General features: G+C 34.8%; 2 protein-coding genes across 6 annotated transcripts; both read left to right on the top strand.

Annotated features, from left to right (window-relative positions):
• The first annotated feature begins 59,208 nt into the window (after positions 1 to 59,208).
• LOC109579266 (uncharacterized) lies at positions 59,209 to 93,410 on the top strand. 5 transcript variants are annotated; one of them, XR_007422270.1, is made up of 4 exons: positions 59,209 to 59,858; positions 69,686 to 69,896; positions 81,422 to 81,499; positions 92,215 to 93,410. XR_007422270.1 is itself a non-coding variant. In XM_049452117.1 (2 exons), exon 1 carries the CDS (start codon positions 59,710 to 59,712, stop codon positions 59,833 to 59,835), a length of 126 nt encoding a protein of 41 aa, XP_049308074.1. In that variant the 5' UTR covers positions 59,282 to 59,709; the 3' UTR covers positions 59,836 to 59,858; positions 60,609 to 60,700. The 5 variants fall into 5 exon arrangements, 1 of the variants encoding a protein (XP_049308074.1); XR_007422269.1 differs by lacking the exon at positions 69,686 to 69,896 and adding an exon at positions 60,609 to 60,700 and having other exon boundaries at positions 59,288 to 59,858; XR_007422266.1 differs by lacking the exon at positions 69,686 to 69,896 and adding an exon at positions 60,198 to 60,700 and having other exon boundaries at positions 59,296 to 59,858.
• LOC105222028 (PRL-1 phosphatase) lies at positions 93,376 to 103,483 on the top strand. Its single transcript, XM_011199193.4, has 4 exons — positions 93,376 to 93,646; positions 94,662 to 94,828; positions 98,825 to 98,956; positions 101,780 to 103,483. Exons 1-4 carry the CDS (start codon positions 93,530 to 93,532, stop codon positions 101,889 to 101,891), a joined length of 528 nt encoding a protein of 175 aa, XP_011197495.1. The 5' UTR covers positions 93,376 to 93,529; the 3' UTR covers positions 101,892 to 103,483.
• The last annotated feature ends 40,696 nt before the right edge of the window (positions 103,484 to 144,179 follow it).

The following is a 144,179-nucleotide window of genomic DNA, read 5'->3' as shown; positions in this document are numbered from 1 at the left end:
TGTCGCAGAATCTCATCAGCAGTTTCTCGGTTGCGCCATAACTGTGTAGTACCGGTAGTCTTGGCAATGTGATGGACGCGTTTTTGTCACTCTAAAAAACGTATGTGCTTGAAAAATATTGCGATATTATAGAAATATAAAGAAAATATAAAAGGATATTGTGAAAAAGTTGTTTTTATATTATATAAGTGATTTTAGGGAAATTGTAACCGGATGTTTTATTTTTTTTTTATAGTTTTTAGTTTTTCTGTCATTTTTTAGTTTCTCCGGCTTTTAACTTTCAAAAATTTCTGTTGTGAAGTGTGTAATTTTTCAATTTTTTTTTAGTGCTTAAAATATTTTATAAATTTCAAAATTTTGTTCAGTGAAATGTAGTGAAAATTCTCACCCAGTTTATTAATTTTTTAAGCCCGGCATCTTTCTTGCCTTAGATCGAATATTTCTGCTGTGAAGTGTGTGAATTTTCAATATTGCTTAGTGTTAAAAAATGTGTATAATTTTCAAAATTTTGTTCAGTGAAGTGTAGTGAAAATTCTCTACCAGTTTATTATTCTCTTATGCGTTGCTATCTCTTTCTTACCTGCCATCAAAACACATCCCACTTCTTCGTAAAAATTAACTACGTTATACTCCAATTTACTGTGCTCAGATCTCGCTGTTTCAGCGCTAAATTTATTTGTGCCGAGTATGTAAATATATATGTATGCTGTCGATTTTATTATATAAATATAACTATTTGATTATCAGATAATTTTCATTTCATACTCATTATCTGATATAGCAAATATTCAACGTAAAATACGGAATCACATTATCGCAGATTTTTTATTTTTTGTTTGAATATTTGTTGTATTTTTGTTTTTGTATATTTTTTTGTATTTTTTTATATTTTTTTATATTTTTTATATTTATTATTTTATTTAATTTATTTTATATTTATTTTTTTTATTTATTTTTTATTTTTTTATATTTTTTCATACTTCTTTTTAATATTTTTTTTTATTTTTTTATTTTTTATTATTTTTTTATATTTTTTTATATTTTTTTTATATTTTTTTTTATATTTTTTTTTATATTTTCTTTTTTTTTTTTTAAATTTTTTGATTATTTTTATTTCTGTCATTGTCGATCTCTCGAGTGTTTTGCACTCATTTGCGTTCTCCCAATGTGATTTTGCTGCAAATGTGAAATGAGCAAACAATCAAAAGTAAAACAAAATTCGTATCTCACCCGCCATTTACGTCAATGCTTGATAGCTGTTGTGCCATTTTCAGCTTTCCAAAGCAACAACGTCGCGCCGCCTTATTCCCTAGCCATTCAGACTTATATATAGTACATACATATAACTATTTACTTTCATTGGCGTTGCTGGTGAGTTGTATATATATCTATACATACATATATGAATCTATATCTTTCATATGCGCCCCGCTCACGTATATTTAAGTATTTTGAAATTTTATTTTATTGTGTAAACATTTCAAAAATACCTTTTAAAGCATATATTGACTCAAGCTAATACAATGCGTATCGCAAGTTTGTTGCGTCTGCTGATAAGTCAGCGCTTTAAGTGACAAGTATTTGTCATGCAATCTGTATTTTTGTTTTGAAAAAACTCTTTTTTATACGCTTTTTCCTACTTTACTTAACTAATCTTATCCGTGAGACACTCGAAATTTTCATGCAAAAGACAAAAGCAAGCGATTGCCTTATACATATATGCATATAGTATATGGTATGTATGTATATACCCTTGTTACTAACTCGTGATAAAAAAAGTTGTGCTGAATTGTGTTCTCAAGCACTTGCCGCATTCTATGGTACTGATATATTTATATTATTATCGTTTCTGATCTGACTTTTTTTTACCTTTTTAAAATTTGTTCTATCAGCACTTCACTTGGTCAATGATGATTTTTGTGCCCTCTAGAAGTCATTCACTAAAATTTTGCCATCTTGAAATTTTTTCAGCGTACAAACACCTATTGTTTTCTACTCCAAAACTGCTGAATACTAAGTGAACTAAAGACCTCTATTCGATCCAAGTGATGAGACAGAGAGGACTGATAACGAGAGGTCCTCTGTCAGCACAGTACAATCCCAACTATATTGTTGTCCTCATAAAACTCACAAACCTATTGAATTGTTATAGCTAGAAGTCCTTCGTGGATCTTCGAATTCAAACAATTATATTCGAATCTGTTCATTGTAGGTAAAAACTTAAAACTTTATGGATCAAACCACTCTAAGATTTAACCTTTTACTATTCTACTCAATCAAATGCAGAAATTTCCCTTCTAAACCAAGTTCTAAGTACTCAGTCCGATCTTCAAATGGTTCCCTTTGGCTCAACACAACTTCGCTGTGGCTCTGCTTGGTTCTTTTACTACTAATGCCATCTTATTGTGAGAATAATGTTCGAAAAAAACACAAAAGACATTATCTTGGGGAATGTTTATTATGATTTGAAAGATCTTTCTTTGGCACATATGTTGGCCGCGGCTACGTCTCAGATGGTCCATCCGATGTTTCCAATTTTCGATGACTCACTCAAGCATTTCCACTAGTAACCGACGAATGACAAGCGTGATGTTTTGCTCCAAGACTTAAATCGAAGCGACTTTATACTTTACATATCCTCACAGGAAAAAGTCCAACGTGTGATATCACAAGGTCGTGGTGGCCAATCGACCGGTCCAAAATGTGAAATTAGCTGCTCATCGAAGTGTTCTCTCAATAAATCCATTGCTTGATGCGATGTGTGAGAAGTGGCGTCGTCTTATTGAAATCAAATATAGACACCAAGCAGTTGTTTTTTCTAGATGAAATGGCAGTTCTTGAATCTCTTCAGGTTGCTTCCCCTCCCAAATAAGGAAATTTTGCTTGTTTACTTGGGCATTGAACCAGAAATCGTCATCGGCGTCATCGCTCAAGAAAATTTTTCTCGAAAATTTCGGACCTTGGATCTTTTCAAGAGCTCATATAGCGAAGCGATGTCGCTTGGGAAGGTCGAATGGCTTCAGTTCATGTACAGGCTGTATTTTGGACGTTTTCAATTTAAGATCTCGACGTAAAATGCGCCAAATCGTTCCACATTTGATTGCAGTCTGAGTTGTTGTGAACGGTATCATATTGACTTTCCACGGTCTTCGTGTACTCTCTCAACTACGGCTTCATCTCTTGATTTAGGATTTTTGTACGAAATCAAATGAAAACTCTATTTAGTTGTTCGGGCTCTAGACTGGCCGAGTGAATCCCAGCTGATTTCAGTTCGGTTTACTCGTAGAATAATGAACCTAATATGCTAACTAAACCCAACTTATATAATTTTTCAGAAGTCTAATAAGTTTGCGAAATTAGTCAGGACGCACAAGTGCTAGTTGCTGATCAAAGCTGCTGAGCTCCCGCGTCGTCTATAGATCCAACGCCAAAACTCACGAAGGGAGGGAAATACCTGCTTGTTCTCATCCTGACGGGTTAGTATAAGAGTGCCCTCTCTTACCAGCTCATCGGCTTTACAGTTTCAGGCGATTCCGTTATGTCTTATAGGAATTAGTTTGACGGTACTTCTGGTAGGTCATGCACTCCTTGAGTAGCTTTAAGCTCTAATGTCGCCGAGGGGTGAGCTCACTATCGGTGTGAAAGATCGCTCTTCGGGCCGCTTTGTTGACTAAACTTCTGGTCTAAAACATCTTCATACAAACTTTTTTTTGGGGCGAACATGTGTGGATAAGCCAACTCACATCTGGAAAGTCTTCGATAACTTAAGACCTTCGCTGAATGCTTTGTGTCGCTCAAATACTTGTTCATGATAAAGTAGAATTCTTAAAAGACTTCTCTAATATTTTCTTAACTCTCCTCTCTCATAAATATTTTCTGAACAGTCCTAAGGGGGTGTTTCTAAAATTGTTTTGGAAAGTCATTTAAGTTCATCCGAACTTTGCAATAATTATCATATTGATTACACATTATTTTTATATTTGCCCTTAAATAATAATATCTCTTAAATTTTATATTTTATGCTCAATAATAGTAAACCATATGTATTTTAATTTTGTTGTTCTTTTCGCACATATTTGATAACAATTCTCTCTTTTTTTCTTTCAGGTAAGTTTTTGGCATACTCTACCGTCACCGAATTGTTCTGGAAGCATTGCTTACGTACATTTTTTGTCGCCATTGTGAGTGCATTTGCACATTAGGTAATCATGGTAATTTTCCTAAAAGTATGCAATCAGTTGGCACGAAAATTAGGCTATCGTTTGCTTTATATACACATATATGCACAGTGAAGAGCAGATGCTAAGTAAGTGGCAAAAAGGAGGTGACAACATATTTTCTTTAAAAAATGTGCATATTTTGCTAGAACAAAGTGGTGCTTGCGCCAAAAGGTAGGCTAAGTTTATGGCGGATGTGCACATGCTATTTGTAAATTTAAATGTATGAAAGGCGTGAACAGAAATTTTAAATATAACTGATTTTAGTTCCTTATTTTGTTGTTGTAGCGGCAGAAACTATTCCTGAAGCGATTTCATGGAAGGTGCCGAGTTGGTAGTCCTTGACTGACTAAAAATCCGAGTCAATTCTAGTTACTTAGACCCGACTGTCATGAGAAAATCGTGAAAAAATAAATCGCTTTAATAAACTAAGCCTACCTCTGCGTCATGCATTTGCTAGGCAGTCATTGCATATTTTAAGGCGCTTAAACGTTTATATTCAAATTAAATTTCACTTTTAAGTCGAAAGCAACACTTTTTAATTTGCTTGGCCTATATTTAGGCTTCATGCATTCGTTTGTTAGGCATTGCATATTTTAAGGCGCTTAAGCATTCATACTACAGTGATATAAAATCTACTTTTAAGACGCATAATCTTGTATATAATTTATTCATAAAAAATTATTATGAAAAGTTTAAACGCCTAAAAGCACTTCTCTCATATTGAAACTGGTAAGAAATTAGAAGAAGAAGAATAAGAAGAAATTTACGGAAAAAATTACACAACAATAAACAGCTTGTACGTGTCGCCTAGCATGAAAAATTTTGCAAAAACATATTTTTTCGTTTGTCTCTCATACATGTTGGTAATGTTTAAAAATAGCCGAGGTAAAGGCCAATAATATTGTGCTGTTGGAATTGGCTGTGCCAACACGCTGGCGACGAAGTGTTAATTTTCGCGATTTTCACTTGAACAGCAGGCAAAAAGTATGCGAATGACTGACCGCCTGGCTGGTAACATGTTTCGTCTGGTATACATATACATATATAATATAAAAGAATACCCCCCTACCACTGAAAAAAAAGCTCTGGAAAGCTATAATATATTTAATAGTAATTTAAAATTTTCATTTCACATATTTGTATTTCCTCACGTGCTGAAAATCTTGTGTGTAATTAAATATTTTACTGCTCTTCGTTCACCATTAATTTTAAACACCCACTTTGACTTCACTTCGGCATGCGCAATTTCATAAATTGTTACAAATGCAGGAAGTTGGCGTTAAAAAGCGCATTTCTCTGTCTGTCTGCCTGCTTGCTATCTGCGCCCGAGGAAAGTGAAAATTGTCTGAAAATAAATATGAAACGAAAGTGCAATTGTCTTTTATTTATTGCACTGCAGCGTGGAATTGCCACAAACAGTTGTATAAATACTCATGAAGTGTTGGCGGTCGTTTTTCCTTCAGTTGCAAGCGTGATAAAGCTGAAAATATCACTCCCATAAGAGGATTATAATTTAAGGCTTTCGAGGCTTAAGTGAGAAGTGAAATATTTTCCATTTATACAGCTCAAAGTTTAATTTAACGGCATAATTAACGTTGGTCATATAAATTCTTATAAAGTTTTAGTAACAGAAAGCTTTTCCTAAAAGCTCTTTTTTTAGACTCAGGTCATTTAACAATTTTCAAATCGATTCAATAAAATATTAACGACTAAGTTACTGAAAGCTCTTGTAAAAAGCTCTTTTTCCAGTTTCACCATTAAAAAAAAGCTCATTTTGGCGCTTTAAGTATCCCTATTTTTAAATATTTTCTTCATTTCTTCGGTTGAGGTTCCTCGGGTAATAATTTTCAAATAGACTCTGTTAAGCTTTAGTGACTGAGTGAATGAAAGCTTTTCCAAAAAGCTGTTTTTTCAGTTTCACCAATTAAAAAGCTTATATTGGGTTTTTAATTATCTCATTAAGTATTTTCTTCGGTTTAGGCTGCTCAGCTCAATTAATAATTTTCAAATGAATTCTGTAAAGTTTTAGTGAAGAAGTGACTGAAAGCTTTTTCGAAAAGCTCTTTTTTCACTTTCATCACTAAAAAAAAGCTCATATTGGCGCTTTACCTATCTCAATAAGTATTTTCTCCATTCTTTCGGTTGAAGTTCCTCGTGTCATTTAATATTTTTCAAAAAGACTCTATAAATTTTTAGTGTCTTAGTGACTGAATGCCTCCCAAAAAACTCTTTTTTCAGTTTCTCCAGTAAAAAAAAAGCTCACATTGCGTCTTTAACTATCTCAGTAACTATTTTTTTCATTTCAGTCTATTTTCAGATAGACTCTATGAAATTTTACTTTTTGATTGACTGAAAGCTCTTTTGAAAAGCTCTTTTTTTCAGTTTCACCAATAAAAAAGCTCATATTTTGGGTCTTTAACTATCTCAATGAGTATTTTCTTCATTTCTTCGGTTGAATTTCCACGGGTCATTTAATAATTTTGAAATCTACTATGTAAAGCTATGTTAGTGGCTAAGTGACTGTAAGCTCTTCCGGCAAGCTCTTTTTTCAGTTTCAACAAATAAAAGCTCATATTGGCGCTTAAACTATACCAACAATGATTTTCAATGTTTCTTTGTTTGAAAGCGTCCTCGAAAAACTCATGCCTTATTCTATTATGGAATGTCCATTGCCTAAGCGTTAATCCATTTTCATCTATTTTTCAGTTCAGTTTCTTACACTTATTTTCGTCACTGTATGTCGACGTTTTGTAGGGAACTCGCTTATTATTCTCGGTCTAAGCTTGTTTACATTTGCTCTGAGTTACTTTTCGCTACGTTAGGTTAAGGTTAGATTAAGAGGACGATGCTAACAGGGATCTCACTTAAGGTTCGGTTAAGGGGATGATCCTAAGAAGGATCTCACTTGGTTAGCTTAGGACGCTGGTCCGTTGTGGTACCTTAAACTCCTATATAATAGATCATAAGACCCTTACAAATCGACGAAGCGCCTTGAGTCTTATCAGCTCTTTGTTGAAACAGTCAGTCAGTTTCGGCTATGTCTGCTGCTTCGCCAAAGGTAAGACCAAGAAGTTAACTCATATTTGCAAAGTCTGTACAATAGAGAGGTGTCTGGATGTTTCACTTTAGTCACCTTCTCTATTGACAACTGGCGTCCGACAAGATTTTTAAACTAACCGCATAATTGTCTATTAAACGGTGTGAACCCTTATACTTGTGATCAACATTTATACAAACTCTTTTAGGTCAAGTTAGGTTAGGTTTTAAGACTGATCACCGAGTGTTCACAGTTGTATGCAAGTCCTTTGTGCTGCCAAATAACTGTTAAAGACGGATCTAATAGCATTTGTATCTGTGAGACATCTTGAATTTACGCAAACCTGCTGAGATGATTGGTTTCGATTCCAGTCAAATTCTTAGAACTTAGGAGCAGTCGCCAAGGAAGTAGTTGCCTGATTTTCTACCAACTTCTTCTAGGCAAGTTTGACAAAATAGAGATTTGTCAGAGAATGGAATTTTGATAGAAAGCCAAAATACATGGCTTTCAATCGGATTGTGACCAGTTAGAACTTAATGAGCACAATCAGACCCACAGACCTACTCATAGTTGCTCCTGTTAGGACATGAGTTCCAGTGATTTCCACTTTTTAAAGTATAGACCGAAAGTAGCCAAGCAAACTTCATTTTTGCTTTCATTCCTTAATATTCACCTTCAAGTTTACCTCATCAGCTCTTATGTTAGACAACAGTCCCTTCCTTGAGCGCACTACACAAGTACGCAGTTAAGAAGTCACCAAAAATATCAACACGCCATAGCCAAAAATATAAATATGTACATATGTATGTCTGTTAATAAACATGCAAAATAGCTTTTTGTAGATAATGAAAATTTTTCGTGCCATAAAAACAAATGCCACCTTCACACACAACAACAACAACAGCAACGACATTGTTTTTTGGCACCAAATAAACAAGCCATGATGAGACAACGGCGCAGACAGCATACTGCTTGTTGTTCTTGTTATTGCTCGTTTTCTTTGTACTACATGTCTGTGGCGTGTGGGTGGGCAAGATGGCGAAAATAACGTTAAATGCGAATTTAAATTCACCAAATAAAAATATTATCTCTGCATAATAATTGGTTATGTGTAATTGAAAAATACTAGGCATTGTTGTTCTTGCATTTAACTGCAGAATGCGAAATGCAAAATTAATACACATACATACATACATGTAGTCGAAGACGAGCGAAATATGCAAATAAGCTGTGCAGCGGAAGTCAAGGCTCATTGCTGTTGTTGGCTTGTAAAATTCAATTTATACAAACTGCAGTAATTATGAAAATAAACAACAACAACAACGCCTCAAATAAACAAAATGAACTTGGCGCGCCGCCACACCCGCCCCAAACAACACAAGCGAGCAGCAACGGTACAACGAGGAAAATATGCTATGCCTTATAAAAACCTTATAAAAATAGGCGTTGAAATGAGGAAAATAAGAAATTTGTTAAGAAAATGTTAGACAAAAATAAATAAATAATATATAATATATACCCCTCACAAATGAAAGAAGCAGCTTGTATGGCAGCTGTATGCTATAGTGATCCACTCGTTACCATGCCTCTGCACCATATAGGAGCTTGTGGTTAATGAGGGAGAGAACTTTACTTCTCAATTGCCATACTCAAAACTATCAGTCTTACCTTATTTAACTGCATTAGACAATGTCCAGGAAGAACTCCTACAATTGCTGCAAGTTGAAGCTTGCCAAGAAGTGGTAGTTCAGCGGATATCCTGCGACCTACTTTAGTCCAGAAAGATCGCGCAGTCGTACAAGCTCTAATTATTGACCAGCGGCTGCTAAGTTCGGGTGCAGTTCAGAGGTCCAGCTCTTGAGCACACTATGACAGCCGAAATCCAGTTCGTTCGCAGTCTAATGTAATTGGGATAAGTGTGACCTCTTTTACAAGATCGTCGGATTTCACATGTCTCCAGCGATTCCGCCATGACAAGGTGTCTAAACTGCTGTGTCTGCCGATCTTGATGCTATCGGTGGTGTGAACATATACTCCTTCAATAACTCTGAACGAACTCAAAACTTGTTATCGCTCTGCTGTTGGAGTGAATCTCCATTCATTCCTCAGCTTGAATAGCTTTACTGTGATCCAATAGTCAAAAATTATGCTTGGTAGGAAGCTCCTTACAGAAAACTCCAACTTCCAACCATCTGTCTAAGCTTCGACTCGTTAATGAATGAGCTCACTGCAACTCTTCTTTAGCCACTTCAACCAATCCTCATATCGCTTCATGGTTTGTGAGTAGAAAAAAAGTTACTAGGCCTAGACTTTGCGCCGTAGTGATCTAATTAAAACTAATATACTTAAGATCAGAAGGCTAATACATACAAGTATGTACATATAAAATCAAAAATTGTCTCGCCATCCATAAAGAAAATAACCACCAAGATCAGACAATTTGATTCATCATACAAGCTGTTCGATCGGAATGAAGTCCTTGTATGGAAAACTTTTTTATTTGAGAAGATATTTTCACGAAATTTCGTATCGATTATTTTCTAAAGCAACAATGTAATCCCCGAAAAAATTGTTCAGATCAGATTGCTATAGCATATAGTTGCCATACAAACTGATCGATCGGAATCAAATCCTTTCATGGAAAACTTTCTTATTTGATGAGATATCTTCACGAATTTTGACCCGCGTGGGTGTCCAAAAGAACGCTACAATCTCCGAACAAATTGTTCAGATCGGGCTAATATAGCGTATAGCTACCATATAGAATGGCCGATCAGAATCAAGTCCTTGCATGGAAAACTTTTTTATTTGATGAGATATCCTCACGAAATTTGGCATGGATTATTGTCAAAGATAATGGTCCAATCTCCCAAGAAATTTTCCTGATCGAATAACTATAGCATATACCTGGCATACAAACTGATCAAATAAAATCCAGTCTTTGTATAGAAAACTTTTTAATTTGATGAGATATCCTCACGAAATTTTGGATTATTGTATAATAAAGAACCCTTGCATTCGTTTATTTATTTTTTTGTTTTTCTTTTCTAAGCATTTTAGAAAAAAATCAAAAAATTCAATCCATATGCCTTTACCCTTTTATTTTGATCCATATGCAAATATTTGTACAAAAATAGTGCTTCATAATATTGCAAAGTGGTCTGTCTGCAAACGAGTGAATTTGCCAAAAATCACCGCATCTAAAAATGGTGCCTATTAAAATTTTATGCTTGAATTCATTTGCCAAAATATGAGATAAGACTAAAAATCGAAAATATTAAAAGCAAAATTAAGAAAAAAAATGTATACAAAAATTTCAAAGACTAAACATTAATTTATTTTTGTAAGAAAACTATAAAATAGTCCATAAATCATTATTTGTCTGCTACGCTGTGTATATTTGCTGAGTGGAAGACCGCAAAAAGTAAATACTTTTAAATTTTTTCAAAAAACTGCATAAATCTTTATTTAACTACAAAAATATGCATAGCAACAACAAAGGAAAAATAAAATCATTATTTAACTGCATACTGCCTTGGAAATCCCTTGCAACTGCCATATTTCCACTTTCGCTCAACTGTTCTCATGCGCTCAACACTTCCCTTGTGTCGTCATTTCGCTTTCACACGAACTCCAACTTACGCCTGCCTGCTTGACACCTACGCCTGTAGACGCAGGCACTCAACCGCTGGCGCCTACGCCCACAAATCAGCTGTTTATAGCTGACACACTTACACACATTTACAGCCACTAATGTGTTGTAATTTGTGACGCGCAAAATAAATAGGAAACAAACAAAAAGAGGAAAATAAAAAGAAAGAATTGCAAGAAAATTACTATTTCTAAGAAGCCAAATAATGAAGCAGAAAATTGATGCGCGCTGGTTTTGCGCTGATTCCTCCGAACAACTCAGTGCAAGCGTACGTGGCGTATACGTAACATTACTTGCTGCTGTCGAGTGAAACGTGTGGGCAATGGCGCTTTGCTCGTCGTGTGGGTATAACTGCACTTTAGCATAGCCATGCACGGAAAGTGTTATATATATATATATATATATATATGTAAGTGCATATATATACATATGTATGTACATATGTATTTGTAGGTGTCTATAGTGTGCTTCGAAGCCAAGCCGCATTGCACGCGCTGCCGCCCACTTCTCGTAGCTGCGCGCACACAGCCTACACAACCAACAGTTGCCAGACTGGCTGCCGCTTTTACTTGTATGCATTTTTCTACGGCAAAGCTTTTTCACAGCCTTTTTCACACATACTTACATATAGTATAAGTTATGTATACCTGTCCATGCTCATCTGGCTACTACTGGAAATTTTTTTCTATACATTTATTGTTGTTGTAATTTGTGCTATAATTTTGTGTTATTGTTGTATTTTAATCTATACTTTTTCTTGTTATTATTGTAATTTTTCCCCTACTTGTTTGCCTCCTGCCTGCGCTGTCGGCTGCCATTTCCATTTTAATTAAAATAACCCTTCCAACTAAGGTGTGCTCACTACTAGCTCATGCCTCAAATATGCTTGCGTCCCGCTTACTTGCCACCTTGTGCGCGTCTTTCAATTAACACTCGAACGTGTTAAAACGATTTACGGTTAAGTGTTAATGCTGCATTATCAATTGAGTTGTTGGAAGCTCCCTGCATTAACCTTGACTCGAAATTATACCCTTTCAGTTGTAATGTGAGCGTGTGTTAGTGATCTAGCGTGTGTGTTAAAATGAGGGTATGTGTGTTTACGCTTCAGTATATGTGTGAATATATCATGTATGTATACTTTTCCATATATGTATGTATGTGTTTGTAAGCCTCTTTTGACCGCAACGCCACTTGTGTAATGAGCTGCTATCGATTCGCTCGGCTTATCATTGTGCCCTAGTATTTATTTTACGTCTTTTTACAAGCGTGCGGAAAATAAATTTAACAAGCGTTTTAATGCTTAATTGCATTGTTAAAAGCGTTTTTCCATGTTAAATGGACTATAGCTAATGAAGTAGTTGAATTAACACCTATACTTATACATATCACTTATTATGGAAAGTAATAGTGTTACGCATAAGATAAAATAATTTAGCAAACCAATGTAAAACCTTAAAAAAAATAGAAATGTTAACTTTGACTGCGCAGAAGCTATAATACCCTTCACAAGTGCATTTCTTATAGCATAAAGGGGTATGGAAATATCTTTATCTTGCTTTTGTTCAAACAGTTTATATGGCAGCTATGTATATGCTATAGTGCCCCGATCTTGAAAATTTTTTCGTAGGTTGTAGCTTGCGCCTTGAACAGTTATCCATGCCAAAACTCGAAAAAATACCTTGTCAAATAAAGAAGTTTTCCTTACAAGGACTTAGTTTTGATCGAACAGTTTATATGGCAGCTATATGCTATAGTGCCCCGATCTCGAAATTTTTTTCGGAGATTGTGGCTCTGCCTTGAACAATAATCCATGCCAAATATCGTGACTATATCTTTTCAAATAAAAAGTTTTCCATACAAGCACCCGATTCTTCTGGGTCAGTTTGTATGGCAGCTATATGCTATAGCTGTACAATCTGAACAATTTCTTTAGATATTGTAACATTGCTTTAAACAATAACCCATGCCAAATTTAGTGATTATATCTCGCCAAAAGAAAAAGTTTTCCATACAAGCACTTCTTTCGATTGTTCAGTTTGTGTGGCAGCTATAGGTTATAGTGGTCCGATATCGGCGGTTCCGACAAATGAACAGCTTCTTGGGAAGAAAGAGACGTGTACAAATTTTCAAAACTATATCTCAAAAATTGTGGGACTAGTTCATGTAGTAACTACAATTGTGTTCGAAACAGACAGTGGCCTTTCACACCTACTTCTCAGCAGTCCATAAATGCTTCGGTTTTAAGTGTTCTGTCCTTCTACAGCATCCTTAACCTCCCGCCAAACATTCTCAATTAAATTAAGGCCAGTTGACTTAGTCTGCCAATTTAATTTTAGGGACCTTAAGCATAGTAAGAGAAGCACATCTATACGTTGGTTTTGTCACGTCCATGTCTTACCATCCGCGAAACATAACTGGGATCAAATGAAGCGTTTTCCGGTATTCGTACATATTATTTGCGTTCTCGGGAATAAAATACAACAATTTTCGTTTCGTTGGACGACAATATGTTGCGCAATATTTTGTCCAAAACTTTTCTCAACTCTGGCCGCGAAGAAGCATTATTTCGTTGTCATTTTTGGGTGTTTCGATGGCAAAAACAATAAAATGTTCGTACCAATTTTGCAAAAAAATTTTTCCAGTTCTCGAAACACTTTTCTTAAGCACTTTTCGGAATGGCCTTCAACTCCTGCAGCGAATTTTTATCTCTTCGATCGACTAAAAAAGGTTTCCACGGAGCAATGATTTCAGTTTGGAGAACACGAAAAATCTAGTGAAAACGGTGGTTGATCGATGGTACTTACTGGGTTTTTGGTTTTAAATTCGAATACCGAAAAAACGATGAGCATCACCTTTATTTTTGAACGGCTTTTTTCCTTCCATTCTATTGACTTGTTTGCATGCTCTCCGTGAATGTGGGATCGGAACTCGCTCGATCAAGCATGTCCAAAGAATCCTGTTTACGGTATTCTTTTTGAAAAATATTCAGCGTTTTAGTGACGAGTCAAGTCGCATTTCATACCCAACATATCTACCGAAGTCTTTCGAACAGACTCGCGAGAGTTGTTGAGATCTCATGCCATCTCTCTAACACTTACCACTTACTACTCGAGTGCAATGACCTGAAAACATTTGCCTGTTTCAGACAGCAGAGTTAACACTTGCAGACATTTTGTGAAGCATTTCAACTTGAACCTTGAATTAATCGCTTACAAAACCTTCTAAAAGTCAAAGATACTGTTTAAATCATATGCATTTGCACACACCCTCTAATATTGTTGTGAATAATCTATAAGCTAGACATGCAAATGAAGTAGAAGTTCTTTACGCAAGACTTATCAGCAAATATGTAGCCATAAATTTGCGAAGAATTGCTGCGACCCTTTTAGCTACGCATTTCGCTTTCCTTCACATGAATTCGTAAACAAAATTCGCAATTACAGTGTCAGTGCATACATTTAGGCGCTTAATGCGTGTATATTGAGTATATTGCGCATACATCGAACGCTGTAAGTAAACATCATAAATTATTTACTTCGATAATACAATTCTTTCTTTTTATTTTTTTGTGTTTTTTTTCTTCTTTGCTTTCTCTTCTCTACTTCCAGTGCTCAATATTTCCACCACCCTTCCATAGCGCATATCTTCTACCGTTTACACTTGTTGTTTTTATCTTAAAATTTTTTTTATTATACAATCTTCGTTTTCAGCTTTTTTTTTTGTTTCCATTGTCGCGTGCTTTGTTTGGTTTTCATGTTCTTTTCTTGTGTGATTTAACAACGCATTTGGCTGCAATCCCTCCATAAATTCGTTAATTTGTTTGCTTTTGAGAAAAAATATTTATGTACGCGCTATGTAAATTTGCTTGCTGTCATACAGTCTTGAATTTTATTTCTTTTAACATGAAAAGGAAGAATTTTTCGAAATTATGAATTTTTTCGAGATTATCACTTGCTTATTTACCGTTTAGCTATTGTTTTAAAGATAATATTTGAAGGTAGATGATAAAATTGGTCACGGGTTTCGGAAATGGTGAATCAATAATAATAGAAAATAGTGTTTAAGGACTCTCAAAAATTGTTACCCTGCTCTTATTACCTCTATTTATTACTCATCGAAATTATTATATCATGACTGATGTTAATTTTGATTATTATTACATTGAACAAAGCACAATCATACTACCTTCCTAAATAGTTTCCCTTGTAAATTTCAGTTTTAATAATAATACCATTTAAAACTGAATATTACTAATTGTGAAAATCATACTTCTTTCATAAATATTTCTTTTTTCTTTCATTTCTTTCGCAAATCTATTGCTTTCATTATTTTCAAAAAAAAAAAGAAAAAGTGTGCGACTTAGCTAAATTGTGCCTAAATGTAGGCAACGTTTTGTCTCCTTTTAGAAAATTTTGGTTCTTATGCTGGCTAGAACAAAACGTAGTCTACATTCAGAGCGAAGTACCTGACTAATTTTGTATAGAATAGATATAGGACCGCAAAAAAATTATTGTCCTGCTTGCTTTTCTTCTACAGGTATCCCTCGAATAGCACGGTACTTGAGTTGCACGAAATCTCGAATAGCACGGTTAAAAATTGCGACAACCCTCGAATAACACGGGGTTCGAATTACACGAAGCCGCGAAAATTCCTTTTAAAAATTGAAATTTAAGGATCCTCTACCTCTTCAAGGAAAAAATAATCAATCTTTGGAGAGTGACAGTGGTTGAACATATGTAATTTAAAAATTATTGCGTTTATAAAGTTTTACCTTTTAAATTTCAAATAACACGATTTCGAATAACACGGAACCAATTAACCGTGTTATTCGAGGGATACCTGTACTTATACAAGGTTTTTCTATAAGAGTGATATAATTTATTTTCAAAAAAAAAAAAAAAAAACACTAATTGTTAAGGAAATTCAAAGGTTTTTTGTTTAATGTGAAGTACAATCGATGCAATTAATTTATGAATATAACATCCTTCAAATGGACTCCTCGCCTTCTTTTGCTGGAATGAATTTGCTGAACCCACTTTTCGAGTCCTTTTTCTACTAAATCAAATCATATGTCACGATTAGGACCTTCAATATTAGCTTCTTAAGCTTGAAGAAAGTCTGATTTATTTCTAAAGGCCAATGACTTCATATAATAACACAAAAAGTACTATAACGGTCTAAAAATTACTTCTTGGAGGCCATTCAATGTCAAAATTTCTTAAAATAGTCGAATTCACAAACTTTTTTCGCAATAATTCGTTTGTTCCACGCGCTATGGGTCACGTAGCCCCGTGTTTTTGGTACCAGACGTTGTCAAGATCAACTGTTTTCAATTGCGGTCATAAAAAGCTGGTTATCATCGATCTATACCGCTCTCCATTGACAGTAACGTTGTCACCAACTTCATTTCAAAAGAAGTACAAACCGATGATTCCAACAGACAAAAAACCACACCAAACTGTCAATTTAGGGGCGTGGAATGGTCGAACATGAATAACTTTTTTTCGCACCAGAATTGACAGTTTGACATTGACTCAGATGAAAGTGAGCCTCATCTGAAAAGATGATTTTCTTAAAACAATCGTTGTCGTTTTCAAGTTGTACCGAAGCAAAATCAGCAAATTCACGAACTTTACTGTGATCCAATGGCTTCAGTTCTTGAACGAGAACAATTTTATACGGTTGCAAGCCCAAATCTTTGCTCAATATCTGCCAGGTTGTGGTTTGAGACACTCGTAATTCCTGAAAATGTCTTGGAATCCCATATATTTTAAAAAAAAAAGAACAATTTTTTAATTTTAATTTTTTTTGAGGTGTGCGACCTAGCTAAATTATGACTAAAAGTAGGCAAAGTTTTTCTCCTAAAATTATTCTGTTGGACAGGAATAAAGCGTGGGTGTTATCAGCTGTTTTATTCAAATATCCACTTCAGTAAAAAATAAATACGTATGACTTATTTTAAATACAATTTTTCTTTCATAGTAAATATGTTGCCTTCATTATTTTCAGAAAAAGGTGTGCGACTTAGCTAAATTATGCCTAGATGTAGGCAACGTTTTTCTGCTTTCATAATTTTTCAGTTTTCTGCAGGCCAGTAATAAAGCCTTGTCTATTTACAGTAACCTAGCTCAAAAAGGTAAAATCATATAAAATATAACGCCATTTTTAACTTAAAAAACTGTCAAATAAAAATTATAAAAATTTTGAATGCAACTTTGGCAATATGTTTGATGTCTGAGGAGAAAAATATGTCTTCTTTCGTGACAAATAGTAATTAGTAAATTTTTGTGCCGGAATAATTTGTAGTCAGAAGAGGAGAAAAATTTTTTTTTTTAATTTTCTATATTATGTTGGATATTTCTAAACTTTACTATATCCAAAAATCAGCTTATCTTAATATTTTAAACGGCGCATAATTGATAAAAACCTAACTCATTAGTAACTTCGTAAGGGTTGCTCCAAATCAAATGAGATTTTTATTGCCACATTCTAAAAATGTATGTATTTACATATTTTTCTAGCACTTCTTTCACTTTTTCTGCCAGAAATGTGTAAATATTTAGTTAAAAAGCACTTTTCAGCTCTTGCGCCTAAAAGCACACAATCTTATCATGAAAATTAATAATAATTGACCTTCGTAGTGCTTATGAGAATAAATTTATTCAAGTTCCAGCGTCTACGGGCGCCGACTAAACTCACACCCCGAAAGTATGCAAGAAAATCCCAGCCACGTGTACACACACATGCGTTTATAAATAACATAAGCTCATACACGCTAAAAAGTATACTAAAACTTCAACAAAGCAGGCATGCACACACACACACAGCGCTGAGTTGAGTTTGTTTTCCCGTTGCAAACCTACGTTTAGACAACATAAAATTGATTGTTGCACAAAATGCTGGCTGCTAGCTTGCTGCCGTGTACATATACATATGCATGTATGTAAGTGTGTATGTGTATGCATTCTGCTGGTACCAGCTCCACTTGGCACGCTGGCTCACTCACTTCTACTGCATTTCACAACTTATGGTCCTTACATGTCGCTGTTGCATGTATGTATGAGAGCGTGTGTTTGTGGAATTTTATTTTAGCTTGGAGTGAGAGGGTCGTGCTGCTGGCTGCCTTGCTTGGCTCTGTTGGCGTTCGCTTTGTGTTGGCTTTTTCACCATAAAAGGGCACAAAATTCATGCATTACGTTGCACACGTTGTTTGTGTTGGTGCTGCTGAGCTGTGACGCTGTTGCACATGCCACACGGTCGCCTAGCATGACTGCGTTTCAAGCATATCTCTGTGTGTGTGTGCTTAGGGGGAAAAATCAATATTTTGGAGCATACTTTGTAGCGCGAGAGTTGTTAGTATGCGCTGTGTTGCGGCCACACCGGCTGCTCCAGCGGCTTTATGGTGGGTTGTAAGTGCCAACACGCACACAGGCGCACAGATTTACTATATTTGTATGTACAAACTTATGCGTGGCTTTCTAGCGTTTCAGCTTAAATTTCATCTCTACAATTCCCTGCACCTCTGCGTCTGTGAGTTGGCTGCGCGTTCCCATGGTTCCGCCCTCTTCACCCTGCTTCAACGCTGCGCCGCTTTCAATGTTAAACAAAATATTCTCTTTCATCCTTTATATCCGCCAACTGCCACGCTCTTCGTTTCTTTTCATCATCCGGTGCTCAGGCCATGAAATGCAAATTTAATTTAGTCCTTCCATAGCGACTTGGGAGCCTTTCTGTTGCCGTTATTCGCCACGGTTGTGCTTGTACAGCGTTTCTGCAGCTTAAACTTATGGTTGAAAGGAAAAAAGAAAAATTTTATTAAATCTGTTTTTTTCATGCTCTCACGGCATTCTTCGCCTATTTTTTATGTTTTCCAATTTAAGTTTTAATGCACTTGATTATTTTGCACCGTTTTCTTCTCATTTCTTGCTTAACTACCTGTTTTTAAATATTTATACCCACAACAGGTTGTATTAAGCTTGCCACAAAGTTTGTAGCAGACAGTAGTGACGTTGAAGACCCTGTATATACTGAGCTGAGTCTATTTAAACCTGACCGTCCTTGTATGGGAAACTTCTTTATTTGACAAAATATCTTCACGAAATTTGGCAGGGATTATTATGCAAGGCAACTCTAAAATATCCGAAGAAATTTTCCAGATCGGACCATTATAGCATATAGCTGCCATACAAACTGACCGATGAAAATGAAGTCTTTGTAAGGAAAACGTTTTTATTTGAACAGATATAGTGATGAAATCTGGCATGTGTTATTGTCCAAGGCAACGCTACACTCTCCAAAGAAATGCTCCAAATCGGATCACTATAATATATAGCTGCCATACAAACTGATCGATCAAAATGAAGACTTTGTATGGAAAACTTTTTTATTTGAAGAGATATAATGACGAAATTTGGCATAGATTATTGTTTAAGGCAACGCTACACTCTCCGAAGAAATTTTCCAGATCGAGCAACTATAGCATATAGCTGTCATACAAATTGATTGATCAAAATCAAGTTTTTGTATGAACAACTTTTTTATTTCACAAGATATCTTCACGAAATTTGGCTGAGATTATTATAAAAAATAATTCTACAACATCAGAAGAAATTTTCCACATCGGTGCACTATAGCATATAGCTGCCATACAAACTGACCCCACTGAAAAATTAAGAAAACAATCTATTTATGCCATTTTATTCATTTCTTATAGTACCTACAACGGTATTTTAGCTTCGGTGCAACCGAAGTTGACTTCTTTCTTTTTTCTTATTATTTTTAAGTATTTTTCCACTAAAGTGAAAGTTATTAAATTTGCAGGAAGTAACTTTTGCTTATAACAATTACGCTTTGTCTGTCTGTCTGCCTGCCTAAGACCCTAGTCTTATGTTACACACATAGATTCATACGCACATGCAACTCTTATTCTAAGCCAACACCCAACACACACTTATTCATATACATACAGTTACGTACCCTGTACTAAGCGCAACATGTTGAAAGTTATATTTTCAGCAATTTTCCTTTGATGTTGCCACAGAATATATACTGCCATCGTCATGTCAGCGCAACTGCAAAATTTCCTTCAGTTAGCTCCACATGTGCAGAAGTGTGTGTGTATTTGTTCTTGTATTTTCAAAAACTCATTCCTACTCATCAGTAATTTAATGTAAATATAGTTGTTGTAGTTGTTTGCTTGCGTGCACTCAGCACTCAATTTGGCTTTGTCTTACGCAACTCATGTGCATAAAGTGTTGAAGTGTCACTTACAGAAAATGCCAAGTTTATGTAAACCTTGCCAAGGTAACGTGCAACGACATAACACATACCATTTGGAAATTATTTGTAGAGTACGCTGAAGGCGAAAAAAAGTGCAGCGCTGCTCAGCGAAATAGGGCAGTTGAGGGAAGAGACTACAACTTGAAGGTAGTGATGGCAAATATAACTTATCCACAGGCTTATTTTCAAAAACGTTTAACTTTGAAGACTATGAAGTTGGTTAGGCAAAATGTGAACTGATTTAAAGTCTGCCTGTAACCTAACTTATTTCTCTAGTGAAATCTGTAATAAACGAAGAAGAAATGTTATCTTGAACTTTACGTAACCTATAATACCCTTCATAGGTGCATTTCTTATGACACAAATTATCTTTATCTTGATTCTAAGCGGCCAGCAGCCTTGTATGGCAGCTATATGCTATAGTGATCCATTCTGAACAATATACTCGGAAATTGTGTCATTGCCTCATGTAATAAGCTCTGGTAAATGTTGTGAAAATATATTGAAACAAGTCTTCTTGGAACTTTCGATGAGAGACCCCACCTTTTGCCAAAGGCTTCTCTACAGCAGTATAAGGCAAAAGCTGCCTTTTTTGCTCTCTTTTCGATATTCGGCTTGCATGAAGGCTTCCTATCCAGGATGAACCTTAGATATATCACTATATCCGCCGGTTGCGGCAGCGGTGCCAACTGGCTCCTATATATACTAGTAAATATCGGTTTTACTTGAGTTGATGGCGAGACCATTTATGACTGCTCAAACGGTACTCAAGAACTTTCCTTTGACCATAACTGTCTGCATAGGCAATCACCCGGCAGCCACGATCTTCAAGTTTTTTTAAGCAGGTCAATGAGCAGGATCCATAGAAGAAACACTGTCTCACAGCAGACTGAAAATGTGGTGTTTGAGATTTGATTCAATCCCAAGACCGTCCAGAGTAGTAACAACTACTTCCAGCAGGACGTTATTGAAAGCTCCTTCAACATTAAAAAAGGTGCCAACAGCGAATTTCTTAACCCTAATGGCTTCCTCAAGCCATGACACGATGGTATGCAGGGCAGTATCCACTGACTTGCCTGTACAATAAACATGTTGCGTTTCTGATGAATTGTCCCTCGGAGCGCATCTCCTTATGTACCACGCCATCTGTATCTCTTACTCGTATTTATGTTACTATCAGGCAAATATTACTCTCAATGCAATTAAAATGCTGTTTACTCGATTTATTTCAGCTTTAATCCGAAAAGTATGCTTCTACAAATAAAAATGAAAAGCAAGACTACTAAATCAATGACAAAGCTTATGGTTTGTGGTCCGAACTTTCGCAAAACAAATCATATGTGCTTACACTCCTTGCAAAATCTCACTAAACTGTCACGCAACTTGCGTGTCATTATGGATATTTCCTTCATTAAGTCACATGACACATGCCAGTTGTGACTAAATGCATGTAATGATTCTCAGAAAACTTAAAGCAAAGTTTTCCGCAAAATTTAGCACCACTTTATTGCTAAGCAAACATTTGTTTAGGATTTTCAAAGTAAATTTCAGTTTGTGCGCCTAAATGTATGCCACCATGTTGCATAGAAGTCACCTGCTGACATTTGTAAGTGGATTTTCGCCAACAAATAAAACAAATTCGCCACTAGAAACCAATAAATTCGCAATCGTTTTGGGTAGTAGTTGCGGAAATAATGTTGAGTGCGTGCGGATTAGGCAGTAACATGTACCAACTTAGTTGGCAAATATATTGACCTGCGTGCGGTCAAAGAAAAATCAATTATTGCACGAGGCCTGCGGTGACAAGTAGGCAACCATTACTTTTTGTAAGTCAAATGTCAATGTGCTACTTAAGCTGAATGTAATATAATGCTTTTACTCTGCCTCTAGGGGAAATGACTGTCACAAGTGCGTGGCGAAGCTGAGAGAAAAAGAGAGTGTGAGTGAGACTGAGAGAATTGTAAAAAGTTGCTGCGCGCCTCAAGTTTATTGACTTTCTGGGGTTGTAGGTTGCGGGTGGCGGTATTGTCTGATAATTAAAACGCAAGCACACGTGTGTTTTGACTAGTTGAAATTGTTTTAATGTCATGTGACTTCAATGTCTAGCTAGTTTTGCCATAAATTCTGTTACAAGGTAAAAACCACTTAATACTAGCTTAAGCACTATATTCCTAGTTCCATGGCTGTGGACGATTGGCCGTCAGAAAGTCAAAATTTTTGTCTATTGATCAAATGTTTGTAGTAAAAATTGCAGAACATGACCTGTAGCATACCCAACAGAAATTTGGAGAATCTCCAAAAATCTTTGGCTCGAGCAGCATCATCTGTAGAAAAAGGAATTGTGCAATTTCACCACAATATGAAATCATATTTTCTTCTCTTTTCAAATTAAATGCTGCCTTAAAAGTAATGACAATGGCGCCAAGTCTTGCTATGCATAGCATACTTTTAGGCGTAAAATAATTGAATTTACCACATTAAACGTGGTTACATTAATATTCGACGAAAGACACGTTTTCAAATTCAATAAATTTATTTTCCAAACAGAGTTTAACGTACTTTTATTGCATGCTTTTAGGCGTTAAAGCGCAAGCGTGTTGCAATGCGATGCTTAGATTTTTAGCCCACACACACATTGAGCTACACGCACCAACAAGCTTTCAATTTCATCACAAAGTGAAATCAGTGCTTTTCCATTCCATATTAATTGTTCTGGTAGCTCACAAATAAATCAAATTGGTATATGCCCACTATCATTTCCATACGCTTTCCTATACGCCTAGCTTACATTTAGCCTAATAATATTCTACGAAAATAAAAAAGCAAAAAAATCCACAAAATATCTACTGTTCAGTACATTTTTGGAATTTTATTGCATACTTTTAGGCCACTATCATTTCTATAAGCTTTCCTATACGCCTAGCGCGCGTTTAGCTAATAGTACGAGCAAAAAATTAAGTGAAATAAAAATTCCACAAAAACGTAGGTTTTCTGGATTTTTTTGGGGATTTTATTGCATACTTTTAGGCCACTATAATTTCTATACGCTTTTCTATACGCCTATTTGGCCTAATAATATTCCGCGAAAATAAAATTTAAAAATTCACAAGATAGCTACTGTTCAGTAATATTTTTAGAATTTTATTGCCTACTTTTAGGCGTGCATCAATATTTTTCGTTCTTTAAAATTACATATTTATAATGTTTTATAACTAATAGATTGTAAATTTCCAAAATTGTTGGGTTTTAGGTTTGAATTGCTCTAACGAATTTTTGTTTGTTGTGCATATAAATCTGTTGCATACTTTTAGGCGTGTATAAATATATTTTCGCTATTTAATGTTACATATTTAATACATTTTATAATTAATTTTATTTCGGCCTTATGCAGATTAATTTAATTTCCGAAATTGTTGGTTTATAGGCTGAAATTGCTCTAATGAATTTTTGTTTGAATTGCTGCAATAAATTGCATTTGTAGTGTATGCACATTTACTGCATACCTTTAGGCAAAAAGCTTTTTGATACTCTAAACAGGACTTACAACGCAATTTGTGACACCCAAAAAGAAACGTTGGAGACTATAAAATAGACTTATAAATATATAAATGGTCAGGGTGACGAGCTACTGGACCTCTATAACATAAGCTCTAGCTATATAAGCATATTGCTGCCTTATATGGTAAACTGAACGATCAAAATGAAGTCCTTCTGTGGAAATTTTTCTTATTTGACAAGATATCTTCACAAAACTTTACACAGATTATTGTCCAAGGCAACGCTTTAATCTCCGATTATATTATTTCACGAGCGACCGAAGTTTATCGAATTAAAGTTCAATTATAAAAAAATGATGCATACTTTTAGGCTCTGAATCATTTTAGTAACTATTTCATGTACTAAAATATCATTACTATTTTTTTTTGATAAAAATAGGTTTTACTGGACATACTTTTAGGGCTACCAAAGAAAAAATTAAAAGAAAACTGACCAGCCTCCGTTAGTACTTACGTCGGCTAATGTAACTAGAGAAATAATTTCAATTTAGTCGACTATAAATTTACATGGTATTTAACCTCTCTGATCACCTGTATTTTACTACCACAACAACTTAACCTCACTTATCGCGATTAAGTAAAAACTCATTTATAGCATATTTTGCGGCGGTTTCAGCACGCATTGCAATATTTCACGATTCCCTTTGTATTGAAATGCCTTTGCTTATTACATATGCACATACTCCCCACCTTTTAGCTGCCGAGCATTCAAATTATAACATTACATTCACCACTCACGCACGCGTGCCCAACAAACTTCATGCACTCAACACGTGTCCACAACCATAGGCGTGTTACAGAGTACACCTAACCGGGGTGCGGGGATATGGTCACGCAATGTGCACATGCCTTTCTAAACTCACACACACACATACCAGCTGCGTATTTGGTATTTAAAGAATGTAGCTGCATTCATCAGATCCACCATGTAATAAAGCACTTCCCATTTGAATTTATGGCTTTCATTTGGTTTTAAGCTTTCATATGAAATGTGGTGATAGAAATAGAATTTATATATAACTGCACTCACAAGTATGTAAGTATGTGCTTAGTAATGTCTAATCAAATAACGGAATACTATAGCACTAACTTTCGATGGTAGAAGTAGCCTTGTGTGCGTGTTGAGTCGATGCGTGATATATGCTGATGTCTACTTTTAGGCGCGTTACAATAAAATAAAATTAATTAAATGCTTTTGTAAACATATTCCATCAATTAAGCGAAAAATAAAAAAATATCAGAAAAGTTAGGCTAAAAGTCATATTTATAAGCGCAAGCGCCTAAAAATGGGCTAAGCCATGTATTAAATTGATGTTTGTTATTATTTTATATTTGCTAAATTCAAACAAATTTATTTATTATCAACTGTTATGCAAAACAAACTAGAAAAAATCTTCACTTTGGCGCTCCCGAAGCTATAATACCCTTCACGTGCCTTCAGTTTGTATGGCAGCTACATGCTATGGTGGTCTGATCTAAGCAATTTGTTCGGAGATTGTAGTGTTGCTTTGGGCAATAATGTATGGCGAATTTCGCGATGATATCTTTTCAAATAAAAAAGTTTTCCATACAAGACCTTGATTTTAATCGATCAGTTTCTATGGCAGCTATTTCTTATAGTAGTCCAAAATGGAAACTTTCTTCAGATATTGTACCGTTACCTTTGATTATAATCTCCGCCAAATTTCCTGTAGATATCTTGCCAAATAAAAAAGTTTTCCATACAAGCACTTGCTTTCGAACATTCAGTTTGTATGGCAGCCATATGCTATAGTGGTCCGATTACAGCGGTTAAGACAAGTAAGCAACTTCTTCGCGAGTATAGAAAGTGCGCTTGATTTCAGATCGATATTTTAACAAATGAGGAGCTTCGAACACACTTACAACTGCAAGCGCCTGAAGATAGGCTAAGTAATAAAGTTAAACGTAATTTTCTTGGAAAGGAATGGAAGTTTAGTATAATGCTTATTTATAATAAACTACATCAAACAATATATCAAATGCACAATAAAAGCAAATTTATTTCTTCAATGATTTTTTTATTTTTTCTACCTTCTTTTATAGTCTAATCAAGTTTAGCGAAAAAATTAATAAATAAATCAGCAATAATTTTATGACCCCTACATACAAATTATTTATTATTTCATTATTTTCGCTAATATATACTCGCTCAAACAACGAAATTAACCCTCAAGCTGCTTTGCATGTCCTTGAGACACACATTTTTCTCTCATTGGCCTTTCAATGTCAACATTTGGCACATTTTTTTTCTCTCCACATTTAGCACTGTCTAGACATTTGGCATCGCATCGTAACAATAAATGATTGTTTTCTCCTTCTCATGTTAAATTTGCATATGGTTAATTCGAAAACGGTTGATTGCTTGCAATGTTTTGCTGGTGGTTTGTCGCCATTGCTTACTTACCTTCTGGAATTTAGGGTGAAAATTGCCAAATTCTCTGTGCTTCTATTATGGCAAAGGGTGGTGATTTGCTTGTTGCGTCGCAGTTGTATCAATTTTTTCCTTTGATTAAACAACAAATTAGAAAAAAATTAGTCTGCAAGAGTTCAAGTGAGTTCATTGGAGTTCAAGGACTATTAAGCTGTACAACGAAGATTACTTGGGATGGAAATTGTCATTGATGTATGTATGTATATACAGGATACTCCAACATGTGAATATATATAGCATGAAATATTTTGCTGACAATTTTAAATGTAAATGAAATTAAGTAAAAGTAGTAGTGGTTGAAAGTCGTCCAGGAGTTGAAAGGCGATGAAGGCCACATGTCATTTAGCGTTATCCATGATGCACCAACTTGGGTGCGACCTGCAATACATTCCAATGAAGAAGATGAGGCGAAAAAAACTCAACACTTTCATCTTGACTGTTTTGCCTTTGGGAAGTCAAGACCTAAACACTTGGGAGGTCTACCTTCTGGCATGTATTGGCTACTATGCGTTTTGCTTATTTGCTTTTTCGAACAAAGTAGTTCTTTTTTTCTATGGCTTCACTAAGGGCTTTTCGCAGTCCACGTGAGATCTCCGATCAGCCATCTAACCTAATCTAACCCAGAAGTGCTTGAAACTCAGCCTACCTTAAGCTACAGAACTTTACTTAACGATCCCAAGGAATCTTAATCCAACTACTCGTAAACCTTTTTTATGTTCTTAAAAACATTATATTATACAATTCTCCTGGCATTGTTTCAAAATATATAACTCGAAGGTTCCCTTCAATTTCTTCGTCTCAATTATCAATCAGCGACACAATTGTGTCTAAAATAATTCTTATGAAAACGAATACATTTTCCATATACCCTAAATACATTTTTTTTAATTTATGACTCGACTTTACTTGAGGTTTGACTCTAAAACCACTTGATGTCCAATTGTTCATCAGTTTCTTAACTAAGCTAGCTCTTAGTGTTCCAGTGGTATATTGTGACTTCATTTTAACTCTTATTACTATCAAAAGGTTTATAATTTTAGACGCCTGACCAAAGTTTTTCTATTACATGGCTTAGTTCGGTATTTTTAAAGACTTTTACTACAATCGTTACTACTGTACTGAGGGTACCAGTTATAATACTCTATACGAAAATTAATAGCCTCTGGTTTAAACCAATTTTCGAAACATTTTCCTGCTTTAATAGTGGTCGAATTCCCAACTTGAGCGGCATCCAAGACATAATGAAGGCAAAATTGTTATGCAGGAATGCTCAAAAGTGGAAGCATAGTCTTGAACCTATACTTAGCCACAAACCAGTTGTGACAACTAGTAAATAGGTTGACTTAAAACTGATGTTTTTCCACCAAAAGTCAATACAGGTTCGTTGATATCATGTTCTGGGTTTAATCCTCGTCGAAAATCTAATGAATCGCCGCTACAAGAGACAAACGGCTGTAAGCTAGAGTGTGGTCAGCCTAAATATATGCTATGTTCGCCTAATTGTATACTTCGGGTTCACTCGTACCTACTTGTATATCCGTATATTAGTCAGATCTCACTATATTGGATTACAAATCCACAGTTACAGGTCTTGAGATTAATGAATGATCAACGAAGATGAGAATTGTTAACGATTTTGGTTGTCTTTTGACTTAAGTCTTATAAGAAGTATTTTCAGCCTAAACATATGCTATGACCGCCTATTTGTATACTTCGAGTCTACTCGTATATCTGTACGCTCCGTTAGTTATGCTTATTTTTCTTCAAAGCTCACTTTACTTGACTAGAAGTTCACAACTATAGGACTTCTAGTTAATGAAAGATCATCGTAGATGAGAATTTTTTAGGATTTTTGTTGCCTTGTAACTTATAGCAAGTCATTAAAATGGAGAAGAAAGAAACAGTAATAAAGAAAAAATAAAAAAATTATAAAATAATATAAAAAATAAAAAATTAATAAAAAATAAAAGAAATATATTTAGGATTTTACCCGAACATTTTTTAAAATTATATTTGACCGTTTCGGGAGAAACGCTTTTAAAAGAGACGAATCGAATTAAACTAGAGAATGATCAGCCTAAACATATGCTATGTCCGCCTAATTGTATGCTAGGCCTGCACTCGTTTAGCCGTTCGATTTACCTTGATTTTGATTGAAGTTCATGCCATTCTCCTTCACTTCAAAACTCACTATAGAAAATTCTAAGAGTCGAATCGAATTAAATGGGGCTATGATCAGCCTAAAAATATGCTAAGGCCAGCTTATTTTATGCTAGACATTTATTCATAAATTCTTTTGACTTGATTTACTCGTAGATTGAAGTTCGTCACTGAAGAACTCACTACAAAAAAATTTTCAACTGAAACTTTTACTAGCAGTCCACAGCTGGTTTGCTAGAGCTTAATGTACGATCAGCGTGAGGCGAATCTCTTAAGATTTCGGTTTCCTTGTTACTTGTACTTTTATGTAGCTTCTTTATAATAAAAATAAACTTAAAAAAATATTTAAAATTTTTTTTTTAATTTTTATTTAAGGTAACTAAACCTTAAATCTAAATAATACATGCAATCTCAGCTTTAAGTGCGAATCGAACACACCAAGAGCGCTCGTGAAATGCACTTCAAACTAAATCATCCCCATCCACATTCCACTCTTGACTTGTACGACGACTGTGAGTTGGGGCGTTGTTATGCAAGCACTTCATTGAATTGAATGCAGTTGGTAATTTAGCTAATTTTGTTGACTGTACGTGTACGCTGTAGCATGCTTTCAGGCTGAAAAGCAAATATTCGCTAACAACGAGCTATTTCAAGCACCACAACCGGCAATTGCTTGCTGCTGCAAACATAATGGACACGTGCGGCAATTAGAAATGCAGTGAGGAAGTGTAAAAAGTGCAAGTGGAATTCCGTGCGATGAAATTAAATTTTTATGGCAACCAATAAGCAACGATAACAATTTTCATACATTTTTAGTTTTTAATTCAGCTGATTGCTCGGCGGATGTTGTTGGCTACAGAGTTCGAAGTAGAATACAACGAAATCGAAATTAGTGTAAAATATCTAAAAATCAAGGCATGTCGCTGTATCGATTCGAGTGTGCTGGGAGGTAATAACAGAAATAAAAATTAATTAAGAATGTGGAGCCCTACTACTCATAGAATCCGTCAGCATTTTTTTTACTTTAGATAACTCATACAGCAATGAAAGTTACAAAACAAAACCTAGCAAAACGAACAGCTCTGATGGGACTTTCCTCAAGTATCAAGCATCGAATAACGGTATAATAGTTCTTTTAGTTAGTTCAATATGATTATTATGTGAGAAATCCTAGGAAATCAAGTGTAAAGGTTTATTTGGGGATGATGAGCTTTGTGCCAAGGAAGCTTTTCTACTTTTTCTAACCCTCACATATATAGTATAATGATTTTTTATCATCCGGCCTACTTTTTGCCAAGCAAATCGGCGAATTTGTGAGTTAGCCTAATAAAATTGCATGAACTTTTTTTTTTTAAAGTAGCCTGAAATCGGTCGAAAACTTTCTCGGATCGCAATTTAGTAGTTTTTTCTCTGACTAAATTATTTTTTTGGTATTCAGTGGTATGTTGGGCTGACCCTTAGTGTCTTCAGTGAATGAAATTTAATGGCTTCAATGGACTCATGGCACGTTAACCGAATGAAATATTTCAGTCTGAAAACAGAAAAAAGACTCGAGTTCCAAAACTGGCGAGGACGCTGGCTAAAATGCGACTCTCTTATTGTGTTTGTCCAAAAAGTCCGTTGTCATGGTGAAAATTCATAAAATTTATACCACCAAATCCGGTCGTTTACGACGTATTGCTTCTGTAGAGTCTCAAAATGGCCAAATAGTATTCCTTCTTGACGGTTTGACCTTGCGAAGTATATTCATGGTGAACCACACTACGGTATTCAAAGAAAGCGATGAGCATCACCTAGAGTTTTAGCCGATTTTAACGTGCTTTTCTCATTTTTGAGCGCCATTCCCTAGATCGTTGGACAGTTTCGACGTCATATTCATAAACCGACGATCGTCCCCATTAATGATGCGTTTGTTGCATACAGGGTTCTCAGCTACGTTGTCAAGTATCTCTTAGAGGTCGCAATAACCGTCGTCGTTTTTTTGTTTTGTTTTGTAAAGGATTCAGGTCTTTTGGTACGAGTTTAGTATGAAGACGATTCATACCCAAAATATCAAGCAAAATATGTTAAGTGGGTCCATAAGAAATGCTGACGTCCGTTCCCACAACAGTCGGGTCAGGGTAGGCAATTGAGAAGAAAATTCCTCTCTCGACGAATAAAGACCAAACTCTATAAGTCACTCGTTATTCCCGTCCCGCTATATGCTGCAGAAGCATGGACGTTGACATCATCTGATGAGTAAGCGTATACATTTTCGAGAGAAAGGTTCTGTGAAAGATTTTTGGTTGTTTGCATATTGACCACGGCGATTATCGCATTGGATGGAACAGTGAGTTGTATGAGATATACGATGATATTGACATAGTTCATAGTCATGTTGTCTGAATGAACGAAAAGTCTTCAGCTCTGAAAGTATTCGACGCAGTATCCATCGGAGGAAGCAAAGAAGAGGAAGACCTCCACTCCGTTAGAAAGACCAGGTGGAGAAGGACCTAGCTATACTTCGATGTCCACGCCAATAAAGAAAAGGGCTGTCAACTGGGCAAAATTCTTGCGCCACAACAACAACAACTGATGTAGAGGTCCTTTGCTATCTCTTTGATACCGATTTTCAAGCCCTTTTTCGATCTTATCGCCATAAAAAGAGGTGGTTGTACTATTGGCATAGGGGAATTTTTCACTGAATGCTTTTTAGCACGCAAATATTTGTATGCTTCGTAAAGTAGATGCTCCAAAACACTTCTATACAGCCTTTTCAACAATTCCAGAGCCGTGATTCCAGTGGAATTTTAAGTAAACTGTTTGCATTTTTTTCCACGTACCTTCTTAAGAAACATTTTTTTTTATCGAATCGTTTGCACACTGAGTTGAAAGGGAGCAGTCCGAGTCAAATTTGATCATGTAGCCATTTCAGAAAAAATATGTATCGATTCAGTTTCCGCACTGATTAGAAATTGACCAGTCGGAGTCAAATTTGATCATACAGTCTTCTCAGAAAAAAATTTTTATTAGCTTCAGTTTGCGCATGAGTTGAAAGCAGACCTGGGTAATCTCAAGTACCAGTACGACTTGTAACAAGTACATTTTAAAGGAATTGTAATGGTACTGGTACTGGTATTCCCAAAATTGTAAAGTACAAGTACAAGTACAAGTACAAGTAATTGAAAAATACTTGAAATTTTAACAAATACTTGAAAGTATTTGAAAAGAATTGAAAGTACTTAAAAATGTACTTGAATCTATTTTTCAATTCTTTTCAAGTACTTGAAAGTTCATTCAAGTACACTTTTCAATTCTTTTCAAGTACTTTCAATTCTTTTCAAATACTTTCAAATATTTGTTAAAATTTCAAGTACTTTTCAATTACTGGTACTTGTACTTATACTTGTACTTGAAAATTCTGAAAGTACTTAATACATACTAAGTACTTCAAGATAAAAATTAAATTATTTAAGTACGTACTAGTACCATTACTACTCAGTATTACACAGGTCTGGTTGAAAGGTACCAGTCCGAGTCAAATTTGATCAGTTGTTATACCCAATTTAAATACTTTTTGTTTTATTTTTATTTTTTTTTGCCAAAATAACATTAGAAAAGTGAGTCACCTTAATGAAATTAAAGTTATTTCATTATCATTGCTATTATCGAAGCAACAGCCAAGCGCCAATCTCAATGTTCAATGTTGCAGACACATGTATCTAAACATTTGTATCATATACAGAGTGAACAATCCAAAGCAGGCGAATAAAAGCGACACAAAAACTCGTCGATTGCCAGAAGTCATTGCTCTTTCGCTTGCCGCGCTCGAATGTATATATGTATGTATGTATACATATATGTGTGCATATGTATATATATGTGTTGTTGTACGTATGTATATCAACCATTGTATGCGGATAGCTGCATTGCTGCATCGAGCGCATTCTTGCTTTTGCTTTTCATTGCTGCAACTGCAACACAAACATTAAAACTGTCGGCGGCGACGGCCTGTCGTCGTTCCCACTGCATGCAACTGACAATTTCGAGTTTGTTGTCTGGCGTAGGCTTTTGCCGCAGTAATATCTCTTTCGCCACACACATCTATATGTACATAATACTAAACCATATGTGTGTGTGTATGATGATGCATGGCTGCCTTTGTTGTGTGCATTGCTGCAGTTCACTGAATTGTTGTTGTAAAGTTGTTGTTGTATTTTTTGTTGTTGTATTTTTTGTTGTTGTTTACATTTTTGTTGGTTTTTTCTTTTTGTTGTTGCCTTTTTAATTTTTTTCCAATTGTTGTTATTCGAATGCTCTTGTTGTTGTTGTTGTTGTTGTATTTTTTTCTTCACCCTGCAGTTGTTAATTGTGTTTTACTGCCATTATTACAAGCTTTGCACACATACCCACATACATATGTACATATATATGTACGTGCACATTGTAGCGCTGTTGCTCTTCTGCGGTCCATATAGAGAGTTGAACCCTTTGTTATTGCCGCTGCTGTTGCACGCATGCACACATATATTGCTATTATTGTGTTTTTTTGTTATTTCGCAACTTTTGTTTATTTACTGCAAACTGGTGGATTGCAAATCGGGTCTCAGCAGCAGGCAATGCAATTGGCAGCCGGACGCTTAATGCATTTTCCCTTGACCGAGGTCACTTTTAGTCAGCCAACAGCAGCATGGGTTGCATGCAACGCGGTGTATTCATTTGCGGTGTGTTGTTGAGTGAGCGCAGGAACATGCCGTATTGTGTATTTCGTATAGCTTTGTTGCCGCGTTGGAGGCAAAAATATAATTGGCAGGCAATTTTTGTTCTCATTTGAGCTGAAACTTTGTGGCATTCGCAAAAAATAATAATAAAAAAAAAAAATTGAAAAATTATATAAATAACTGGTGTTGTTATATGGTGTTGCTGCAATATTTTTTTTATTGTAAATAAATACTTTCAATTTTATTTATAGCATATAAAGAGCCATATTAAGTAGATGCAACAAAAATGTGTATAAAATTAATACAGCAGAGATTTTCAGCCACTTCTGTAACTGTATTTGGCGGTCTGGCGTGTTCTGCTTGCTAGCTGTTGCCAAATATCAAGGTCCGATTTTTAATATAGAATGACAGAAAAGTGAATGGACGACCGACAAATTCGGCAGCCTAAGCACTTTTGGCACCGATTTTATTTTCCAAACTTTGACCTTAGAGTTCCCAAAATGATCAGTAATAATTTCAAGAACCTGAACATTACTTTTCGAATATTAATTTTTGTAAATTGTGAAGTACAGAGACTTCAAATAAGCTCAAGCCACGCATATGTGACATCTAATTAGAAAGTTATTCATTGCGGCCTGACGGGTTGAAGTCGGGATTGTCTCAATTTTCGATTTAATGTACTGCTTCAATTTAGACGGATTTCTGTGCCTTGTTTTGTACATCTCTTGCTTGACATAACCGCACAAAATAAAGTCTGGTGCAGTTAGGTCAGGTGACCTTGGGTGCCAGCGAAAAGTGGAGTTCTTTCATATTAATTTGTTTTAAAATTTCCGTTGGAGCTCCACAATAATCGGTCTGGCTATGTGTGCAGTTGCTCCGTCTTGACAGAACCAAACACTATAGAAAGGAATACGTCTTCGGCGCAGTTCTGGGTGAAAAAACTCATTCAAACATATTTAAATAACGGTACCCATTGACATTTACTGTTACACCGCTTTCCTCAAAGAAGTATGGCCCGAAAAAACACCTTGATAAAACTGCGCAGCAGAGAGTGACTGGTTCTTGGTGAAGTTCCGTCTCGTGAATTATTTCTCAATTTCAGTCACTCCATATACGGCAATTTTGTTTGTTTACATTTCCGTTTATATCAAAATGAACCTCATCGACGTAAACAGCCAATTTGTTATTGTCTTCGTCGGCTATTTTAATCACTTTTGGGCAAAATAACAGGTGAATAGCCAAATCTAGAGATCATAAACGGCTTGTTAATTGAACTTTGTCCGGAAACAGGTTTAAGTCACCATGAATTATCCGTTGTAATGACTGTTTTTCGTCGCCAGTCAACATCCGCTTCAAAAATTCGTCGAGTTCGTTCCGCTCCAGCTTCCCCAGGCGTTGGTCCCCAAGGTTTTTTTGCGTCAAATCATGCGGCACCTAAACATCAAGCTTTTTTGATGTATCCAGCCCTCTGCAGATGGTTTAAAATGGTTTGGTGACTAACTCCCATCTTCAGGGCGATGTCACGAGATGCCACATGCCGGTTTAACTCGATGTTTTCCATGATTCTATCGGTATTCGTCGTCACAGGTCTCCCGCCGGCTGGCTTATCCATGGTGTCGTTTTCACTCTCTATAAATCGTCGAAACCATTCCTCCGCAGTTCGAAGTGATAGTGTATCATCCCCCAAAACAACATTAATCTCACGGAACGTTTCTCGGATTTGCCTTTAACGAAGGAAAACTTTAATATAGCGCGAATTTCGGCGTTAGTGAACTCCATGTTTACACGTCTAGAACTGTTGAACGCAATATTCTAACTAATCATGCATAGCGTCGTTTTGTAGGTTATGTCAAGACGTTTCAAAGATGTATAGTATTGCTAGATACGAGCTCTGTAGCGCTTTATACATAGCCGCGAAATTCAAAAGACAAAAAGGCGGAAGGGAGATATTTGTCAACCAAATATTTTGAGCATGCTACCAAGTTAAGCCGTGGTTCGGACTGTGGTGCTTTCAACCTGATCACGATCAATTTCCGTAATCATAATTTCGAATAATGCCTGTTTCTGCTACCTTGATAACATATCTTCGAATAGTTATTCGTATAACAACTGCAGTTGTGTGGCTTCAAACAGCTCCTAGCCGTCTAAAATCACATCGTAACTGTGGTTTTTTTTATTTACTCTACCAAGTCAATATTGTTTTAGAATTCTAAATTGTACTTCAAGCCAAAAAGCAAAATCGGTTGTTTGGCTGACAATCCTAGATAGCTAATTATCAAGAATATTGACTTCATCTTCGGAAGATATCAGTTACAAATAAAATATCTCCGAACAGCAAAATCGGATTTCGAAGAACTATGAGCAATATCTCCTCCGAATGTAACAGAGCTGAAAATAATTTACTGAAGATAGCATGGTGTGTGAACACCAGGTGTTTCAGAACTGGTTTGATACTTGAATGCTTTGGAATTCAGTAAATTTTGTGAGTGCTTGGCACTTATGTACCTGTTGTACCGGTATGAAATGAACCTTTTTGTTTCTAAAAATGGAATACAAATTTTGAATGGAAAAGTAAAAAAATAATTATTTACAGTATTGCCGATTGCTCATTACACATATCATGCCAATAGAAATGTGGGTCATTTAAAGCAAAAAAATTTCCATAATTTTTCACTCCTGCGTAAGAATTGAAATGCTGCTCAGCAAATGCGTATTCTAACGGTGAAAACAAATGGTGAACGGAAGGGCAAAGTCTGATAAATAGGGTGTGTGGGGTAGCAGCTTCCAGCTATATACTTTGATTGCATCCTGAACCGATTTTGCTTTGTGGGCAGGTGCATTGTCATGTAACATAATTACTTTGCCGTGTCTTCTGACCAATTCTGGTCGTTTTTCGTTCAATGATTGATCCAAATTCATCAAGTGTTGTTTGTAGCGATTAGTATTAACAGTTTCACCAGGTTTTAGGAGCTCATGATATACCACACCCTTCTGATCCCACCAAACGTAGTGCATTGCCTTCTTATCGAATTGAACTGTTTTTAGAGTGTTGGTTTAATCCATGATTTGCTCTGTTTAGGATTCTTAGAATAAATCCATTTATCGTAGACAGCAACAATTGATTTTCTTTTATGTATGTCTTGTCAGAATCCAGACACAAGTCTAAGCTAAGTTCAACTAAGCAATTTGCCAAAGCATCACCCCTCAAAAGCAGATTTGTGATTTTTTTTTAGTACACAACATTTTTTCGAAGCTTTAAACTGACGCGTCAGGCGAAGACATCTGCTGGCGTTGCACATTTGCGGGGTCCTTGAACTGCGTAGAACAATAACAACAACTGCTGAGCGCAAGCTACAGACTGAAAGTTGTCAAGACAAGGCAAGCAAACGCATCTTAAGGTTATTGCTACTTGCTCGGCCGATATGTGCGATCGATAACCCTTTTCAGACACACACACATGCATACCATATATAAAAATGCGACCATGTGTGTGCGCGAGACACTGAAATCAAGCACATTAAGAATGTGGCTTTAAAAGTGTAAAAAAAAAATCTGCTGTTGCTCTTGCTGTTGTTGCTGCTAATCGCCGGCGACTTGCCGCTGACGGTTGCGAATGGCTGCAAAACCTTTGTTGTGGTGCTGTTGTTGATTTCACGTTGTGTTTGTTGTTGTTGCTGTTATTTTTGTTGTTGTATTTGTTGTTGTTGCTACTGTCTACATTTTTGTTCCTTTTTCGGCACTGTCGAAAAGAGTCCTCTCGCTATGCCATACAGATTTAGTGGCGGTGTTAGTGAACTGCTTGCAACACAATTCCCACAACACTTCAGACGTCTGTTGAACTTCCTTTGTTTCGTATTTTTCGCATGAAAACCGGCTACCCAGAAATATAAAAGCAAAAAACAAATACAAATGAAACTACCAATACACACACGAAAGCTGAATTTTTCGTCTGCGTTTCGACATCTGTCTGCCGCCAGTACAGACTATGCACCTTAAAGGCGGGTACACGAAGTGAAAATTATACAGACAGACACGATGGTCGTTTATGCGCAGTTTTAGGCTAAGAGCGCTCTGATTTGGAAATAATAATGGTAGCGGAAGCCCCCATATAATATATACATACATATATGTGTACCCCACATCTTCCTGTAGGAAAAAGCCCAGCAAACGTGTGTTTGCTCAAAAAATTTGCCAATAAATTTTACTTAACAAAACGTAACGAAGTTAACTGTTACGGTGTCCACAAATTTCCGGAAAATCCATTTGCTCTTTGCTACAAATTTCGTGCGCCATAATTGAACGCATATTCACCTTGTCTGGGCGCAATAAAAGCTTATTTATGCTACATCTACACCCGCTCACAAAAAAAAATTAAAACAAAATTAAATTGTATGGATAACTGCCAAACCCAGTGGGAATTTCGTTGAAAATTCGTTTTGTTTACAAATATGAAATTGTTGGCAAAATGGCGTGAGTTTTTAATAAAAGTTTTCTTCTTGTTTTTTATGGCAACTCCTGTGGGAATTGTCTTAATATGTTATTGAAAGCTTTGAATTTTTTTTATCAATAAAAATAATAATTAATATATGTTTGTGAAAAAGTAATTTTTGTTTTTCGCCTTTGTTTAAACTGAAATTTTCGTTTATCGACGAAACATGTTTTTAAAGTAATTTCTGTAAAAAGTAATAAAAAAGCGGTACAAAGCCTTCAAAGAGGGCCCAGATATCAGTGAAATGACTCGTTTTAGAAGACCTTCGACCTATTCAACTGATGAAGAGAGTTCTATATATCTCGCAAGTCCGTTCAAATGATTTTAGTGTATATTTTGTGTATGAAGCACTCGTCTAAAGCTGTATTGTTTTTAGAAAGAGTACGTTTTTTAAGCGAAAAACGCAAATAATAAAATCCATGAAAAATAAAACTTTTACCTCAAAACCCCCAAACTTTTCATACAACTATTGAAATATTTTAATAAAATATTGTAAGTGTTATGAAAGGGTTACATGGATTTCCCGGGTAAAAACAGAATTTTTTGAATAATTTTTTTTTCTCATATAAAAAATAAAATATTTTATTCTTAGATACATTACCTATTAACAAGGAAATTCTAAAATTTTTGGAAAAAAATATTTTAAACTCGGCCATTGCGACGCCATTACCGGCGGCCACCGGAAAAAAGATGCGCCCGCGTTGGCAGGATATCTTTATAAGATCATGTAAAGCGAAAAACTACGTCCTTTAGTCAAAGCATTAACTTTGAACTTAGGGTAACTCACATAGACTGATAAAAACGCTATAAAGTCAACCGTTAGTTCGAAAACGTTTTTAATAAATAAAACATTAAAATTTCGCGACAACTTTTATTCAAATATTTGCATTAAAAAAAATCCTTCCTTCAAGTCTTTAAGAATTGTATTTCAAAGTTCTATGTAAAATTTCATGAATATCGGTTGACTATCGACTTCAAAAACACAGTTTCGATAAAAATGCGCTTAAAGACGGCGTACTTAGCCTAGCTAGCCTCGAGCGAACAAAGTTCCCAACGCTGTATCTCCGAAACTATTACTCAGATCAACTTGAAAATATAAGGGTTTTTGAAACCCGTGAATCCATGTAACCTCATAAATAAAGCAATTCGATAGCTATTTGCGTTATAAAGGCAACCGGAAGTTCGAAAATCTTTATAAAGGGTGTTCTTTAGACATGTGGTTTCCAGGAAGACAAGATTTTTGGTTTATTCTAAAGATGGTGGTTTGTCATTATGAAAACCACGCCTCCAAAAAGATAAGGAGAATTATTCAACCGATTTCATTTAATTTAGTCACAAGAGCACACTGTTATTAGATCTAGACGTTCTCTGAGTTTTATTAAGGTAACAAAAATACTGATGGATATATCCAGCATAAAGTCACCTCGCGGTTCGAAAATCTTTTTATTAGGTTAATGTGTGCTCAAAGTTGTTATGAATGTCATCTGAAATTCAATAATATATCTCACAGATTGACCAATATTTTCGGTAAAAAAGCACTGGGGTCCACATATTTGTTATTTGGTATCTGAAACTTGACAGATATGGTCCGATTTCGGAACTTTCTAAAGGTGAGATGAATTCTAAAACACAATATTTCTAATACACACAATCTGAAAGATTATCACACTTGTTATTACTTTTATTTACATCTATTTTTTAATAGAAAAAAGAAAAAAGTTGGCAACCCTATAAATTTTTATTTATGTTTAATGTCAGAAAACGTTTTTAAGCTTGTTTTATGTTCAATTTGAAATGTAGGAGTTATAAAATTAAGAAATTATTTAAAATTATGATGGCAACCCTAGTCAATTTTGTTCATGTTTCATAAAAAAAAATATTATTTTGTGCTCAATTTGAAAATTGTAATAAAATTTGAAAATTATAAAAAAAACTACTAAAAATTAAAAATAAACAAAAATACAGTTGGCAACCCTACAGATTTTTTTTTATATTTCACTTCAGAAATCACTCTTGTTTTTGTTTTACGTCAAATTGGAAAATGGTTGTTCGGTGTATTAAAAATAAAAGTAAGAAAAAATACAGTTGGCAACCCTATAAATTTTTTTAAGGTCTATTTTCAGAAATTTTTCTTGTTTTTATACGTTGAATTAGAAAATATTTCTTTGGTTAAATAAAAAAAAATAAACAAAAAATCAGTTGACAACCCTATAGATTTTTTTTTATTTCATTTCAGAAATCATGCTTGATTTTGTTTTTGGTTCAATTATAAAACATTTATTCGTTAAAAAAAAAATTAAAAATAAACCAAAATAGAGTTGGCAACCCCATTCAAAATATTAATCCTTCAAAAATAAACAAAAATATAGTTTCCTGCCTTTATTTTTACTCTAAACAACTAATTTCTTGCTCTCACTTCTGATCGCCACATTCAATTAACCATGCAGTTATTTCCTACGAGGATACACGCGCGCACCCGCAAGGTTGTCACGACAGCACACACACAAACTCCAATAAAAGCAAACTTCAAAGGTCCGCCCTTCAACGTGACACGTCTGCCCTTCAACGAACGCCAGCGGTACGACGTCCTTGTATGTATGCCTTTTTGCCACACTCAAGCTCATTGTCGCTCTCCCTGCTAAGTTGCCTTGACTGTGCCCCAAAACATGAGAGGACAATAAACTTTACTAGCAATTTATGATTGTCAGTCACGTCGTGCCGTGCGTTCATTTGTTCGTCTGTCTGCACACTCGCCTGTTGAAGCAGACAATCAGCAGCTGCTCCTACCGCTACCACAAGTCCACACGCAGTGGCAACTATGTTGTTGCGTCTAAAAGTCGACACTCCACACATCTGCACGTCGTCTCGCTGTCCCTTCTAAGCTTGTTGGTGATGGCCTCGTCTCTTAGCGTGTGCCGCTCCCAAGCAACACTGCTGCGTTGCTGGTTAATGTTGTGAACGGCATTGTATAGTATATATAATATGTATGTCTCTCTTGACTTGGCTTGTCGGTCGCCCCTTTTTTGGAAAGTATTACTTTCATTGGCCCCGCCGCAATTTGTCTTGTGTTGCTTTTCTCATTTATGGCTTATACTCGGGTATTAATTACTATGACTGCTGTTGTGGTAGCTGTGCTAATGCTCTTAAATTTATACTCTTTGTTGTCGTCCCTGTGCGTTCCCGCTTTGCCATCGCTTGATTCAATATAACCACTCAAGCTCTGCATACCACAAGTTAACCCCATTCACTTTGTCTTTGCGAATTTGTAGTTCTCCTTTTTTCTGGATTATTTGCAATTTCTTTCTTTCGCTCTTCTTCTTTTCGGTTTTATTAGCCATTTAAGCCATTTCATAGTTGTGGTTTGCTTTAATGTCCTTTGTTAGTATTCAACACTCAATGCTTCGACCGCAAATGAATTGGCGCGGTTCGTCTTTCGTTTGTCGTCTGTATTTGCTGGACATGTTCTAGTGTACTAATGGTTGGCGTCGCATCAGCTATTGTCTAATTTGCCATGTTGTCACGCAAGCAGCTCCAGCTAAAGTAATTACGCCCGCAATACGCCGCATATGCTTACTTCGGCTCCTTTTCTGCTCTGCGAGTTAGCAAGTTTTTGCTTTATTTTTTGTCGCGCAGCTTTTTATCGTCAATTACTTAGTGTGCGGCTCTTTCGTCCATACCGCATAATGGGACAAGTGAATTTGGCCTTGCGGCTGGGTTAGTGACTCCATAAACGGCTTGGATTTCTTAAGCTGCAATTCGGAGGATTTTCGAATCGCATGGTTCCTCCTCAGTTAAGCCGGAGGAAATGCTGAGTGCCTTGTTGGTTATTACTGATCTGTAGGAGATAATCGATAATTTATAGATATAGTATATATAAAGTAAGGTTCATTTCGCGGTCTCCCACCTTTTTTTTAAGAAAAAACAGAGAAGTGTAATCTCTGGTCTCTGATTGATTGATACGATCTGTTGAAACCAAATGTCGCCTAGTTCACGAGCTTCAATTTTAGGCATCAAATAGTTGGTTATCATGGCACGATAAAAGTCACAATTGACGGTTACGTTCTCACCGGTATCATTTTTGAAATATGTGGACCGATGATTCCACCGGCCCAAAAAGTACACCAAACTGTTGTTTTTCCTGGATGAAATGCCAGCTCTTGAATCTTTTCAGGTTGCACATTGAGCTCGTTTAACAAAATTTGCTCGAAAACTTCGGATCTTCTTGAAACATTTCAAGACCCCATGGAGCCAATTGATATCGCTTGGGAAGGTCGTGCCACTTTAGGCCGTGCACAAGCTGTATTTTGTACGCTTTCCATTTAAAATCTCAACGTAAAATGCGGCAAGCTGTACCACATGTCAGTCCGAGTTGCTACGAACGGCGCCGAATTGTCCATCCATGGTCTTCGTGTACACTCTTAGCTACGGCTGCTATATTTTCTTTTCTGCGTGCTGGACGTGGTATATTTGGTCGAATATTATTCAATAATGAATGCTGGGTCTTAAGATGGGTGATGGGCCAGTAGGGCAATAATATCAGACACGTTTGATCATAACGTTAGCATTGGAAACTGCATAGTCGATAAGCTAGGAAGAGGTGACATCATTACCCCGCTCGTAATGCGATCTATGGAACGCCGGTTCGCTTAGCCAGCGCGGACCGACTACTAGTCTCTGCGCGATCGCCAGATCTTTCTGGCCTGGAACGTAGAAGGTTTGCTGAAATGCTTGGCCTTAGTAAAGTTCATTATGCCGCACTCGTAATATGAACTCTTACGAGTGCGGCGAAATGAACTTTGAACTGGACATTGTTCAAAAGACATTTATTCTGTAAGGGTAAAAATTCAGACAGAAGTTGTACGGAAGAAGGTGAGGTGGAAACATCCCGGCACTTTCTTCATCCTTTTTTCAGCTTTTTCAAGGCTTAGGCTGAAACATTTCGGCCGTCATACCTTCGGCGGCGAACCAGGATACATAGCCGAAAGTCACATTGACTAGCTCGATTAATTTGTGGTTGGCTCAAAGTGCTTTGTCGATTTATGAGGATCTCTATGATCAATTTTATAGGTACCACAACAGACCGACTATAATTTTTCCAAGGAAAATTAATATCTGTTAGAGTCGACCAAACAATATTAAGGGGTTATATGCAGTTAGAAGCCCGAAAAAAGCGAAATTTTCCAAAATTTTTCTGAGAAAACTTTTAAATTTGTTGATCCGAATATTAATACACATATTATGGTATCTTTTAACTGTATTTGAAGACTTAGTATTAGTAAAAAATTGGTTCCTTTTAAGTCAAGATACCCTTTTTTTAAGTTTTTCTTCAGTTTTCCTTCAGCGACTTTCTTTCCTCGGTGTCGGTGGACTTTTGCTTGTATTCAGAAGGAATATTTCAGTCTTAGAAATGGCGAAAAGTTTCAAAGGGACTAAACGGGTGGCTCGTTTAGTAGCCAAAGATTGATTCAAGATATTTTTAAGTTTGGCTCAAAAACACTTTAATTTGAGTATAGTTTAAGTTGCTTGAATCTAGTCTTCAGTTCACGTCACATAAATTTGTTTGAAGTTAGTCTAGTTGCTCCAGTTAAAGCTTAATTTAATACAATTTACATTTAATCGAGTTTCATTAGTCGTTACTTATATCTTAGACAGCTGCTTAAAAGAGTGTATTTGCCAAACGCTTATTCGAAAAAAATCAATGAATCCTTAATTGTGTTCAATTTACCAATTAGCAAGCAATTAGCTAAAGGGTGATTTTTTAAGAGCTTGATAACTTTTTTTTAAAAAAAAAACGCAAAAAATTGGCAAAATCTCATCGGTTCTTTATTTGAAACGTTAGATTGGTTCATGACATTTACTTTTTGAAGATAATTTCATTTAAATGTTGACCGCGGCTGCGTCTTAGGTGGTCCATTCGGAAAGTCCAATTTTGGGCAACTTTTTCGAGCATTTCGGCCGGAATAGCCCGAATTTCTTCGGAAATGTTGTCTTCCAAAGCTGGAATAGTTGCTGGCTTATTTCTGTAGACTTTAGACTTGACGTAGCCCCACAAAAAATAGTCTAAAGGCGTTAAATCGCATGATCTTGGTGGCCAACTTACGGGTCCATTTCTTGAGATGAATTGTTGTCCGAAGTTTTCCCTCAAAATGGCCATAGAATCGCGAGCTGTGTGGCATGTAGCGCCATCTTGTTGAAACCACATGTCAACCAAGTTCAGTTCTTCCATTTTTGGCAACAAAAAGTTTGTTAGCATCGAACGATAGCGATCGCCATTCACCGTAACGTTGCGTCCAACAGCATCTTTGAAAAAATACGGTCCAATGATTCCACCAGCGTACAAACCACACCAAACAGTGCATTTTTCGGGATGCATGGGCAGTTCTTGAACGGCTTCTGGTTGCTCTTCACCCCAAATGCGGCAATTTTGCTTATTTACGTAGCCATTCAACCAGAAATGAGCCTCATCGCTGAACAAAACACGCGCGCGAAACACATTTCGAACCGAACACTGATTTTGGTAATAAAATTCAATGATTTGCAAGCGTTGCTCGTTAGTAAGTCTATTCATGATGAAATGTCAAAGCATACTGAGCATCTTTCTCTTTGACACCATGTCTGAAATCCCACGTGATCTGTCAAATACTAATGCATGAAAATCCTAACCTCAAAAAAATCACCCGTTAATTGTACAATTACACTGAAGCAATTAGCTAATTGTACAATTAGTGCTTAGTTGATTTAATTTCAGTTCAACCTTAATTGGTTCAATTAGACTACACTGAAGCAATTTGCTAATTGTTAAATTAGTGCTTAATTGATTTAATTTCAGTTCAACCTTAATTGCGTTCAGTTTGCCTTACACTGAAGCAATTAGCTAATTGTACAATTAGTGTTTAATTGATTTAAACTCAGTTCTTCCTTAATTTTGTTCAATTTGCCTTACACTGAAGCAATTAACTAATTGTACAATTAGTGTTTAATTGATTTAATTTCAGTTCTTCCTTATTTTTGTTCAATTTACCTTACACTGAAGCAATTAGTGCTTAATTGACAACACATGTGTATTGAAAGCTTATTGGCAGTAATAAGTCATTGATAGAAAAGTGCCGTCTAATTGTCCTATTTGAAATTGGTATTCAGTCCATTTCCTAATTAACTAAATAAAGCTGCCTCCACCTACGTCAAATAGTTTCGCCGTGTTTGTCCCAGTTATTAATCCGCATGCGAATTTATATCATTTAAAATTTGACGTCTTTATTACACACTAAATACTATCAGCTATTGTAAATTTTCACTAAGACTGAAAACAATAAAATAATTACAATCCTTGTCTGCGAGTAAATGATATTGCGTAATAAATTGGTTTAATTTACATTTTAATTACGTATTTGCCATTTGTTGGCTCGCCAGCAGACAGTCTAGTCTTACGTATCACTAAAAATCTATTTATGACTACCTAATACAGTCTTAAGCTGCAGTCATCAATTTTGATGTCTTACGCAATAACTTTCGAGTTCATTAGTGACTTGTGACAGCTTAAACTCAAGCAAAAGGCAGGAAGTGTGTAGCTCATTTATTACATTTGGCAGCCGCATAAGGAATTTACGGTATAACGCCCTTTTAAGTAGCTATGCCGATACGCCTAACAATTTCCTTCTTTATTCTATGACGAATTCAATAAATTTCTAATTACTGCTGTGCTATTTACATATAGTATAAATACACAGCCGATTTAATTGCCAACGCTTACAGCTAAGAAGTATGTGCAATTTAATTAGCCAAAGCTTCCTCCTTACATCATCTTTATATGGATATTAGGGAGTATTAGGCCTGCTGTGGAGGTGTGTTTGCGCTTGGCAACAAAATTGGAGACTTTGGTATATATTATAGAAATAGTAAATATGTATACGAGTATTATACAGACGAATGCGTATTTAATTAAGCACAAGGTGCGTCAAAGTCATTACGTCAGGCATTTTAAGTATTGCGAATTAGTTTGCACTGATTTATGTATTGTTGAGTTTGTATGTGTTGTATCAATTATACATACGTTCTAGATTATATTATATAAGTTTGTGTATAAATATGCACATACATACATATATACATACGTATATTCTCTTTGTTTGACTAAAATTCTTTAATTATCGGCGTTAGTGTTTCTTAATTGTCAATATGTTTCGTTATCTAAATCAGATAAGCCTGAAGGATTTTTAATTGTTTTATTTTATTTATTTGTTTCTTCTTTTTCTGAATTTTTTGATTTAATTATGTCACATAAATATGAGCAAAAATTTGTAAGGCTTTGATCATAATTTTAAAATTATTAATTAATTCTACAAAATCTATATCGTTCCTCTCAAAGTAATTCCCCTTGGCCCCAAAACAGTTGTGCCAACACTTTTTCCAATCCTCGAAACAGTGGTGTTAAAGTCAATTTCCTGAACAGGCCTGCAATATGCGTAGCGATTCAAGTTTAATGGCTTCAAATGACACATAACCCTAAAATAGTATTCCTTGTTGACCGTTTGGCCGGTCGGAAGAAATTCGAAAGAAAAATCGAAGAAAACTGTCAACATAACCTTGATTCTTGAGCTGCTTTGACGGTTTTTTCATCTTCGGCTCGCCTTTGTCACGGTATTCAGTCGATTGATCGACTGTTTCCGGGTCGTAAGCATAGATCAATGACCCATCACCACTAAGTAGTGATTTTAGAACCAATCGTGCTTTCACTCGCGACAAGCAATTATCATCGAAGACATTTTCCAAACGTTTCAAGACCCGAATTCAAAATTTAACGAAACTTTTTAGTTAGAGTTACAGCAGTGTGTTTTCAAAACGCGAAAATTGCCGTTATTTTTGGAACATGTTTTCTGAGATATTACGTCTGGTTTCTTAATATCATCCAAAATCAAATGATCCGTTCTAGCTTCTTTTAACAAAATATTTTTGAACATTTGGTCATAAAAATACATGTGGTCGATTTGAATATTACATAATTAAAAAACTTGACGAGACTATGGTTTATCCGTCCAGGCTTTTCATACTTTACAGGTTACTTTTTTATTCTCTCTAATCCCTAATGTTTTAATTGGTCAAATTATTCGAACATTTTTGACAATGCGGTTATCAGAGTGGTGATTGATTCGATTGTGACATTTTTGATGGTATACGTACTCAGAACCTTTTGACATACGACCGCTATTTATGTTTAACAATAAATTTCCGTTTTAATGAATGAGCAATAATTAATTTTAATTAATATAACATTTTGTATTATGTGAAATTGTAACATAAAACATTTCGTTTGGCTTTTTGACATTGAAAACGCCAAACGCCAAACGCCAACCATGGAATTCAATATGTTTTTACTTGCGTTTCACACGAAAATGCAACGATGCGCGACAATTTCGCGTGCCCACTCATACGAGTGCAAGTGCCGAGTGCTAAGTGACGCACTGCGGCAGTAAATACAAATACAATAAGCTCGCGCTTGGTGACAAACACAAATGACTTCCTGTGATTTGTACATGTGTGACTTATTGTGGCTTCAAAAAAGTGTTTTTTTTTTTTTGTTTTAAGATATTGCGCTCTAGCGTAAATACAACGCTGTTCGCTTGGTTGGTGTAAATTTGATACGGTTTTTAGTCACCGCAAATATAGATACGCTTTATTGAATTTTGTTCGCCTTATTTGCACAGTAATAAATTCTTACTTTATTTGCTTGCTCTTTTATTTATTTTATTACTTTTATACCATGAACAGGGTTTATTAAGTTGACCACGAGGTTCGTAACATACAGAAAAAAACGTCAGGTACTTTAAATGCATATCGTACACTTTTTGGGATATCGATCCGAAATTTTGCACACATCCTTTTCTCCCCAAAAAGCTGTTAATTTGTCGGAAACGTCAATATTGGACCACTGCAGCATATAGCTGTCATACAAACTGAACAATTGGAATCAAGTACTTGTATGGAAAATTTTTTCATTTGTAGAGATATCTCCACGAAATTTGGCAAGGAATGTTCTTTAAGGCAAGGCCACATTATCTGAAATTATTTTCCAAATCGGTCCACTGTACCACATAGCTGCTATACAAACTGAACGATCAAAGTCAAGTTCTTGTATGAAAATCTTTTTTATTTGAGAAGATATGTTCAAGAAATTTGGTACGAATTATTCTCAAAGGCAGCAATACAATCTCCAATCAAAATTTTTCAAATCGGATCACTATAGCTTGTAGTTGCCATACAAACTGAACGATCAAAATCAAGCTTTTGTATGAAAAACTTTTTTGTTTTGAAAGATATATTTACGAAATTTGGCAGGGATTATTTTTGAAGGGAACGCTAATATATCTGAAGAATTTTTCCAGATCGGACCGCCATAGCATATGGCTGCCATACAAACTGAACGAACAAAATCAAGCTCTTGTATGAAAAACTTTTTTGTTTTGAAAGATGTATTTACGAAATTTGGTATAAATTATTCTCAAATGCAGTAATACAATCTCCAAAAGAATTTTTTCAAATCCGATCACTATAGCATATAGCTGCCGTACAAACTGAACAATCAAAATCAAGCTCTTGTATGAAAAACTTTTTTATTTGAAAGGATATTTTCACAAAATTTGGCAGGGATTATTTTTGAAGAGAACGCTAGTATATCTGAAGAAATTTTCCAGGTCGGACCACCATAGCATATAGCTGCCATACAAACTGAACGATCAAAATCAAGCTCTTGTATGAAAAACTTTTTTGTTTGAAAGGATATTTTCACAAAATTTGGCAGGGATTATTTTTTAAAGGAACGCGAATATATCTGAAGAAATTTTCCATGTCGGACCACTATAGCATATGGCTGTCATACAAACTGAACGACCAAAATCAAGTTCTTGTATGAAAAACTTTTTTATTTGAAAGGATATTTTTGCTACGGATTATTCTTGTAAGAAAACTTGAGCCTGTCAAAGGTATTACAACCGAAATTAATTTTTTTTTTTTTACTTGTGACGCGCAGTGTCTGCGCCATATTTTTTGCACTTTTCGCTTTACTCGCAATTCACTGGCTTTTATTTGCTTATGTCTCATCCGGGACTTTATCAATTTTTTTAATAAATTTTTATTAACACTTTTTATCTCTGGCCCACAAGCTTGCCATTTTGCATTTGACTCGCATACCAGTTATCATACATAGCTATCTACATATATATATTTGTAATATTAAGTGCTTTTCGCCCTTAAATTTCGCCATACTCGCTGTTGCACACGACTTTCAAAGTGCATTACTGCAAATATTCGATTTCACATATGTATATGTACTCGTACATATGTATAAGTATATACATACATATATTATACTTCAAGCACACGCGCTTGTTCTACAAACTTTTTTGTTGCACTATTTTGCTGACATTTGCAATAACCTCCGCTTTATGACGCGCGATCGCGTTCTTTCATTTATTGCATTAGCAACAAAATTTAATATTTGTTTATTCGCCACAAAAAACTGCACGCTCGACCACCGTGGCATAGCCGTAGACGGAGATTTCTGGTGTTTGTCTTATGTGGCGTGGCGTCTCGCGCGCTTCATTGATCCCATGCGACGTTTACCGCACGCGTTTACTACGTAAGCGAAGTCGCGGTTTCGGTTTCGATTTCAATGCGAAGTTTTCTGTTTGCCGCAGCAGTTTTGTGTCGTTGTAGACGTCACAGCGGGACCAACAACTATTAGTAAAAAAAATTTATTATTAAGAAAAAATAAAAATAAAAAAGAAATTTATTATTAAGAAAAAATAAAAAATTAATAAAAAAATATACTTTTTGTAACTGTAATTATATTTAATTTTACTTTTGACTCATCATTTATTTATTTTTTTCTCTACTTGCAGGTAAGCATTGTTACGGAATTACTACTAATGATATTTTGATGAAATTTAGCAAAACTGAAGGTAAATTTTAAGTAAGGAAACCCCTATGCCTGAATGTTATTATTTTTTTTTAAATAATAGTCGAAATGAAACGAGCTGCTCTATTCCAAAATATGTTTAAAAACTTTAAAGAAACTTTCATACCAAGCCACCTGACGTTATAAACTTTAAGTTTCTGAATGATAATTTAATTATATCCATACTTTGTATTGTTAGACCTAACATTCGAAACAAACGTCTCTAAATTTCACAGCTGTCAGACAATTGTTTTCTGAAATGCAGCATTTTCAGTGGCGTGATTAGTTTTTGGAACAAAAAATAAGTAAATGAAAGACTATTTCGTCTTTTAATGTAACGCTAACATTGTCAAAATTTTTTTTTTTAATTTTTAAAGAACTATGAACCGATGATTCCACCGGCCCACCAACCACACCAAACCGTTTTTTTTTTATTTCTGAATGACATGCCAGCTTTGAAATCCCTGCAGGTTGCTCTACAGCCCAAATGCGGCAATTTTGCTTATTTACATACCCATTGAGCCAGAATGGGCGTCATCGCTGAACAAAAATTGGCTCTAAAACGCTGGATCTTCGTGGATCTCTTCAAAAGCCGATAGAGCAAGCAATAAAGCGGATTCAGTTCTTGCACAAGCTATATTTTGCACAATGTCAATTTAAGATCTCGATGTAAAATGAGCCAAGACGTTCCATACGTCAGCCTGAGTTACTGTGGATGGCGACGAATCGACTCTCCACGGTCTTCGTGTACAACAGTTGCTATATTTTCTTCACTGCGTACTGGACGCGGTCTAACTATTCGGTCGAATATTATGCAATAATGAATGCTGGGTCTCAAGACGAGTGATGGTTGCGAATTTCTGAATAATCCCTCAGTTTCCTTCACTCTCCAAATCTTGCTGATTTAATTGTCTGCGTTTATTAGGCCAACCAGGTTTTCTACGGCCGTGCGTTATCGTTGCCATCGCACACATTTTTATACTCTCGCAATAATGTTATTATTATTATAGTTTGGTTCACATAACGGTTGTTTGTAAGTCCTAAAACTAAAAGAGTCAGATATAGGGTTATATATACCAAAGTGATCAGGGTGACGAGTAGAGTTGACACCCGTATGTCTGTCTGTCCGTCCGTCCGTCCGTGCAAGCTGTAACTTGAGTAAAAATTGAGATATCATGATGAAACTTGGTACACGTATTTCTTGGCTCCATAAGAAGGTTAATCGAAGATGGGCAAAATCGCCCCACTGCCACGACCACAAAACGGCGAAAACCGAAAACCTAGTGTCATAACTAAGCCATAAATAAAGACATTAAAGTGAAATTTGGAACAAAGGATCGCATTAGGGAGGGGCATATTCGGCCGTAATTTTTTTGGAAAAGTAGGCGTGGCCCCGCCACCTACTAAGTTTTTTGTACATATCTCGGAAAGTAGTATAGCTATGTCAACCAAACTCTATAGAGTCGTTTCCTTCAGGCATTTCCATATACAGTTCAAAAATGGAAGAAATCGGATAATAACCACGCCCACCTCCCAAAGGTTATGTTGAAAATCACTAAAAGTGCGTGAACCGGCTAACAAAAAACGTCAGAAACACTAAATTTTACGGAAGAAATGGCAGAAAGAAGCTGCACCCAGGCTTTTTTTAAAAATTGAAAATGGACGTGGCGTCGCCCACTTATGGACCAAAAACCATATCTCAGGAACTACTAATCTAATTAATTTTACAGCAAAATAAAAAAGTATGTAAATGACGGATAATGAAATCTCGATTATCACTTTATCATGCGAGAGTATAAAATGTTCGGTAACACCCGGACTTAGCCCTTCCTTACTTGTTTTCAATGTGGTTTCAACATCGTCTTTTGTCGCGTCGTAGTATAGGCATGACGGCTCTTCGACTTTTCCCATTCTGTGGAGGCACCTTTTGAAGTATCCATGTTCGGATAACAGCTGGGTTGTGTAAAAGTCTACTTCTTCAAATTTACTGCTTGTCCATGGGTTTGGGTCTTTAATTAGTCTAGCCGTCCATTTGCCGCGACTCTCATTCTCCCTGCTTCGTTGTGATGTTGTTATTGTGTCTTTAATTATTTCTTCTATTGCGTTCTTATCGGTTATTTTCTTTCGCTTCCACAACATTTTCTTTTGTATGCTGGAAGGTCGATTGCGGCATTACCGCTTATAACTAATATTGCATTGCCTGACTGTTCGGTAGTCTGATGCAACTCTGAGAGCTGCGCTGTGATCCCACTACCTTACGGGGGTTTTCCTTTTTAAGCACATTTGCCTAGATCCCAGCTCCATATAATAGGACGCTGATTGTCAACATTCGAAATTTTCTATTTCTTCGCTAAAACCCCCTATGTTAGCCATTAGTCTGCTAAGTTGGGATGTGAGTTTCGCTGTCTTTCAGACGTGCTGGATTTGTATCCAGAAGATTAGTTTGGGGTCCAGTCTTACGCCGAGGTAGTTTACTGAGGTTTTCGAGGGGTTTGTGCTTATTTGTTAGCAGCAGTAGCTCTGTTTTTCGTGGCGAGTTGGAGGTTGTGTGAGCCGAGTCACGCTTGCGTCCTTATCACGACCTGATTCAGCTTTTTTTGCTCTTCTTCTGTGTCTTGTGCCTTAATTACTGCTACAATGTCGTCCGCGTTGCCAATTAAGTACGATTCGTCTAGCATTTCGAGTTTTAGTATAGCGTTGTAGCTTGTAGAACACAAGTATGGGCCTAGAATGGATCCTTGCGTGAGCACGATCCGTCGTGATCAGTCTCTAGTTAGCCCAAGTGCAAGTTCAAAAAATATTAAAAAAGTGAACTCCACGTGCAATCTCTTCATGTATTCTCGTACCATCGGCAATCAAGATCAAAACAGTAAAAATAATTTATTAAGCCAAATATTACAAATACACACATTTATTATTGCCCTTGGTTCTTTAGTTTCAAGTTCATTCATTGTTTACTATTGTTGTTTGTCTAACTTAAATTAGTGATTTAATAACTTCCTTTAATAAAAATATTTTCCACAACTTTCAGGGTTGCCATCAATTCGGGTGACACCCAGTAAACCTTGTAACCCCAAATTACACAGATTGAATAGATAAGAAATTATATAATAAACTTTACAACTAACTGCATAATGCAGCGGTAATTGTTTACATTAGCGGTATTTGATAAGAATCTAACTGTAAATTTGTATGGGAATGCGTTCAATGCAGGCATCAGCGCTGTGACGCCGTAACGCCGTGACGTCGTGACGTTAATAAAAGTTCTTGGAAAATGCAACACTGCCAAACAAATTATTGCGCTCAAATAAAAACGAAAGACTGAAGCAATGGAAGTTCTAAATTTAAAGAAAAATTCTATATGTGTGTGTTTGTGGTTGCTTATTATTGTGTTGACTCCCACAAATTGCGGTGACAAGTAAATATATGAAGCTGCTCTGGTCGTCGCCGGCGTCGCTCATGCATGGCAAATAAATGCTTTGGTTAAAAATAAAATAAATTGCCATACATGCACACACACATATACATATGTATGTATATGGCTGTACAAGTTATATGTAAATAATTATGTGTGTGTCAGCATAACCAAGCAGGCGCCCATTATATATGTATGTATGGTTGTATGTTTAAATGTGTATGCTCTTTATGCATTGCAATTTTCTTATTTAATTAATTTGCCATTGACATGCAATATACAAATTTATCTGACAACTAAATGACAAACCGTTACATAGCGAAATTATCGTTCGTATACGGCAAATATTATCCAAAGCCACTTGCTTGCAAGCAAAAATGTCATTTCGTACTCGAAGTAGCGCCAAGTAAGCTCGTAATCTTACATGTTATAGGATTATAAGCAGCAAATCTAGTTTCTTCATCGTTAAAACGTTTATTATTAAAGCGTTTATTGCATAAGCAATATTCACAATTTGTAACGGGTGATTTTTTTGAGGTTAGGATTTTCATGCATTAGTATTTGACAGATCACGTGGGATTTCAGACATGGTGTCAAAGAGAAAGATGCTCAGTATGCTTTGACATTTCATCATGAATAGACTTACTAACGAGCAACGCTTGCAAATCATTGAATTTTATTACCAAAATCAGTGTTCGGTTCGAAATGTGTTTCGCGCTTTGTTATCGACAAATTTTGTTCAGCGATGAGGCTCATTTCTGGTTGAATGGCTACGTAAATAAGCAAAATTGCCGCATTTGGGGTGAAGAGCAACCAGAAGCCGTTCAAGAACTGCCCATGCATCCCGAAAAATGCACTGTTTGGTGTGGTTTGTACGCTGGTGGAATCATTGGACCGTATTTTTTCAAAGATGCTGTTGGACGCAACGTTACGGTGAATGGCGATCGCTATCGTTCGATGCTAACAAACTTTTTGTTGCCAAAAATGGAAGAACTGAACTTGGTTGACATGTGGTTTCAACAAGATGGCGCTACATGCCACACAGCTCGCGATTCTATGGCCATTTTGAGGGAAAACTTCGGACAACAATTCATCTCAAGAAATGGACCCGTAAGTTGGCCACCAAGATCATGCGATTTAACGCCTTTAGACTATTTTTTGTGGGGCTACGTCAAGTCTAAAGTCTGCAGAAATAAGCCAGCAACTATTCCAGCTTTGGAAGACAACATTTCCGAAGAAATTCGGGCTATTCCGGCCGAAATGCTCGAAAAAGTTGCCCAAAATTGGACTTTCCGAATGGACCACCTAAGACGCAGCCGCGGTCAACATTTAAATGAAATTATCTTCAAAAAGTAAATGTCATGAACCAATCTAACGTTTTAAATAAAGAACCGATTTGCAAATTTTATGCGTTTTTTTTTTTTTAAAAGTTATCAAGCTCTTAAAAAATCACCCTTTACAACTTCATTTTATTACAATCCAATCGTGGTTACCTAATTGATATTGGATGAAAGTTAAAGAGCTCCAGAAGAAGCCAACAGTTTGAGAAATTTTATTTACCAGGCTTACCAGGCGAGGGGGATTAACAGTTTCCTGATTTCCTAACTGAAGAACTATCTATTTATTTGGTCGAACCTAATGGAAGCGAACCCTAGTTCGACCCTCTAAGGCTTCCTTACCGGTAAATTGCTCGTAATATAAATGCTTATATATTAACTAGCAATGTCAATCTGATTTTATTAAATTTTTATAGCACAAAAAATTACATTAAAATTTATTACTTGCAAGGACAGTGCTTTTAAGTATCCTCAACCAAACATCCTTCGCCGGCAACAGCACATCCCACTTAATTTTCACTTACTTCCTGTAACAGTGTGGCTCAACACTGCACCGCTTCCGTTGGTCTTTTGCAATTTAAAAATCAATAAATTATTTTAGTTTTTTTGCTTCGACACTTTCTCATTTTATAGTAGTTTCCCACTGACGTAGCGAATAATTTCCGAGAATTCGCCGTCTACGATTACAATCAATATCGCAGTTTTGTGGCAGTTTGCGTGTCGTCTTTCGTATTTGAAAATACCATGCTGTTGTTTTTGTAGCGTGTGCAAGTAAATGACGCCATTTAGTACTCAAGGACAACAAACCCAATGACAACAGCATTTTTGGTAGTCGCTTTTTGGCAGTCGGTTTGATTTTTTTTAATTCCGTACCGGCTTTTTCCTGTTTTCAAACAAGCTTTTACTTTTAAAGCTTGAAATGTTGTTTTGTACTTCAATCAAAGTGACGCGTCCGCTCTGTAGGCGGCAGTATAGTTGTTGTTTTCCCTACCTAGTATATTACCTGTTTTTGTAACTTACATTTTATTCCAAAAATGTCTGAGTTGCTACTCTCTTTTGGCTACGGAAATTTTTAAAGCCAGCAACATAGCGAAGTAGAGTTATCAAAAATTGTATTTGGAGGCTATATATTGTACAAATCCTCGAGGATTGTTTTCTTGTGGCGATGAGATGGCTTAGTAAGTACAATGGTATTGAGAGCGATGCCGGTGGTAGCGCTATTGCAAGAGCTTTATTGGCATAGACTCCGCTTACATGGTTATAGCCGAGTTTACAGCAACGCCCACTCGTTCTTCATTTTCGCTGTTTGACGCCAATTGGAGATTCCTAGTGTGGACAGGTTTTTCTCCACCTGGTCTTTCCAACGAAGTGGATGTCTTCCTCTTCCTCTGTTTCCTCCAGCGGGTACTGCGTCGGATACGTTGTGGGTTAAGGGAAGAAATGAACGGATCTTGTCCATTTATGTAAAAAAGGATCCATAATTTTGGTTGGGTGTTACTTTTTTCGATATACTTATTTGAGTAAAGGAAAGTTATGAATCGATTTTGTAAATATTGAGAGTATGAGGGTTAAAGGAAGGTACGGATCGATCTTGTATAGTTGTATATAAGAAAGGATTCACAAATTTTCACTTTCCTTCAAAACCCTTTTCGAAAGTAAACTGAGTCGCTAATGTTCCTATAATATAATGCATATAACCGGTATATGAACCTTTAGTCAAGACATGAACCCATTTCTCCTAATTTTGGTAGGAAAAGAGCCATATAGGCAATTTAAAGTTACATTGCTAACGATTTAAACGTGATAAAGGTTAATCGGCATAACGGTAGTCACTATCTTCGGTATATGAGAGTTAAGGGAAGACCTGATCCATTTTTTTTTCAGAAAGTTACATTAGACAAGTGTACCGAATTTCTCAAGCCTTGACTGTACTAGTATTTTTCTGTAGTCACGCAAGGTCACAACATTTTTGGGAAAAAGCAGCACTTTCACTGCACAACAACAAACATATTTTTTAAGCACTTTTACTGTTATGCGGGCAGTTTCTTAAACACCGGTGCAAACACGTTTTTGTGGCCAAAAATTCGTTTTTAATTTGTTCAAACAAAAGCAAACACGCACACACATTTATAAATACATACATACATAATCGTACACTAATACACACACAAACACACGGGTAAATGCAAATTTCCGTGCTTGCATTTTTTTTCGTCCTTTGTCTGCTTGCCTTTGCAGCCCATATGCTTGTTTGTATGTATGTATTTAATGTAGTTGTTTCCGTTTTGTTGTTGCCTCGTGTTTGTTCGCTGTTTGCTGCGTGTTTTTCTTTGTTTTAATTTTTTTTGTGAATTTTTTTCTTCGCTTTGCAGTTCAAGTTCGAGTTGAATAAACCTCATCCACACATTTTAGGTGCTCGCACACAAGCACATACATACACATATACATAAACTTACACTCATGCATGGTAGAACAGGAGCGGCCAGAGGTACATGTGTGTATTTGTTAGTTGTAATTCGCAAATTTAATTACATACACACTCTCTGCTTTCCGTTCGTCTGCTGCGAATCGCTCTCTTTGCTTCTCATTAATTAAATGAGTATTTGCTGCACTCTATGTCTACAAAGAGCAATGGTTGCCAAACTGATTTTAAGTTTCTATAAAAGCTGTTTGAACTATCAAAGGGTGTTTCAATAAAATCACGAGAGAGATTTGTAAACTCAAAAAGAACGAGAACAATTATCTTGACTCTCGGCGCGTAACTCGTAAATATCTTGTGGGTACTAGGTCATATAGGATTAGAAGGAAACGAAAAGGCAAACGAGTTGGCCCGCTCGGCGTCAGCGAGAAACAAATTTCATTTAAGTTGGACTGGACATTTCATTCCTACAATGTTTGTTTAAAAAAAAACTGCAAAAGGGAACTTAATAACATTATAGGGACTTCTCAGGGTACACATCCTTAAGATCTCACTTTCAAAGGCAGGATGATTAGAAGTTGAGACATAATATTTTTGCGAATGCCAGCCTTCATCCTAAGCCTTAGGGTACCCGTGCTGTGGGCTGAATATGAATAGTTAGCGCGCGGAAATCGATTATCTGATATCGAAGTGTCTCCTGCGACATCTGGGCGGATATGGATGTAATAAATACCTTCTCAACGCATACCGGCTCTACGGATGAGTGGCCAACCTTTTCAGCATGGCTCGTGGGGCCAAACAATAACAACAGCTGACACTTTAAATACTAACGCTTTGACTACAGGAACAACGGCCTAGCTTTTAGCCGACTGATATATGATATCTCCCAAGGCTCGCAAAGCTACAACTTAAAAGATATTGTGCGTAAAATTAGGTTTATAATCAAGTTAAAGATTGATTACTTACCACTCCGGAGTATAATAGGCCTAAAGATGGCCTCCCCCATGTTCCCAATTAATGGCTTTGCCTGGTTGTAATAGTTCACAATACAACACGATCTTGTGATCGACAGAGAAATACCTTGGCATCATGAATATTCGACTCTGCCGTTGATTTAGCTGGTTGGCCAGGTTTATTTTTTAAAGTTGTCATCACCAATCCGCTACAAAAACGACTTATTTCTTTGGTATTGAAATAGCATTTCTGACATTCAAAATCAGCTTAAAAGGTCTCTTGGTTTCAATTCATATGGCAACCGACTTCCTTGCTTCTGAATGTATCCGGCTGCATTTAAACTTTGCTGCTAGTATCCCCTAAATATTATAGAACTCTTTTTGTGTTTGGCAACAATCTTCATCGAATAATCCTCCCAGTTCCTCATCATGAAATTTTTTTGTTCGTACAGGACGCTCTTCGTCTTTGAAGATAAAATTATTACTTTTGCAGTTCACTCCACCAACTTAATGCTGCTTAATATTAAACTTCTCCGCGAAACAACAATTTTACTGGCACAAATTTCGACATTTTTGTGTGAAGAAAAATATCGCTCTTTTCGCTTCAATATACTGAAAAGGACGCAGAAAGACAGTAGCTTTCCAAGGCGTGTTCGGAATACTGAAACAAACGATAATAATCAAGGTCTGGAATCCGGAATGGAGACTTCACTTTAACTTTCAGAAAATTTCGAGGATATTGTCATTTTTTTTTTATTTTCAGGGGATATCATGTTCATCTCTCATAACACGTTTTGGCTTTATCACATTTATTTTTTTCTGAAATTTGATGAATACTGTAGTAACTGTCTCGAATCCTTATATTAATTTCATGTCAGATAACTTAGAATTCGTTGCATACTATTAGGCTTACGGACTTCCATATTTCGTATTTATATTGGAAGAATACACAAACTGATTTAAGCAAAAACAAATCTTTCATAGAATTATGTGTCAGTGAATTGGCTCGAAAAAAAGTAGTCTTCTGAAAAATAAAAGAATGATGGATTCCTGATAAGTACGAGTGTCGCTATCTCAATAAGATGCAAAACTAAAAAAAAAAAAATCGTTGAATGGCGGCTACTCAAAAATATAGGGAAATTTTTTCGCACATTTTTTAACGTGGCCAAATTTTTTAAAAATAAAAATTTTAATTTTTTTTGCATCATTCTTCAAAACTGAAAAAAAAAATCATAAATCAGTCACTACTCAATATTTTTTCACAAATTTTTTAACTTCATTGAATTTTGTAATAACATAAAATTTAATTTTTTGTTGCTTCATGTGACTAAAGAATATGAAAATTCAAAAAAAAAAAAGAAATTGTCTGCAAAACTGGAAAAAATACCATAAAATAGCGGCTACTCAAAAATATCGGGAACATTTTTAACTTGGTCACATTCTTTTAAATATAATTTTTTTCTGTTGCTTCTTGTATTTGAAGCATATGGAATAATGAAAAAAGAAATCAAATTTCTAGACTAGAATAATACCCCCTTAACACTTATTAATAATTTGTATAATAATAAAATTTGTATCTAGTATCATAATAAATATAGTGTTAATCATTGCTGCTATACCCTGTAGTGGAGACTTTTCCAGTTCCTTGAAATACTTTACTCACGTAGTGAACATTTTTCGCAATCGAAACTCTCGTGCTCGTGCTCACATTTCTGCGCTCTCACATCTACTGCTCTCATACAATTTACGGGTGTGTCCGCCTGTTTTTAGTGTTGTTGTTGCAATTAAACCGGTTAATAGCTGCGAAAATGCTAAAAGCATACACGCAGACTAACTGAGAGCGCCACCCAACACCCAAAGAGGTGCGCGCCTAAGCTCACACGAAGTGCTCACGCATACTCTGCCGAAATATTTGTGGCTGTTTGCATGCGTGTGTGTGTGAAATACATGTACGCCACCAACGCGACAATCCAACGCTATAACACAAAGCATTTACGCTCTCATTTCTCGCGTAGTAGTCGCCAAGCTTTGCTAAAACGCTAGGCAGCAACGAGTAGCGAACGTCACTGGCCGCATCAGTCGACATCAAATGATGAAACTGTGCTCATCTCGCAGCAACTCCACTCTGTTGAATGTTGTGATCGATCAACGACTTAGAATTGACACCTGTCGATATCTAATGGAAATTCAGTCGCGTCGTCTAGCGGGAGAATAGAACAAAATTCTTACACAAAAAAGGTTGCATAATTTACCACACAGAAATCAAGAGATAAAGTTTAATTAATAGCAATCAAACCGAAAACGCCAAGAACAAAGCGCCGCCATTGTGAAACGCCGGAAGTGGGCAGCAAACGCACGCGGGCATTGGCCTGAAAGTAAACGAGGCATTCAGCTAACTTGTAACAAGTGCACGGAGAAGCAACAAGAAAAACGAAAAAAAAAATTAACAAAAATTGTATATTACTGTATTTTTTGTGCATACAAGTGTTTGTGGAAATTTCAAATTTAAATTTGCTTAAAAAATTTGCCAAAAAATTTAAAAATTTAAAGTTAAAAAAATTGTATTTGTATTTGTAGTTGTGTTTGTCAATTGACGTCAGCGTTCACCTCGCCGAAAATTGAATTAAAAATTTAAACGCTTCGCATACAACAAATAGCGAGCACAAAACAATCGTGAAAAATAACAAAAATAAAGGCAAAAGCGTTAAACAAGTAAAAGTGGAAGCTAAAGCAAACGAAAAAATATAGAATTTTAAAATTCGATACAAATCGGCTATTTGTGGCACACGGGCATCCGGTGGAAATCGCAGAAATAAAAAAAAAAAAAAATGGTTTGCACAAAAAAATAAAATAAATAACAACACAGAAAAAACAAAAATAATATAAAAAAAATAACTCTACGAAAAAATTTAAAAATTGTTATTTATACATATATATACATATGTATGTACATATATGTATATATTTTTATACTATATAAACACCTAGGTAAATAAAAATTGCGTAAATCAACGCAAAATAATTTGAAAACGAAAGTGTCATTGAAAAGTTTTTGATATCTACTCAAAATTACACCGAAGGTAATTACGAAAATAAGCATATAAACGCACCTACACACAAATTGCAAATACTATCAATATGAATATTTAAAAAAAAAAACGAAATGCATTTCAACGCAAATTTTAATTAGGAAATCCAAAAATATTAACTCAATTAGTGGAAATTTTTATCACACAATAATATTTAAGTAAATAAATAAATACTAAAGTGAAAGTTTAAGTGTAAAAAATAAATATAAACAAGTTGCTATGTTTATATTTATTTTGTTTGTACTTACAGTACTGTGCAGATAAAAGTTACCACTACCTACATATTTCAAACAAGAAATAAATACTCATGACAGTAAATAATTTTTGTTTCAAAAGAATTTTTATTGAATCTTTAAACTATAACTTATTTCATAAATATGTTAGGTAGTTAAAATAAAAATGTATATCGTGAATATTTCCAATTTAAGGAAACTACCCGGATTTTCCATGGGGGCGTATGATGAACAAAAAATAATAACTGAGCGGTTTGACATAAAATTTAATTGTATTTAAAAAAAAAATATTGTGTTTATTATGAAATTGGGAATATTCAATACATTAGTATTTAGTATGTCCTCCTCGGGCCTTTATAACAGCTGCAATTCTGTCTGGCATGGAACTTACTAGTTTTTGGCAGTAGTCAATCGTTATTTGCGTATTCCAAGCTTCAGTTATTGCAGTTTTCAGTTCCAATTTGTTTTTTGGGTTCCTTTTAACTACGTGTCTCTTCAGAGCCGCCCAACAGTTTTCAATAGGGTTTAAATCGGGGCTGTTTCCAGGCCATATTAGTGTTTTTATGCCAGTTCGGTCCAGATATTCCTTTACCTTAAAGAAAATAATGAATTAATTGCTTTTAATTTTACTGGTTTTTTAAATTAATTAATTATTGATAACAAAAATTTTAAAACTCACAATTTTCGCTCTATGGCATGGTGCAGAATCGTCCTGGAATATCGGATCAACAATTACTGGAAACAGCGCATCGATTGATGGCTCCAAAAACTCTTTTATTATTGTAATGTAGCCCTGAGCATTCAACGTACCGTTGATGAAGGCCAATTCGCTACAACCGAAGTAGGAAATGCCACCCCATACCATAAAACTAGGTGGGAATTTGCACCTTGTTATAACTGTCTCAGGATTCAAATCTTCATGTTTCCTTCTACGAACGTATACGACGCCATCCGATTGGTTTAAGTTTATTTTGGATTCGTCCGTAAAAATCACTCTCTTCCAATCATTTATAGACCAGTTTTGATGTTGTTTGGCGAAATTCAGCCGAGCAACACGCATTTTTGTGCTCAGAACTGGTTTTTTTCTTGGCCGTCGTGCTCGTAATCCTGCAGCTACTAATCTTCTTCGTACTGTAGAAGCACTAATAGTGACTCCATAACGTTCCCTCATCTCGGAACTCAATTCTGCTGAAGACGAAAATCGAGATCGTATGCACAAATTTTTTAAATTTCGATCCATCCTGTCAGTGGTCTTTTTGTTTTTCAATCCAGTTCCAGGAGTCCTTTTTGTTGTTTTTGTTGCATCAAATTTTTTATACAACTTAAGGATAGAGACGTGACTGCATCCAATTCGTTTTGAAATCTCCCTCGCAGAATAATTTTCCTTCCTTAACGTTAAAATTGCACTTTTTTCATCAGAAGTTAATTGTTTCATATTTGCACATTTATTACTCAACCGCACTTGAATTTGATTTGACGCGAAGTTTGAGGAAAAAACGGTACCAAACTTGACAAAGCCTACTATGCACAGTTACAAAAAATGGTTGCCATCCAAAAATAAGCGAAAAATAGTTTAAATATTCAAAAAAATACATCGCAATACCTTTATTTTGTACTTTTGTATGGTGGTAACTTTTATTTGCACAGTACTGTATATTATAATTTATGATCATATATTCTAATTGTTTTTTTTTGAAAATTTTTTAATATAATTTTTGTTATTATTTTTTATTAACTTTTTTAATTTTTTTACAAAGTTTTTTTTTTAATTTTTTTAGATATTTTTTAAATTTTCTTTTAATTTTTTTAATTTTTTTTTTAAATATTTCTTTTTTTAATGTTTTTTTAAATATTTTTTTTTAAATATTTTTATTTAATTTTTTTAGATATATTTTTTATTTTTTTTTTTTTAGATATATTTTTTATTTTTTTTTTTATAATTTATATATGTTTTTGTTATTTTTTTTTTAATTTTATTTTAATTTTTTATTTTTTTTTTCATTTCCATTATTATTCTGTTCTTATAAACAAGTCGCTATGATAATATTTATTTTGTTCGTACTTATATTATAATTTATGATCATATATTTTAATATTTTTTTTTTGAAAATTTTTTAATATAAGTTTGGTTATTTTTTATTCACTTTTTTAATTTTTTTTTTTTAATTTAAAAAATTTATTTTTTTTTAATTTTATATGTACATATATATTTTTTAAATTTTTTTTTAATGTTTCTTTAAATTTTTTTAATTAGCTTTTTTAATTTTTTTTTAATATATTTTTTTAAATATTTTTTTTTTTTAAATATTTTTTTTTTTTAAATATTTTTTTTTAATTTTTTTTTAATTTTTTTTAGTTTTATTTTTATAATTTATATATTTCTTATTATTTTTCTTTTTAATTTTATTTTATTTTTTTTTTAATTTTTTTTTTCAAAAATTTTTTTACTCCTTTTTGTTTAACTATATAATTTTTTCATTATTAATTTTGATTATTAGTTCCATTATTATTTTTTTTCTTATTAGCAAATGTATACAATTTTTTTGGATATTACATTTACAAAACAATAGTTCATATTAATGTTTTGGTACTTCTTATGCTATAATTAATATTACATTTAATTTTTTTTTTTTGATATTTTCATAACGTAATTTATGGTTAATTTTTCGCAATATTTTTACTTTTTCTATTTTTTCTTTTAATTTTTTGTTTTAATTTTTTTTTTTTTTATTTTTTTTTTATTTTTTCTTATTACATTTTTTTTTAATTCTTTTAATTATTTTTGTTCATGTAAAGTCTGATGGCTTGACTCGATGGCCCAACTTGCCTGGCAGCTTTATGGTATAGTTGTCCGATATTGGCGGTTCTAATCAATAAGAAATTTCTTGTGGAGAGGAAGACGTGTGCCAAATTTCAGATTGATATCTCAACAACTGAGAGACGAGTGCATAGTGACAAACGGACGGAGTTAAATCAACTCTACTCCTCACGTTGATCATTTGTATGCATTTAAATGCTTTACACGTTGATATTCTCTTATAAAAGATTCTGTAGGGCAAATTCATTTATGCCATTTAAATTTACACAAAGAGGTGTATTGTTAAAAAAAAAGGAACTGCAAAATGGTATATGAACTATATACAGTACTTCCATAACTTTCTCGATACTCTATTGCTGTTACCAACAACCCCAGCACAAAAAAAATAAAGCTATATATAGCACTCGAGTCGAAATCGCATCGCAAATGCGACTATCGTTATCTCTGCACTTCACATTACTGCGCTAATAATGGTACTTAATGTCTCAATGTTATCTATAAGTGCTTTAACTTTGTCAAATTCCACCGCAATGCGTTAAAATTAAAATAGATTTGGTATACTGTTCAACCTTATAATAATTTTGCATTTATAATGGATAATTTACTGGAACTTTCCAATATTTTAATTTCTGTTCCAAATCGCTAAAATAATCTACATAGATTCAACTTAGAAAACATTCGATTTCAAATAAAAAAAAATTAAAATGAAATTTATATACTATTTTGGTTGAAAATTTGACGAAAAACTCATGAAGAATCATTGCATTATGCGACGGCGCAAAAACCAAGTGTGGTCGGCCGATAATTTCGGCGGGTACCGAGTTCACCAAATAAAGACTTACTGCAAGGTTTTTTTCTCTCGAAAATATCTCGTCCGGGAAAAAATCATAACACTACTGATAGTTTGTCCGGTGGAGAGTAACGCTGCGCGATTCGAAGGCAGCCATTGCCATACCTCAGAGCCTCAGAGAGTACTGGATCGAACAAACTGGTTTAAATAGAAGTGATCGACTGTCTACCAGTATCAGACTAGTAGCTCGGTTTTTGAGATATCGATCTGCAATTTTGCACACGTCCATTTTTCCTCAAGAAACTGCTCATTTATCGGAATCACCGATATCGGGCCACTATATCGTATAGCTGCCATACAAACTGAACAATCAAACACAAATCCTTGTATGAAAAACTTTTTTATCTGACAAGATATCTTCACAAAATTTGACAGGAGTTAATATACAAGGCAGCGTTACAATCTGTGAACGTATTGATCAGATCGGACCACTATAGCATATAGCTGTCATACAAACTGATGAATCAGACTCAAGTTCTAGTATGAAAAACTTTTTTATTTGATGAAATATCTTCACGGAATTTTGCGTGGATTATTATCCAAGGCAGCATTATAATCTCCAATCATATAGTTCAGATCGGACCACTATAGCATATAGCTGTCATACAAACTAAACGATCGCAATTAAGTTTCTGTATGAAAAAATTCTTCATTTGACAAGATATCTTCACGAAATTTGGCGTGGATTAGTATCCAAGGCAGCATTAGAATTTCCAAACATACTGTTCAGATAGATTACTATAGCATACAGCTATAACTTTATTATATATATATATTATATTATTTGTAGTCTTTTATGCCTTACAAAATTTATCTTTGAAGGGTGTTATAGCTTTGGTTTCATTTTATTTTTTTGTATAAAGCATTTTGGTGATAATTTTTACTAAGCTTTGCTTTTATTATTATAATAAATATAATTGTGAAGATTTACATACAAATTTCTCAAAAATGTTGCTTTCTGCCCCAATTTACGCTTTCGGTTTTTGTTGAAAATTTTATATTCACTAATTGACGGCAAAAGTTCCAATTGAATTGAAGAAAATTTAAATAATGGATATAAAATATAATATACATACACATATATATAAGTATATGTAGATATGTAGTAAACGCACAAAAGCTAACAAAAAAATAAATTTCTAACTCAAAACTTTTCATATATTTGTTCTTGCAACAACATATCAGCAAAAGACAAATAAAAGTACATACATTTGTACAAGCATATGCGTGGCGGCCGTCTGTCTGTCCGTCCGTCTCCCTGTCTGTCTGTATAGCTAGTGAGTGGAGCGACAGTCTCCTTGGATTTTATACAATATATTTTCTTCTGTCATGTGTGCTTATCTCGTTGCTTTCTAGATGATGTGAGCTTGCCAGCCACCATCAATTATTGAGCTGCTCTATCAATCCATCAGCTGCAATTGAGCAAAACAATGTCAATTGAATGTATTTAATAGCTTTGCAATGTGCTTTTCTTTTGTTCAATTTGCTTCGCTTTTTTTGTAATTCGATAAATATTTATCGCTTGAATTTTTCCGTTGTGCAGCCAGACGTCGTCTTCACTGGCAAATGCCAACGAACTCATCTCTGCTAAGAGCCATGTAAATAACATTGAACTTGGGAGCATAATTGTTTCCCTTTTGTTTTTTGCTCTCTGCTTATATACAAATACGCTATGTCAGACTGTCGTAAGCCATTAGTAAATACCTGTTTAGCAAAATTTGTTTTTTTATTTTTTTATTCATACACCCAAATGCTTATTGTCTTATTTGTGCGGTGTTTTTCTATAAGTTAATTTTGTTTTTTGTTCAATTTTTTTGTTTTTTGCTTGGTGTGGCCGAGTGATTCAATATAACGTGACTTGAATTGGCTTTTGTCTCGCAGTTAGCTGTTTTTGACCTTCAAACGCGTTGTTTTGTTGTTCTTAAAACTAATTTGATAATTATTCGAACTTTTTTTTATTGTCGAAGGAAATGCTGTTAGGGGGTGTAAAGGTTCTATATTATAAAAACATACATAAAAACTATATTTCCTTCGATAAATTTAGTGTAGATTTAATTAAATTACCTTCGGTAAAAAAAATTTTTGGTATGAGTTTTTGAGTATTATCATTTTTTTCTTTCGATATTCGACTTTTCATCGTCTTTGGTGACATAATTACATATTGTTACATAATTTAAGTTCATTGTCCACCAGTTTTCGTTTCACTCGAAACATTTTTTAAAGGCTGCAATTTCAGATCTGAAAACTCATTAACTCGTTCGAACTACCTGTTGGCCCTCGGCGTTCGTACAACAAACCTTAATGTATTGAATACCACGCTTATCACTGAACTCTTGAAATTGTTTAGAAGTGAATACTGTAACCCAATCGGACGTTATTTTGCGTGGTTGCCCAAAAACTGCCTTCATGTCTTAAGAGGTCTGTGGGGTATGTGAGGTGTCCTGATTACGAATCTTTCAAGTACAGCTATTTCTCTTTGCCAAAAATGTTTTCCATCTAGAAGAATACCTCTCTATCTAGTTAGAATACCTCCCTAAAAAAATTACTCAACAAATAACGTTATATTAAAACCACTGTTACAAAAAGAAAAAAATGTTGCCTACATTTAGGACAATATTATCAAAGTCGCACACCTATGCCTGATCTTAACTGGTAGATAAAAATACTTAGAGCTAATATTAATATCTATAGTACCATTATTATTTCTTTAATTGATTTTTAAAGTCTACTTTAAGAATATATTACATATATCTTTAGCCATACGTTTAGTGAATGCTCAGTAGTTTACCTTAGGGTTGTAGAGACTACTGTTGAACTGGAATTTTTTTAACGAAATTTTATCTGAAAGTTATTGTATGAAAATTACTTTTAAAAAATATTTTGGCATGAAATTGTTCAAATCGGATTACCATAACATATAGACATCATACAAACGAACCAATCAAAACCAAGTCCTTGTATGGACTTCTTCTTTATTCGACAAGATTACTTTACGAAATTTGGTATAAGTTATTGTTCAATGTTGATGTGTAATCTCTGAGTCATCCTCAGGAAATTTGGCATGAATTATTGTCCAAGAGAAGAGTGGAATGTCCCAAGAAAGTTTTCAGCATATCCAGCGCTTGTATGGAAAACTTTTTTATTTGGTGAGATATCCTCACAAAATTTGGCATGTGTTATTGTCCAAGGAAGCTCTACAATCTTCAAAAGGAATTGTTCTGATCAAGTCTATATATCATATAGCTGCCATACAAACTGATCAATAATTTCGTTATTTTGGTCTGTATTTTTTTACTACCCAACAAAAGTTGTGATTTTCCTAAAAAATTTGGTCTGTGGAATATAAATTCTAGTCTAATAAATTGTGTGTAATAAAATAAAATGCACAATATTTAAAAGGATTTTTATTGGTATTATGATACAACGTAAAATGTTTATATTCAATATCTTATTTTCGGTTCATTGTACTGCACTCATTAATATTACATGGCCATTACAATTCCGCGAATTCCAGTTGATTTCGCATTCAACCTGTTTATTTGCCATTTCATTTCCACTTATTGCATATATTTATATATTTATGGTTGCTTAAGTTGTTTGATTGACGTGTACCTTATGTTTATATGTACTTACTTAGGATTTACTAGTAAATCGACGTAATTAATGCCAAGTCATGCCGAGGAAAAACAATTCGCTTTGAGTGCTTTTTGTATTTATTAATTTTTTTTTTTTGAAAATAATTGAAATTCATACTTGAAATCCATTTTTGTTATTTAAATTGAAATAGCATTCGCAATAAAATTTTAAAAAATTTACATTTCTGATTGTTGATTTTTGTTAAAACAACTTATTTCACATTAGCAGGTTTTGCCTTTAATTACAATAATTTAACTTTTATGGCGGAAATTCGGGATTTAAATTTTTTTTTTATATATTTTTTTAATGTTTTTAATTTTTTTTTTAAATAATTAGTTATATTTAATTAAACATAATTAGCTAATTCCGACTTAGCATTTTTATATAATCACAACTTGATAATAAAATTTATTTAAATAGTTAATTAACTAAATTTTTTACTTAATTATATTTAATTAATTATAATAAATTTAAGTAATTATTAAAAAAAAATTAAAAACATTAAAAAAAATATATAAAAAAAATTTTAAATCGCTAATTTCCGCCGTAAAAGTTAAATTATATTTAATTAATTACAATAAATTTAATTAATTAATTAAAAAAAAAAATTAAAACATTAAAAAAGAACATATAAAAAAAAATTTAAATCCCTAATTTCCGCCGTAAAAGTTAAATTATATTTAATTAATTATAATAAATTGAATTAATTAACTAATTAAATTAATTTTATTATCAAGTTGTGATTGTATAAAAATGCTAAGTCGACTTAAGTTGTTTTAGTAAATTAACACAGAATTGTGACTGCAAAGTAAGCAGAAAAATAATTTTCATTTTCCAATCGCCAGCAGCAACACAAGAACGTAGAGTATAGTGTAAAAAAATAAGTTAAAAAAAAAATACTAAATTTAGTGGGAGAGAAGCTAAAGAAGACTGAAAGAAAAAGTTATAAATAAAAATTAAAAAATATCAAAACAAAAACAAAAAAATAGAAAAGTGCTTGTAGTATTTATGCAAGTCTAAGAGCGAGAAAAGTGAAAAACTTTGTTCGTACGTTTTTTATTGGCAAAAGTAAAAGCAAATAAAAAAAATAATAAAATACATAATATATTTTCGTATATAATATATTATTGATTGGCAAGCGAGTATTAGCAGACTTGTTAGACAGCCAGCAGCAATTGCGTTTTGCACTGTGAATTATTATTATATCGTGAAGAATTGAAAGAAAAAATTATAAAAATTAAAAAAAATTAAAGAAATTATTTTAAAAAATTCGAAAAAAAAATTTATTTTTTAAATTCAAAAAAATATAAAAGAAAGTTTAAAAACATTTAAAAACATATAAAAAAATTAAAAAAAAAGAAAAATTAAGAAAAAATATAAAGAAAAGTGTAATATAACAACAAAGAAAAACAATTTTAAGCAAAATATATTTTTGAAAGAATTTTGAACAACTCGCTGCATAGCACGTGCAAACGTACGTCAACGCCCATTGATATATATCCACTTGCACCACACCTCATCCACTGGCATCTCACTCGCACATGTAACGCATATTTGTGTGATACTTGCAACATTTCACATTCACAGTTAACAAATATTAATATATCAACAAAGTAATACATATATATTTTTGGAAATATTTACTATGTGGTATGTACAAAATGCTTCTTACACATTGTTACTGTAAATATTTGCAGAAGAGCTCCCTTTCATTATAACTATAGCCATATAGAGTGTAGCAAAAACAACTAAAATTATTAAATTTTGAAATTATGTATTTTATATTGTGTATTATTTGCTTATAAATATATATAATGATATTTCTAACTAACTTAACTGGTTTCTTGATCAAATCCTCAACGTCTATGTATTTTTGTCAAGGTGTCGCCACTTTTATGGACAATTTTCTGTATAAAGTCTATCCTTATAATAGCATAATTTCAAAACTGCCCATATACGTTTTTTTCATACATTTTAAAGACATCAGTCTTGTAACAGATACATCTCAAAACTTTCGATTTATGTTCTTTCTTATGCAATTTCACTGAGAACTCTCGTACACTCGCACCTTTAATATGCTATATCTATCTCACTGTTCTTCTGTATATAAGAAAACTGGTCCCTCAGTTTTCGGCATATCTATCTGAAATTTTGTACACGTCCGTTTCCGTTTCTCCACAAGAAACTGCTTATTTGTCGAAACCGCCGATATCGGATCGCTAGCTCATATTTATGTCATACAAACTGATCGATCACACTCAAGTCCTCGTATGGAAAGCTTATTTATTTGACATGATATCTTCACGAAATTTGGCGTGGATTATTATCCAAGGCAGCACTACAATCTGCGAAGGAATTGTTCAGATCGAACCAATATAGCATATAGCTCCCATATAAACTGATGGATCAAACACAAGTCCTTTTATGGAGAACTTGTTTATTTGACTATATATCTTTATGAAGTTTAGCATAGATGACTGTCTAAGATAATGCTGTAATCTCTGAAGAAATTCTTCAGATCGAACCACTATCACATATAGCTGCCGTACAAAGTTATCGATGGAAATTAAGTTCTTTTATGGAAACCTTTTTTATTTGACAAGACAGTTTCACAAATTTGCTTCGAAGAAACTGCTACAGTCTATGAAAATATAGTTCAAATCGGCGTACTATAGCATGTAGCTTTTACGATCTGTACAATCAATATCAAGTGAAAAATTTTCATACCTACATATCAGGACATACTTTTTCCTTCTAAAGTAATCTCGTCGGCTATTTTTGTTTTGGAAAAATTGTAAATACCTGACGATTTCTAAAATATTAAAAGTTAAATTTGACGTAGTTTCCACAACAATAGTTTCTGTTGCTAGCTTCTCAGCCACTCTTAAACCAAAAATTATTTTTATAAATAGTTCGAACATCATTACCAGACACACGCAGCTACTCTGGTTACTATTTAACCATTCTCTTTCATATGTTTCATATATGGTTTAATAATTCCAAATTTTAATTATTTCCGTTGAAATTCCTTGAACTACATTTTTTTAGAATTTACTTCCATTAAATAATAATCAAGAAATCTAGCGCCTTTCCACTCCAGCATTGTTATGCTGAATCATTATAAAAACGTGGCTGCTCTTCTCTAATAACAACAATGCTGAGGTCTACAGGAAAATGTGAAAGAAGAGAGCGAAGCGTTGAGGAAGGATTGAAAAATGTACAATTGGCTAGACAGCCAATAAGTAATTTGATGCGAAACACGCGCAAAGTTGGTTTTGCTGAGTCTTTTGTAGAAGTTTTCATGTTGATAAAGTGTCTGATAAAGTATGTAACTATGTATAAAGACATACATATCTACGTATACGATTGTAGTGATATGTATGTTTTAGTTTGGAGTTAGAGTTTGAAAAAGTATTACTTGTTGTTAGAGAGTTACCTATATTGAAAAGAAGACAGTACGATCTACAACATCCTCAGCATCGCAATGAGAAAAACGTTTCGATTCCTGAAGAAGCCACAGTTTTATTATTATTTCAGAATTCCTAGTTCATTCCAATATTAAAGTGCATAATTATCGTTTAAGAATCGCCTACAGAAATAGATTTTATTTTTGAGAGATCGATCATTTGATCTTATATGACTCAGACTGAGGAATGAAGGTGTCTCTTCACGTAGTTTAATACAAATCTTTGTTATCGTCTTTTATAAAGGTCAATGCAAGCATGTCAACATTCCAATTGTTCATAACCTGCGTATGTGTCTCATCTGATATTATGTTCGGTGCCTTCAGATAATTTAATATTTTTTGATTTCGATGCATTTTTCGGTCGTTATTATCTAGGTAGTTGCGACATTTTCGGCGTCATAATTATAATAACTAATTTCATCACCTTTCATTCCATTCATAGGGGGTGCTTTTCTATGTGGCGGGTCCCAAACCCAGCACACAACCCTGTGGAGGGATGTTTCGCCTTCAAATAGATTTTTTTTGGCTACCTGGAGGTTACTTGGGCTAAAACCGGAAGTTGTGAGCTGTTTGAGCCATATGTTAAAATAATTGTGTCTGGCCACATCCTAGTGTTTCGTCACCAGTAGTGAGGCGTATGATAATTCTAGAGTCCTCAGCTACTATATCCATTATCCCTATTTATCGTATCAGTGCTGGAAACGTACCAAAAGACCTCAAAGAAAAATGAGTTCTACTCGAAGTCGCTTACATAAGAATTGTTGAGATCATATGCTATCTCACTGGTGCCTGCATGAAAACTTTCGAGTAATGTTTCTTTGACGTTTTATCGTCATGGACAGAGATGATTATCGTCATGGACAGAGATGATTGACGCATCCCTTGAGACAAGTTTTTGATAACTCACAAATACTTTGTGCCACTCAAATATATACTTGTGTGCGCGAGGAAGTAGATCCCCCAAAACACTTTGAAATAGTTTCAATGATTCTGTAGCCTTTACTTCATTGGAAACACCAAATTTTAACCGTTAGAAAAGTGATCAGATGCAATCTTTGACTTGTTGTATATCACCTCATGCAGTCTCATTAAACATGCCCAGCTTTTTCCTTTACTCTGCGCATTCCAGCAGTATAATCTCTGTTTCCATCGCAAAGCCGCTGTACTGCCAATTTACCGTCGATAAAATGTATTAAGACCTATTACAACTAGTCCTAAGTAGTATATGGAAAACCTGTTAAAATATCTTAACCTTTTCAGTTTATAACTCTCCATAGAACACCTCACTAGGCGAAACCTAGCCACTTGTACTTACTGTCTTAATATACCTGTGCTTTTATTTTCCATGAAAAAATATGCAATTGTGTTATTTCTTTATTTTTATTTTCTATTTTTTCTTTCTTTCTATTTTTTGTTTTTTTTCTTTTCCTGGCTTATTTTCGCTGTTCACGTGGCTTCACTGAAAATAACTAATGAAATAATCACGCCGCTGTTATTTGCTAATGTATTTACATACATACATATCACTGCTTGAGTTTAGGTTCGTTTGTTTACTTGTTGATTAGCAACTAAATAAACGCAAATAATTAAGTGAGAAAGCGATTTTCGCTGCGGAAAGTCATAGAAATAAAAATGTAATATACAAAATTATCTATAGATTAAATAGTATGATTGCAGAAAATAGCTGAAGCTTCGAAGCAGTCAATTTATACGAATGTTATGTAAAGATATAAGTAAATAAAAAATATATGTAGATAATATGTACTTGTAGAATAAAAGTTTCAGCTTCTGCTGTAAAATATAACCAGTATATAACAAATTTTTAACCATTTTATAACCAAAACTTAAAATTTGTTTCATCAAAAAATCGAGATTAAGAGTCATTATATCATGGTATTACATATACATGTTTGTAGCGTAAAAATTTCAGCTTCCGCTCTCAGATATAACCTATATATAACCGTTTTATAACCAATATATAACCACTTCATAACCAAAACTCAGAACCATTCTCAGATATAACCAATATATAACCACTTTATAACCAATATATAACCACTTTATAACCGATATATAACCACTATATAACCAATATAAAACCGTTTTATAACCAATATATAACCACTTTATAACCAAAACTCAAAATTGTTTCAATATGAGTGATTTTTATTATATCGTTTTTCTTTCGTTTGCAAAACTATGAAAGTGATGTTATGCTGTTTTGTATTTTAGGTGACGATACACATAATTATTTACACACAATCTTTAATATATACCGTCTTTAATCGCTTCATAAACAACTAGCAGACACAATTTTATAAAAAAAAACCAATTCCGCAAAGCTTCTGCATTAAAGCATAGCCAAGCTTTCCAAAAATGCAACTGTTATACGTACATTCATTCGTACATCTATGCAGACGCCATATAAGCAGGCGTTACGGTAATTTGATAGCGTACACGCGCGTTCACTTTCCATAACAACAAACAGACTTATGCACATTGCACGGCGGGTGCACTTATAAATATGTACATACATTTATATATGTTTGTTTGTATGTTGAATATATGCAATTGGTCTGCGTGTGCATAACTCTTGCAGCTGGGCATTGCACTTGTTGTGTCATTTTTGCTTCCTCGACATTTTTCATGGCAACGTCAATATCACTTTATAAATCTAAGCAGACAGAGAAATATATAAGCCGACATATACATATATGTAAATATGTATGTTAGGGTGGGTAAAAACAAAAGACGAAGGCTTTTTTTTCGCTTGGTAGTCTGAAAAATTGGTTGATGGTAACCTCTAAGAAAGGCTCTGAAAGTAAGAGCTTTTAATTGTAAGGGAACGATCTTCCGCCTCAAGGTCCTTCCTACAAGATTCACAAAACGAAGTATTTTTTCAAGTAGTTGGAAGCGAGTTAAAAATATTTCTGATAATAAGAAAAAAATAGAAAAATGTTAGGGAGGGGGGACATTCCTGTTACAATTAAGAGCTCAGAGTTGGGGACCATTTCTTAATAGTGACTATCAACCTATTTTTTAGAGAAAGTCTATCAAGTAACTTTTCAAAGTGTAAAGCGAACAAAAATTTTTTGTTTGCCCACCCTAATGTATGGAATGTAGAAAATGCGCGTCTTTATGAATTTATTTTAAAAAAAAAATAATAATTTTATAGCGCTTAATCACTCGTTTAAGACAGCAAACGTCAATATACAGTTAAGCAACTGATAATTTCTTTATGAAAAATCGTGATATTTTTGTTATGTGTTTATATACCCTGGAAAGAAATTGAGCTGAGTCGATGGTCGATTTAAGAGGCATACTGATAGCAACCCTTCAACTTTTCGAAACCTTTTTTGTCGTGCAATTTGTTTTTTGCTTCACTATAGACCTCAATTTTGGCGATCACCTCTTCATTCGACGAAATCTTCTTCCAAGCGAGCATTTCTTTTGAGCTCTGAGGACAGGAAATAGTCACTGAAGACCAATTCATAGATTTTTGCCATCGTTTTCACTGACTTGTGACACGGTGCATTGTCTTCTTATTTTTGTTCAGGCCGGCTGAATTTAAGATCATATGTATTTAATTCCAGCAGCGATATCTGTATGACAGGCCGCGTACTTTTCAATTGACCTGTTATGCTATAAAAATGCACCTGTGCAGGGTATTATAGCTTCGGGGCCGCTCAAGTTAATGTGTTTTCTTCTTACTTTACACATAAATATATACATTTATCTCTTTCCACTTTTGCGTAATTTTCCTCTGCCCTTTAATATTAATCAGTCATCGCTTGTTTATTGTGAAATCTCACAAGTACTTAAGAAGTGATAGTAAAAGTAATGATGCATGACTAGGATGAAGGCATCAAGCAGCAGACATCACTTACTTATGAGTTCATGTAGCAATTTCCTTTTAAAATCTTCTGCTTTTGTAATAATTTCTTATGAAATTAACACAGTTGTGATTAGTCTGTTTGTGAAATCTTCACTTTGAGTCACTTCTTGTTACGCTGTTGGCACCTTTGACTCATCATATTTGTAGATTTCATAATAAATCGTGATAAAATGATTTTTTCAAATATATTTATCGAGTTCAATCGTGCATTTGGCTTTCATATGAAATTTTATGCCTCAATTCATCTCAATATTTTGCATTAACACATTTAACTTAACAACTATCAAGTGTTTGTTAATGATAATGGAAGTGATATGTGGACAGTTCAGCAAGCAGTTTAGTGTATTTATTCATCTTCTATGTATATAAAAATGAATCGCAAAATGTGTTGGTAAGCGCATAACTCAAAAACGCCTGGACCAATTTTGCCAATTCTTTTTTCTAAAGGTTCGTTGAGGTTCAAGGATGGTTTTAACGGCATAAAAAATTCGAATGATTGTCGGAAAACCCCTAAAACCAGCCCTTTTCGTTTTCCCAAACAAACGAATAGAAGTTTGTTTATTGGTAACGCTGAGAGAACGACTGAACCAATCTTGATGAAATTTTCAGAGAATGTTCTGTGGGGATCAGGGAAGGTATAGAAATAAAAAAAGTGTATGCTCTTTGTGAGGAAAAGTCGGAAAATTGGACAATTCCAAAAAGTTAATTTTTTCCATACAAATTTTTTTTTCAATTTTTTTGTTTTGTTTTTCAATTATGTATTTGAATCGATCAAATTTGTCGTTTGTTTCAAAAATTTTTGAAAATTATTCAGTGAGAATGTTATGTGTGTTGCACAAAATGTGATCAATTACAGATTGAAATTTGCCACGGTCGGCACGGTCTTTTTGGCATCAACTTACATTAGCAGCCCAAGGCACATGACCGAGTACTCCCAGGATGCGATGCCATACGTGCGGTATTATGGATCGCGGTCAATTAGCAAGCGATCGTCACGATGTCACACCACGACTTTTCAAACAACAGCTATGATGTTTGATGGACTTTATCTTGAAACAACGTATAATACAAAAGTGGGGTTTGCCGCACGCACACACATCTTTAGATGGTGGTTCCACCAGATCAAATTGATGAAATCATTTCTGCGGAAATTCCTGATGGAGAGAAAGATCCAGTATTATACGAAGTGATGAAAACCAATATGGTTCATGGACCTTGCGGACACCACAATCCCACTTCGGTTTGTATGTCTGACAATAAATGCACGAAACGCTATCCACGTTTCTTTCGGAGACACAATCTGGAAATGATGGATATCCACTCTATCGGCGTCGCTCACCAGACGGTAACGGCAGAACATTCAGCATTCAATTTAGAAGAGTGAATATCGAAGTTGACTACACATGTACGATACATGTCCCCACTGTTGTTGAATTCACATTCAAAACTCATATCAATGTTGAGTACTGCAGTTTGGAGAAGTCTATAAATTGCGTTTGTAAGTACGTCATCAAGGGAAGAAACATGGCGGTTATTGGTCTTGAACGATACGGTCGATACGTGAGCTGCACTAAAGTGCTTTGTAGGATATTTATTTTTGCAATTCATGAACGTTTTCCGACTGTTGTGCGTCTCGCAGTTAATTTGGAGAATGGCCAAAGAATGTATTTCAAAACAATACAGCCAGTGGTAACACCACCAGCAACAAAATTAACATTTACGATATTTTCTCAACTTTCATCAGTGATCCTTGATATTATACCTGTAATGCATCGTCGAAGAAATAGTTACGCAGAAAGCAAGGCCAACCAGTATATTGACATCCAGGTGTCTAATGCATTAGGACGAATTTACACAATCTACCCAAAAAACGACGATTGTTTCTACCTTCGGTTGCTATTGATTAATGAACGCGGTTCAACTTTATTTGAGTCATTGCGTACTGTGAATGGTACGGTGTCTGCGAGTTTTGGAGAAGTAAGTCAGCAATTACAAATGCTGGAAAATGTCAAGCACTGGAATGCAAATGAAGTTCGCACACTTTTCCCGATAATCATTTCGAGGTATCAGCCTTCAAATCCGCACCTATTATGGGATACGAACAAAAATAACATTGCCGAAGACATTTTACATCGTCTTCGCTAAAAATTGGAAATGGTACAATTTCGGTTGATACTTCCGGTGGTTCGATATCCATTCCATCTTCCCTTTATCAATTCACGAAAGATGAACTCATCGCGAATGTTTGGACCTTGGCCAAATTATCGTAACTGCGATTCCTTAAGTGCACGCACAATGTTAGCTGCCAAAAATACCGAAGTTATTGACTTAAACTGGAAGATTCAAAGTCTAATTCCGGGAGACTTGCGCTCATACAAATCGATCGATCGTTTCGACAATGAAGACGACGCCGTGAATTATCCAGTGGAATATCTAAATTTTTTGGAGAGGCTTGGTATGCCACCGCATCATTTGCGTCTCAAAGTAGGATCCGTCGTTATTATGTTTCCCAAACTTCATGCGCCGAAACTGTGTAATGGAACCCGACTGATTGTGACGCACCTATCAAATACAAGGATACAGAATGCTTGATCCTACGAATTCCTTTGAGTTCTAACGATTTGCTATTTCAGTTCAAACGTATTCCATTTCCAGTGAAAATTGAATTTGAGATGACAGTCAACAGAACCTAAAGATAGTCGCATAGTGTGAGGCATAAATTTGGAAATACTATGTTTTTCACACGGCCGTAGCATGCTCACGAGTTGGAAAACCATCTTTTCTGTACACCGGAACAGAAACCGAAAAATGTTGTTTATAAAGCTGCGTTACGTTGGGAAAAAAAATGAAATGATAAATTCAATCTTTTCATTTCAAACTACATAATTTCACGCAGGACAACGGCTGCGGGGTCAGCTAGTTACTTTATATATTTATTATCAAATTCTTATATTGATATATAAAGTTTTAAAAAGTTTCGCTAACACTTCCATAACTTAACGATGTGTGTATTATATTTCTCACAAATTTAAGCTAAAATTTGTATGACTCAAAATTCGTATAAAAATTATAAAAAAAAAAACTTTTCAAAAAAAAGATTAAAAAAATGTAAAAAAAAAAAATATAAAAAGAAGTTCAAAAAAAAAATAAGAATAAAAATAAAAAAAATTAAAAATTAAAAATAAAAAATAAAAAAAAATAAAAATAAAAATAAAAAAAATTAAAAATAAAAAAAAAAATAAAAATTAAAAAAAATTAAAAATAAAAAAAATTAAAAATAAAAAACATTAAAAATAAAAAAAATTAAAATTTAAAATTTTTTTAAATAAAATATTTGACAATGCATATTTCTTTGGTTAACAAATTTCATTTGAATTTAAACATAAAACTGGTGTTCATTTTTTTAGCTATAATATTTTCATTAATTGAAAAAATACAATTTAATTTATTTGAAATATTTTAAATGATTTACTTTTTATTTTAAAATGAATTGTTGAATACATGAACTAATTGCGAGTTCTAATTGAGATAAAAGTGTTACTCATACGCACCGGTCAACAGTGTATATGTTGAAATCAGACTGTATAAAATATTTATACGCTCAGTGATGATTCTCATAATGCAGTGTGCCACAAGGTAACACCCGAAAGGAAACGGCGGGGACCCTATAAAATATATGTATACATATATATGTAGATTATCAGCGTGACGTTCGGAGTCGATTGGCCAACTCCGTCGGTCTGTATATGCGCGAACTAGTCTCTCATTTTATGAGATATCGAACTGAAATTTTATACACGTCTTTTTTCCCCCCAAAGAGCTACTTATTTGTCGAAACAGTTGCTTTAGGACCACTAGATAATATAGCTGCCCTATAAGCCGAACGATCAAAATCAAGCCCTTGTGCGAAAAACTATTTTATTTGACAATATTTCTCTAAGACAATGCTATAATTTCTTAACATATTTTTCAGTTCGGGCCATTATAGCATATAGCTGTCATACAAACTAGACGCTGATACTTAATAAACTGCTTTTATGGAAATCTTTTTCATTTGACAAGATAACATCACGAAAGTTGGCAGGGATTATTTTCTAAGAGAATGTCATAATATGCGAACATATTATTTTGATCGGATCACTATAGCATATAACTGTCATACAAACTGGCGGTCGAAATCAAGCAGTTGTATGGGATTTTCTTTTTGTTTGACATGATATCTTCAAAAAATTTGGCATGGGTTGGATAACAACCGTACAAACTCCACAGAAAGTTCCAAAGGATAGGAAAATGTTACTCATACGCACTGCATGATATAATTTGTGGATATGAGAAATAGAAACTGCGAAATTGTTTATGCTGAATGACATCTAAAGACATGATTTAAACGCTATTAATCATTACACCTTTACCTTTAATTAATTAAATAAATTAAAACTGAAATATGGTTAGTAGTTAGTTAAAAAAAAGTATGTGTTGCGTATACGCACTGTAGTTCAACAAAAGTAGCAGTTGAAAGGAAAATCTTATACAATAACTTACTTTAATGGTGGCAAAAGAAGCAATAATACAAAACCAATAAGTTTTTTTTCGGAACGCAATTTCATATTTTTGGCGGTCTCAACAAGATTTGCCAACATTTTTTGTTGGCAATAGTTTCTACTGTCGAAATAATTCTAATTACGTGTCGAATAAGCAGAGAGAAAATCAGAGTCCCCCACCCTGTATATCTCACCAAAATGATCCTCTAAACTCATCGATAAACAAATTACAACCAATCACTGTATTTATTAAATACAAAGCTACATTTATATAGATATCTGTATATAACCTATAACCGCGTAAGCGTTGTCTATGACAATAAAGAAGAATATATGTATGTATAATTACATATTTCCTCATAATCCATCTCTGCTATATCTATGACAATGTTTAACCCGCATACCACTTAATACAATTAAATGTCACAAAGCTATCTCACAGTAATTCATGCCACACAATACAATTACCTATTGTGCTCGAAACTAGTACTGTAACCGACATAGAGGTATTTGCGTTTGATATTAAAGGCGGCTTATCTCCTCTATAATTAGTTAAGAATAGTCTAAAGAAAATTGTATTAAACTGTGTTCATTATTCCAAACGCATTTTGATCATGATGCAGTCGCATTATATCTAAGTTCAAATGTTAGCATCGGTTTGGATTTCATACTATAAATTAGAGGCCAGCCTTTATGTCAGCTAAATAGAATTATGTTTTAATTATATTTTTTTTATAGTTATAAAAAAATGTTAGAAATCTATATGATTTTTTGGTAGCATTAAATTTCTGTAATACTCAATATAAGTATTATATAACCTGTCTTCGAACCTATTCACTTCTCTGCACTCTTGTGCAGACTATTTTTGTGTTTTTTTAATTTTTTTAATCTTTTTAATTTATGTAGGTATTATTTTTTTAATTTTTTAGTATCTTTTTAATTAAAAAAAAAAATGTTATGTTTTTGAATTTTTTAGTATTTTTTATTTCATTTTATTTTGTTTTATTTTTTATTTACTTCTCTTAATTTTCATTTCACTTCTCTTTATTTGCTGCACCATTAACCCAATTCGAGCTGCTGCCAAATTCTACCTTTCTCACTTGTCTTTCTCTACATATTTACATAGTCACATTGCTCTTCTTATCTCTTAGTTCCATATCAAGGAACATCTAGCATTTAAGTAGACCATTAAATTTTATTTGTCTTTGTCCAATATTTTTTAAGTACTTCGTTATCTAATAATTGCATTTTTTTCTGCTTTTTCCCATTGCAGCTGGTTAGACCTGTTCCTACATCTATGGAGTTTCATCTAGACAGTGCAGAATACTGCCAAGCACAGCACAAATAAAAAGTAAGTACACAATATGCTAAACAAAATTATGACAAATTTGTGCAGACACTTAATCAATATTTTAATAGAAATTGTGTTATTGGAGGCCTTAAGTTTAATAAGAAAAAAATGCAGTAGGCAAAATAAAAAAAAAAATATATTTTTTTTTCGTAGACTTCAGATAACATTATAGAATGAAGAGGAATAAATAAATAATTTCATAACAGGTTAAATTATCAAATCGGAAAGTTGGTTATTCAGATCTTGTGATACGAGTCTAGCACCAGCACTTTTAATACCCAAAACTTTAACCAAAATGGGTTCAGTCGATCCTAAAGAGATGTTGAGATCCAATAGAGGCGAATGAACGACACGCATGACGTAAAGTTCGATGACTTCATGACCTTAACTAACTGCTTTCTGCTACTCAAATATGTGTTTTTGTGATAAAGCAGACTATTCGAAACACTTCTGGTTCCTTTGGAGGCAAAAACTTTGAAGCAAAGTTGTTAATATTTTTTTTTTCATGGTTAAAAACCACCAGAAAAACGTTTTGTGTCTAGAACAAACAAATGCCTAACTCACGCTAACTAACATATGGAGATCAAACTTCACACGAACATGAAACACGGTTCAACCCTCAGTTTTTGGGACTCAAAGCCCAAAGTTGCAATGATGAAGCTTTCGCTACATAGATTAAAGATTTCGATTGATATGCCTTTTACGAACCCGGTGAATTGTCTGTAATGGATATATGCCGCACAAATATATTTGTGGAAGGTTCTATATATTTATTTTGTCGATATCCGACTGTCTTTTAGATAACAAACATACAGTTCCGGTAACCACAACGGACAAGCGTCCAATTGGGACTATTCGTGATCTCACGAATAATCAGCTTATTTACCTAACTTAACCTAGAATGCCATTTAACTGATCTAGACTTGAACTACCTCCAGTCCTTAGGATTATACGTCATATCACTGTGTTATTTCAAAGTTCTTTCATAAGAAAGAACCTTCTCTAGTACCAGTCTAGAAACAGTTTCGACAAGTTAGTTTAAATATACTTTATAATCTTTTTCGTTGATAATATTTAATGTAATATAACATTGCTTAATTTTTTCTCAGACAGTTTACTTACATTGAAAAATATGTAAGTATGTATTGTATCAATCCGAAAAGGTGTGGGAAATTAAAGTATTTAAAATCCACGAAAGCCTTACTAATATATTTATAGTATTTTATGCCCATATATACATACATATAATATGTATTTGTATAAATAGATGTTTGTTGTAGCTGGCAAGTTAATATCTATATGATAAATCAGTTTAAATTAAGCATTTAATTTAACAAAAACAATGTTGAGCCACCAACAAATCAATACTAAATAAATATAGCAATATTTATTTCGGACCGAGTTTTTCACAGCAGCTAGGCAGTCAACAAGGCGGAACAAGAATAATTAAATGCAAATATTTTGCACAAAGTAACAATTTAATGCAAATTTAGTTAGGAGGATGGTTGGATAAAGGTCGGGTTTTTCATATACATACAACAGATGAAATGCAGCACTGCTGCTACCATGGCGATAAGCTCAGAGCTGCCTCAGGCATACAGGTAGTACAGGGTAGGCCATTTAAAGTTGACCCATTTAACAAAAGAAAACAATGTTTTTTGTTCATTTCAAAAATAATTTATTTTGGTCCAAGGGGATTTGTTTCAGCTAATATTTAAAAATTAGATCGCGTAAATGGGCACCTTTAGCTTTGACAGCTAAATGCACTCTTTTTTCGACATTTTCCATGACTTTGGCCAATGTTTCGGATGATATGGCGGCTGTTTCACGTCGAATGTTGGCTTTCAGTTGAGCTAAGGTCTTTGGCTTATTAGCGTATACCTTGGATTTCAAATAACCCCACAAATAAAAGTCTGGTGGCGTCAAATCTGGTGATCTCGGTGGCCAGTCAACATCACCATTTTTCGATATCAATCGCCCGGGGGAAAATGGTCGCAATAAATTGATTGTTGGTCGAGCTGTATGGCATGTAGCCCCGTCCTGTTGAAACCAGAAGTTATCCATGTCATTTTCGCGAATAATGGGTATCACAAAATCCGTTATCATGGCTCGATAACGCTCACCATTGACTGTTGTCGTGGCTCCATCATCGTCTTCGAAAAAATACGGTCCGATTATCATATTCGCGCAAACACCGCACCAAACTGTTACTTTTTGGTCGTAAAGAGGCTGTTCTTCAATTACTTGAGGATTTTCGGTGGCATAAAATCGGCAATTTTGCTTGTTTACGCCTTCTTTCAACGAGAAATGTGCCTCGTCTGACATGATGAGTTTTCGCCAAAAGTCAAGTTCGTTTTCAGCCATTTCGATGGCCCATTTGCCAAAATTAAGGCGTCGCGGATAATCAGCTGGGTTTAGTTTTTGTGCCATTTGAATTTTATATGGAAACATCTTCAAATCTTTATGAATTATGCGTCGGAGAGTGGTGCGAGAGATGTCTAATTCCTGAGAGCGGCGATAACTCGATGTCGATGGAGTCTCCTCAATACTGGCTCGTACAGCTTCGATATTTTCATCAGAACGTCTTGTGCGTTGTCTGGATGCATGACTGGCATTACTGAGATTACCGGTGTTCACAAATTTTGCGTATAAAGACTTAATTGTGTTCTTAACTGGAGCACTTTTCACTTTATTTTTTTTGCGAAACGCACGTTGAGTTAACACAATTGAAAAGTTATTTTGAATATAAAGCTGAACAATTTCAGCGCGTTCTTTTGGAGTGTACTGTTCCATGGTATAAATTGTCTTCGAATGACGCTTCTAACGCGGTATGACATTAGCCGATTTGTCAGCGCTGTTAAAAGTTACGGCGTTGCCAGATGGGTCAACTTTAAATGGCCTACCCTGTATTTGTTATGAATTCAAAAGAAAGGAAGAATAATGGAAATGGAGATTTTTTACGAATAACAGATATTTTCGATAGTAAACATAAAGCAACATCTGATCAAATTTGACCCGAACTAGTCCATTGAAACTGGGCGCGCAAATCGAATAAATATTTTTTTCTTAATTTGATACTACCTTCTTTATGTTCATGTGAAGTTAGATCTCCATATTGTCAGCCCGGTTCAAATTTGATCATGTATATCTAAAAATTTTTGGCAATATTTTATAGTAATCTGTTTTACTGATCTATCTTTTTCTGTTTACATAAAGTTTGAACTTCATATTGTCAGTCCGGTTCAAATTTGATCATGGTATATCTACAAATTTCTGGCAATATTTTAAGTAATCTGTTTTACAGATCTATCTTTTTTTCTGTTCATGTGAAGTTTGAAAACCATATTGTTTAGTCCGGTTCAAATTTGATCATGGTATATCTACAAATTTTTGGCAATATTTTAAGTAATCTTTTTCTGTTCATGTGAACTTTGAACTCCATATTGTCAGTCCGGTTCAAATTTGATCTTGGTTTCTCCACACATTTTTGGCAATATTTTAAGTAATCTGTTTTACAGATCTACAGATTCATGTAACGTTTGAATACCACATTGTTCAGTCCGGTTCAGATTTGATCGTGCTATATTCAAATAATTTTGGCAATATTTTATAGTATTCTGTTTTACGGACCTATCTGTTTTCTGTTCACCTAAAGTTTGAACTCCATATTGTCAGTCCGGTTCAAATTTGATCATAGTATATTTATAAATTTTTGGCAATATTTTAAGTAATCTGTTTTACAGATCTACCTTGTTTCTGTTCATGCGAAGTGCGAATTCAAGTATCTACAAGTCCGCCTAACCTAACCGTCTTATATCGAAACAAAAATTATATATATTATATTCTATGAAATTGTTTGGGTTAAAGTATTAAAAATGGAATATAAAAATATGTATTTCTACTACCATGAGGTATATAAATAGAAAATGATCACAAACGTTTCTTCGAAGAAACCACATCGTGAGTCAAACCTCATTTCGGCGAAATTAAAAATTTCTTTCACAAATCACTGAATTCAGAAGACGCCCTCTTACTATACATTTAGTACACGCTTACACCAGAGTATTATCAGTCATCTAAAGACGTTTGGGTAAAAGATTTGGCAATAATATGGCAATTGTCTGCCATAAGATATTTCTGCTCGAAATTAAATAAAAATATAATGCAAATAGAATATAAATAGAATATAAATTATTAATTGCTTTTCAAAAACATTACAGCCATCTTTCAAAATTTCGGCTTCCATTCTAAATTGCTGCCAAAAAAGGTTTTTAAAATCTATTCCCATATTTCTAAATTTCTGTATATTTCCTTATTTTTGTAAATTTCTTAAATTTAAGAATTATCGCTTTTAATCTGCATTTCACTTAATTGCTTTTACTAAATATACTCTAAGCTGCTTTCATTATAGCTATATGTGTATGTAAGCGTGCATTTGTTTAATAGATTTAGCTCGTGTTCGCCATTTACATAATTTAGTCACTCATATTAGGTGACGAAAGGTCAGTGAATGTCAACTCATGCTAATAATTTCCATTTAAATATTTTTCTTATATTTATTTTATGTTTTGTTTTGCATGAGAACGTAATTTTTCGTTCCTTTCTGGTGCCCTTTTTGTTGTCTGCTTTATCTAATAGATATCTTTGGTATATATTATATGTACTTGTTTTTGGTTTCTTATTATTATTATTTTTTTTTTGGTTGGCAAATTGTCAATTAATTGAATATTTGCAATTTATTGTCATCAAAGAAAATAGTTGGTATATAAACCCACTAGTGAAGTGGACGGGTTTAGTGATGATAACAGATACTACTACTACTACTACTTTTTGATACAGTTCTGGTTTTGATATAGACAGCATCACTTTCCACATTTCAAAATTCCAGTTATAATTTACTCGATTTATTTTTTATTTGAAACTTCAAGTCGTTTTTGAATTACTTTTGTTTACCAGGAGATGTAACATTCGGGATGTACGACTTCCCTCGATTTCACCCTGTGGAAAAGGTGAAGTACTTACATCTAAGCCTTGATAAAAAGTTGTCATAGGGGCGCAAAGTTGAGGAGAGTTTGAGGAGCGTATTTATTGCCTTATTTATTGCAAAGGAACTATTCAGAAGAGGTGGGGACTCCCACCAAAAATAGTGTTTTGGCTTTACGACACCGATACTGTTCTATGGTGTTTTTGTCTGGACTGTCTAATCAGCTAGCTCGTGTTCAATGAGCGGTTCTCATTGCCATCAGTGATGCACTACGAACAAACCTTCTACATATATCACCCGTAGACATAGTTGCCGGCTAAGGTTGCTATCAGATTGGGGAAACCGGACACATTGAAGGTCCCAGAAAGGCATAATCCGAAGTTTTCTCCCACTTTGTAGCACTGATAATTTAGACCACTGCGCCGCGGAACCTACCCTAAGCAGCGTTCTTTCCGCGCATATATTTTTATAGAATATGTGGGTAGGGCGGAGTCGCTGGGGAAGTACGGCAGTGAGCTTTTTTAAAGGGTGGATCGAAGCTTAGGGGAAAGTTGGAGGCGAAGTCTTCTGTCGGGAGCTCTCAATCAATTTTTGTTTCATATTGGCAGCCCACTGATGGATCTTTCAAACAGAAGTGACAGCCTTTAAGGTAGCAGCAGATGTATTTCTACGAACTGCTGCTTTTTTTAGGGAGATATGCATCCACTCTGATAGCAGAGCTACTATAAAGAACTTAATTAACAGTGAGCTCAAAGTTAGTCAAGGAGTGCAGTAAGCTTAAAGCTAGTCAAGTAATGCATGACCTCACTACTTCCATATTAAACTTGTCCGGGTGATCCACTGTCTTTATATACTCGATCGCTGGATATGTGGGTCTCACGCGAACTCATTATGTGTTGGCAAAATGGAACATAAAATGTTCTTAGAACTACTAGCTCTAGGCAAAATTCACGTCGCCTCGATGATAGGTTTCCTAGCTGAACAATGTCCCTTTGGCACTCACGTGGTGAAGCTAAAGCTTTTGGAGAACGCAACTTGTCAAAGCTGAAGCGAGGAAGATGAGATAGGAACATTTAGGCGCTTTTTCCTCAATTCTCCAGCTTTCATGAGACTCAGGTTGACACAGTTCATTTTAGCCAGCTCAATAAATTTGTAGCTGGTTCTACGAGCTTTGTTGATATGCGGAGGTCCTTTCAATCCATGCCAAGGGATTTAGGACTCCTTTTAATCCATACCAAGGAGTTCTGGACATCACAACGCACAGGTGTCTCTAATCGTCTTAGTTGGATTATTCGTCGTCTCACAAAAAAGCTAGCCAATATACCTAACTCACCCAAAATTTTGATTTTTTTTGGCTTTCCAAAATTCGATTGCTGATCAGATCAAAAAACTATTAGATCTCTGTTTGGAGATGGTTATATTTTTAACTTGTCATCAGCCTTTTGAATATGATGTGTGATTTGGTTATTGGTTAGTGTGCACAACTACCCTGTTCATATGACCGATAATGGCGAAATGGTCTGACTTTTTTATGTGATAATACCACATTAGTTCGAAAGTATTTATAAACTATATTATATGTAACTAGTTGTAGATTTAAAGCTTTCACTTTTTTGCTACAAGGGTTTAAATAAAAATGCTGCCAAAAACATCGATTGACTAGCAGCAAGCGGCAGATCATCACATCAATTGGCGTCGATTGTTTAGCGTCTGATTGCAGTCCTCAATCAAGCAAACAGATGGTGGTAGACACTATGCTATCTACAAACGTCGGTAATGGCGAATGGCGCGTCCACAGCTCGAGCTGACTTGAGTTGGCTTTTGACAGCAGCTGTTAGTCACGCGCTCGTAAAAACGCACACATACATAGCCAAATACATAAACCTTTTTGTTTTTATTATTCTCAAGCACTAAAGAGCGCAATTGAGTAGAAAAGAGGCAAAATTGGTAATAATTTTGCCACGTTTTCCGTTGTAAAAATTTATTTTATATCTATTATATTTTTTTTTTTTCTATGAATTTTAGTTACTATCTTTTTTTTTGTTTTTCTTTTTTTTTCTGGGCAAAAATTTTATTGCAAAAATCAATTAATATTAATTTCTTTCGCAAGCGTTCAATTTTCGCGTGCTTTTTCTTCTAATTAAGTTCATTAGGCGCCAAGCGATGGCGGCTTGACGCGCTTATTATTAGATACAAGTGTTGTTGCTCGCTTCTGCTGACGTAGTTTGCGCGAAAAAGCAGACAATATTTACTGTTAGAAATTGATTTTAAATTAATCATCAAATTTAATAGCCTTGGTGTTAATATTTAATACACAAGTTGGCAATAAATTTCAATTGTTGTGCAATTGCTGTCGACGCATCACTTTTCTTTAATTGACGGCACCTTTTTTTGCTTAGCAGAAATTGTCTTTAATGTATTTTGGATTATATTCAATTGAAGCCGTCGTTATTTATCATTCTATTTTGCAGTAATTGTTGTAAATAAAATTGTTGTTTATTGCTTAACAAATAAAAAACTTTCGGTGTTGAATTAGATAATTCTGTTTTTCTTCAGTTAGTGCAACCAAAAGTTAACTGGAGTGTCGTTGGTCACTAGGAACTAGGTGAAACTAAACTCAAATTACTAAAAAGTGTTTTATCTATTTTATTTTAATTTGTGGATTTAGTCGAAATTTGTGAAAGAGAAAGAGAGTCTGGTTTATTGCTAAAGACCCATGACTTCAAATAGTTCCACAAGAAGTAGTCTAATGGTGTAAATCACAACTTCTGGGAGACCATTTAATGTCACAATTTCTTGAAATAATCGAATATCCAAACTTTTCTCTCTAAAATTCGGTGTTGCACGCGCTATGTGGCAGGTAGCACCGTCTTGTTGGAACCAGATGTTATCAAGAGAACCTTCTTCCATTTGCGGCCATAAAAAGTTGGTTATCATCGACCTATACCGCTCTCCATTGTTAGTAGGCATCAGCTTCTCTTCGAAGGAAGTACGGACCGATGACTTTACCAGGCCAAAAACCACACCAAACTGTCAACTTTATTGAATAATTTGTGGATTTTCTTCCCCACAGAATCGGCAGTTTTGTTTATTTACCGCACCACTCAGATGAAAGTGAGGCTCATCGAAGAAAATGATTTTCTTAAAAAAAAATCTGTATCGTTTTCATGTCGTTCCGAGACAAAATCAGCAAATGAGCCACGTTTATGGTGCTCCATTGTCTTGAGTTCTTGAGAGAGAACAATTTTATACGGTTGCAAACCCAAATTCGTTCTCAAAATCCGCCAGGTTGTGGTTTGAAACAGCTTCTTGAGAACGTCTTGGAATCGACGAATTACCGTCTTCAGCAACACTTGGCTGAACGGCCATTTCATTTTCATTACTACGAGCAGTTCTTCGTCTTATTGGCACTTGAAAATTATTTAAAGAAAATGTACGCTCGAAATTTTCAACAATTCGATGAAGAAGCTGATGCGTGCTCCTTATCAGTTATCACCGTATTTGAACAGCTTAACCAGTAATCCATCCTAAATTTGTTTGTACATACATATAAAATAAATATAATGTTTTTTTTTTTATGGGAATACTAAGTGCTAAGTAAAATAAATGCAAAGAAATACTAAGTGAAAGCCAAGAAAAGAACAGTAAGGCATTTCGAGACAAATTTCATGCTAAAAAGGTGTGCTAAAGCACAAATAAGCCAACATTAAGTGAACATAAATATACAGACTATTTAAAGATATATACTAAAGTATCTAGTACATAATGTATTGTGGGGGTTGTGCCGCCAAAAGACAAATTGGGCAGAAAACAAAGGCAGCCAAGCGAACAAAAGCAAACTGTGGAGCACGTCTTCAGACAAGAGTGACAAAATTAACTTTGACATCTGCAACGGTGCATTTATATTATATATTGTTTAAAGATTACTCTTACCGAATATATAAAAATATCTATATATATGTGCATAAATTTCGCCTTCCTTGCCAAAACGATTATTTTGAAATAATCACAAAGGCGTGAATTGTAGCGTGCAGCAGTAAGATGCGGTATATGCATACACGCATATACATAAAAACAACTATATATTATGTATAGCTATATATTATTTTATGCCTGTCGATTTTCATAATTCATAATTTTCACATTTCGCCATAAATAATATATATTGTATTTTCCCGCAGCGACTCCGCGTGCTATATTTATTGTGCAGTATTTAAGCTCGTAATTTATTTACACCAAAAACTATAATCACCCTACATTCATTAAATAATATTGTTCAACGGACAGCCGTGGCGTTTGTTTTATTTTATTTTCAGCCTCATAACCGCGTCTTTTGTTGTTTTTGCTCAAAAATATTGAAATGATTTTATAGCTTTACACACGAGCTACCACAGCCTTTAGTATATTTTTGATGAATATCGTATTTAAATGGCACGGAAATTCTTACTCGTGTGCACCCCAAAAGGTTGGCAACAACAGTTGACATGTGGCCATAAAATTGCACTTTATTATTTTCTATCTGGCGCCGTAATACAAGTATTATCTTAAGAGTTATGTGGTTGATTTTCTATTAGATATTACAGTTTTATACAAAAATAAGATAAAAGTTACAAAAAAGAACGTAATTTGAAATTTTTCTTTAATTAGCTTTATCAAATTATATTAGAATTCGGCCTAACATAATAATAACTTTCACTCGCATCTAAAGTGTGATTCATCTCAAAGTTCCCTATTTTTTTTTTTTTGAATGAAATCGCAGGCTCTTGGATTTTTTTAGGTTGTTCTTCGTCCCGAATGCGGCAATTTTGCTTGTTTACAAACCCATTGAGCCAGAAATAGGCTTCATCGCTGAACAAAATTTGGTTCGAGATCGTCGAATCTTCTTGGAACTTTTCAAGTGCTCATCAAGCGAAGCGATGTGGCTTGGGAAGGCTCGAACGGCTTCAGTTCTTCTTTTTGTACGCTTTCAATTTAAGATCTCGACATAAAATGCACCAAATCATTCCTTACGTCAGTCCGAGTTGCTGCGAACGGCTCCGTATCGACTCTTCACGGTCTTCATATACATTCCCAGCTACGGCGGCTTAAGGTATAGCCTCTGCGTGCTGGACGTGGTCGATTCGGTAGAATATTATCCAATAATGAATGCTGGGTCTGAAGATGGGTGATCTTGTTGCGAATAGTACGCTCAGTAAGTCGATTCCGTTGACCATAAGTTGAGCGAAACGCTCGAAACACATTTTTACAGAACGTGAATTTTGGTAATAAAATTGAGCGGTTTTTAAACGTTGTTTAGGCGAAAGTCTTTCCATTTTGAAATGACAAACAATACCGAACAAAAATAACATGACAGCTTAACACCGCTCACACGTAATCTGTCAAAATCAAACCTATTAAAAAAGTACCTCTAAAAGGTCACTGTTATATTTCCCGAAAATTTGTAATCTTTCTGACAAATAGTTCGGGAAATATGAGCTGGACCGATGAACATTATATTTCAGGCGACTTTCTTAGTTATATTTGTCACGCAAAGATCGAAGGAATAAGAATTTGGATAAAAAGTTCGAGTTTTAAGCCACTTTAAAAGCCCTTTTTGTGAAATTACCGTTTTATCAATCATTATTATTTTTTTTTTTTCTAAAACCTAAAACAGTGTTTTATATATCTATATCTAAAACATATAACTAGAACATATTAAACAAAACCTTTATAATTATTTTTTTCTTTCCAGGGAAAAGAGTTTGCAAAACAGCGTAAGAAACGTAAAAAGGACGAGAGTTGGAACTTGTTGGAAGCGCGTCCAGTTGGGAGACAGTTAGACAGGAGATAGCAGTGATAGCGCGCGGTACGGAAAAGCAAGCGAGATTTAGCGTAGAAACAATTTTCGAATTTTCTTTAAAACAACAAATTAATTGGATTTTCAAACAAGTGTTGGCTGAGGCAGTAAGAAAGAGATAGAGAGCAACTACAAAAAGCGCGCATATCAGAAGAATTGGTATATACAAATTCGGTTTTAGCTAAAACAAAAAAAACAAAACAAGCAAAAGAAAGCAAAAAAGCAACGAAAAATAGCTGATTAAATGACAGAATTATTGCGAAATTAAATTGTTGTACAATTAAAGAGTTATTGCTATACAATTAAAGAGTAATTAAACTCCAACAACTAAAACGCCAATAGGGATTTCGTAACGGCTGAAAATCCGGCAGGTTTTGTGCAAACAAACAACAACAAAAAAGCAAGCGACAGCTGCAAAGAAAAACTATTTTTGAAAAACTTTTTTCTAATTACTTTTTTGTGATAATTTTTAAGCTAAAAATATATAAATACCAACAACAACTCATAACTCCCAAAAACAAAAACAAAAAACCTACTAAAATATTGTACTTAATTTTAAAATTTTGCGCTAATTACAAAACAATTTCCGTATAAAAGCTTCAATTTGCACATTAAATACTTAAATTATATTTATACAAAATATTTACAAAAACAAAAAACCAACAACAAAATTAATTAGCATAAACTGCTGCAAGTGTTATACACACAACTTCCGATTTATTGAAAGCAAACAAGAAGAAAGCAAAGGAAATACAAGAAAAGAGAATAAAATAAAATTTGCAGTCCAGTTTTGTGACAGAGGTTTTCATTCTATACACAGACTTTGGAGCGATCACTGTTCAATTTGTAACAAAAGCAGTCGACTCGCCGCATCCAAAGCGTAAAATTTTACAAAACAGCAGAACCGCAAAACCTAACCTACAAAGTCAAGTAAAAAAACACTTAGACAAAAACAACAAAACACCTCAGCGCTTGAAAGCAAAAGACAGCCGCAGAGCATAAAGAGTAAAAGTGTGGAGCGTGAGCGCTAAAACAACAACAAAGTACTTCTACAACAAAAAATATTATCTTTAATACCAAAAAAACAACAAGGAGAAGAACAAAAAAATCTCAACTGTCCTGTCTACAAGTACACAACTATACAAGCCTATTGTATATTGCATACGAACGCATAAATAAATTTTGTTATTTGTGTTAAAGTTGTAAATTAATGAGCAACATGCGTCAAAAGGATTTGCGCCCAGCACCAGCTCTTATCGAGTTTAAGGGCATGAAGTTCCTAATCACCGATCGGCCATCAGATGTTACCATCCATCATTATATAACGGTTAGTATACACTTTTACTTTGATTTTTTGCATGCATTATTGTTCTCCCAAGAAATTTTTTTGATCGAGTCACTATAGCATATAGCTGTCATACAAACTGACCGATCAAAATCCAGTCCTTCTATGGAAAACTTTTTTATTTTACGAGATATACTCACGAAATTTGGCATGCATTATTGTCCAACACAATGGTGAAATCTCACAAGAAATTTTTAAGATCGAAACACTATAACATATAGCTGTCATACATACTGATCGCTCAAGATACAGTCCATGTATTGAAAACTTTTTTATTTTATGAGATATACTCACGAAATTCGGCATGCATTATTGTCCAACCCAATGGTGAAATCTCACAAGAATTTTTTGAGATCGAAGCACTATAACATATAGTTGTCATATAAACTGATCGATCAAGATACAGTCCATGTATTGAAAACTTTTGTATTTTATGAGATATCTTCGCGAAATTTGGGATGGTTTCTTGTTTAAGGTAAAGGTGCAATCTCCCAAAGAATTCTTCAGATCGGTTTATTATAGCATATAGCTGTCATACAAACTGATCGCTCAAGATACAGTCCATGTATTGAAAACTTTTGTATTTTATGAGATATCCTCACGAAATTTGCCATGCATTATTGTCCAAGACAATGTTGAAATATTACAAGAAATCTTTGAGATCGAAACACTATAGCACATAGCTGTCATATAAACTCATCAGTCAAAAACTGGTCCTTCTATAGAAAACTTTTTTATTGTAAGAGATATGCTCACCAAATTTGGCATGATCTATTGTCCAAGGCAATGTTACACTCTCCGCAGAAATTTTCCAAATCGAATCATTATAGCATATAGTTTTTATACAAACTCACCAAATCAAATCAATTTCTTGTATGAAAACCTCAAACTGTGAAGGATATAGCTTCGATGCAACCGTTGTTAACATATTTTCTTCTTGTTTTTATTTATCATTTCCAGTAATTAACTTTCCTTTCCTCTCTTCTCACTTTTACAGGAGCTCAAGAAAAACAACGTGAGCACTGTGGTGCGCGTCTGCGAGCCCAGCTATAATACGGACGAGCTCGAAGCTCAGGGCATCACAGTTAAGGATTTAGCATTCGAAGATGGCACTTTTCCGCCACCACAAGTTGTTGATGAATGGTTCGAGATTTTGAAGCAAAAGTGAGTTGTAATGCATTTACCTATTTCCATTCGTTTTCACTTTCTTTTTTTTACTGTTTTATTCAACTAATTATGTTTTTGTTGTTCTGTTGTCTCGTTTTGCTTGCCTGCAAGTGGTTAATAATCATCATTGTGTGATATTGGCTTTGTGCGTCGCAAATCATTTGCACCAAAACGCAAATTCACCTCGCATATTCATCATTAGCGGTAATTTGAGTAACGGGCATGTGTCGTCGTGTGCCATTTGTTGGATTTATTGAAAATTCACTTATGTCGAAAATAGATTTGCCAAAATTTATGGTTAGTTTTTCGAGAAGAATAGCATATTTTCGAAATAATTAGTTTTCAATGGCATAGCAATGTCATTGCTGTGCATATTGACGAGTGTTACCATATGATGAATGTTTTAAAATATTTTTTTGGCGTGAAATGTTAGTGTTTGGCGCATTTATTGACACTCAGTTGACAAGTCATGTGAATTTTGACGTTTTGCAGACATATTTTTTTGTCATTATTAGTTATTAATCTTCGGTGTTTTTGTTGTAGCAGCAGAAAATATCCGAAAAAATATTTCGGACATGGATTCTGATTAATAGATTTTAATTTCCTACTTTTCCTACCCCCTTGCATCCGCGCCTGAGGTAGTAATCGTTATACTAAATTGAAAATTGAAACCCTCTTTCTTTTCTGCAAAATATTGGGACTAGTCGATTTTCACAGGCTTCTCTTGCGACGAATTTTTCACCAGAAAATGATTCGACTTTGGCGACAAACAGATAGTAATCACTTGGTCCCAAGTTCAAACGAAAGTATAGATGCATAAAATCATCCAGACCTAGTTCCTGATGCTACTAACTTTTTTCTTGATGGAACAAAATTCCTCAACTTTTGGCCATAGCTGGCCACTTCTGAGCGATTACTTCCATCAGACGAACCAATTGTTGACAGTACAGGACCAGATTAAGAGTTTTGCCGTACGGGAGCAACTCATACATAGTAAATAATGCGGGCTCAGCTCGATTCGCCCCCGGCGCTTTTCATCACCAAGGACCATTTAGACTTGATGTTAAGCCTTGAGTCTCAAAGGACAAATTTAACTCTACGGTGCTATTGGAGATACTTTGATTACTTGATATCTTCCATAAGAAATTAGGTAATTAAGGCGTAGTTTGAAGCTCCAAGAATGATGTATACTGCATTTTTTACGCGTATAATCTCTGCTGTTTCGAAAGATTGCTGAGAATCCATTTTCATTCCATTTTATTGGGTATAAATTATAAATTTGTATTAGCCTTCATAGAAACACTTCGCAGGTCAATTGAAAAGCTAATGGTTTCTATTGTAAAACAATTTTTTTTTTTATCAAAATTCGTTTCCTTTTTTTTCAACATAATTTGTTTCTGATTATAGCGACCCTTCAATTTCTTGATACGGTTTTTGTAGTACTTTTTGTACTTTGCTTAAAAATTTCGGCGATAATCTCTTCGTTCGATCACTATTTCTTCCCAGCAAGCATTCTTTTGAGATCTGAGAACAGGAAATAGTAGCTGTTGACCAGATCTGGAGAATACTGTGAATGCGGATGGAATTAACGTATAACTTCAAGTGCTGCGGTTGGGCAATATTTGGAGGTTATGGCTAATTAAAATTCATCCATGTGTCATGACAAAGACTTTTCAATTGACCTGTTATATATCACTTCGCTCGAAACACATTATCACTATATTTCATAATATATACTAATACAGCATAAACATGCATGTTAAATATAAAAAAAATTAGCAGATTTTTTTCGCAAAGGCAAAATTATAATAACAGCATGTTGCCCAGCAATGTTTTACTTACTAAATGCTTTCGGTAAAATGCTTCAATTAATACAAATTGCTTATAAAAAATTGTTATAAATATTTTTTTTAATTAAAATGTGATTTTACTAATAAAAATTTGTTTTTGGCATTGAAAAAAAAAATTTAAAATAATATTACGCAGATTTTGTGGATAAAAACATAAATAAAAATATATAAAAAATTATTTTTAAAAATTTAAAAAAATATATATTTTTATTAATAAAAAAAAATTTTTTGTCATAGAAAAAAAAAAAAATAGTAATAATTTTGAAAAAAAATTTAAAAACAAAGTATATTTTTAATATATTTTACAAAAATATTTATATTAAAAAAATATTAATAATTTTTCTATAGTAAAGCCTTAAATTCATTTTCTCATGCTGAGCAAAAATTATTTCGTATAAATACATTTTTAAATCAAACTAAGCTGCGCTTTTGTAAAATCACTAAATGCAATTGCTGTTTTTATAACTAATAAATATATGTACATGTGTACACAGAGTGTCCGTTATTTCTCAAGTTGATTGTTATTTTACAAAAACCCATGAAGTCTCAGTTTTTGAGCTAAAAATAGGAATCCAGCATAAACAACCAGATTTTTTTTTTTAATTTAAACGCTGCCTAAACAGTATTTCTTTTCCCATGAATGAATGTGGGATTTTTTAGTATTTTGCGTAAAAAAAAGTGAATTCAAAACTTTAAAAATCACATATTTCAATACAAAATTTTTCACGCTACAAAAAAGCTTTTCATAACTTTTTCCATAAAACCGCTCCTTTAAAAGTTATATGCAGTTAAAGTTATACATCAGTTACCTGAGCATTCATACAAGTGCCTTACAATGTCTGAGTAGCTCATACGCCATGGTGTACTCGTACCATACTATGTATACAGTATATTTGATGCATACATTTAAGTGCGTATAACTCTGGAAGGAGTGGATTTATGCGAAAAGTCAGGAAAATCCTTTTTGTAGAGCGGAAAATTTTGTAGAAGAATTTTACCGTTTCAAGGTCTTAGACCCACTTGTGTAAAACAAAATTTAAAAAATGCCATATTTGTTGCGAAAAAAAATATACATAATTGTGAGAAAAAAATATGATTCAGGCAAGCTTTAAATTGCAAATAAAGAGTTCTTTACATTGGCTACTTTTTTTAGAGCAAAAACTGTGACTCATTTTGTATTTGCAAACAAACTTGGAAAGTGACGAATACCCAAATGATACCTAACACCCAAAAGTATATACCTAAAACCAATAACTATATCACTTACTAATAGCCACAATCTGTTGTGCTGAACGTAACTTAACACAGTTGTGTAGACTAATTCTCTAACAGACGCTCAGTTCTTGCCACTTTGTTGATACTGGTTCTTCTTCTTCTTTTTCTCTTGTTTCTTATATTAAAAACAAAAACAAAAAACCTAAACAAACAATGCATGGACGTTAAATTGCAAATTATTTCATACAAAAAAATTTAAAAATTATAATAACTGCAACACATCTGCTAAAAAACAACAACAATTACAAACAACAACCACATCATGCTCGACGGCGTCGGTTCTTAGATTTAGCAATAACAACACCGTAACTCACACCTCAAGTACGCCTTCGACGCATAGAAGCGCATCGGTTTCATTTTACAAAAACAAACGGTTTTCACTTAAGCATAAACATAGAAATGATTATGAGAATTTAGATAACTGTAGTGCTAGTATGAACAACAATAGCAACAATGGTAATGGTAATGATAACGACATGACAGCCGATACAAATGCCAATGCCAATGCCAATAATGATGAATGCGATAATAATGATCATGAAAATCCCACTTGTAGGTAAGGTGCCGTTACATTTCTAACACACACATACACATGCACATACATACCAATAAAAAACTTGCACTGAGTTTGGTACAAAAAAAAAAAAAATTAGTTCAAAATTAATAAGCGTTCGCGGCGCTAAGCTTGCGCACTAAGCAAAACAATTACAGCACAATTGAGTTTTGAGTTCTTGAAAATTGTTCCATTAAAATGTTAAAAAAAAAAATTATTAAAAATATTTTGTTTTGAAATTTTACCTTTTCCACACTCGCTCTCTCTCTTCATTAATAATAACCATTTTTATTAACTCACCACACTCGCTTGTAGGTATCAACAAAATCCGGAAGCTTGCGTTGCTGTACATTGTGTTGCCGGTTTGGGACGTGCACCGGTTTTGGTCGCATTGGCGCTGATTGAATTGGGACTCAAATATGAGGCAGCTGTGGAGATGATAAGAGAGTAAGTATTGTCGTAATACCTATAAAAGTGTGTCACCCTAACAAAAAATTAACTAAAATTTGAGGTTATAGTTTATTAGATAGCAAATCTCACACAAAATAAAGTGTATTTAATTCATACAGATAATATGATTAGAATGTCCAGCAGATACTTATGGTTGCTAAACGTTATTCAAAAAAGTTAAAGAACCCAACAGTATCTAGAATAGATGTTAACTAAGTCTTACTAAACAAAATGCCAAATGCTTCCACCAGAAAAATATTTAGCCTCCTTGTTTCCTTTCCGAAAATTTGCTTATTAAGTTATTTAGAAAAAATTAATGCTCAGCTCACTTTTTTTTTACTTCAAATCAACACAGACCGTAAAGAATGAGTTAGGTTATGTTGATTGCTGGCTGGCTATCCCACCACTCATTGATCCTTTGCAATGCCAGATGGAGATTCAGGTTAATGCGGGCTGAAGTACTAGTCATACAGGACGTTAAACTTGTTTGGGAAGTTTAAGAGAGACTTAATAATGAATTTTAATTAATACTCCATCTGATCCTTAGAACTGGGAATGTTCTAGAGATCTGTGGCGAACTTAAGATTGGGTCGGATGGAAGCAGCGGAAGTGTTAGTATAAAATACTAGTACGAATCAATTTTACTTATTCTAATTCTACTAGCCGACTTATACTATACATCCCAAGGGTTTGTGAATCATGTGAGAGTTTATTTGATTATTCTGAAAGCTTAGTATAATCCTTCACAATTATACACATCGCAGTCTTGCCCTACTTTTTTTATATTTTAATTCTAACTAAATAAATATTTCGATTTTGTAACCAAACACTTTAGATGCAACCGAATGTGTCCCAGTGGGAGAGTTTTGGGTGTCAAATTCCAGCACAACCAGCGTAAAAGAAGAGCTCGTGATGTCTCTGCAAACTAGAGTAACCCTCGAGCTATTGCGACATAGTAAAAGAATAAACATCCACATAAACAAACTCGACCCTTATGCAAGAGTCTTCCTTGATAACAGCAGCCTCTTTTTATGTCCACTCAAATCAATTAATCGAACAAATATTATTTTAGTTTTCTTATAAACTGCATACCACGAACTATTTATCAGGTACTACTGAACCGATTTTCTGAACTTTTTAGAGAGTCTTCTTTATAGACTTGTCTAAGTTTGTCTCCAATTTCTTCTTTAGGGTGGGAGTGCCCGAGAACGCGCCAGTCGTTCTTCCTTTTCCCTGTTTGGCGCCAATTGGAGATTCCAAGTATAGCCAGATCCATCTCCACCCGGTCTTTGCAACGGAGTGTAAATCCTCTGCTTCCCCCGATGGGTACTGCGCCGAATACTCTCAGAGCTAAAGTGTTTTCATCCATTCGGACGACACGACCCAGCGAGCATAGGCGCTGTCTCTTAATTAGCTGAACTATGTCAATGTCGTCGTATATCTTATACAGCTCATCGTTCCATCGACTGCCGTACTCCCCATTGCCAATGCGTAAAGAGCCATAAATTTTCCACAGAACCTCTCTAGGAAAATTCGTAACGCTGACTCATCAGATGTGGCCACCGTCCATACCTCTGCACCATATAGCTAGACAGCGACTTGTAGAATTTGGTCTTTGTTTGTGAAGAGTGAACTTTACTTCTCAATTGCCCACTCAGTTCAAAGTAGCACCTGTAGGCAAGTGTTATTCTGTGTTGGATCAACCAGACAAACCCATAGATTTCGCTTCCTTGTCGAGTCTGGAGAAAGCAGAACTAACGGCGCAGTTGTTAAGGCCAATGATATCAATACCAGCAGCTGTACACTCTTATATGTAGAAGATTGTAACTGCTAGATTATGCTCTGCAGCTCGAATTGTTTTCTCCAGGACTGAATTGAAAAGTCATCCGATAGGGAGTCGCCTTGTCTAAATCTCGTGTGGTATCAAGCCGCTTGGAGAGCTCCTTCCCGATCCTGACGGAGCTCAACGTCAGTTTACATAATTAGTTTCGCGGGGATACCAAATTCAAACATAACGACATAAAGGCAGCTCCTTTTCGTGCTGTCAAAAGCAGATTAAAACTCGTCGAAGAAGTGGTGTGCGTCGGTCCCCTTTTCGCTGGTCTATTTCAAGATTTGGCGCATGGTCGAAAGCCACACTGCAAAGGTCCAATCAGTTTGTTGACGGTGGCCTTTAATTTTATACACTCTACGCTCGATAGAACTTTATAGAACTTTATCCACGGTAATTGGCGCAGGTTGTGGGGTCTCCCTTTTTGTGGATTGGGCAGAGACCACTTAAATTCCAATCATTGGGCATAGCTGATGTATGAATCTTGTCAGTTCTTCGCCGCCGTGTATGAATACCTCGACCGGCAATTCATCGGCCGGCGCCGCTTTGTTGTTCTTCAGACGAGTAATTGCTATTCGAACTTCTTCATGGACGATCAATGGAACATCTGCTCCATCGTCCTCGATTGGGTAATTAGGTTCGTTATCTCCTGATGTTAAGCTTTCACTCCCATTCAAAAGATGTGAGAAGTGTTCCCTCCATAATTCTAGTATATTCAGTCACTAAGTGACCTCGGGGGGTTAAATTAAAAAACAAAAAAATAATAAACAAAAAATTAAAAAAAGTGAAAAAAATCGTCTGGTGTCATGAAGAAAGCAGAGGATCTCAACATTTGTTAGGGATCGACTCTTCATATTTTAGTTGTTTGGGTACGCAGCGTGTCACTGCTAATGAAAGTTAGATCCAGGTCTTTAGTTATCAGCATATCTAATTATATAAAACTATCTTTAATATTCAACTAAAAATTAAATTTTCTCTTCTACTTGCAGCAAACGACGAGGCGCCATCAATGCCAAACAATTGTCATTCTTGGAACGGTATAAGCCCAAGGCAAGGCTAAAGCACAAAAATGGCCACAAGAATTCATGTTGCGTGCAATAGATTTTCCAAAACCATATAAATTCCCACCAGATGAAAAGTGTTCATTTTTAAAGAAGAAAAACAAAAACAAAACAAATAAAACAAACAGAAGTTTAAAAAGAAAACCAATAAATGTGAAATATGCTACATACATTAATTAAAACAGCAAGCAACAGCAGCAACCACAACAACAATAGTAACAACGCAATACAACTACAACAACAACATCAAAAAACAGCAATAAATAATGAGAAAATGCCAGCAAGTCCATGAACACTGAAGGGCAAACGCAGTGAGCGTAACAACAACAACAACAACAACAGCAACAATAACAACGAGGCAAACAACAAGCAGTGCATTGGAACACACTCGTCAGCTTTTGCAGGCAGCGCAAACACAATCAATCAATTATACACAAATGTAAATATGTGAAACTGACAGCAGACCATTAAACACCAGCAAGCAACAGCAACAACAACAAAAAACACCAACAACCACGGTCGGCTTGGCATATTACAGCATACAACCGGGCGCTTTAAAGAACGCCGCTGCTAAACTTTCTACTGACACTAGCAACTGTAAAATATGTAAACCTGCCGCTTGGCGCTTTTCTCTACTTTCTCCCCACATTTACGGCGCGTTGCAGCGTGTGTGGCACTTTGTATATGTGTGCGTGTTAGCATATTCTTTATTGTACTTCCAAAAAAAAAAAAACACACGCACGCACGCACATCGCAGCACTCGCGGCCACGCGCATGTAAACTACAACAACAATAGCAATAGCAACTCAACACTTGAACTCTGACAATGAACGCCAACACTTTTTTGACTTTAAAGTTCACTTTTTATTTGATGATGATTATATAATGATGTTCTAACAAGAATGAAGCAGAAAGATATTTGAATTTTGTTTTTATTTTATAATTTTTTTTTTGTATTAAAGTTAAGGCATATAAAAGTAAAGTTTAAAAAAATATTATAAATTAAAAAAATATTAAAAATTAAATAAAAAAAGATGAAAAATGAAAATGTTTTTTGTAAGTGCAACCAACAACAACACAGAGCTAGTAAACTGAGAATGTAAAGACGCAAAACGAAAACAATTTAATTATTAGTTTTAATGTTAAATTAAACAGAAGAAGAAGAAGCAGCAGCAGCAGCAAAAAGTAAATAATATTTATATACTTACTAACAAAATACAATGCGTAGTTTTGTTTTTGTTTTCGTTTCCTACGTTTTTGCTTAAATTAATTTTCTTCACTAAACTTTCTTTACATTTTTTTGTTTTTGTAATCAATTAGTGTGTACGTACTCATGTATTTGTACTTATATACATAAAACAATTGTAAGCATTATGCATATGTGCAACAATAAAAACAATACAAACAAAACACATTATAATAATATTACTAAATAAAATTAAAACAAAAACAAAAAGCAAGCAAATTTGTAATGAAATGTAAGGAAAATCGATTATGTATGATATGCGCAACAATAAACAAGTAGAAATCGCTAAAATTGTTAAGTAAACATAAAGAAACAAACAAACAAAAAAAACAACAATCAAAGCAAGCATTGTTCTAAAAAAAAATATAAAAATTATAAAAAATCAATTGTGCTGGTTTATTTTTATTTTAACACTGGTTTGGTTTGTTAGTTATAATTTGCTTAGACACGCGCCGTTTGAGACGATAATTGAGGCAGTTCAGCTTACAGCATGTCAATTTGTGCAAAAATGCAACTCTGCTGCCAACGTCGCACTCTTTGTGGCACACTGAAGATTAAAGGGCACAGTTAGTCTGAAATTGAAAAGAACTCATGAAATTGTTGTTCATATTTCGGTAGATTATGGCTTTAAAAATAATATTCTACAATTTTAAATCGATATCTCAAATATTTTTTGAGTTACAGCCTTCTAAAGTATAAGCGCTTAGATCTATCAATCAGTTTATCTTTAATGGCATTTTACTTGAAAAATCATTTTGCGCGTGTTTTGCATTGATTAGACGGAGGCAAATGATTCGTTTAAACATTTTCCGGATTCGTCACCTAAAATGCAAAACAACGTTACATCACCTTTCTTAAATTTACAGGCAAATGAACCACTCTTATTGAAACAAAATTTCAGTTTTGGTTATAAAGTGGTTAGAAAATGTCTATAAAACGGTTATATATTGGTTAAACTGGAGAGCGGAAGCTAAAAATTCTATGCTACGTACATACATATGTATATCGAAAGAATTAAACTCAATTTCGATTTTTTGATGATATGTAGTTTCGCATTTTAAGCGGCGGTATGTAGGTCTGCTTAGGAAAGCCTGCCAGTTTTTAAGTATGAAAAAAAAAACTAATTTTGGCAGCCAAAAGCTAGCAAAATTGTGGGACAAATTAAACTTTCTTTAATATTTAAACATTTCATATCACTCTTTTCGATCGTAAACGTAGTGCGTGGTTCAAAATTGTGATAAAAATTAAAGCAATTTGATTTTCAGGCGTTGAAAAACCATATTTCTGTAAGCAGTGTCTATAAAAACGACGCTCAATCGACGCTTACAGCGATTATATGACAGAAAGGTTGATGATTTATTAGAAATAGGCAGTAACATGTGCCCTAAAATGGTTATAATGCCCTATATTATTACTATTTTCTTGAATTTGCTAGTAAAGGATTACCGCTATAACCTTGTAAGCGGTGTCTACGCCAATAATGAAGAAAAGATTACTTAAAGGATTATTTACACTTTCAAGACAGAAAAAGCGATTTTTGCGATTTTGAAAAAGGCATAATATTTAATATACCCTTCATAAATACAAAAGTTGCCATACAACTATTTGTGGGCTAAAGTTCATTTTTTATGGCAGCTACGACTGCCTCAGACAATAAGCCATGCCATATTTCGTGAAGATATCTATACTATAGGGTCTCTAACGCTTCCTACTGAGTGCAATAAACTTCGTGGCAAAATTAGTATGCGCTGTTCAGTGAATAATAATATATGTATATTAACCAAATGTAATGCATTTTAATAGTCGGCGATTTAACTCAAATCCAGAATCCCAAACAAAATTTAATAACTTTAGATGATTATACATAGGTGCTAATTGATGAATTAATCAAACTTTTAATTCATAACTTTCGTTTTATTTCTTTGTAAGGTTTTTTTCCTCCTTATTGGTGTAGAAGTAGAAATCCTTCCAAAGATAAGATCATTTATTGTGGAAAAATTACACCTTAGATTGATTTAAAACAATTTCAACTATCATCAAAAACTTTATTTCGTGTAAAAATTCAAGTCAAACGGTTCAGTCGTTTCGAGAAATTTTCATCATTGACGCTGAAAACAGCGTTTCATGAAATACGCGTGTAAAGTTTTGGTTACAGATTACAGAAAATTAAAAAAATCATACAAATCGACGAAACTTCTTGCTGGATTAATTTCAAATTTTCGGATCATAGTTTCCAGTATATCGTCGCCTAAAATGTAAAACTACGTATCATCAAAAAAATCGAAATTGAGTTTTTTATTGCTAACAATTCACTACATCATATTACATGATTTGTTGAAATTTTCGAGTATCTTTTCCACTAAATCAAGTCATAATTCATGTCCGCCACTTAGTTGAAAATGAGCCTCTTCGGAGAAGACGAGTTACTTAAAAAATCGTTATCGTTTTCAAGTTGTACCAAGGCAAAATCAGCAAATTCACTATGTTTACGGTGGTTCAATGGCGTCAGTTCTTTAGTGAGAACAATTTTATACGGATGCAGGCCAAAATTCTTTCTCAAAACCTGATAGATTGTGGTTTGAGACAGTCCCAATACTTGAGAACGTCTTGAAATCGGCAAATAGTGATCTTGCTTGAACAGTAGCTATATTTTCATTACTTAGAGCGGTGCTTTGTCTTATTGGCACTTGCAACATTATGCATACAGTTCGACAAATAACGAGCAAAGTTGAACGATTATTACGACCATAAAATAGCAAAAGGAAAAGAAAAGTTTCATTTGAAAAATTATTATTTTGATAACAAAATTGAATCATTTGTAAACGTTGTTCTTGCGTATATCTCTCCATGATGAAGTTGTAAACATTAGATACTGAATATAATATAAAAAAAATTACCGATCAAGACGAAACGGCACTCTTATCATCAAATCTTATCATCCCTATTAGAAAACTGTTAGTAGGTGATTATTTCTGGTAAATATCTAAATATTAGAGAAACATTATATTAAAGTCATAAAAATGAACAGAAGTTTAGCTAAACAAGCACTATATTCAAGAGATTTAGGTTTATCGTACACCAGCTCATAACGTTTAATTTTCCGATTTCTTTTCCACACACACCAAAAGCTCGTATGTTCGAGATTCTTTCAAATCGAACCTATACGCATTTCAGACCACACGAAACGCTCAACAAACGAAAAAATGTAACAAGAGATTTTTACTATGAGTGAAATTATTCAACAAGAAAGTTCCATTAAATTTCGAGTGGAAAATCAAAATTATTTAAAGATGGTTGATAACGCGTTGACGACGATTCATGTCCAAGACAGCTTTCAACATATATTAATGTTCAACACGTCATTAAAATTAAGGAATTAATGCTTGAGAATCCATAACTCTCTCTAACTCCACTATCGTTGGATTCCGAGAAAATCATTTTGAAAGATCATTTGGGTCTACTATAAGAAAAGTGAAACCACGATTAGTTCCAAACTCACTAAATTTTTTCTAAAATCAGTGTCGCTTTGACGTCTGTGAAACAATTCTTTCTAACTACCTGGACGTGCTGAAATGTGATTGCGTGATGAAACAAACGATCAATCCGCCGAACATCGTGGCAAAGGTAAGCCGAAGCTGAAAAAAAATAGGACAAAGTAGGTCGAAAAACAAGTTTTCTTCGATTATAAAGGTGTGGTGCTGATTTCCTTCCGACAAACAAACTGTCAACAAGAAATACTATTTGAGGGTTATGCGCTGTTTGCTCGAGGCTATTCGTAAACAGAGGTCGGAATTATGGGCCGATAACTCTGAGTTTTACACCACGATAATACATAATACTGCATTGATTCTTCGTAAGGTTTTCTCCAAATTTTCAATCAATATCGTATTCACCTGATTTAGCTCCGTATGACTGGTTATTGAGTAAACCTAAAATACCGCTCAAAGGAAAACGTTTTGAGCCAATTGAAGACATTAAATCGGCACGTGCATTGAAGGCTAATGGACTTTTACATCTGTTTCGATGATTGGAAAAATTGTTGGAATAAGAGGGATTACCTTTAGGTGGACTACATAGATTAAATTTGAACATACTACTGTAATAGCACCCTAAACACGAGGGTGCGAACGAATTGTTTCTTAATTCTTCATAGTTTATTCAAACTCTTGGCGTTTTATTGTCGATAGATAATTGAGTCAATTAACAATTTATGTATGACAATTTTTTAGTTGAATAAAAATTTGTAATTTACATACATATATAAAAAATATTAATTTCCTCATATGAATAGGAGCGTGTCTAAAACGCCTAAGATATTAAACGTTTCTAGTTTAAAAGAAACCATATATTAACATACTCAGCCCTAAATTACTATTAACTTCGGGTGGCTTGCAGACTTGTATTTATTTCAACGGATTTAACGATTCTATTGAGTTTTTGGAGCCCTGCTATATATTGCCTTTCATATTTTTTCTGTTATAAGAACTTTTTCTTTCTTTAACTTATATTTACCAAAAATTAGCAAAAAAAAAAAATAATTTCCAGATTAAAAAAAAAATTAATTTAAAAGATTCGTTAGCAAAAGGTTTATAGTTTTTGATTTTAAAAATCTAGGACAATGTAAAAATTACCAAAATATTATGATTCTTAAAAAAAATCAAAAATATTTCGAAATTAATATTTTAATAATTGGATAAAAATAAAATTTTTTGATATAATAATAATTGGCTTAGTATGTGTGTGTCTGTTGTACTAATTTATACACTAAATACTTCCAAAAAATAATTATAATAAAATAAAGAACAAAAAACTTGAGTGCGGTGTGTTTAGAAATTTTTTTCAGCTTTTAAAACTATACACACTATGTGCAAAAAATATAACGCTACTTTAGTTAAGTTTTATTATATCAATTTTAGAGTTTTTATTTGTAGTTTTATTGCTAAAAATTAAAAAAAATATCGTATATATAATAATAATATGTAAATAAAAATATATTTTTATTTTTGGCATACTGCTAAAGGCTGAATTTTCTCCATAGTTATTTATTTTCTTGAAAACTGCTTTTTTCATAACAAGTATTTTTGTCATAATTTATTTTCAGACACATTTTTATATATTTTTTTTTTTAATATTTATGTAGTATTAATCATAAAAAATATTAATTTTTAAAAATATTTTGTTTGCGATAAATGAAAAATGATTTATTTAAATGAAATTTAAAAATATTTATATAAGATTTGTTAAAATATTTTTCCCAAAATATTTAAAAAAATTTATATCACATATTCATTATAAAAAATATTATAAAAATAGCAAAAAAATATGATTTTTCTTAACAATGAAAAATTATTTATTTTCGTAATATTAATAAAAAATAGTTTTAAAAGTTTTATATGAGATAATTTAAAAATATTTATCACAAATTGAAAAAATATTTGTAGCAAAATAATAAAAAATATTTTATAAATTATTTTAATGTCAAAAAATATTTATATATAATATAAGTTTTATAAATATTTATATAAAATACTAATTTTGTATTTTCTTTTTGCAAAAAATAGAAATAAAATAAAAAATTATTAATTTAAAACAACTAACAAAAACTTTGTTTTGTGAAAAATAAAAATAAAAGTATGATTTTCATTAAAAATTATTTATGTTTACTAAATTAATAAAAAATGTTCTAAATAATAATTTCAAAAGGGTTATATAAGATAATTTAAAAGTAATTATCACAAAATATTTAAAATGTGTTTATATAAAATATTTTAATTTTAAAAATATTTGTATAAAGTATTGGTTATATAAATATTACTATGAAATATTAACTATAAATATACTAATTTTATATATTTTTTTGTGAAAAATATTAAGAAAAATATGCTTTTGTGTTTTAATGAAAAGTATTTTTTTTTTCATAAAAAAAAAGAAAAAAAAAAATAAATAGTTTGTCATATATAAACAAACAATTAAAAAAAAATATATTACAAAAAATTAAACAAATATTTATGCAAAATATTTTAACTTCAAAAGATATTTATATTATTATAAAATTTTTCAGTTTATAAAAAATATTTTTTTCGCGAAAAAAAGAAATAAATATATGCCTTTTTTTAGCAATTATTGACTTTCAAAAAATTTATAAAAAATTTAAAAAAAAAAAATATTTTATTTTAGTAAATAAAGCATAAAACAATGTTGTATTATCTGCTTCAGTAGTATTTAGTAAGCCAACAAATTAAATATATTTATATGTGCGTATGTATGTATGTGAATTAAGTCAATATGTATGTACTATAAAGCCTATGATATATTTTAGAATATAATATAGACACTTATAAATAAAAAAATTAACATAAAATTAAGCTCCTCATTAAACGGATAATCAATACTTAAGTACTTAAGTGGAACTTGTACTTATAATATTGTAATAAAAATAATAGTAAAAAATAATAATAATATTAAAAACATTACTAACAAAAATATTTAGCAATGGAACTAAAAATACAAAATATCAAAAAATTATCAGCAAATTACAACAACAATATATACAAAATAAAAAAAAAAACAACACAACAGCTGACAAATATCGCAGCTGTCAGCTGTCACACCCAAAACCAACCAATACACACACAAAACAACTGCAGACGCACTAACATTAAAAGTAAACGATATAAACGAAATTATATAAAACTTACATATATATATAAATATGTATGTATATAAACACATATACATACATATATATGTAATATACATTTAATTATGTAACGTAAAGCAGCTAATCATTGAAATAAAATATTAATTATTATTAAATTTAAATACTATTACTAAAGCAACAACAAACTAACTGTGGAATTTGCTGAAAAACGGAAACAAAAAATTGTCTCGTGGGTGTGAAGGAAATTGTTAAGCAGAAATTTATGGAATTAAAATTAAAAAAAAAATTACATACATGCATACACACTAGAAGTAAAATAAAATACTAGAGATAAAAGAAAATCTGTGAGTGAATGAAAGTGTAATGCTTAATTATTAAAAATAATATTATTATTGTAATTTTTTTAAAAAGCCACTAAAAATAATGGAGGAATCTAAATGATAACTAAATAATAAATATAAAATAACAAAAATAACACAAACTTAAATATATAAGGGTAAGGCTATGAACATAGCAAACACAACACAAAACAAATCCAATTACAACAAAGCAGACAAATACCCACAATAACACACACACGCAGGAAAGGATATAGAAAAATAAGAAAAAATACAAAAATACAATAAAAAATAAATAATGAAAAAAAATTATCATTGGTTTTATTAGTAATAAAAGGCAAGGTGTTTGATACATATATACTGCCATAAGTTCTTTTACAAGTTCAGGGCGCCGTAAAAATGGAATTAACATACTACATCGGGCAAAAGGTAATAACACGTTTTAATTTAAATTTAGCGCGAAAACTCATTTGTTGAAACGTTTTCTAAGTCGGTATGACTGGGTTAGTATATCTGTGCCAACTGTCACATCAAAATAGTCATTAGTGTTTAGTATACGCTTGTCTTACTGAAATATATGATGTGCATTCGGCGATTTTTACGATGAGTTAAATTATTCAACAAAGAAGTTCTATTAAATTTTGTATGCGGAAACCACTTTCTGGTGCCAATACATTCAGAATGTTGGAAAATACCTTAGGTGATACTAGTTTGTAGTGAGCAAGTGATTTTGATTGGTACGAAATTATTCAAAGAGACTTGAGAATCGACGATTAACAGTTAAAGATCAGTGAAAAACCATTTTGAAATACAATTTGGGCCTAAGAGAAATGAAAGTACGATTGGTTCCAAAACCATAAAAAGTTTTCGCAAAGCAGCGTCGTGTTAACGTTTATGAAACAAACCTTTCCGAATGAAACGTATTATTACTAGCGATAGGTCCTGGATATATGCTTACGGCACTGAAACAAACGATCAATCAGCCGAATATCGTGGCAAAGCTAAGTCGAAGTCGAAAAAAACAACTTTTCTTCGGTTATCAAGGTGTGGTGCTTGCGAATTCCTTCCAACTGGCCAAACTGACAACAAGGAATACTATTTGAGTGCTAAGCGTCATTCGCGTGAAGCTATTCGTAAAAAGAGGTCGGAATTATGGGCCGATAACTATTGGTTTTTGAACCACGATAATGCACCGTCTCATACTGCATTGATTTTTCGTCAAAATTTCAACCAATATTCTGCCGCAACCACTGTATTCGCCTGATTGAGCTCTGTGTGCCTTCTGGCTATTCAGAAAACTCAAATGACCGCTCCGGGGAAACCCTTTTGAGTCAATTGAATACATTAAACGTCAGAATATATTAAAAATTTAAAAATTATGAAAAAAGTTATTGGTATTGACGACGTTGCCCAAATTAAAGATTTTTAAACTCTCAATTTTCAATGGATTTGAATCTGGACTTCTAAGGTCAATCATCTGCAGCTATGAAACCAGGTATGTAGCTTTTAGACCACTGCTGAGTGGTTTTTGCTTAGTGTGCTGGAGCAGAATCTTCCTGGAAAATCCCATCCTTTCCAATGATTCGAGTATTGCTTAACTGAAGTTATCACGCCTTTTGTAACATTCTGCTGGTACACTTCTGTTCCAGTTTCAACCCCTTCTTACCAAAAGTGATGATGTGCAAGCAGCTGGATGTCGATCACTTGGAACCTTGGAGTAACATTATTTGCGAAGATTTTGTCGTTCTACAAATTAAAAATTTATTCAAGATGAAAAAATAATAAAATAAATGGTCGTTGATCGCGCGCCACTGAAGAAACACCGATCTGTTGTGTTGCCTAGGACTCCTAAGTACACTTGTATTGAAAAAAATGATCGTCACATATCGAGAAAACGCTGTGAGACTGCCACAAATTAGTTAAGCTGTCTAATATCAATTTCAGCCAATTTGTCTGGTTCGTAGAAGATGTGACTGTCAGGATGCTTCAACCTTGGTTAGTTGGTTGAAAAGAGAGACGCATAAGCGCCGGACTGCAGGTGGCCGCACTCAGGTCCATATCATGCCCATTGCGCTCTTGGGCCTATGCTTTATCAAGGAACTCAGTGGATTTGGTTAAAAGGTTGATTCGTTTCCACCCAAGCTGCCCAATGTTTCTTAATTTGGAGAATTGGAAGCCTCTTGATGCCGTTGAAGGCTGAGCATTAGCATAGTCTTAATGTCCTAACGTCTCATTATCATCCGCCCGAGCCCTGTATTCCGCCGAGTCCACTTTTCTGATTTTCTGAAAATGGAATCTTAAGAATAGGTGTCTTGTGATGACCATTACAACGTTACTAAGCTCCTTTTTGCCTGCAAGTAAGATGTTTTTGGTCTGTCCACCATCAAAACTACTCCACAGCAACTTTATAGTTAACTGCGTTAACTGTGCTCCAAGGCCTGAGGTGTTTGTTCAGGGTCCACTGCTTCAAACAATCGTTGAATGAACTGAATGGTCTGGGGCAACTAAGGGTAATTGTGTATCCAGCTGGCAGCTCGTTAGTTAGTTTGAAGCTGCATTCTGTGTATGGATTACTACAGAAGAAGCCTGCTTCTGTTCCAGTTTCACCCCTTCGATCCAGCAGTGAATATGTATGTAGATTCCGGCGTTGGGAATGAAAACGAAGTGTTTAGTTCCTGGTGGGTCTCATTTTCTCGGTCGGTAGCTTAACCCGAGTTCACTAACAAGGCCGAGTATAACACCATGCCCGTAATTGACATCTAGCTTTGCTCCAGTAACCTAAAATCATGAGCCGGCTGCCCTTGAGCATTGTCTCATGCCTCTCTTGAATTTACATTGGCCGAATGTCGAAGAGAACTTGAAGATACTTTGTTCAAGTAGTTTTCATTGAAAGAAATGCCAATAGTTGGTACCAGAGTCGAAATATTGTATTACCAAGAACTATCTACATATCTATCTTATTCAACAATATTGAAGAATCCACGGAGAAGGTCCAGTGGCATCGTTTGAAGCGAAAGGATACTTGTAAGTTATATCGTTTAATGACTTTTCAAAATTATATTTAACAGTTTGGAAGACATGTAAATTATTATATTAAAAGCTTTTAAAATTTCGTGCAAACCGGAAGTGGCTATGTAAGTTGTGGAAGCTTACCAAATGTCATGTACAATTTGTTATAAAGCTTTTTGTAAATGAGCTTTGTAAAGCTTTCTCAAAATAATAAAGTGTTATTTTTAGCATTCAGTCAGTAATCTTCCGAAAGAAATTTAAAGGGTACACAACTGTAAATATATATATACATATAAGGAAATAAATACATCGAGATGGATACCCTACCAAAAATATATATAGTAAACCTGCTAAGAGTTCGCGACTAGTCGCATAGGGAAATGTGACCAATGAGATTTGTGATATTTAGCATTGAAGAAAAATGTAAAAAAATATTAAATTAATAAATCACCAACAATATCCTAAAGAAATTTCTTTGGGACTAGTTAATATTTAATTGTAGCTAAAATATATGTCTCGTAGAATAAATAATATCTTTAAAGATTATGCGTACAACTTTTTAAGAGAGCTACATATTGTATATGTAGCTTCAACTACCTACGACATCATCGGCATCGGTATCAATAGTGAGATGTGCTATGTTTATCACCACCTCAGAAACCCACCCAGATATCAGACAGTTTTTGACTGGCTGAATGCTGGCTATTTGAGACGATCCGATCACAACGACCTTATACGGTTTGGTTTAACGACATGAGTTGATGATTCGGAGCAGTGTTTGGAGATGTACAAGCGTAATATACCCAAATTTTTCGTTTATACGTGACAATGGATGAAAGATGGCTCTATCATTCAGTCTGTCAGCCGAGTGAACTGCCCACGATGAAGCTGCACCAAAGCATGAAAAAACGCAACATTCGGCTGGCAAGGTTATGGCGTCTATAGTTTGGGATGCTCATGGAACAATTCTTATTGGCTGCCTTGAAAAAGGAAGAACCATGAACAGCAAGTACTACATAGCATTGGATCAATTGAAGGACGAAATAACCGGAAAAGACCGCATTTGCTGTTTCACCAAGATAAAGCACCGTGTTACAAATCAGTTAAAATGATGGCAAAAATCAATGAATTGTCCTTCGAATTGCTTCCTCATTAACCGTATTCTCCAGATCTGGCCCACAGCGGCTATATCCTGTTCTTAGATCTTAAAATGATGCTCGATGGGAAGAAATTTTCGTCGAATGAAGAGACTGTCACCGAAACTGAAGCTTACTTTGAAGCTAAGAATAAATCAAAGAACATTATTACTCGATGAAGATTGTGACAAGAGCACGTAAAATCTTTGGAAGTTACTCAAGGTTTAAGTTTAAAGGCAGCCAGATATATGTATTCAAAAACAGGGAAACTCATATGAATTGAAGCCAAGAGTCGTAGGAAGTCGGGTTTTCATGTTAGGAAAGCTACAAAAAAGAAGACGCTTTAGCAACGAATTGTAACTGGTGATCAATAAAGGACAAATTAGGTCTATCTCAAGCTCTAAAATGCATATATGAAACCAGATCAATCTGTCAAATCAAAAGAAAAGCCGGGGGAGCTCATCAAATTGAAGCGAGCGATTGCCAGGGATTTGCGACCAAACATGAGACAAAAATTTTTCCATTATGGCAATGCTAGGCTTAACGCAAGACTGGTTGAAAACTATTTGGAAAACAATGGTTGCGAAATTTTCGCTCACCTTGCTCCTTCTGACTACAATTTGTTACGTTCATTTTGGGGATGTCTGCTCTGAATTACGCTTCACCACAGAATAGCGTCTGAAAAATTGATTTGATTCAATCCTGAGCTTCAAGCTGGAACAGTTTTTTTTGCGATAAAATCCACAATATGCGAAAAAGATGGGAAAATGTTATAGTTAGCTTCAAATAGTTGTATTCAAACGAATATAGATATAGGTGCTTTATATTGTATATGCTTCATATTCATGTTTTCCCTTACCTATCTGAACTTAACCTCCAGCGCTTACTTTAGATACATACTATATACATATATAAATATATAATTCAAAAGCCAAGCATATACATATATCTATACATATTTTCTTACGCAGCAACTTAAGATGCACAATGCAGCAGTATTGTTTTTGTCGCTTACACACTTTGCCCAATAGACGCGAGAAATTGTGCGCTGAAAATTATCGTCGCTGGAATTGCAATGCGTACATATGTATATTGCTGTATTGTTAGCAGCTATGGCGTATGATGGCCTGGTACATCGCCGACTGCAACACGAGCACAGTTGAATAATACATTCGCAGAGCAAGAACCTTATTTAGCGGTGTGTAGGCAGAGGAGTTATTGCGACGTAGGTGAATGCTTGGAGGTGCGAATGTGAGTTGTTAGTAGTTAAGTGTTTGAAAGACGACATACTACACTATAGGAATGCCCATTAAATAATAGCGTATATGTATATATATTTATAAAGGGTGGTTCATAAGTAAAAGTATATTTTACTTTTACTCAAAAAATACTGAAGAAAAGGCTAGCAACGATAAGAGGTTCTCATTGGAATCCATGGACATAACCGGTGGATGCAAGATACTATATATCAGAAAATCGGCCATCGGAACGTTCCGAAATTGACAGTAACTTCGACTGTATTTCTGATAACAAGGACAATTATGTCACGAAGTATCCTTTGCGCGCATAGCTACGAAAAAAATGGTGTGTGGGGGGAACCGTTTGAGAGAAAGGTATTTTAAGGATGGATCGAGGTTTAAGAAAAGGGATGGAAGGGAAGTCTTTTATCGGTAGCTCTCAATCAACTATTGCTTCAGACTGCCAGACTCTCTTGCGTTTCGAGTAAAAGTAGCAGTCATCAAGGTAGCAGTAAATACACTACTCCAAAGTGAAGTTTCCTTCAGGGAGGTTGCATTCACTTTAATAGGAGAACAGCAAACAGGGTTTGATTTCACTGACATCGTCCGGTGTGTTTTTCATTGGTACCTGCTGATGACAGCCTTACCCCACGGAGCACAAATCAACGCCTTGATTAGCGTTGTGAAAATGCCAAGAGTTTTTTAGTACCAATTAGCAGTGTGAAATGGGCACATCAACCACCTTGGTAGGGTTCGAGGCCCATCTTAGAAACTCTGCTTTACTTTGGGTTGGGCAACTGGTTGTAATGCAACTTCATATTGAACTGAAAAAGGGTCAGTTTTTACCGCATTTGGGTATTAAATCACAAACACCACGATATGCCCAGCAGGTTGAAGCGAATTTCAAGGGCTACTGCTACCCGTGGCAGCAGTCTCCGGTCAGACCTCTTTGCCGTAACTACTATCAGTTGAGTTTCCATATTGCCTCTCTGACAGTGCGCTCAAAAATTAAAGTGTATATGATCTCATAAGCAATAGTATAAAATTAAATCCATGTGCGGTTGTGAAATCGAACTGGTCTATGTATAATGAAACGTAAGAGGTGTATAGAACTACGTACTCTTAGCAAGGTTTTTATCAGGCCGCAATGTCTTAAATTGCCAACTTTGCATAGATGAAGTATATAGACACTTTCTCCTTCATTGTGAGCCTTTACAGGACTGAGGTTGAAGCATTTCTACAGTCATATTTTCGTGTGGAGCAATCGCCGAGTAGAAATAGTCCCTTCAACTTAGGCAGGCTCAAGGCACTTTGTCGATATTGCGACAGTCTTATTGATCCATACGTATATGTAGAAGTTCTGGGCATCACAACTGAACTGGATTTTAAATTGAGATTATTTATGTCTCCACGAATGTAACTCTGATCCGCTGACTTATTTAATCCAGGTTCAGAAATCGATGTTATAGTTTTGGATAATACTTATAATGTGAGTTTTTGATAATATAAAAAACGTCCGGCGTTAAGCCAAACTATTTAATAAAAAACTCCCTAAATGATTCCTCGACCTTGAGTAGACAAATAAAGAGAGAAAAAAGATTTTTGGAAATAGTAGAAGGTTTTCAAACATATTTTAAGCACTGTTAGATATACAATTACAACTACACAAAGATATTAACGACTAGACTTCTCTAGGTTACCATACAGAAGTTCTGTCAGTTATTTTCCGACTTTGCGTAGAAGAACGAAGAGTGCAAAAATCGTTTCAAATGTTCCGCATATTAGAATGCAAACCAGCATTTATTGATTTGGCTTTTTTACGGAGTCAGAGCTAACTTCTTAATCAAAGCTAAGAGAGGCCGGCTGCAGCCTATTTAACTTCCAGATTAGTGAGAGGAAGAAGAGGAGTTCAGCAAATATCAAACTGAACAGTCATATCAACTAAACAAATGTCGACAACATACAATATGATTTATTTCAATAAACGCCTGTTAGAAGCTTTTATTTTATATATGTATATATTTCTAGTTTATAATCTATTTTAAGGGCCAGCTATAACCGTATATATACTTATCATGTCTCCCATCCCATCAACTTTGATACGTTTCTTCCATCACTTTCGGAACTTGATTGAGTGACTCTTATTTTTTATCGCTATAACATGCTAAATTATCTGAAAAATGCTTTCGAAGATAAATATCATACAAATCCCCGAAACAGTTGTTAAAGTCAATTTTTGGAATAGTCTTCAATGCTCGTAGCGATTTACAAGGTCTGTCGCAAAAGAAACAGGACTGTTAAAAAAAACAACCAAAATTAATATTTTTCAAAAGTTATATTTTTTTATTCAATGTAGTAGTATCCTTGTGCTTCGATACAGCATTTAGCTCGGTCAATTAGCATTTCAAATGAGTGTTTAAGGTCATTTTTCGGAATGCGGAGTGACAAGCGTCGACCGATGACACGGCGCATTATCGTGCAGCAGGCGCCAGGACCCTGCCTTACGGTATTGTGGCCGAGCACGACGAATGCGTGACAAAAGACGCTTCATAACAACAAGGTAAAACACAGCTTTAATCGTTTGGCCAGGTGGGACGAACTCTTGGTGTGCAATACCCTCGGAATCGTAAAAACAAGTCAGCATCGTCTATATTTTTGAAGACGATTTTTTTTCGGTGATTGCTCTCGTCCTCACGACCTTCTTGGAATCGCTTAAATCACTCATGCACATTACTACTTTTTTCATCATTTGAAATGTTTCAGTAAACGTTTTCCCAAGTTTAAGACAAAATTTAATATCTGCTCTTTGTTCAAAATGCATTTTACGACCGATGACCAAAAGCTGCTGTCACTTTTTGATCGATAACATCGATTGAAGTTATCCAATTGTCTTAAAATTTTTACGAAATGTCAACAAGAGATCAAACCTTTTATTTCATATACCCACCAATAGGTGGCGCCACCAGAAATAGTTATATTTAAAAAGTTCTGTTTCTTTTGCGACAGACCTTATATTTATAATGTTTTCAATTGACTCAAGGCGGTTTCTCCAAAGCGCCTGTTTGAGTTTGCTGAATAGCCAGAAGTAACACGAGGCTAACTCGGGCGAATACGGTGGTTGCGGCGTAAAACTCGCCAAGAATCAATTCAATATACCACGGTACATTATCGTGGTTCAAAAACCAAGAGTTATCGGCCCATAGTTCTGGCCTCTTTTTACAAACCAGTTCGCGCAAACGATGCACAACACTCTGATTTTTCAAAATGGTTTCTATCAATCCTTTCGATATTCCAACGATGGTAGTAAGATCTCTGTTAACCATCGATGCTCGCACACCAATTCCTTTATTTTATTGACTTATTGATCATCAGTTGAAGATGATGGCAATCTATAACTCCAACATTTCCGCAACACTAAATATAACGGAACTTTTTTTAGAATAATTTGCGTTTCTCATTCAAGGATGTTTCGATCTTTTCATTGAATTTTTTTTTTTTACGTGGCGGATCCCAAACCTAGAGAATAACCATGGAGCGGCATGTTCGCCTTCTCACTTTAGCTTGCCTTCAAACAGCAACCCAGAGGATACTTGGTCTGAGACCGGAAGTCGTGAGCTGTTTGGGCCAAATGTAAAAGAACCGTTTCTGGCAATTCTCAAGTGAATTGCGGTCAGAGAACTTTCCTCACTTGCTTGAACTTCGCCACACGGCTTCATCCTTTTAAAGGCGGAAAATTAACTTTCTCATTCGAAAAATTTGCCCGTTAAAAATTCCACATTCCCTTAGAACAAACTTAACGACTCTCTGTTTTTAAAGATTTTTCTGATTGAACAATTGGACAAACTTATGATAATCGCAGAAAATATTCACCTTATGTCAATATGCATATTAAATGAGTTTTCTTATATGTGGCTTAACAAGAAAAATTGTTCCCTTCTAAGCAGTTGAAAATAACAATAAATGCTTAATATTGAAATGCTGTCAATAATTGGTGCCACCTTTAGCATTAGGGAAATAAGCTGAGCTTAAAACATGTGCACATTGTCGAGTTGCAACATCAGGTGCTTTAGAGAGTGAAGCGCGCTCAACACACATGTCATCAACTGCAACATTAGCAAGCAGCAGTTTTACATCAGCATAAGTACATGTCGAAGCGAATAAGTCGCAACTTTTATATGCATATTTAACAAATTAGTTTGTTGCATATACATATTTGCAAAATACTTACCGTTGCATGTCACCCTCGTCATTTTATTGTGATCTGCTTACATATTTGCTTGCATCACTTCCACTTTTGTTTGCCACCAGTTGGTCCCATTGGCGCAGTGGCGGGATTGCGATTTGAATACTAGAAACATATGCATATACGAGTACATATTCAAATAACTATATATACATTTATACACATACATATGCACATAGTAACATTTTTATCCACAATTTGAGGTTGTCATGTATTTCAAAGAATTTTCCACCTCTTCACACTTTCAGGTTAAATATGCACGTATGTGCGCCAACAACACCAAATGCTAAATGCTAACTTATGAGCAGCCATTCTGCTGTCAATTGGGGATTAATTTTGATAATTAAAAATAAGTGGAAATACATGTAAGATTACACTGATGGTGATAATGATGACGCTAACACTTTCATGCATACCAAATTAAATGTGTTCGTAGGAGCGTGACTCAGATATTCCGTCGAAATAGCAAACTAGAAATATTTGCAGGATTATTGGTATATTAGGGGCACGTGTGTCAAATAGATTTATTGAAAAGTACATTTAAGGCATTTTTATTATGATTCTTAAGCGATTAATAATTAATTAGTAACGATTTTGTAAGTTGTGTTAAGTTTTTTAACTTATATTAGACTTTATATATATCATTTCATATTTCGATAGGCTATGTCTTTAAAAACATCATCAAACATAAATCGATACCTGAAATGGTTTTTGATTTACAGCCATACATAGAAAAAGTTTTCATCGGTCGTTCATTATATGAACAATATTTTCTAGTGGAACATTTTTTTAGGTTAAGGTTTGACATTTCTTTTTTGAGTCATCGGAGATGGGGATTAATTCTTTAATTCTCTTAAATTAGTATTCTTCGCAAGTAATATATTATATTAGTGTTTTTCTCGAATTCCCAAAAATCGGCTTTTGTTAAGCTGTCACACTAGACATGAATCTAGATGGTCTTCACCATTTGAAATTTTTAAAATAGAAAAGACTTTCTTATCACCAATAGCTACCGTAATATACTATTGAGTGATCTAAGTTGAAGTACTTTTTTCTACAGTATTTTGTTGGGAATTTCATCATGAAAAGACTTACATCTGAACAATATTTACAAATTGTTCAAGTTTATTCAAGTTCAGTCTGATGCATGAAATTTAAGCTCGTGACCTCGGCGACATTTGGTTTCACTAAGGCGGCGCCACTTCCTACACATCAATGGATTTATTGAAAGAACCTTTCGATGAGCACATAATATCACTTTTTGGGCCGGTCGATTGGCCACCAAAATCTTGTGATATCACACCGTTAGGCCTTTTCCTGTGGGAATATGTAAAATCTAAAATCTATGCGGAAAATTCCGCTTCGATTTAGGCTTCGGACCAAAACATCAGGCGTGTCATTCGTCAGTTACCAGTCGAAATGCTCGAAGGAGTCATCGAAAATTGAACTTAACGGATAGACCATCTGAGACGTAGCCACGGCCAGCATTTGAAAGAGATATTCTTCAAAAAATTAAACTCAAATAATGTTCTTTCCCAATTAAGTTTGAAGTTTCCGTGTTTTTTCCTTAAAAAAGTAGAGAACATCGATATGGATTACCCATTACAAGGTGCGCTCCAAAGTAAACAAGAATTGAATTTTCGAATCTAACGCCCCCTGGTGACGCCATCTATATGTCGACTAGTTCGTTAGAATCTGCTATCTTTATCGGTGTGCACGGTTGGTTCCGCACAATTTGATTGACGACCAAAAATTTCTCAGAATCCAACATTCAAAGGACGATTATTTGACAAATTGATATGTCACTGTGCGACTTCTTCCTTTTCGGAAAAATGCATTTGCTTATGAAAGGAAAGCGTTATGCAGACGTAGAGGTCATTCAAAAGGCATGCACCGGCATACTGGCGGCCATTCCGGCTAACGAGCTAAAACACTCGTTTGACATGCTTTTGGACCGTGCAAAAAGCTGTACTGAAGCAGAAGGAGACTATTTTGAATAAAATAAATTAATTTTGGGGAAAAAACCATTTGTTCTGTTTTTTGTTGAAGTCCTGTTTACTTTAGAAAGCACCTTGCATTTGTATATCTAGTGTTATATCAACTGTCATGTCTAAGTAGCCGCATTGTTGCGGTGAGCGAGGTTGGCCTGATGTTTGAATCCATTTTATTTGGCTATTTATTTCTTTACGTGATCTTTATAATTTATTCAGTCACATTGAAATCCCATAACTTTTTCTTTTATCGAAAAACAAATTCGAACCTTATTGTATTTAAATCATAGCTTCAAATTGGCTGCTCGATCTAACATTAACAGATCCGTCAAATCCGTCTGATTTAGTCCTCGTTTAAAGAACGCGGCCTGAAGATTAAAAACAAGGAAATCTGTAGAGTAGCGCTGATCACTGCACTCGGATTTTCTTATTATTTGAATATGGTTAAGGGATCGTCTCAGTGTGACCCTCCCAAAAACCACTGAATTCGAGATTTTTTTGTAATGTTGAAATTAACTAATCGTTCCATTTTTTTCTTTATAAATAAATATGTACATTCATGACGAATACAAAACGTTTTTTTATGTTCATTTATTGGGTGTATAATAGTTAAATAAATTGTTGAAATTACACTTAAAAAAGCCTATGCCTTATATTGTATGTGAAATGAGGCAAAAGTGAGGAATTTTACGAGTTTATGAAGATATAGTAAATACTACAGCTCTTTTTATGCCAAAGACAGACCTGTACTGCATATTGTAGTATACAACACAAAGCAAATGTCTGTCTTTAGCAGTATTACGAGTATTTTCATAACTTCACCATTTGACAATTCAGATTTTAACTGTCTATGCGAAAAGTTCGTATCAAAAGCCACCAAATTCAACTATCTTACAGTAAAATTCTACCACAAACGTGATTTTCAACTCTACCTTTATAACATTTGTAAAGAGCATGTTTTCGCTCTTCATTACCTTATTCAGCTAATAAGTTGAACACGTGGTGAATACAATTACTAAAGAGATATTTTGGGTGAGTTTATTGTATGAGAAGCTTTCCAACACTGAGAGCCGAAAGAAATTGTGGTAGAGGTAACTTTAGTTGCTGATAGTGTGGTTTAGCGCGAGGCGGCTTGGTGGAGTGGTGGAATAGTACTCATGCCAGAAAAGATATTTATGTAATATTTATTACAGTTTTTCACAGAGTTTGAATGTGAGAAACAAATATTCATATTATTCATTTATGCCTTTTTATATATAACATATATTTGAAAAAAAAAAATGCAATTCAAAATATGTAACTGAAATATAATGGGAAGACATTTTTTCCTAAGTATGAGCGGGGCATATGAAATCCTAAATTTCCTATATTTCTTAGGAAAGTATCTAAAACAAAGGCAATCTATTAACAAACAAGTCAGTTGAAAATTTCTGATCTGACACTTAGATGGCGGTACAAGCATTAAATACATGATTAATAATGATAATAAAAATATTATGATTTTAATCAACCCTAACCTTCAAAAGGCAAATATATAAGTTTGACAGCCGTCGGATGATCACTTTGTGAATTATCATTTTAAATGAAGCCACTTTTGTTATTATTTTTGTGAGAAAAATGATTTTTCGTTTTGATCAAATATTGCTTTTTGGAGGGATAAAATACAGCTGAAAGAAGTTATTTCCAACGAAAACATCAAAAAGTACATAAAATAATTTTGGATGACTGTAAAGTGAAGTTGTTCGAGATAGCTGGCACCTTTGGGTATGAGAAAGCTCTGTGCGAAGTGAACGCCGCGTGAGCTCACTTTTAACCAACGACGAAGTTTCAATCGTCATCCGTTAGGACTGCAAACAAGGATGGCGTCTGTATTTTTGAGATGCAATTAGAATACTTGGTATTGACTACCTTGAAAAGAAAATACCATCAACAGCGCCTTTCACATAGCATTATTCTACCGTTTATAGGACGAAATCGCCGAAAACGGCCGCATTTGAAAAAAAGTGCTGTTTCACCAAGGCAAAGCCCCGAAAGTGGGCTTCGTCTTGTTTCTGCATCCACCATATTCTACAAATCTGGCATATAGTGACTATTTCTTGTTCTCAGATCTCAAAAGAATGCTCGCTGCGAAAAAATTTTCATCGATTGAAGAAGTGATCGCCGAAACGGAGGTCAATTTTGAAGCACAGGACAAAGAGTAATACAACAAGTAAGAAAGAGCTAAGTTCAGGGGCAAGCGAACATTCTATTCCCGTGCAAATTACGCGGTTGAAAGTCAAGGAAATTTTTGAAGGTACAAGACATCAACTAGGCGATCGGAATCCAAACTATTATATATACATATATAACTCATACACTATCCGACGAGCCGTTCGATATCAAGCGAGCTTGCGAACAAGGCGACTCCCTATCGTGTGACTTCTTCAATCTACTGCTGGCGAAAATAATATTATCTGGATAACTAAATAGAGAAGGTACAATAAGAGTGTACAACTGCTGGTCTATGCTGATGACACAGACCAAACTCTATGCGTCCCTTATTATGCCCGTCCTGCTATATGGCGCAGAGGAATGGACGATGACAACGTCTGGTGAGTCAGCGTTACGAGTTTTCGAGAGAGGTTATGCGAAAGATGGTCCTTTGCGGATTGGCAACAGCGAGTACCGCAGTCGATCTAACGACGAGCTGTACGAGATATACGACGACATCGACATAGTTCAGCAAATCAATAGACAGCGGTAAGCCGGATAGGTCATGTTGTCCGAATCAATGAAAACAAGAAAAAGATTGTATTTGTTTTAGACTTTTGCTTAGTTGAACGGTGATTTTTTGCGACAGCTTTTAGTATAAATATTTGCAACATTTGACATTATTTCTCGCCTTAGACCTGTTCGCTTTCAACCGAACTTAGTCTGTCCTTATTTGTTATTGATTACAAATTCTCAGTGGAAATTTGGAATTCGATGACCTCGGCTAACATCAGGACCTCAAATTAAACTAAAATTAAATTAACTAATTATATTTAAATAAAATTTGTGTTAATACTCTCTACTAAGGTTTTAAATCACAATTACTTAGACCTACTTGAGGCATATTTTCTCACATTATTCAAAACACTTTTTCCATTAAATTTCGCTATAACTTGAAGGCTTACAGCAGCACATTACTCAGTTAGATTTATTTGCACAGACAACACTTTAGATGAAAATATGTTTCCAATTATCAAATTACTATTTAGAATTACTCAGCGCATACTAAGCTTTAATTGCAAATGCATACAAGTATGTCTTTGAGTGTAAGTATGTGTGTGTATATGTATGTATGTGTGTGTATTTATACATATCGAAATCAATGAATATCTGCCATTTTCAATTAAATCAATCGCCATTTAAGCTGACCCCATTAAACACTGTTTAACATTTATGCATTTCGAGGCAAACGGCCAGACAGGACACATTCACCTGTGAAATCGGTGCATTCAAGGAATTTATGTTACATTAACAAGACCGAATATCAATAAGGATGCAATAAATAAACAACAACAATATAGACATATTGTAAACGCTTATATTTATATAAGCACATTACTAACTGAGGTGTGTATGTACATATGTATGTATGTTTGTGCGCTATTTGGACAACAATTTGCTTAGACGGAATTCAGCAGCGCATTTCCACTGACTTTCCGTAATGCCAAATGCATTTCAGGCGTACCCAAATGCATGTACGCAGCTTACGCTAATGTATTTATGCTGTGTGTAAGTGTGTGCGTGTATGATCCGCCTGCAAGTAGGCCTCAATTTATCAGCTAAGCATGTGTGTAATTGAAAATGCCAGTTTGAGTGCATCAACCGATTTGAAGGTGTATTTAGAGTGCGTATAAACTGGGCACTACTACTATCTACCTACGCACTAACTTGTGCGGATACTTAAGGTTAAATAAGATGACTGTTAAGCACATTAATGTTTGCATAGGTCCATATGTATGTGTGTGCGTTCACAAAATTAACACAAGCTCCTGACGTTGTACATACACGTGCTGCTGCTGCGCCTATCTTAGTGGCGTCGGTTAAGCTGCAAGGCCGCACATGCTGCATTTATGCAGCTTGGAAGCAATTACTTAAGTAATATACCGGCACAACAAAAGCGTTTAAATCCATTTGCCGCGTATTTACAACCATATGAGGCACACGAGGTAGACACTGGCATACATATGCATATGTAGAGAGAAATATATGCAAATATGTACAAGTATGTTAGGGCTAACCGAAAAGTAACCAAATGGATTCTTAGGTTAAAATGAACATATAACAAGTAAGGAAGGGCTAAGTTCGGGTGTCACCGAACATTTTATACTCTCGCATGATGAAGTGATAATCGAGATTTCATTATCCGTCATTTACATATTTTTTTATTTTGCTGTAAAATTAATTAGAATTAAATTCTGAGAGATTTACCGATATTTTCGGTGAAAAATTAGGTTAGGTTAGGTTGGGCACTGAGTTCTTCGTGTTCGATATCAGGGACCTTGAAAAGTTATAGTCCGATCACAACAATTTTTCCACAAGGGATACCTCAGCTCACATACCGTATTTGAGTAAAGTTTTATTCCGCTATGATCATTGGTTTCTAATGTATATATTATACAGAGAAGGCATCAGATGGAATTCAAAATAGCGTTATATTGGAAGAAGGCGTGGTTGAGAACCGATTTCGCCCATATTTAGTATATGTCATCAGGGTGTTAAAAAAATATTATATACCAAATTTCATTGAAATCGGTCGAGTAGTTCCTGAGTTATGGTTTTTGGTCCATAAGTGGGCGACGCCACGCCCATTTTTAATTTAAAAAAAAAGCCTGGGTGCAGCTTCCTTCTGCCATTTTTTCCGTAAAATTTTGTGTTTCTGACGTTTTTTGTTAGTCGGTTAACGCACTTTTAGTGATTTTCAACATAACCTTTGTATGGGAGGTGGGCGTGGTTATTATCCGATTTCTTCCATTTTTGAACTGTATATGGAAATGCCTGAAGGAAACGGCCCTATAGAGTTTGGTTGACATAGCTATAGTAGTTTCCGAGATATGTACAAAAAACTTAGCAGGGGGCAAGGCCACGCCCACTTTTTCAAAAAAATTACGTCCAAATATGCCCCTCCCTAATGCGATCCTTTGTGCCAAATTTCACTTTAATACCTTCATTTACGGCATAGTTATGACACTTTATAAGTTTTCGATTTCCGCCATTTTGTGGGCGTGGCAGTGGACCGATTTTGCCCATCTTCGAACTTGACCTTCTTATGGAGCCAAGAAATACGTGTACCAAGTTTCATCATGATATCTCAATTTTTACTCAAGTTACAGCTTGCACAGACGGACGGACAGACGGACGGACGGACAGACAGACATCCGGATTTCACCTCTACTCGTCACCCTGATCACTTTGGTATATATAACCCTATATCTGACTCTTTTAGTTTTAGGACTTACAAACAACCGTTATGTGAACAAAACTATAATACTCTCCTTAGCAACTTTGTTGCGAGAGTATAAAAATGACGGTTCAAAATTGATGGCATTTTATTGGAACCAGATTCTTCTCGGTTTCTTTATATCAGGAACTTACACAGAGAATCCTCGCTCGCTTTGACTTTATGCAAGATCTTTCGGATCAGTAAAATGGAGTAGAAACCGTTAGAGGAGACCAGTGAGCTGCTTTACGGATGGGTCAAAGCTTTGCAGGAGGTTTAATGGAGGGGCATATTGCCAAGAACACTTTATATTAACTTCAGAGAACGAATTATTGAATATTGTAGGGTTTTTTCAAGAAGTTGCTGCCATTAAGGTAGCGGTAGATTTGCTGCTCCGTAGTACATTCTATCCACTCTGATAGCAGGATAGCTATACTAGAGCTGGTTGACAAATGCTTTGCCTTGTTATGAATGGCATCGAATCAATTTGTAATAAGATAAGTAACTGTAAAGCTGACGAATTGGCAAGGAAAGGCACTACTCGCTATCAGTAGAGTGGAAAAGGCTCCGTTCTCCTTTTTCTTTACGTGTTCTAGTATGGAATAGTTGGGCTTCATTCCACGAGGTGGACCGCATAAGATCGAAAGCAGAAGTTATGTTATTATGACATCAAGAATTCGTAGTGGTATTCGTTGGATTAGTCATCGAACCCATATGAGCGGCTCTCCGACGAAGGAATTGAAGGAAGGAATATTTTTCTATATTTTTTCTCTATTATTTTTGCCAAACCTAATGTGTGTGCCAGCATTAGTATACACTTGCTTGCATATATATGCTTTTGTGTGTGTTTGTAGGCTGTAATGTGTGTGCAACATGAAAGTAAATTCACGGACAATCATTGCTTTGGTAGTCTGTAAATGTATGTTAATACATATGTGTGTGTATGTTTGTAGATTTTTGTGTACAAATTTATGCAATTTCACCGTCATTACTGGAACCAGGTATGGATTTTACAATTCAAATGACACGACACACATAGCTATAGCTTAATACATACATATATATGTAGCAGGTGCATATACATATAAATAAATACATCAGGGCATTCAAGTGTTAAAGGTCACTTTAATAAGTAAATGAATTGGAAAATTTTATGTTTTCATTTTTACTGATTTTTGAAAAAAATTATATGGGAAATTTTGAAATGAAAATTTTTTCAGAAATTTAATGTCAGGATTTTAAAAATAATAACATAACAATAGTTTTAGTATTTACAAGCCGTCTAAATACATATGAATATTCTTAAAAACAATAAAAATATAGAACTGTAAGTAAGGAAGGAGTCCGTGAGCAGCCGAAAATTACCTACACCCATCACGCGCAGTATAAATATTTTCACCTTTAAAAGTAACTTAATAAATATTTTTTGTTCGAATTATCTATGTTAGAACCATGAAAATCGTTATATTGGGTATACATAAGGTGGTCATACTATTAGACACACTGTATGCAATTTTCATAGATTTTTTAATACATACCATCTATAAAAATTCTATAAAGCCTTACTTTAAAAGCCGAACATCTCGAGAAGTATTAATGATAGCGATTTTGACCTCGAACCTTTTTTATAACAAATAAAATTTTCTACAAATTTGTCATGTAAATTTTTCCTATAGCTCCTGTCATTTGCGAGATATATACAAAAGAATGCGAAATTCTTGGAAAAATCGGGTTTAGAGACCCGTACTGCCTCGCCGGTGTGAGTTACGACTTTCTTGCACCAGGCACTTTTGTAGAGTCAAATTCTGAGAAATATGCGTCTAAAGTCAAAGTCATAAAATACCTCTGATCTGTAGGAATTCAAAGATGAAATCTCATGATTATAGTGCATTTTCTATGGAAAATTTTTACAGGCCTTGGTCCAGTTTTTAATGTTATAGTTTCATAGTGAAGTCTCCAATTGGGGACAATGGGCAGAACCATTAACTTTTACCAGCATTTTATAAGTGGTTTCTATAAGCATAATTATGGCATATCGGCAGGTTTTTAAGAGTCAGAATGATTTGTTAAAACTACAGGTGGACGTTGATTGGATAATGAAGAAAAAAGACGATGATTCTGAATGTGACATAATATGTAGTCATTACTCCTGACACTGCCATTGTAAGCGATGAAGAGGAGGTAAATGAAGACGATTTGGTATGCTCTGACATGCCGAATGATATGCCTGGAAGAATTGAAGTAGTTCCTCGTCGTCTAGACGATTCCGATTGGAATGAAAGTGATGAGGAAACACTTGCATGCTTTGCTAAGCGCAAAAGAGTCGAGCAAGGTGATTTTGGCGAACCAGTTTGGCGACGGATTTCACCTAATTATAGCATGAAATATCACTCCACTGATTTGGTTCAAAAACGAGTAGATAGCTTTATTAGTAATATAATAAGCGTATGGACCACCACAGGTTTGTTTGAGAAAATTATTGACAACGATGTTCTTACAATTATTGCTGAAAATAGCGTTATGCACGCCAATAAAAAATAACAGACATAATTTTGGCCTGAGTACAGAGGAATTGAAAGGATTTTTGGGAGTTTTGCTTTTCAGTGGTTGTCACCAACTTTTTACAGAGCGCGCTTACTGAAGTGTAGATGACGATCTTCGAAAAAGGTTCTTAGAAATCAAAAGAAACCTGTATTTGGTTGATAGTTCAACTAGCCACTAGTTCAACTAACAAAATGTGTATTGTATGTAATCTCATTCAGAGAAAGTTTAGCCAATGGGGAGGTTTTCACGAAGCACTTTCACTGGATGACAATATACAATTTCCGTCCAGCAATATTTAAAAATTAAATGAATATTTTGTAAAAATGAGCTTTTTGCGGAACAGATTTCTTAACACTGAGTTTTCTTCTAAAATATGAAATATGAATTCGGACATAATATATTTTTATTTTTTCCATGCTGCACTTCTTATTGACCGATATCATGCTTCTCCAAAAAGCTTTGCCAACAACGTGTCCTTCCAACTTCACTAAATTTTTGTAAAAAGAAATGCTCTTAAATTGCTGTAGCCTCAAGCTTTTAAACCTTTCGATCACTTTGTAAAAGGATTTTCCTTAAAAATTATGTGCATAGCAATTATTTTACAAAATTAAGAATTTATACAAGAAAATATTCAATTAATTTTCTGCTCAAAGACAAAGCTTATTTTAAATACAGACACCAATTGACACGACAGCGCACACATGTAAACACATACTACATTTGTCAAGGCAGTGAAATAAATTTGAATAAAAATAAATACGAAATCCACAAGCGTCTAAACCGGCTAGCGCATGCATTTACAAGAAGTCTTTCATTAAAATGTCATTTGTAAATAACAAAATCTGCATGAAAGTGTCTGTGGCAATGCAAATTGCTGTGTGTGTGCAAGCAAATATGTGAAAAATTATTTCGAAATGCAATAGCGAACAATTAGTTTGCATGGAGATTTCGGTACAACGGAGCGTATAAGTAATATTTGTGCTGCGTATAATCAAAGCAATAGCTGAGCAGACAAATATATGTATACGTACATACACATCGATGTGTGTGTGTGTGTTTGTTGCACAAAAGTTGACAGAAATGCATATTTCACACGCAGGCGAAGCGCACGACGCACAGCTGAGGCGATGCAGACGTTCGAGTTCGAGTTGGGGCGAAATTGGCAAGAAGGTTAAGAAAAATTTGCATACAAACTATGACTTGCGGACGGACAGTGAAGTGACTGGTAATCCATTAAGAGTGACACAGCTGTGTGTGTGTGTGAGAGTGTAACCCTGAAGAGAAAACTCAAGTGAGATGATAGAAAGTTGGTTTTTGTACAGTTATACTGCTAATACTGCATTTATTAAGTCGTCTAATAAATTTAATAAAGTTCGAGAGTTGTGCGAAATGTCTGCAAAAGGAAAGCAAAGTGGAAAATGTAGCTACAGAGTTTAATTTTATACATTTTGGAGCTTAAATTTTATTTTAGGCTTATACGACAAATTATTTTCAAACATGAAAATATAACCATTGTTTTGTAGATTTTCGAAACTTAGGACATGAATTAAATTATTGATAGTTAAAGATAATACAATGCTCGAAACTAAATTTAAAAAAAAAAAGAATAAATGAACTAGTAATACACGTCAATAAAACGTCATTTAATGCCTACTTTATGATTCTATTCAGTTAAATACCGGTAAGGTAGATTCCGTGCTCTAGTTTTGTCGCACACTGTATATAAACTCTTAAGATTTCCACATCCGATTAAACTTTGAAATCAAAGGCTAATGGAAATGAAATACGTCGTAAAAATTAAACATGGAATTATATTGAATGAAGGAAGTTTTTGGCTCTTATCAGATTAGTGAGATTACCAGAACAGACAATGATTTGAGTGAAATCAATGCTTTCAGTGTTTTATATACTGGCGAATGATTGCAAGAATAACCACAAATTGATGCGAATCACTTTTAGTTGCTCTTATCTGTCATGCAATCTTCACAATTTAAATCTTACCGATGAGCGAAGCTTCGCAAAGATTCTATTTGCAAGTGCAATATTTGTCTAGAAAATGTACAACTTTTTAAAATAAATTGCCAAGGCTCTTCGGATTAAGATCTCCATAAAGAAAAAAAAAATATTCATACAGGTTTGGGCGATTGCAGACATGATTTTTTAGCCAGTTTTACTAGTTTCATATGTAGATCGAGTTTCCTCAAGAATCGAATAAAAACTAACTTAAAGGTATATTTACTCTCTATTTTATGCCCCATAATTACATAAAATGTTTACCCATTTCTAAAATCCTAGTTGAGGAAGCTTTTCCGATTACTTTACTAATAAATTTCGGAAGAAAAATAAGATTTTCGCCAGGCCTTGTGTAGAGATATCATTTTTTAGTGCCTTCGCTTCTTCTGTACAAGGCTTGGTGTCTGAGGAATCTTTACTTTCTTTTTAAAGTCTAGTATTTAACTAAAATATTTAGGCTTACCTAATTCTATGACTTTTTCGATTACTTTTTCAATAAATTTCTGAAGTAGTAATAATAATAATAAATTTAATTTTTACCGGTTCTTCAAAAAGGACAATGGTCTAGTATTTAAATTTAAAAAAAGTACCCTTTCCTGAAATGATTTCTAACGGGCATTGGGCATTGGGCAAAAATATTTCATTCTCTAGTTTCATCTTTGGATCATATTTCAGCAGGAATTCGAATAAGAGCCTACGTAGATGCATTTTCATTTTCCTTTTTGAGACCAATAGTTAGTTAAATAGCTTACCCTTTTCTAAATTATCAGTTGAATACAATTTTCCTCATACTTTGTTGTAAAAATTGTAAAAGAGAATGGGAAAATATTATTTTTACCGTGCCTGGGTTGGATAGAGGTTTTTTCAGTTCTCAAGTTCCATATTGTAATTATCTTCTCAAAGAACGTACAACTGTTGACATACGTCGATGATATCCATATAAATGGCCTCAACAACCGCGCTGTTAGTTCTGCTTTCACCAAGTTGGACAGAGAAGCGACGTAACTGGCTTTGGTAGTGAACGAGGTCAGGACGTAATATCTTCCGTCATCAAACAAACTGTAGGCACATTCGAGACTTGGCTCCAACGTTACTGTTGGCAGTCGAACGCGTAGCTAATTTCGTCTATTTTGGAACTAGCATTAACACCAACAACAACCTCAGCCTGGAAATCCAACGCAGAATCACTCTTATCAATAGGTGCTATTTCGGACTGAGTAGGCAATTGAGAAAAAAAGTCCTCTCTTGAGCAACAAAGACAAGAATCTATAAGTCACTCATTATTCCCGTCCCAACATCTGATGAGTCGATGTTAAGAGCAAAGGTTCTACAGAAGATTAATGGTAATTCGCGCATTGGCAACGACGAATATCAACGACGATGGAACGATGAGCTGTATGAGATATACGAAGACATTGACATAGTTCAGCGAATTAAGAGACAGCGGCTACGCTACTATTACAGCTCTGAGAGTGTCTACGTCAAAAATAGGAATAAGCTTCGTTTGAGGATCACGTGAACTCGGATTTCAAATAAAAGTTAATGTACAGGTATCCCCACATCCCTTTTCCAATCTTGTATTTACTTAAAAAGTATATCCTTACATAGGGTCTCAGTGTTTAGGCTTTCTTGGTAACTTTGGCGATTAATTTCTGAAGAAGAATGAGAGAACATGATTCATACCGGGCCTAATTGCCTCTGTAGATTGTGTTTTTGCAGTATTTGTGATGTAGTTTTTTGAAAGATCGTTAGTGAAGCACTGAACTTAAAAAAAAAATCGAAGTAAATAAATAGTTTACAAGGATGAAACCGACCTTTAAAACGATTTCAGTGATTTTCAGTGCGTGCTACCAGTCTCTATGTCCGTTCTACTACTTGACACGTTCGTGCTTAACGCATATTTCTCACATAACTTCAACGCGTTTTAGAACCAGAACTTAAAATGACAGGTTTTCCTTTCACCAGTTCCCTCTCCAAGAGTCCACAACTATTCAAGCAGCTTCCATCAAAATATTCCTCTCAGCATTTCCAACCGGGCTTTGATGCGGTTATTTAAAACAGACTGCCATCACCACACTCAACTACTTGCTTATGAATTATTTTTGAAGCATTTGACCCTCAAGGGCGTTACGGGTGAGAAAGTGTGAGAATTTAAAGAATGATATCAAGATGATGCTGCATATTTTATCGCTATTAAAAAATGCGTGTGTGTTGGTTATATTGGCGTGTGCGAGATAAAATTGTTGTGTGTCATTGTGAAAATATTTTGTTTTGATTTTATTGCTAGTAAAAATTCAACACAACAACAACAACAACAACAATAACTAAAATGTGAAGCGCACAACACGAAGATTTCGGTCAATCAAATGCACAAATAAACATATACAAGCAAATATACAGACATATACGTCAATGCATATACACACATACATGTACATATATATAGTACAACTTTATACAGTGTATTTAAGCCAAATAGCACATAAGTGGGCGGGTATTTGAAGCCATACGCAGCTTGTTGCTCTACGTGCCTGACATACTGCACCACAAGGCAATGCGCATTAAGCGTGTGTGCGTAATGTGTGTGTGCAAATGTATCGACATAATGACAACATCTGTTAAAATGTGTTAGTTATTTTGGCTTTATTAAATTAAGATTTCCATTTCGACATGAAGTGGCGTTGGTGCACAAATAGCCTGCAACTGTGGGCAAACAAACCAATCACTTGCAACTGCTTTAATATGTATTAGCAGCTGTATCAATAACTACTAAATATACGTATATACATATTATATATGAGGGCGGTTTGATAAGTTACTGAGTATTTTTATTTAGTTGGGAAGTTGGAAGGGCATTTTTTTTTAATTTTTGCCATAATTTTCAAGTAAAAGAACTTCTTACATACATTCTTCTAAAGAAACTGGCTTTAGCATCAACCACCTCACAGTTTTTCCTGAATTGCTAGCTCCTGATATGCAGAACAAGAGGAAGAATCCGATCCGATGCAACCTATATTTGACATGCCGGCATAGTATTATCCGGAAAGGATTTTTTCCGAATGTCAATGTCTCAAAAATTGATCGATAATTTCGATAAGAAGCAATAGCAAAATATCGCAATAGAAACTGGGAACCACATATTGGGTGTTTGGGGGCTTGCAGAGTTGTCGTCCGATTTTGACATTTTTTAAATAAGACAAAAACGGTTTTCAAGCATAAATCGGCCGATTCTGCCACAAATTCACGTTCGATATTCATACGAAGTTCATCAGTCATCACTGGCTTGTTGTCATAAACCATAAACTTGACGTAGCCTAACAGGAAATGGCTTAACGGCGCCAAATCGCACAATCGAGGCGGCCAATTGACTCTGTCATTTCGTGAGAAAAGGCCTTCATCAAACTAGGTTTTCGATAAATCGATTGTAACATTCTCTGTGTGGCTTGTGACGCCGACCAGTTAGAACTACATATTGTCGAAGTCCATATCATTCAATTCGGGACAAAAATATTCGGTTATTCTTGAGCGGTAGCGATTCCTATTCACAGTAACGTGCCGGTCTTGATCTTCATGGAAGAAGTTCAAACCAATGAGGCCACCGGCCCATAAACCGCACTAAACCGTAATTTTTTGGGGTGCAATGGTGACTCATGGAGTACGTGTGGATTGTTGCTTGATCAATAACGCATATTTTGCTTATTGACGAAGCCATTCAGCCAGAAATGAGCCTTATCAATGATTTTTCAATGAAAATCCGGATAATTTTCAAGTTGTTGCCCTGCCCAATTCACGAACATACGACGGTTCTGGTAGTCAAGCGGCTTCAATACTTGCGTCAATTTTATCTTGTAAGCCAAGATCTTTTCGCAAAATTCGCCACTACAATGTCACAGAGGTACCCAACGCTTGAAAACGACGTGTGAGGGACTGATTTGGATCTTCCTCAAACAATGCGTTAGCGTCGGCAATATTCTCAACACTACGGGGACTTCATTGTCTCACTGGCACGAAAACATTTTGTACTGTCCCTGTGAACTAAAATTTTTCCACCAGACGCACATTTTTTGATCTGACAGGACGGTTATGATGACTATAAATTGGACGTAGCGCTCTTAAAGTTGAGGCGACTGACTTTTAGTAACTTCGACTCGTTGTTGGATCGCATATCTTTTCATGATGAAATGACAAACCTTTCTGAAGAAAAATGTCAAAATAGCGGGAAAAATATCGCATAATTTGCTGTCCCTATCGGTCTATTTTCGGAGCGTCCCTATTGAAAAACCCGTTAGTTTAATAATGTCATTTTTATGGAAACCCTCTTTTAGTTCAAGTTTATAGAATAATTGATGATTTCTTAAAAGCTCACTAAACTCAAAGCAAAACTTTCCTGACCTGGCGTGGTCACCATTTCCCCAGTTAAATGCGATTTTTGAACCTCCGATCACCAGTATTCACTTAGTCAGCTAATAGAGTTTTTATAATTCCGATCTCTTTTTAACTTTAGAGGTTGTTTTTAGTCAGCTACTTGTGGATTGTATTTGTTCAAAAATGGATAATTGTATTAGTGATATAAACGCTGGCTAAAGAGGGAATTGCCGAACGCGATGATTATTTTGACAGAAGCCACATACTCACTGGATTCTAAGTAGTATCAGATAAAAAATTCACTCCTCTTTCCAAAAGGTGTCTTTAATCCAGATTATGCCGAAGTAACCACTTAACTATTTTTCACTGAATAAACGTTTTTGACGGTTTTTTGTGGTCCAAAAAAGTTTTATATTTCAGGTAAATGTAGAATGTGGTTAAATTATTCCAACTATTACCATTGATTTTATTCTAAAATATGACTGTACTTAACACCTGTGGAATCTTAAGGCACAAATCCAATCACTACAAGAAAGTAGTTACCATTAAATCATCAACAATTCAATAAATATTTCGTGTTTCGCAAGTTTACAAAACACAGTAATGCCAAATGTAACCCATTTTTATTTAAGAGGACGACGTAATCGAATGCGTTCCTGAGGGGCTACATGAGTTTCCTCGGGTAAAAAACAGCTTTTTTTCAACATGAAATGAAATATATGCGCTTTTTTTGGCAGGATAACCCCCTACAGGATCAGTTAATGTAAAAAATACGTATTTTAGTTAAAACCTCAACTCAGAAGACATTTAAAAATTTCATTGTTTTTTTTTCAAATAGTTGTAATCGAAAAAAAACCTCCGTCCAAGTTTTAAAAATTGTATCTCAAATACCTGTATCAAATTTCATGAAGATCGGCTGAGTAGTTCTCGAAATCTTGCAAACCGAATTCAAACACACAGTTTCGAGACAAACCCATTTAAAGACGGCGCACTTAGACTAGCTCGAGTACATAAGTTCTCAAAACTATATCTCCGAAACTATTGCACGGATCCACTTGAAAATGCAGAACAATATTCTAGAAGCAACATTTTTTTTATCATGACAACGCTCGGTCTCATGTTGCAAGACCTCCTAAAAACAATTTGGAAAACAACGGCTGTGTAATTATTCCTCAGACGTCTTATAGTCCAAACCTTGTCCTTCTGACAACCATTATAAAACTGCTTTGCCACCTAACCCAACTTTTCAAGCAACTCTCGTCTAAGTAAACATATTTCCATTACTGCATCTGTACCGACAAATCAGTGCAAAATATTTCGATTGCTGCAAAAGTTGCCGCTTCTGCTTGAGCTTGCTTAAATAACTTGATTTGGCTTTCCTATCGTTCTGCGCTGCAGCTGCAGGCAGCTACAAGCATGAGTTGTGCCACAAATATTTGCATTGTGCTATCTTCCTCACCTACAGATATAAAGTTGATGCTATCAACTGTTTACTGCATCGGTGGCTGCCATAAATTAATTCACTAATACACAGATCCTGATTGCTTGGAAATATGCCGCTCGGTGACAAATGTTCAACTACATTAAGTGTATATTTTGTATCCACCACACCTCAGCTGTTTACACATTTATTTTCATACACTATATATATTTATTTGTATTGTTGTCAGTTGACAATAATTTGCTGCCACAGACTTCATTCAACTGACCGCTTGCACTGACTATCATATAACTGTATATGTGCGTGTATGTACGCCTGAAAGTATGTGTCTTTGTCGTATTTGTTGAACTCTATTTTATTTGTGCGCTTAAGTGACAATTATGGCAACAAATACGGGCAAGTGAGTGCAACTTAGTTTGACTACATTTGAATATATTAATAATAATGGAGTTTGATTTATTTTCACTTTATTAAGAACTGAAAATAGCCTAGCATTTATTACCTGGAGCGAGTCTTGTTTATCTGGCAGTGTCTTTGAGTGATTGCTCGTTTTTAGGTGGCAAGTTCAGTGAGTTGGCAAAAATAATTATTCAAATATAATTTATTTGTAGTAAATATATTAAAAATGCCACAAGCATTTGGATGTTAAAGCATATAATTTCTCAATTTAATTGCCATTATTTGGCAAATTACAAGCTGGGATACAATTTTGCAAGAATTTTTATTTCAGATCTTATCTTATTTCAATGTTGTTGAGTGTTTGCTGACTGCGAAAAGATAATTTTTTGTTTCGAACATGACACAAAGGAAATATTAGCCTTGAGTGAACGCAATTTACAGGAAATATGTAATTCGAATATGTAAATATGGGCTAAAAATGTTCAACCTGGTATAAGAGGAAAATTTGACAACAAATTTTACAAGAAAAATATGTACAAAACCATTATTCAAACTTGCGCCCATCCGAAGCTACAACATGTTATCAACTTTCCTACAATTTGTGGATTTTAGCTACGTCGGTTTCGCCAAGAATGAATCAAGCAAATGTTGGACACGCCGTTTTGCTATCTGTTTAAATGACCTATTCGGTAAAACTGGCACACCATAGTACAACAACATATCTGAAGTCCCCACCACACTCAGCACGATGTCACCACCCGACGATACCCCACACTAACAAGCAACAAAAAGGATGATCACGACATATCGAACAAGACAAAAAAGGAATTACATAGATCATCGCTCAGAATACATTCGGTTCTTCGACACCCATTCCAGCTGATTTCGTTTTGTACATCAATGCTACACCGCTTCGCACTTATGTTTATTCGAATTCGATTCGGTAGAGGGCGTACTAGCTGACGAGGGTGCTCAGCACCTGGAGAGTCATCAGGACAAACATTTTTGCACGATGTGTTACTGTAAGTGATGCAAGCAGAAAATGCAGCGTTCGTTAGAGCAGAGGTACCCAGTTGTTGCTTTAGTAAGAAGTGGTGTCTTTTGTTGGTACCAAACCTCTGTGGAGGGCCGGGAAGAGGCTGATGAATGATCAAATCCAAATTGAAAACGATGCTTATTGTCTTTTTTGACATCAAAGGCATCGTCCAGCATGAATTTGTTCCTCCTGGACAAACCGTCAGCGCCAAGTTTTACGTGGAAATCCTCGAGAGACTCAAACGAAGGATTAATCAGGTCCGACAAGACAACGTAGCCGTTGGAAAATTGCACCACGACTTGCACCCGGGTCACGCCGCCTTTCTTGTGATCAGCTAACTAACTAAGGCCGGCATTCCAATGCTTCCGCAGCCGCCCTACAGCCCAGATGTGGAACCTCAGTCTTTTTTTGTTTGCTTGCCTGAAAAGGCCGATGAAAGGAGATCCAAGCAGCATGCACCTCGGCTCTCAAGGCTATACCGGAGAATGTCTTCCGTGACGCCTTCAATGCTTGGAAATCAAGCTGGCAGCGCTGCAAAAGGAGCTGAAGGATTAATCGATGAAAATTTAATATTTCGACTGCAGCGCAATCTATTGTTTGTAAAAGCTAGTTGAAAACAACGAAATGACGAACGGGTAATTCAAGTTAATCATCATTGAAAATCTATTCAAAAATATGAAAACTAGTTTAAACCGATCTTACACCATCTATTCACTATTCGACTAGAGGGCGTTTAAGGGACGGGGCTCATCAGCATGTGTGGTGTACTAAGGTCTATTCCAACCATGGCACTTAACGCCATCTTTACATATAGACATTGTCGGAAGATGTTTGGCTGCGAAAGTTTCTATAAGACTCAGAGACTTGGGATTCCTAAAAGAACACGTGTTTGAACACTCGGAAATCCTCACTCACTTTGACTTCGTACCGGATCACTTGGATCATGTAGTCGCCAAACTGAACTTTGGCGGCAGCCATTGGAGGAGAGGAGCAGTGAGCTTCTTTACGGATGGGTCAAAGCTTAAGGAGAACGTTGTTGGAGGGGCTTACTCGCAAGAGTTCTCCATCAACTTAAGTTTCAAATTTCTTGACTATTGCAGTGTCTTCTAGGCCGAGGTTGCAACCACTAAGGTAGCTGTAGACTTATAGCTCCAGAGTGTAACTTTCTTCAGAGAACTGACCATCCACTTAGATAGCAGAGCGGCAATACCAGCCTTGAACTCATTAACAGTATGTTCAGTGATGGTCAAATAGTGCCTAACTTCGCTATCAATAGCATCAAGTGTATTTGTGATAAGACTGGTATGGGTGTCAGGCCGCAGCGAACTGTAAATCTAATGATCTAATCAGCTAGCTAGCTGAGAATAGGGTACCTTTTCCGCTATTGGTGGAATGGGATCGGGTCGGTGCTCCCGTATCCGCTTGTGTTCTACTACTAGATGCTTGACGGAAGCTTGACCAAGGCTCCGCCACCATGTGCCAAATGCACTGTCGCCAAAATCGTTCGCAAGAGATTTAGTGGTCCCCTTGCACTCTGTAAGGTTAGCCTCTCCCTGGTTGTGAAGCTTTTAACAAGTCATTGGTCCTATTGGTGTCCACATAGTAAGGTTGAGAATCTACTATCTGCAGAAGCTACGTAGGCTGCTATATATATTTCTGGACTAGGCAACACTAAGTGTTGCCAGGTGCAATCTGACATTTCCATTGGAAAGTTTGACATTTTTTAGCATAACATCACTCAGAACGTTTTGTCATTTAATAGTGAATTGTTTTATTTACAGGGAATTAAAAAATTCATCTCGGCCAAAAAATGGAATTAACTCGTGAACATTTTCGTGCGATCATTTTTCACAACTTTCGACGTGGATTATCACGACAAGAGTGCATCGATGAACTAAAATCTTTGTATGGCTAAGAAGCACCATCGTATAGCACTGTGAAAAACGGGTACAACGAATTCAATCGTGGCCGACGCTCGCTCAAAGACGAATTCCGTGAAGGTCGTCCAGAAACAGCCGTTGTGCCAGAAAACATCGACGCCGTACGTGAACTGATAATGCAAGACCGTCATGTAACATACCTTCAGATAGAGGCATGCCTATGCATTTCTCCCACCAGCATACATTCGATATTGCATGAACACCTGGGCGTCAAAAAGGTTTGTTCTCATTGGATCCCGCACAATTTGACAGTCGCTCAAAAAAAGGCTCGTGTGGATTGGTGTAAAGAAATGCTGAAAAAATACGATCGCGGTGCTTCAAAAGACGTTTATAAGATCGTCACAGGTGACGAATCATGGATCTATGCGTATGAGCCCGAAACAAAACAGCAATCGACCGTGTGGGTCTTCCAAGAAAAAAAAACCATTTTCGTTGATAAATATTCCTATTTTCATTATTAGGCCAGAAATATATAAAGCAGCCCTCGTATATGGAAGAAGATGATGTGAAAACAACTCCACACTTCCATTCTTTCAGACCTCCCACCGAACTGGGGGCTACTTCTATTTCTTTTCAAATGATCAAGATAGGTGCATATGAAAAACAGATCTTTGAAATGAAAAGTCAGTGACTCATCTAACTGCTTTAACACGCTGACCACATACTTTCAAGTAAAGTGATGCTTTGGCTAATCAATTACAGTGCTCTGGATTATTGCTCAGTGAACAATTTTGTAATGAAGTCAGCTATACAATAATTCAGCCAAAGACCAAAATGTGTGCGGCTTAAGTGACTAAGCATATAGAAAAAAATATAAATAAAAATTCATTCCGAAAAAAAGTTAAAAAAGAAGAAAAAAATTAAAACTCAAGCGTTAAAAATCTTCGAAAAATTTTAAAAGGCAAATGCTATGAAATACTATACAGCGGTCAGAGCGCAGCTGAAAAGCTCAGGGTAAGTGAAAAGCAATGCACTCAAATTGCCGTAAATGTGAGTGAAATAATTTATATACAAGGCATAGCGATGAACATGTGTATTTATGTGTATGTGTATGTATATTTATGTACGTATATATGTATGTATTCGTATGTATATAAGCCACATAAAACGGCGATTTGGAAATGCAATATTTCCGTAACGTATACGACCGGGTGTACCGCTTCCACTTAGAACAGAATGTAACTGGCAAGCAGACTTTTTATGTGATCAAAGGTGGGCGGATGAATGTGTACGTGTGCTTTTGCGCTAGTGTTGCTGCTGCAATCGAGCAACTGAATGATTTCGCGTTGATGATGTCGGCGAGCGACTGCAATACAGCCTGCCACTGCGGTCAAGCTATAAATCGTCGCCTATGCAATAAACTACAACAGCACTAGAGCAAAGCGAAATGCAAAAATAACATAGAGAAAGCGGAGGAAAAAAAGTGTGAGAAAAGGGCGAAAAAAACGTGAGAAAAAAGCAAAAAAAAATTCGAAGCAAAGTGCGAGAAATGTGCAAAGAAAAAATCGCAAATAGAAGGAATGCAGGGAATATTTAATGAAAGCATCAAAACGAACGGCCGTAGCCAGACCAGACCAATGTCAGACCAGGGCATACTAAAAGTGACTAGCTAGTATTTGCTCGTAACTAAACGCCAGGCAGTGAAATAGACTTTGCCAATACACATATACATAAGAGTATATACAGTTAAGCAACCGGTCGCACTGTAAAAGCGCAAACGGCCGAACAAGCACAGAGCAGCAGAGTGGGTTCCACGGCTTGTGGGGAGTTTTTGGCGGTAAAAATATGCAACTAAGCCAGAAAAATGTGCAAACCAATGTCAGCCGGTGGCGTAGATAGCAAAAAGGGCAGTACATTGACCACCGCCACACCAGTAGGCAAGTGTCAGCCGGTTAAGTGAAATACGCGCATATACACCACAGTTACATACATATATGGGATATACAGCTAGAATAAAAAGTGTATAGAAAGTAGAAATAAATTTGAAAACTAAAAGGTGGAAATGGCTAGCATGCAAGACACGCGCTTCACATGAGCAAAGGTATTTTTGGCAAAAAAAAAGAAGAAAAATAAAGGTATACAAAGCAGAAAATTAAAATACTATTAGCAATAGGGGTACACCAATCTACAATGCAGTGAGAGTATATTGAAAAGGGACATTTCACGCATCAAGGTCACACTGCTTATAATATTCATTTTTTAATATAATTAAATTGCAAAATTTCACTCAGAATCTTTCAAAGAGAGAAGCAGCCAAGTTAGGTTAGGTTGAGTTAGGTTGAGCCTACCACAAATTTGTTGATGCGGTAGCAACTATGATATCAGTAGCGACTATGCCTTCTGGTTCGCCGAAGGTAAGATTACCGAGATGTTTAAGCAACAGACTTGCAAAGATCGGACTGTGAAGCAGAAAGTACCTGCATGTTTCTATCTCACCCTCCACCATGCAACTTTAACAACTAGCATCCGGCTTTTAAGCCTTACCACATGAATGCTTATCGGACAGTGTCCAGTAAGAACAACAAATGAACTTTGCTAAGAGAAATTAGAGTGTTTTACTCTAGGCCAAAGAGATGTTGAAGTCGGACAGGAGCATGTCGTCGACCAACGCATGCGAAATCAATGGATTCAGTGCTAGAAAGCAAAATGCCAGTGGAGATCCATCTCGGTACCTTTCAGATATGGACATGGCAAGAGTGGACTCTCGGGCTACCCTATCGGCTTTGCAGTTGGCCGGTAAACTACCGCCAAGTATAGCTTTTAGCTCTTCCCTTGTATGTAAAAACTGAATTCAATGATAGAATACGACAAGACACACAAATGACTTTGAGGATAAAGTGGCCTGATGCTGTTTCTAGTGAATACAGATAACCCTCGACTGCCGAGCTTCAAGTTGATATAGCTGCTGTCGGTATGAATGCTTACCGCCCTGCAAGAGGTAGTACGTCTATCGCCATCTTAATAGCAGCCGTTAGCCTAAAGTTAAGATTGATGAAAGCTCCTTACAGAAAACTCCCTATCCAGCAGATATCAGAACCATCTGCAACAGCAAAAAGAGATGAGAGAACCAAAGACATTACAATGTGGCAGCAATGGTGGTAAACCCGAAGGTAGAGTCTCGTCCATCATCCAAAAGACAGTGGACCCACAGACTACTATCGGAAATCCAATCGTAGGTCGATAAATAACATTAGGATATGGTCTTTTACCACATACAAAGTGAACGTGGGAGCTTTAGAAGCTGTCTCTATAAATTTTAGT

Source organism: Bactrocera dorsalis, chromosome 1 (genome assembly GCF_023373825.1).
Source record: "Bactrocera dorsalis isolate Fly_Bdor chromosome 1, ASM2337382v1, whole genome shotgun sequence".
Taxonomy (NCBI): Eukaryota; Metazoa; Arthropoda; class Insecta; order Diptera; family Tephritidae; genus Bactrocera; species Bactrocera dorsalis.
The sequence above is the reverse complement of the archived record's forward strand: the minus strand, read 5'-3'. Positions and strand labels throughout refer to the sequence as shown.

What these genes read in the sequence shown, in the direction of transcription:
- LOC109579266 (XM_049452117.1), top strand. Translation starts at nt 59,710, where the DNA reads ATGATGAAACTGTGCTCATCTCGCAGCAACTCCACTCTGTTGAATGTT.
- LOC105222028 (XM_011199193.4), top strand. Translation starts at nt 93,530, where the DNA reads ATGAGCAACATGCGTCAAAAGGATTTGCGCCCAGCACCAGCTCTTATC. An exon ending in CCATCCATCATTATATAACG is followed by an intron (nt 93,647 to 94,661) that starts GTTAGTATACAC and finishes TCACTTTTACAG; the next exon opens with GAGCTCAAGAAAAACAACGT. An exon ending in GCTGTGGAGATGATAAGAGA is followed by an intron (nt 98,957 to 101,779) that starts GTAAGTATTGTC and finishes TTCTACTTGCAG; the next exon opens with CAAACGACGAGGCGCCATCA.